Here is a 144,179-nt window from a genome sequence, read left to right as displayed (position 1 = left end):
AACGAAGCTATGGGATATGTACACAACGGACCACTACTCAGCTCTAAGAAAAGATGCAACCATGAAATCTGCTGTTATGCAGACAAATCGGGAGAATATCATACTGACTGAAGTTAGTCAGAAGGGGACGGACAGACAGAGAAAGGTCTCTCTCGTGGCGAAATATAAAGAAAAATACCCGAAGGCAACAGAAACCAAGAACTGATCTTCTCTTGAAAGAACTGACTATAGGGGAGGAAGAGGGGGCCGGGTGTGGCCAGTGTCAAGGTGGAGGGAAGCGAACACTCTGGTGGAGAGTGGGGTGCTGGACTGTGTTATGCATGAAACCCTGCCTTTAACAGTTTTGGAAACCATGGTGCAGGCAGGCAGGCAGGCAGGCAAGCAGGAAGGAAGGAAGGAAGGAAGGAAGGAAGGAAGGAAGGAAGGAAGGAAGGAAGGGGAGAGAGGGAGGGAGGGAGGGAGGGAGGGAGGGAGGGAGGGAAGAAAAAAAGGGGGGAAGGGAGGGAGAGAGGGAGGGAGGAAAGGAAGGAGGGGGGAGGGAGGGAGGGAGGAGGGAAGGAAGAAAGGGAGGGAGGGAAGGGGAGGGAGGGAGAGAGGGAGGGAGGAAAGGAAGGAGGGAGGGGGAGGGAGGGAGGAGGGAAGGAAGAAAGGGAGGGAGGAGGGAGGGAGGGAAGAAAGGGAGGGAGGGAGGAGAGGAAGGAAGGCAGGAAGGCAGGAAGGAAGGAAGGCAGGAAGGAAGGAAGGAAGGAAGGAAGGAAGGAAGGAAGGAAGGAAGGAAGGAAGGAAGGAAGGAGAAAAGGAAGGGGGAGGGAGGGAGGGAAGGAGGGAGAGAGGGAGGGAGGAAAGGAAGGAGGGAGGGGGAGGGAGGGAGGAGGGAAGGAAGAAAGGGAGGGAGGAGGGAGGGAGGGAAGAAAGGGAGGGAGGGAGGAGAGGAAGGGAGGCAGGAAGGCAGGAAGGAAGGAAGGAAGGAAGGAAGGAAGGAAGGAAGGAAGGAAGGAAGGAAGGAAGGAAGGAGAAAAGGAAGGGAGGGAGGGAGGCGGGCAGGAAGGAAGGAAGGAAGGAAGGAAGGAAGGAAGGAAGGAAGGAAGGAAGGAAGGAAGGCAGGCAGGCAGGCAGGCAGGCAGGCCATCCCTTGCCACTGAAGAAAAGATCTGTTCATGGTCCATGAGGCAGAGTCTCTGACTCTGACAAGGGTCTGCATCTCCTATCTGCCTCCATCACGTCCCTGCTCTCCACTGAGTCAGCCATAAAGGAGGCAAGACAGGCCCCTTGAGCTCTGCCTGGGTACCAAGACCAGCAGCAGGGAAGGAACAGGCCAAGCTTGGTCAGGTCTGTCCCTGATGGGACTGAGCTCAGACCCCGCTTTGTCCTGGTGGAGAGGAGACGACGGGAAACTGACCCTGAAGCCTCAGGCATTGTCCCCAAAAAGGGGGTCATCTAGATTGAATCCAGTTGGCTAATTCTAAATAGAATGTTTTCACTACAATATATAGAGTGTGGTGATGACCTAAACTAGCTAAATGTCTGGTCATTAAATCTGTACTCCTAAATCCAAATATATTTTTATTTCTCATAAAAATGGTAGCATCGTATTTGTCCCATTCTCAATTGCCTCAATTACTTACATGTGAGTCTCCCCTGTACATAAATTCCATCTGAGAGATAGTTCTTTTTTTTTTAGGTCACACCAGCAATGCTCAGGGGTCTCTGCTCAGGAATTACTCCTGGCGGTGCTCAGGGGACCATGTGGGATGCCAGGGATCGAACCCAGGTCGGCCGCATGCAAGGTAAACGCCCTACCCACTGTGCTATCGCTCCGGCCCCTGAGAAATAGTTCTAAGACATACTCCCATTGCAGAATTCTCTGGGAAATTGCCACTTCTTTGCAGCTGAAAAAGTAGAAACTCATTTATCTCTGAAGGATGCATCATCTACTCTGAAGACGCCCTCCCAGGAACCCACTGTGCAGTGCTAGTGTGCAGTAGCTCCTGCTCTTCCTGATGGGGTCGAGTCTATGATATGATACAGGCAGAACTTTCATGATATACAGAAACTATGAAATGTTGGTGGGGATGTGGTGTAAAAGAAACTCTGGGTAACTGCTAGTTAGTCGATTGTTTGGTATATCCTCTTCAGAAAATAGTATGGAGATGTCTCCAAAAAAAATTGTATATGAGCGGGCACCAGTAACGTCTCCATTGTGAGACTTGTTACTGTTTTTGGATATCGAATATGCCATGGGGAGCTTGCCAGGCTCTGCCATGTGGATGGGATTCTCTCGGTAGCTTGCCAGGCTCTCTGAGAGAGACGGAAGAATCAAACCTGGGTCGGCCGCGTACAAGCCCTACCCGCTGTGCTATGTATGTATTATGACATGTATTATAATATATATGTATAAATGACATGTATTAAAGTAGAAAATAATACGAGTACAATTAAAAATAAATTGTATTGTTTTCTAAATGCAAAGATTATTTTGTGAGTCTCTTGGCCCTGTGCCTGGCTGTCCTCACCGGGGCCCCTTGGAAGGGAGCAGGTTGAGTTTCCTCCCCGCCCTGACCAGGGCTCTGGCAGCCGAAGACCTCCAGAACCAGCCACCACCATGCTGAGACCACTCTCCACATGCATGAAGGTACCAGCAAAGGAACAAAGGCATGCGTGTCCCGGGGCTGAGATCTCCAAGCCTGCTCGGATCGGGGCTGAGCATCCTCTACCCAGATCCTCCATCTTCCAGTAGGCGGGGGTCACACCCACCAACTGTCCCCCTGGCTCCGTGTAATCCCATGAATGATCAACACCCAGAGACTATAAAACCCAGATCCCAGAAGCGCGTGGCCACATTCAACATCTTATTGTCTCATCCAGACTTTGGACAAACTGGCAGGCTACCGAATGTAACCTGCCCACACGGCAGAGTCTGGCAAACTCCCCGTGGTGTACCCAATATGCCGAATTCCAGTAACAATGATGGGTCTCATTCTCCTAACCCTGAAAGAGCCTTGAATATGGCACTTTTTAAAAAATCTCAGGGCTAGGATGAAGGAGACGTTGCTGGGGCCTGCTCGAGGCAATCGACGAACAACAGGATGGTCGTGATCGTGATTTTGTGAAAACATTTCTTCGGCATTGAATTTTCACTATGATTATTACTAGCCTGGGGCTGCTCAAATGTTAGAAGTATATGGAAACACTTAATAAATATGGAAAAGTATGACCGAGCAGGAAACAATCCCTTCATTAGCCCTCTTAAGGGGGATGTGTAGAGAACTGTTTACAGGCCTCGAAGAAGGAATGAGAGAAGCATCTCTTTGGTACTGGAACATTCTGAGGTTTCAAATGGGTGCCAAGTAGCCATCTCTCCTTTTTTTTAAAGAGGGGGTGGGCAAGAGGAAGTGAGGATAAAAGAAAAGTTTCTGGCTGGACAATGTCTAGGAAAGGGCTTCTGAAAGCAAAGGGTCAGCCTGCCTGCCCTCTAGATAATTAGAAGTCTCTTTCCGGGGCCAATGTAGGCACACTTCGGGACAGACATAGAATGATTGCGCTCATTCATGGGATATAAAAAAAAACAAACATAATATGAGACATCCCCAAAGACAGTAGAAACAAGGGTCAGGAGGATTAGTCCACGCTTGGAAGCCTCAAGTGCTGGGGGCAGGGGGAACTTTTCGGAAGGTGGCCAGAGGGAAACCGGGGACATTGGTGGTGGGAATTGTACACTGGTAGAGGAACGGGTGTTGCAACATTGTATGACTGAAACAACTTCATGAACAACTTTGTGACTGAGTATCTCACAGAGATTCAATGATATATTTGAATATATAATATATAATAAAATATTATAATAAATAATAAATATAATATAAATATATATTCAGGTTGCCTAAACTCCAGTTTTTTCTCTGTTGGAATATTGGCACTTGGGACTGGGCCTTCTCCATCCAGACGCCCCATCTTCCAGTAGGTAGGCGTCACACCCACCAGCTGCTGCCAGCGCCAGGTTGGTCCCATCAACAGCCAAGACACAGAGACTATAAAACCCAGCTCCTGGAAGTGCGTGGCCACATTCGCAGTCTCGCAACATTTTATTATCTTATTTTTCCTTTGGAGAACCTGGCAGGCTTCCAAAAGTATCCTGCCCACATGGCAGAGTCTGGCAAACTTCCCATGTCGTACTCAATACGCCAAATACCAGTAACAATGATGGGTCTCATTCTCCTAATCCTGAAAGAGCATTGAAATGGCTCTTTTAAAATCTCAGGGCTACATTCAAAAGAACAAAAGCAACCGATGCTGGCGTGGATGTGGCGAGAAAGGGACACTCCTTCACTGTTGGTGGGAATGTCCACTGGTTCAGCCCTTCTGGAAAACAGTATGGACGATTCTCAAAAAATTCGAAATTGAGCTCCCATTTGACCCAGCAATACCACTCCTGGGAATATATCCCAGAGAGGCAAAAATGTATAGTCGAAGTGACATCTGCACTTGTTTGTTCATTGCAGCACTCTTTACAATAGCCAGAAACTGGAAGAAACCTGAATGCCCAAGAACAGATGACTGGTTAAAGAAACTTTGGTACATCTACACAATGGAGTACTATGTAGCTCTTAGAAAAGATGAAGTCATGAAATTTACATACAAGTGGTACAATATGGAAAGTATCATGCTAAGCGAAATGAGTCAGAAAGAGAGGGATAGACATAGAAAGATTGCATTCATCTGGGGGATATAAAGTAACAAAGTATGAGATTAATACCCAAGAATAGCTGAGATCAGCACCAGGAGGATTACTCCATAACTTAGAGGCCAGCCGGGTATCCTAGAGGAAAGGGCTGTTCAGATAGAGAAGGGAGCACCAAATAAAGGATGTTTGGAGGATCCTCCCAGGAGGGGAGATGCATGTAGAAAGTAAACTATGGACTGAACATGTTTGCCACTCAATGCCTCTTTTGCAGACCACAACACCCAAAAGGAGAGAGAGAACACAGGGGATTGCCCTGCCACAGAGACAGGGGGGATGGGGGGATGGGGGTGGGAGGGATATTATCCATGGTGGTGGAAAATGGGCACTGGTGGAGGGATGGGTATCTGATCATTGTATAATTGAAACCAAAGCACAAAAAATTGTAAATCTACAACTTTAAAAAAAATAAAATAAAATAAAGGGAAAAAAAAATAAATAAAATCTCAGGGCTAGGAAGAAGGAGACGTTATTGGTGCCTGCTCAAGGCAATCGACAAACAACAGGATGATCGTGATCGTGATATTCAGGTTGCCTAAATTTCGGTTTTTTCTCTGCTGGAATATGCTGTAGGGGCAGGGGCCTGCGGCTCCATGTGCATGATCCTGAGGGCCTTGGGGCTCAAGGGACCTGGCTCCAAATATGAACCCCTTGTGGGGCTGGAACAATAGGATAGTGGCTACACCCGCAACCAACTAGGTTTGGCCACCACCGCTAGCAAAAGACATCAAACTGCTTCCTCTCCACGCCTCCAGAAATAAAGCAGAGACCAAAGTGACTGTGTTTTCAATGGAATACTATGCAGCTGTTAGAAGGGCTAAAACCATGAATTTTGCATAGAAGTGGATCAACATGAAGAGTATCATGCTAAGTGAAATGAGTCAGAAAGAGCAGGACATGGGGCTGGAGAGATAGCACAGCGGGTAGGGCATTTGTCCTGTACATGGCAATCGAACCTGAGTTCGATTCCCAGCATCCCATATGGTCCCCTGAGCACCGCCAGGAGTAACTCCTGAGTGCAGAGCCAGGAGTAACCCCTGTGCATTGCCAGGTGTGACCCAAAAAGCAAAAAAAAAAAAAGAGCAGGACAGATACAGGATGACTGCACCCAGTTGTGGAATATAAAGTAACATGATAGGAGAATAACACCTAAGGATAGCAGAAATAAGGGCCAGGAGGGATCACCCAACAGCTTGGAGGGTGATCTCATGTGCTGGGGGAAAAGGCAGGTGGGATGGAGAAGAGACCACTAAGTAAATGATGGTTGGAGGGATCACTCGAGATGGGAGATGCATGCTGAAAGTAGACTACGGACCAAACATAATGGCCTCTTAGTACCTATATTGCCAACTGTAACACCCAAAAGGAGAGAGCAAGTAAGAGAGATTGTGTCTGCCACAGAGGCAGCGGGGGGGAAGGGGTGAGGGATTGTGGGAGAGATATGGGAACATTAGTGGCAAAGAATGGGCACTGGTGGAGGGATGGGTATTCGATCATTGTATGACTGAAATGTAATCATGAAAGTCTGTAAGTCTTTAACTGTATCTCACGGTGATTCATTAAAATAAAAAAGTCAAAAAAAAAGTTACTGTGTTTTCATGCTCCTGTCAGAGACATGAAGCCACAAGCAAGCCTGGAAGAAGCTTGTTCATGCTCCTTATGGCAGAAAGAAGTCATGGAGCCTTCAGGTCTCAGGTTTGGCAGTGCCAGGGATGGAGCTGGGGGAAGAGGGACCAGAACCTGCCTTGGGTAGACGTCAAGAAACAGAGACCAGGGGCTGGAGCAATAGAACAGCAAGTAGGGCATTTGCCTTGCACGCGGCCGATCCAGGTTTGATTTCCAGCATCTCATATGGCACCCCAAGCACCACCAGGAGTAATTCCTGAGTGCTTGAGCCAGGAGGAACCCCTCTGCAACCTCGGGTGTGACCCCCCCAAAGAAAAAGAAAGAAAAAAGAAACAGAGTCCAGGCACGGCAGCGGTGGCGACATCGGGCACCTAGAGAAGGGGCAGGTGGGAAGTTGGATCTTTCAGCAGGGACCGCGTCGCTTGCCAGAGTGCACTGCAGCCACAGGACAGCGGAGAGGGCGCTGGCCACATGCGCAGCAGACCTGGGTTCGATCCCTGGCATCCCATATGGTCCCCTGAGCACTGCCAGAACTAATTCCTGAGTGCAGAGCCAGGAGTAACCCCTGAGCATGGCTGTGTGTGATCCAAAAACAAAAAGAAAAAAGAAAAGAAAGAAAACACAACTTCAAATAATAAAAGAAACCTTACAGTGTTATTTAGTATCGTAAGCATGTGACGTCTTAAAAGTCTTTTTAAATTACATAAACAGCCCTTGCAAAAGTTTTTATATTATATTTTCATAATTTTTGGTCCCTTTTGAATTGACTTCCGGGCATGGTGAAAGATTAGAGTCTGAGTTCATTTTTGGTATGTGACTGACCAGTTTTACCAGCACTATAACACAGTGTGTAGGGCGTTTGCCTTGCATGCAGCCCACATGGCCGACCCGAGTTCGATTCCTCCGCCCCTCTCGGAGAGCCTGGCAAGCTACCGAGAGTATTCGATATGCCAGACACAGTAACAACAAAGTCTCCAATGGAGACGTTACTGGGCCTGCTCGAGCAAATCGACGAACAACGGGAGGGCCTTTACCTTTACCTTTACCTTTTAAATGAATCACCATGAGATACACAGGTACAGTTGTTCTTAATTGAGTTTCAGTCTACAATGTTCCAACACCAACTAATGTCCCCAGTTTCCATCCACAACCCTACACTCCAGTCTACCTCTATGGTAAAATAACTCTCTCTTTCTCCCTCCCTCTCCCTCCCCCTCTCCTTCTTCCCCTCCCATTCCCTGTCTCTCTCTCTCTTTCTCTCTCACTCCCTCTCCCTCCCTCCCTCTCCCACCCCCTCTCCCTCTTCCTCTCCCATTCCCTGTCTCTCTCTGTTTCTCTCTCCCTCTCTTCTGTCTCTCTCTCCCTCTCCCTCTTCTTCTCCCTCTCTGTCTCCCCCCCTCTCTCTCTTTCTCTTTCCCTCCCTCCCTCTCTCCCTCTCTCTGCTTTTTTCCTTTTAGGCACTGTGTTTCGCAAGACTGCTACTGAAAGGACATCCTGTGTATACTTCGCCTCCCTTCGGTGCTCAGTTCTTGTCCCGAGTGATTATTTCCAATTATCGTCCTCAAAGTCGTCCCTTCTCTGTCCTAACTGCACCTCCCCACACTTGCAGCAACCTTCTTCCTTCCTGGCCCTTGTTTCTACTGTTTTGAAGTATTATTCTCATACTACGTTGGTTTTTTTCCATATCCCACGAATGAGTGCCGTCATTCTGTCTGTCCCTCTCCTTCTGACTCATTTCACTCGGCATGATACTCCCCATGTCCATCCATGCAGATGCAAATTTTGTTACTTCCTTTTTCCTATTATTACTTTGCATAGTATTCCACCATGTAAATGTACCTTAGTTTCTTGATCCACTCATCCGTTCTCAGCCACTTGGGTTCTTTCCAGATTCTGGCTTTTGTTAATAGTCCAGCACTATTTCTTGCTCTGCTTCATACTCTTAGCCTCTCTCCAAGATTAGCAGACTGTGAGGTCAGAGTGATAGTACAGTGGTTAGGGTGTTTGCCTTGCACGTGGCCAACCCGGGTTTGGTCCCCAGCATTCCATATGGTCCCACGAACACCACCTGAGTAATTCCTGAGTGCAGCACCAGGAGGAAGCCCTGAAAAAGATTAGCAAACCATGTACCTGGGAATCTGTGTATTCTCAATCCAATCCCATAGGTCTGAGAATCTGTCTTTATTCCTATGTTACACCGTATTAATTACTCAGGCTTTATCAAATAACTTGAAATTGAGGACAAAGAAACTTCCTATTTTTTTTGAAAATGTTTTTCATTTTAATTTTAGCACAAGAGAATGCAGATGAGGTGAGGGTTAACTCCCAGTGTTCCTTTAGGCAAACCAGCCACTGAGACAAGTGGTCAGGAAACGGAAAGTGCTGCGAGCCCTATGAACTCGGAATGTGCTGGACACACGTATTAGCTGATCAATTTAGGAAAATTACTTTAAATTTCCTTGATTTGCAGGTCATAGTTGGACTGTTTTAAGATGTCACATAAATAACGCTCATTTCATCCAGTTTGGAAAAAAAACCAATGAGAGAACATTTGCAACGCATTTGACATAGCTCTTGGCCTATAATAGCTCCTCAACAGAGGCTATTATTAGTTTTCTGCAGCGGTCATTTCCCCCAAGACCTATAAAGCAGGAATTCACAAACCCTGGCTCGTCCCGCCAGACGTGCCTTTTCTGGTCCTCCTTCCCAGTCAGTCCCTTGGGTTCAATAGGAGGTCACTGAACAATTGGTCTGAACCCCGTTCTCCATTCAAGATGTGTAGCATTCCCAATGCTCCTCCAGAAAGTGCTCACGGATGGGGATGCCCTACTTTCTTGAACATACTTTTGACCAACTGGAGCCACAGTACAGCAGGTAAGGTGTATGACTTGCATGCCGGGTTAGATCCTCGGCATCCCATATGGTCCCCCAAGCACTGCCAGAAGTGGTCCCTGAGCACAGAGCATCACCAGGTGTGGCAAAAAAAAAAAAAACACATACTTTGGACATCAGAATTTTTTCTCTGATGTTGGATATAGACTCCCAGCCCAGCCTCATTCTGCTGGTTGTTCCTGTTCCTTGAAGGGGGGGCTGGAGTGATAGTACAGTGGGTAGAGCATTTGCCTCACATGCGGCTGACCTGGGTTCGATTCCCAGCATCCCATATCCCATATTCCTGAGCACTTCCAGGAGTAATTCCTGAGTGTAGGCAGAGCCAGGAGTAACCCCTGTGCATCACTGGTTGTGACCAAAAAAGCAAAAAAAAAAAAAAAAAAAAGACTCCTAAGGACTGGAAACAGCACAGCACAAAGGGCTGAGCTCACACTTCACAGGCAAGAGGCCCAGGTTGGCCCAGGTTGGACCCCCCAGAGCTACTGGTCTCCTAAGTACTTCCAAGACTTGGGTGTGGTCCAAAAACAACAAAAAGAAGCATCCAATGACCCAATTCACACTTTCTACACGGATCTAGTTAGAATGAGAATGCTGCCAAGGTTCAGAGGTCATTTCCCCCCCCCAACCTCGATGATGTTGTTTGTATTGTCTAGGGGAGGTCTGAACACTCTTCCGGTGACGGTGACGCTTTCTTGCAAGTAATGACTCCATTTCTTTTTTTTTCTTTTTGGGTCACACCTGGCGATGCACAGGGGTTACTCCTGGCTCTGCACTCAGGAGTTATTCCTGGTGGTGCTCGGGGGACTATATGGGATGCTGGGAATCGAACCCGGGTCGGCCACGTGCAAGGCAAATGCCCTACCCGCTGTGCTATCTCTCCAGCCCCTACTGACTCCATTTCAACAGTGACCCCTGCACACTGTGTGTGTGCTCTGCCGAGCCCTTTCTAGTCAGTCTTCTGACTCTCAGTGAGTCTTTGCCATGTCCAAGCGCAGCTGGACCGATCCGTCCCCACAGTTCACATCAACTTCCTCAGGCCTCCCCCTTGTGACAATCAGAAACCATTCAACTGCCCAACTGTTGTGTGTCATTTTGTCTATTCATTCTAATCAACACCTTCGATGGCATCAAATTATGTCTCCAAATTTAAGTCTTTGCAGTTCTGTCAAGTCCAGCCCAGGAAATAGGCCTCTTTGAAGCGAGCAAACATATAATATCCCCCGACTCCTTCCACATAATAAAATTTGACTTGATCAAAGATTCCTTTCAAACGGATCTTCACAAGGCATGGATTTTTCCATATCAATCTTGCTTATCCCCTATTGAAGTGAAGAAATTAAAACTTTCGGGGGAAAAAAAATCACTTAAGCAATAAGACACTTTGAAGACATCAGAGAAATGGAACAAAGCAGGGGGAAAAGACCACATGTCCTCCTGATGACACCACTGTTGCCAGTTTAGGATCATCCTCCGGGCACAGAAAAAAAATCCACAGCCGCGTACACACACACACACACACACACACACACACACACACACACACACACGAGTGTACTCCCTTTAAAATAAAGGAAGGGGAAAGCAGGGGTACTTGTGACCTTCTTCTTTAAATCTTTCCGACATCTGCAAGCATCCCCCCATCGGCTTCACTCCTTGAGCCTCCAAAGAGAGCAGGAGTCGGTGGGCACCTGAGCACTGGGTCTCACCTGCCCGCGTCGCTGCCCTCTTTGTCCTCTAGATGGCAGCATGCTCTCTCGCACGGGCCTGCCGGCAGCTCCACGGTGCTCCCCAGACCAGACTTCTCAAGTCCAGGGACGTGCCTGACAGCCCTGAGGAGTTGTGGCAGAGAGGGAGGGCGGGAGGAAGGAGTGCAGAGGGCGACAGGTGGGGATGACGCTGCCAGTGGAGTCTGAAGACCCAAACTACCACCTGAGGTGCAAAGAAGGGGACACGGGGCCGTCGCTATTGTTCACGCACTGTTACTGCAAAAGGCAGCAAATCGGGAAGGTTTGCACAGTTCCTACTGGGCGCCCATGGGAGAGGGCATGGACAGGAAGGACACGGCGTTTTGTCTAGTGGGAGGGGCAGGTGACAGAGGAGCAGTATGTGGTACCGGGGGAGAGGCAGCGCTAGACAGGAGCAGAAGCTGGTACTGGGTTAGCTGGTAGTACTGAACAGGAGCAGTATCTGGTACTAAGGGAGCAGGCAGTACTAGACAGGAGCAGCATCTGGTAGTAGAGTAGCTGGCAGTATGAGACAGGAGTAACATGTGGTGCTAGAGTAGTAGGCAGTATGAGACAGGAGGAATATCTAGTATTAGAGTAGGAGCAGCAGCTGGTACTGGGCTAGCTGGAAGTACTAGACAGGAGCAGCATCTGGTACTAGAGTAGCAGGCAGAATCTGGTACCAGTGTTGCTGAGAGCTCTAGACAGGAGCAACATCTGATAGTAGATGGCAGGCAGTATTAGGAGCAGTATCTGGTACTAGGTGTCAGGCGGTATCTGGTGCTAGAGTAGCTGACAGCTCTAGACAGCAGCAGCATCTGGTAGTAGGTGGCAGGTGGTATTAGGAACAGTATCAGGTATTAGGTATCCCTTCCCTTCCCTTCCCTTCCCTTCTTCCCTTCCCTTCCCTTCCCTTTTTCCCTTCCCTTCTTCCCTTCCCTTCCCTTCTTCCCTTCCCTTCCCTTCCCTTCCCTTCTTCCCTTCCCTTCCCTTCCCTTCTTCCCTTCCCCACTTCCCTTCTTCCCTTCCCTTCCCTTCCCTTCCCTTCCCTTCCCCACTTCCCTTCTTCCCTTCCCTTCCCTTCCCTTCCCTTCTTCCCTTTCCTTCCCTTCCCTTCCCTTCCCTTCCCTTCCCTTCTCTTCCCTTCTTCCCTTCCCTTCCCTTCCCTTCCCTTCCCTTCCCTCCCTTCCCTTCCTTTCCCTTCCCTTCCCTCCCTTCTCCTTCCCTTCCTTCCCTTCCCTTCCCTTCCCTTCCCTTCCCTTCCCTTCCCTTCCCTTCCCCCTGGAATGCTCAGGGTATACTTCCAGCAATATTGTGATCGAGGACCAGTCAGTGTCAGGGATCAAACAGTTTATCCACACAGAGCATGGACACTAGCGCTTAGAGTCACAGTCCAGACCCTCAACTGCTTTTCATTTCTGGAAAGCCACATTTGTAAAATTACCTCTTTTTGGTTATTTTTCTGTGTTTGTGTGTGTGTATGTGTGTGTGTGTGTGTGTGTGTGTGTGTGTGTGTGTGTCCCTGGATTGGCACAAGCTTATCCTAGTAAAGTATGTAAAATATCAAGTAAGTTTTTCCAATGTTGGACAGTCTTTTTGGAATGTCCAGCCAGCATTTCTGTATAATTATCGCAATGCACTGTTGCTCACTCTGATTTTCTACACACAGCTGCTTCGCTGCAAAGTCTTCCTCTATCTGTGCGAAGAAGACAGTCTTGTTTTCCAACTGTCCCCAAGAAAGAACAAATTAAATTAAGTCACTGAACAAGATTCAGGCAAGAGTGACAAAAATTCAATAAGGTGGACAATCAGCCACCATCACACCCTTTCCTTCAGATTCTCAATACCTGTTGAGTTCAGCTCCAGAAAATCTGGTTTATGGGAGAGCCCTGGATTTCCGGCGCAGAGAACATCCCATAGGCTGGTTCATTTGGGTGTGGGTGCTCTCTCCCACCCTTGAAAGCACAGTGAGAACTTCAGGCTCCGAGTTCCAAAGCACCTGGGTGCCCGAAGACTATGAAGAATGGGAAGAGGTCCTGCTCCAGACCCAAGTGTGCAGCAGGGGTGCCCCTTTTTCTCAACCTAAGAAACCCCTCTTGGAAGTCACAGGGAAATTATTACCAGTGAACACTCCCCCACAGGACTTATCACCAGAAGCCATTCACAGTAAATATGTATTTTATCAAGGAGAGATATAAGCTAGCTTTTAGGTGAAAATGGCCTGGATGGTGCAAATACAGTCCACATAATGTAAAAAGTTATTTTTCCAATACCCATCTGATAAGGGGTTAATATCCAAGATACATAAGGCACCGGTAGAACTTTACAAGAGATGCACAGAAACCTCCCTAAAGAAGAAATACAAATGAAGAAAAGGCACATGAAATAAATGCTCACATCACTAATCATCAGGGAGATGCAAATGAAAGCAATAATCAAATCTTCTCATACCAAAGAAACTGGCACACATCAAAAGAATAAGAATAACCAGTACTGGTGTGGATGCGGGGAGAAAGTGAGTCTCACTGATTGCTGATGGGAATGCTGACTGATCCAGCCTTTTTGGAAAAATATATGGACATCTCTCAAAAAACTAGATACTGAACTTCCATATGACCCGCAATATCATACCTGGGAATATACTCTGGGAGCCCAAAAACACATAGCACGAAACACCATCTGCACTTCTATGTTTTTTGCAAAACTATTCACAATAGACAGAATCTGGAAATAACCCCAGTGCCCAAGAACAATTAACAAAAAAGAAACTATAGTATATCTATACAATGGAATACTATGCAGCCATTAGTAAAAATGAAGTCATAAAATTTGCTTATATCCTCCCCGCCCCAACCCGGGCTCCGGCAGCCAAAGACCTCCAGGACCAGCCACCACCATGCCGAGACCACTCTCCGCACACATGAAGGTACTGGCAGAGGGACAAAGTCCCGCGGGTTCCGGGGCCGAGATCTCCAAGCCTACCCGGATTTGGGCTGAGCATCCTCCATCCAGATCCTCCAAATTCCAGTAGGCGGGGGTCACACCCACCAACTGGCCCCCCCCCCCCCCCGGCGCCGTGTAATCCCATCAAGGGCCAAGACTCAGAGACTATAAAAACCAGATCTTGGAACCGTGCGACCGTGCAACATTTTATTATGACGTCTTATTATCTCATTCCTACTTTGGACAAACTGGCAGGCTACCAAATGTAGCCTGCCCACAGGGCAGAGTCTGGCAAACTCCCCGTGGCGTACCCAATATGCCAAATACCAGTAACAATGATGGGTCTCATTCTCCTAAAGAGCCTTGGATATAATCTCAGGGCTAGGATGAAGGAGACGTTACTGGGGCCTGCTCGAGGCAATCGACGACTTTGTGATATCTGGATAGACATGGAATGTATCGTGCTGAGTGAAAGAGTCAGCGGGAGAGGGACAGACATACAGACATAGAATAATTGCACTCATTTGCAAGACATAAAAAAAATACCAAAGATAGTAGAAACAATGGCCAGGAAGACAGGTCCACGGCAGGAAACTTGCCACAAGTGGGCAGTGAGAGTGCTGTTAAGACAGAGAAGGGACCACGATGACAATGACAGTTGGAAATGATCTCTCCGGGCAAGAACTGAGTGCTGAAAGGAGATAAAGTGATACGCATGATAATCTTTCAGTAACAATATTGCAAACCACAATGCCTAAAAGAAAAACAGGGAGAAAGAAAGAAAGGAAGGAAGGAAGGAAGGAAGGAAGGAAGGAAGGAAGGAAGGAAGGAAGGAGGAAGGAAGGAAGGAAGGAAGGAAGGAAGGAAGGAAGGAAGGAAGGAAGGAAGAAGGAGGGAGGGAGGGAGGGAGGGAGGGAGGGAGGAAGGAAGGAAGGAAGGAAGGAAGGAAGGAAGGAAGGAAGGAAGGAAAAGAAGAAAGAAAGAAAGAAAGAAAGAAAGAAAGAAGGAAGGAAGGAAGGAAGGAAGGAAGGAAGGAAGGAAGGAAGGAAGGAGGAAGGAGGGAGGGAGGGAGGGAGGGAGGGAGGGAGGAAGGAAGGAAGGAAGGAAGGAAGGAAGGAAGGAAGGAAGGAAGGAAGGAAAATGTCTACCATAAAGGCAGGCTGGGAGTGGGGGGTGGGGGAAAACTGGGGACATTCGTGGTGGGAAATAAACACTGGTGAAGGAATAGATGAGTGTTGGGACACTGTATGACTGAAATGCAATAATGTAACTGCATTTCACAGTGATTCGATTTTTAGCTGGCCTGACCGTATTCATTTTCTCAGTCTCAATGTGGCAATAGCCTTTAGCCTCATTCTCACACCTCAACAACAGTCATGAGATCGTCTCTTTTTATATTTTTTAGGCCACATACTTACTCCTTGCTCTGTGCTCAAGGTAACTCCAGGTGGGGATGAGGGGACCATATGTGGTACTGCCTAGGATGAAACCAGGGTTGGCCACATGCAAGGCCAGTGTCCTACCCACTGTTGCCCACATGTGCCAAGTGCAGTTCTGATGTCTCAGCTACTCTCACCCAGGGCCACAGCACTGCAGCCAGGTGTGTGCCAGGTCTGCACTCCACCTGTGCAAGACCAGCTAGAAATGTGCACAACTAGAAATGTGCGCACACCTCAGCCATGTGTGCACCCCCATCGAGCACTATCACAAGAGTGTGTGAGCACCGCGGCTGAAGAGCATCACTTCTGGAACCAAGCATGCAAGACAGCAGAGTCTGCAGCCCGGTAAAGCACCGGGACCAGATTATGAGCCTGTGGCCAGGCCTGGTGATCCCTGGTCCTGACAAGAACAGCAGAGACCAGAGAGAAGGGGCAGGGAACTTCCTATCTGTCCACAGACATGCACACCACCACTTACAAGGGAAGATAATGGTGGTTTTTTAAAAATTTTTTAATGATTTTAATGCCAAGATAGGACCGAGAAGATCAGCTGAAGAACTTCACATCGGGACCCGTGGCCTAGAATGGAACGAACAGGGTGACAGACTGTCTAAGTTCATCATGTCGACCAAGACCATCCATGGTAACTCACAGTTCCAGAAGGCAGAATCTAAACGTTGGATATGGGAGTCTCCCGGTGGACGATTCCACAACGAAATAGACCACATCATATTCAATCGACGGTTTTGCCTGACCGATGTCACTGTTGTCCCAAAATTTCGAACGGGATCGGACCGCCGTCTCCTTCATGCAAAATTCTACTTCACAGAGTGGGGAGAAAGGGCTGCAGAGTTCAAAAAGAGAACTCCCAGAACGACCACCAACTGGGAACTCTTTGGCACTATTGCGACAACATGGGAAGATGCCATTGTTGACAACATTGACGAGGAATACGATCGACTGGTTCAGCACCTCCATGAATGTGCGAGGAACGCCAAGAGAGAGATAGCCACAAAAAAAGCCTGTCTTCGAAAAATCTTGAGCTAATTCGCCAGCATGGTTTGGCGCATGCCTCAGGCAACCGCAAGCTAACGTCCGAGCTCGCAAAGCAGTGCAGAGATACGATCAAGGAAGACCTCAAAGAGAGAAGAGCAGAAGTGCTGGTAGATGCGGCAGAAGCCGGGAAAAGTATTCGTAACGCCCGCCTGTCCTTCGCCAACTATAAGGCCAAGATGACTGCCCTCCGACGTCCTGATGGATCCATCACATCCTCCAGAATGGCAATGGAGAAGATTATCCATGAAGTCTACTCAAATCTCTTTGATAGCCATGTCCACTTGCCGACATACCAAGTTCCACAGGATGGATATGTCGTTCCCAACGTTCTCCCTTCCGAAACCCAACACGCCATTTCGTCGGTAAAGAAACAAACAGCACCCGGCCCAGACAAGATCAAACCTGAACACCTGAAGAACCTGCCATCAGTACTCATCAATACACTGGCTCGGCTCTTCACTCGCTACCTGTCTGAATGCAAAGTTCCGTCCCAGTGGAAAACCAGCAGGACCGTACTACTGTTCAAGAAGGGAGACATCCATGACATTGGCAACTATCGCCCTATCTGCCTTTTGTCTGTCATCTACAAGTTGTTCACTCGAGTCATCCTAAATAGGATTGGCAGAACACTAGATGAAGGACAGCCATGCGAGCAAGCCGGGTTCCGCAAAGGATTCAGCACCATTGACCATATCCACACGATAACCAAGCTCATTGAGGTTTCTCGGGAGTTCAAGATGCCGCTCTGTTTAACGTTCATTGATTTAAAGAAGGCCTTTGATTCTGTTGAGACGGAAGCGGTCATTGAAGCCCTAGCCAATCAGGGCATTCAAGCCCAATACATCAAGATCCTCCGTGAGCTGTATTGCGGATTCACTACCAGGATCTCACCATTCTACAAAGAAGTGATCGTTGATGTCAAGAGAGGGGTTCGGCAGGGTGATACTATTTCACCGAAACTCTTCAGTGTCACCCACGAGAACATCGTGCGACGACTGGAATGGGAAGGAATGGGAGTGAAGATAGATGGTCGGCAACTACACCACCTCCGCTTTGCTGATGACATTGTTTTAATAACACCAAACATCAGTCAAGTGGCACAAATGCTGGCCGACTTTGACCGTGAGTGTGGAAAGGTAGGACTACAGCTGAATCTTACAAAGACAATGTTTATGAGAAACAGCCTTGTTCCTGATGCCCCATTCACTCTCAATGGAACGACCATCTCCGAATGCAACAGCTATGTGTACCTAGGTCGAGAAGTCAACATGACAAATGACCTGGCACTCGAGCTGCGCAGGAGGAAGAGAGCAGCTTGGAACGCCTTCAAGAACATCGAAGAAATAGCTAAGAGGACGAAGAACCTCCGGCTCTGGGCACATCTCTTTGATTCCACTGTTCTTCCTGCATTAACATATGCCTCAGAGACCTGGGCCCTACGCAAACAGGATGAGAACGCTATTCAGGTCTCCCAAAGAAGAATAGAAAGAGCTATGCTTGGAATATCATGTTTCACTCAAATGAGAGAAAGAAACTGGAGTTCCGACATCTGTCGACAATCAAGAATCAGGGACGCTGTCTCATTTGCCAAGGTGTCGAAAATCAGATGGGCTGGTCACGTAATGAGATTTAAAGACGACCGCTGGACTAGAGCTGTTACCGACTGGATTCCACGGGATGTCAAAAGACCGCATGGCCGCCCACCTACCAGATGGTCAGACTTCTTCGTCAAGATCATGAACGATCGGTTTGAGGCTCTTCATGTTCCCAGAGCGAACAGATGCCATTGGGCTACACTAGCACGTGACAGGGACAAATGGAGACGTTACTGGCACCCACTCGAGCAAATCGACGACTAACGAGAAGTTAAGTGATTAAGTGAATGAATCACCATGAGGTGCAGTTACAACTTACAAACTTTCGTGATTACGTTTCAGTCATACAATGATCCAGTACCCATCCCTCCTCCAGTGCCCATTCTCCACCACCAATGTTCCCAATATCCCTCCCACCCACACCCACCCCATCCCCCCACTGCTCTGTGGCAGGCACAGTCCCTCTTACTCTCTCTCTCCTTCTGGGTGTTATGGCTTTTAATACAGCAGCCATCATGTTTGGTCCAGAGTCTACTTTCAGCATGCATCTCCCATCCCAAGTGAGCCCTCCAAGCATCCTTTACTTGATGGTCCCTTCTCTTTCTCAGCTGCCTTTTCCCCCAGCACGTGAGGCCGGCTTCCAAGCCATGGAGCAATCCTCCTGGTCCTTAGGGAAGGTGACGTCTTTCATGGCGACTTTGGAGATTTATTTCCCAATGTGCTTTTCGTACAAGTCTTTGAAGTTTCTGCTGCAAACATTTCACGGCTACGTTATTATTTACAAAGACACACCACCATGCCTAGTCATTGGTCTTTCCGTGTTTAATCGGGCTGCAAACAGCAGTTTGGTTTCCTGAGAAGTCCCAAACGATCAACCTCTCAAAACAGCCAGCAGGGCCTATTTTTGCAACACTGGGACACATTCAGGATGAGTCTGAAGTATAAAATCAGATGCTCTAATAAGTTCTGTTACAAATGCATGACCTCTTTCCGTGTGTGTTTAAAAGACTACGAATCCCCAAGCTTTACACTAACTGCAACCACTTCTCCCAAACGACCTTTAAGATCAAGAAAATTGCAGATGTGCCTCTCGCTTACTCTGAGATAATTTCCCTAAGCCTACTCTTCTAAAAGCAAAGAAACTCATTTGGGCTGTTAATTAAATCTGGCCCCCAAAGATGAAGCGCAGAGCATGGAGATGCAATGCTAAATATACCCGCCACTAACTTCCCAGCCCCAAGGTTAAAAGTATTTCCGCACTTACAAAAGACATATCTAGGTAGAATAAGCGAAAAGCATACAAATAGTCCTTATTCGTATTCCACACGGGCAACCAGAATGCAAACCAACACACCTAGAGGAGCACTTCAGGAAAGAAGGGAAGGGAAAGATATGATTTAAGGGTCAAATAAAATTATTCCGCATGCATGTAAGAACTCGGGCTTTTCAATCGGCGGAGAGATTATTTTTTATAAAGGGGGAACATATGTTATCCATACAAATATTTTTCATTAAACCCCCATGTCCCATCTATTTGCTGGGGTGATAAAAATTCAACATATGGAAAGAAGATTCAAAACCACAACTCTTGAAATTCAGTTTAGTCACACGTGCACGGGGTATTTGACTGGCGCAGCATCTGACGGGGCCTCAGTGGGCCTCAGCCTGTTGACCTTCCCCTATGGCCAGCAGCAGCGGGTCTCAGGGGCAGTTCTGCTCCTCAGTGCCTGCTTTCACCCTATTTCCTCTTCCCATCTGACCATGCAGCCTTACACAGAAGCAGCAGCCAAGCAACTCCAGCTCTCTCCTCTCCCTCAAATAACTGCAGTGCCAAGATCTCCCCTCGGCCTGCACCACTGGGCTTGCGCCCCTCAATAAAGATGCATGTTCTCCAGGCCCCCCCTCCCAGATGTGAGACAGCAGCTTCACCACTGCGCAGATGACTCTGGGACCCCGGGTCCCACCACGCAAGGCGCTGACACAGTGACACAATGGACCCTGCCTTGCCTGAGGACCAAGTCTCCTTGCTGTCTGCCCTCCAGGAGTGTAGGAGGCTAAGCTCAGCGCCAGGGCCACCTGCTGGTGCCCACATACACCCCCCGGGTCATCCCTGGCAGGGGCCCAGCTGCCCCCAGCACCCCATGACCAGGACCGAGAAGTGAATTACCTGACCCAGGTGTCTGAGTGTACTGCCTGGAGGACACCCCCCACACCCACACCCACACCCACCCTGCCCCCTGCTGTGTGTGTGCACGTGCACATACACACACACACACACACACACACACACACACGATGGATGATGGGCTTCCAGAAAGGCTCAGGAAGTCAGGGCAAGGGGCCGGAGAAATAGTCCAGAGGGGAGGCCATTGCCTTGCACGCGGCCAACCCGGGTTCAATCCCCAGCATCCCATGTGGTCCCCCTAGCACTACCAGGAGTAATTCCTGAGTATACAAAACAAACACTGTCCTCCCATTGTTCATCGATTTGCTCGAGCAGGCCCAGTAATGTCTCCATCATGAGACTTGTTACTGTGTTTGGCATATTGAATACCTCACGAGTAGCTTGCAATTTGCTCGAGCGGGCCCAGTAATGTCTCCATCGTGAGACTTGTTGTTACTGTGTTTGTCGTATCAAATACGTCACAGGTAGCTTGCCAGGTGTTGCCGTGCGGGCAAGTTACTCTTGGTAGCTTGCCAGGCTCTCAGAGAGGGGTGGAGGAATCGAACCCGGCTCGGTCAGGTTGGCAGTGTGCAAGGCAAATGCCCTACCACTGTGCTATTGCTCCAGCCTGTCCTGAGTATAGAGCCAGGAGTAAACCCCTGAAAACCACTGGATGTCACCCAAAAAGGCAAAAAAAAAAAAAAAGAAAAAGAAAAAAAGGAAGTCAGGGCAAATGAGGCATGACTCTGCCCTGCTATTCGAAAGGAGCCTCCACAGGTGAAGCTTGAGGGACACGGAGGCAGCATCTCCCCATGGGGTGCTCGCCCCCAATCAAGGCTCAACCACAGGGCGGGATTTCATCGGGTTGCCCCACCCCAGGCTCTGCAGAGCCCCCAGGGCTCGTCTCTTACTCCCCCACTTCCTACCTCCCACCTCCCCCCAGCGGCCCCCACTGTCCCCAGCTTTGTCGGTACCTTCCCAGCCTCAGCTTCCTCTCAAGTACTTTGCTCATCTTTCAGCTCCCGATTTTGTTTTGTTCTGCTGTGGGTTTGGATGTGGAGGTCAAACCTGGCTTAGCTCACGCCTCACTCCTGGGTCTGCGCTCAGGGCTGACTCCTGGCTCTGTGCTCAGGGGTCACTCCTGGCCCTGTGCTCGGGGCTCACTCCCAGCTCTGTGCTCAGGGCTGACTCCTGGCTCTGAGCTCAGGACTGACTCCCGGCTTTGACCCAAAAAGAAAAAAATAAAAATAAAAACAGCAGGTGGAGCACTTGCCTCCTGGACCTTGGTTTGATCCCAGCATCCCATATAGTCCTTTGAGCACAGCTAGGATCAGTCCTTGAGTACAGAGCCAGGAGTAAGTCCTGAACATGGCTAAACAAAAACAAACAGAAGAAGAAAACACTGTGCCCTATGGCGGACATGGGGGAAAACCCAGTCCTGGATGGAGCTGCCGGCCACACCTCTGAGGGCACCTGGAAACTCACTGGCCAGACTCACTCCGTCCTTGCAGACTCAAAGCCCTGTCATCCCGAGCTGTTGCTCAGGAGGATATGCAGGCAATGAGGCAAGAGCGTTAGAAGGAAACCAAGCAAGGACCCTAAGAACTCGGAGTCCCCAGACAATGAATGGCTGCCAGGCTGAACCTCATCAAACCTAAGACCACAGGGACAGAACCTTATTATATACCCTGAACGTATGCTTCTGCCAATGGACAGTCTCCGCATAGGCATGAGCCAACAGGAAACGCCTGCCAACACACGAGTTGGCCTGCAGAGCCCTGCACTGCCCGTTCTCCTGAATCCATTGGCGTTTTCAACCCCACTTCACAGAGCACGTTGAAGGTGATACAGAAAGAACTCCCGAGGGCCTTTCGGAGTCTGTTCTGCATCCCAGCTGCTGTGTGAGACAGCCTGACCCCAGGACGTCTGCATTCAGCCTCTACATCCCAGTCCCCAGCTGGAGCTGCCGACTGCTTTCTCCCCAAAGAAACCAGCTGTGGAGCTGGAGTGATAGCACAGAAGGTAGGCATTTGCTTTGCACATGGCCAACCTGGGTTCGATTCCCAGCATCCCGTATGGACCCCAAGCACCGCCAGGAGTAATTCCTGAGTGCAGAGCTAGGAGGAACCGCTGTGCATCACCCAGTATGACCCAAAGAGAAAAATAAGTAAAAGGAAACCAGTCATGCAGCTGTTGAGAACCAAACCCCGAGAATCCATCCTCTGGGCTTAGCCCCCTCTCCGCGGACATTTGGCCTTCATGGACTTCCGAAGCTCTCTGAGCATCAGCTTCTGTGTCCCCAGACACCAACTGCAATACAACCCCGACATTGAAAGGGTGTGGGGAGGGTCTTGGTGAAGACGAGCTGAGTTCCGGTGAGGAAAATGAGCTCTCAGTCAGCCAACTGGAGTCCTGCCAGGCCCAGGTCCTGTGACCATAAGTTACTTAACCTCTCCACACCTCTGTATCCCCATCAATGGAATGGGGGAAGCATCAGGACCTGGCTCACAGTCACGATGATAAAGAACACTCCCGGGGCCAGAATGATAGTACAGCGGGTAGGGCTTAGAGGTACGGCCGACAGCTCCATCCAGGACTGGCTTTTTCCCCTTGTCCACCACAGGGCCCAATGTATTCTTCTGTTTTTTGTGGGGGCCACACCTAGCCATGTTCTGGGGTTTGCTCTACCTGCTGTTTTTATTTTATTTTGTTCTTTTTGGAACACACTGGACGATGCACAGGGGTTACTCCTCACTCTGCACTTAGGAATTACTCCTGGAGGTGCTCAGGGGACCATATGGGATGCTGGGAATCGAACCCGGGTCTTCTGCATGCAAGGCAAACACCCTACCCTTTGTAGGACAGCACAGCAGGTAGGGCGTTTGCCTTGCACATGGCTGACCTGGGTTCGATCCCCAGCATCCCGTATGGCCCCTAAAGCACTACCAGGAGTAATTCCTGAGTGCAAAGCCAGGAGTAACCCCTGAGCATCGCTGGGTGTGACCCAAAAAGAAAAAAAAGCACATCCCTGCCTGTGACCCGCTTAAACAGCACCCAGTCCAGCTTCAATACTTCGCCTGCGTTCATTAGGATTTCACTGAACTACCCACGTCATTCTTTCCCCCTTGAACCCCCCCTTGAACCAACAGCTTCCAAGCCAGCTTTGGCACATCCAGATGCTGTTCACCGAACAGGATATTAACATTTCTGCAGAGGAGCCCAAGAAATAACAGAGGTCAAACTTCAAAGAACAGTACTGGGATCAAATGCCAAACTTGCAGCTGCCAAGTGTCTGAACCAGCCGCCCAGAGGGAAAAGACACTTTCACCAGAAGGGAAGGGAGCCGGGTTAGAGAAAATGCTTCCCTCTCACTGGGCAAACTGCTGGGGTAAGAGCCGCACTGGACCTGCTCCCTGGTGAGACTCTCCCAGGGGCGGCTCCGTGCAGGTGGGGGGCGCCACCCAGAAAATGGTCCCATGATCAGGTGGAGGAGGGTCGTGACAGGGCGTCTTGGTGTTGACCGGAGATTGGGATGTCACAAGGCTGAGAGCTGGCCTCTGGCGAACATGTCACTGCACCGTGAGAGCACAGACCTAGCAGGAACTTGGGATTCCACTCAGAGTCCTTCATTTGGTCAGAGGGAGACGAAATACACACCTTTGAGGGCCACCGTTTGCTCCCGGGCCTGGCTCCCGGCTTCCAGTTAGGGAAGCTGATGTCGCCGCCCCGAGCCTCCCTGCCTACCGCCTCCTCTCCTTTCCATCTCCATCAAACCACCCAGGTCCAACCGCCCGCAGGCCACACGCACCCACTCAGCTCCTGCCCAGCCCCATCATCTCTGCACGCTTCTGTCTCTCTGCGTGCCCGTCCCCAAGCTCAAAGACGGTGTGCGGGGGGCACCCCACAGTCCTGGCATCACCCGCCCTGTGTGCAGAGGGCACTGACACTCCTGGCATCACCTGCCTGAGTGCAGAAGGCAATGACACTCTGGGCTTTGCCCTCCTGGACACTGGCTCAATCTTTTCCACATGATCTTCCCTGGCTTACAGCAGCAGGCTGTGCCCATGACATGCTATATTCTCATGACACATGTGTGCTCACAAAATCCTCTGTCCTGTGACATGCTGTCCCCCATAATGTGCTGTGCTCCGTGACATGCCATGTTCCATGATAGGCTATGTCCCATGATATGACATGTCCCATGAAAGGCTCTGTCCCATGACATGCCATGTCCCATGATAGGCTATGTCCCATGACATGCTGTGCTCCATGATAGGCTATATCCTGTGACATGCTTGTATCCCATGATAGGCTATGTCCTGTGATGCTGTGTCCCATGATAGGCTATGTCGCTGACATGCAGTGCCCCGTGACATGCTGTGTGTGCCCCCTGGCTGCCGTGAGCACTGCACAGGGCCATGGGACTCTAGGCTGAAGGCACCTTGAGGACAGGGAGTGTCACCAACATACCTAGGTCAACAGAATGCAAGCAAGGCATTGGCCGGAGCCCAGGGTCCCGGGGGTGCTCTCTCTGAAGCTGCTCAAGTGAACTTTGCACCTTTCAACGTTTATATTTTATGCTACCCAAGTATTTCTCAGTGCACCAAGAAGAGTGGATTTCTGGGAGAGGCAAACTGAGTATTGTGGAAAGGGTTTGGGGTGCCGCAGAGAGTTCCAGTTGAGGCCCGACTCCACCCAGGGCTGTGTCTCCCTCCTGGGGTGGAGGGACCCTGCCCCCCAGCTGAGAGTCACACCCGCTGGCCTCTCCGCAGGTGCTGGGTGTCAGTGAGTGCTTCCCCTCGTGCTCAGAGCCTTGTCCAGAGCCACAGAGCAGGCAAATTCAGATGCAGAAAATTCTTTCTGGCTGTACTGGGGTTCCACACAGACTTGCCTTTCATCTGCCTTCTGAGAAGTTTCTTGTCTGGCCTTAAGCCCCCTGGAGACACTTCATAAGGCTCCGCCGGGGAGGGAGGCACGATCAGCACATTCCGACTGCTGGGGAGAGACAGCTGAGGCGCAGGTTTTTCTGGGCCACGTGTACCTTTCCTCGGGAGGGGCCCCACTGGGGAGAGGAGCAGCTTCTCGGGAGTGGGGAACTTCAGGGGGTCTTCAGGACAGCCAACAACTCACCCCTCCTTGGGAAAGAAACTCTGTGTCTCAGCTGATCTTTTCACTCACGTTGCCGTGGAGGGCAAAAACGATCATTACCAAGGACAGATGTATTAGAGAAATAGGGATCATTTCAGGGGCATATTCAACACAACTCTGCAATTTCTTGTCTCTGAAGCATGACTTATAACATTTTACATTTTCAATCTGGCTCAATCAATTCCAGATGAGGAAAAAAAAATCACTCTGCAGTGTTTAGAATGAAGTCACTAAATTCACTTCTCTTCCACACCCACCAAATGGTAACTAACTGGGCACACTTAAATGAGAGACAGGAACTCGGGGTTGTCAATCAAGTGTTCCCAAGGACAACGGAAGAGAGAATTGGGGAGCAGCTAGGGACTGGGAGGGGCTCAGGTCTAAGACCAAAGCAAGGGGGTATGGTGCCGCCAGCGAGTCAATCTGTACCTGTGAGTTGAGTGCATCAGCAGCCTGATGGCACCTTCAGACTTCCAGATACCCCCAAATTGCTGCTGTGCCTTTGGCCAGACCCCAGAAACTTGGGGCAAAGTTTACCAAGAAAGTAAACGGCCAGAAGCTAGGTATGTGGGAAACACACCGACAAACCACCTCAGGCTCAGCTATATAATCGGAGGCTTGGCTTCTCTGGTTCCTGATCGAACTGCTTAATGGCCATGATCCCAGAGACTCAGAAACAAATCTCGAAACCCAGCGGCTTTTGGCAGAAATGTGTCCGGTCCCTGCAGTAGGTTACCGGTGCTGGACCAACCCAGGTGGAAATAGGTTTCATGCCTTGGCATGTTCCCCCCGGCGAAATGGTGGCCACCATCCTTCAGAGGCCACTGGACAGTCAGGTTTCGGCCCCCAATGGCGAGACACACAGGGCCTCACAGGATGGGGGTGGAGCCGGGCCTCTCCTCCCCACCCCACCGAGACCCCAAGTCATCGCGCACGAACAGCCTCTCTGGCTCCTGATCAAGCTGCTTAATGGCCATGATCCCAGAGACTCAGAAGCAGATCTCGAAACCCAGTGGCTTTTGGCAGAAATCCCTCCAGATTTAAGTGTTAAAATTTCGGAATTTCAAAATCACATGGCCCTACTGCAGCCAAGGGACATCATATGTTATTCATAATCAGCAATAGAACACAAATTGTCTACTGTGGCCTTTTCAACAACAACAACAAAAAGATCAAAGCAAGGAGCTGGGTCCGAACAAGCATTGTTGGTTGCTTGTTAAATGGCAATTACTTGTTACAAAATATTTTCTAAAATCTGTGTTCTTCCTGCAGATTCATTGATGTGTAGTAAATGATTATAAGACAAAAAGCTAAGAGTTATATTTATGATCATAAGATCATATAAATGATTGTGAACATGAAATTGAGATAATTTTATTTCTAGGACATATTTTATTAATCCACCAACCCATGGCCCTATGCCAAGGCTCTGTACCCTAATAGTCACTGAAAAGTCCCTGATGATACAATAAAGATTATTAGAAGGTATAACATGGCTGGTCTTAAGCATGGCTGTGGCTGGAACTGGAGGTCTTCAGCTGCCAGGGCTCTGCAAAGGGTGGGGAAGGAAACTCAACCCACCCTCCTCCAAGGGGCCCCAGTGAGGACAGCCAGGCGTGGAGGCAGGAGACTGGGACTGGGGCCTCCTCCACCCAGATCCCCCATCTTCCAGTATGTAGGTGTTACACCCACAAACTGCCCCCGGCTGCCATGTAATCCCATCAACCGTCAAGACCCAGAGACTATAAAACCCTGCCCCCAGAAGAGAACAGCGCAGTGTCCTGCCTCCACACCTGGCTGTTCCCACCGGGGCCCCTTGGAGGAGGGTGGGTTTAGTTTCCCTCCCCACCCTGAGCAGAGCCCCGGCAGCTGAAGACCTCCAGTTCCAGCCACAGCCATGCTTAAGACCACTCTCCACACGTTTGGATGAGCCTCACGCATGAAGGAACTGGCAGAGGAACCCAGGTGTGTGGGACCCGGGACGTAGACCTCCAAGCCTGCTCGGATTGGGACTGGGGCCTCTTCCACCCAGATCCTCAATCTTCCAGTATGTAGGAGTTATACCCACCAACTTCCCTGGCTGCCGAGTAATCCCATCAACGGCCAAGACCCAGAGATTATAGAACCCTGCTCCCTGAAGCAATAAGGGTCTTATTATCTAGTTCTTACTCTGGAGAACCTGGCAGACTACCAAAAGTATCCTGCCCACACAGCAGAGTCTGGCAAACTCCCCGTGGCGTAGTCAATATGCCAAAAACCAGTAACAGTGATGGGTCTCATTCTCCTGACCCTGAAAGAGCCTCAGATGTGGCACTTTTTTTTTTTTTATTTAGCACTTTTTAAAATCTCAGGGCTAGGACGAAGGAGACGTTACTGGGGACTGCTCAAGGCAATCGATGAACAAGGGGATGATAGTGATACAACACGGCTAAAAGGCCTTGGCCCCTTGTATTAGTTATCAAATAAAAATGACTCAACTCAACAGCCTCCAACTTTAAACCTATGTTCCAAGATGGTTTTGATCTAACAGACCCTCTGCATTGTCTCTCTGACCAAGTTTGCCTCTTTGGAGGTTGATTTCCTAAAACAGCAACACACCTCAAAAGAATGAGAAAATGGTCACTTACTGAGGAAAAAGGAAACTTTTGTGGAAGACACAGCTGATAAAGGACTGTGGTCTAAAATGTGCAAAATACCCTCTAACCTCACCTCATTTAAAGTTGAGCTGAGGGACTGGAACGATAGCACAGCGAGTAGGGAGTTTGCCTTGCACGCGGCCAACCCGGGTTCGATTCCCAACATCCCATATGGTCTCCTGAGCACCGCCAGGAGTAATTCCTGAGTTACTCCTGAACCAGGAGTAACCCCTGTGTATCGCCGAGTGAGACCCAAAAACCAAAAATAAATAAATAAATAGATAAAATTTAAAGAAATAAAGTTGAGCTGAGATTTTTCTTGTAGCAAGCAATATGAAGTAAATCTGCTTGCATCTACTAAGGGGGCAAAGGCCTTAAGAAAAAGATCTGAGGAAACGCAACAGATTGAGGACAGGCTCTGCATGCAGGAGTCTGGATTTGATCCCTGGCACCTCATGGTCCACTCAGCACTGCCGAGTGTCCAGGAGCACAGAGCACGAGGAGTCTTCCGTGCCCCCTGCCTTCAGCACAGCTAGGTGTGACCCCAAATGCAAAAATAAATCCAGAAAGACCAGCACTTGGGCTGCGGAGACAGTACAGGGGGTAGCATGCATGCACCCCGGGTCAAGTCCCAGTGATGCCCAGCAACGCTCAGAGCAGCAGCTTCTAGAACTCCCAGTGATTCCAGGTCATTTGGGCTCCTTCTGTTTCAATCACTTTTACTCTAACCCCTTTCTTTCTTTTCTTTTCTTTTCTCTCTCTTAGCTCTGTATCTGCTTTTCCTCCCTGTCATTTATCAAGTTTTCATCCAAATGTATTGTCACTTGGTACCTTGAATTTAGTCTTAGTTTCTGATGTTTGGGAGGGTAGGGTGCTTGCCTTGCATGTGACCGAGCCCACTAGAATCCTCAGCATCCCATATGGTCCTTGGAGCCTGCCAGGAGTGATCCCTGAGGGCAGAATGGGAGATGCTCAGTAACCCCTGAGCATCTCTGGTTGTGGCCCCCAAACAAACAAGTAAACAAATCCAAAGATAAAGCGACTTTCATCTCCTTCTGCTGTGTTCAGTGACATTTTGGCTTTTGAATTCCTGCTTCAAGATGTTCTCTGTTAATACCCTGAAGCGCATGTTAGAGGGATATTATTTTCATGTAGAGTACACCCTTCCTTTCTGCTTCAGTTACTGGTTCTGTTTCTTTTTATTAGGGTGGAGTTCCTCTCTCTGGAAGCAATTTTATCTCATTCCTTCTTTTATCTTCTTTGTAATGCTGATGAGTCTTTCCCAACCCACATCTTACAACCCAAAGCTTGAGGACTAAAGATCACTGTTTGGGCCACAGGGAACCAAGAGCAGGTAAGGTGCTTGCCCTGAGCCCTGCTTCAATCCCCAGGCCTGCATATGACCCACTGGAGAAGAGCCAGGAGTGAGCCCTGAGCACAGCCAGGTTTGGCCTCAAAACTTAACGAAATAAAGTAATAAACAGTGGGATATATTTTTTATACTCCAGTAATCAAAAATTTGTAGCAGCTCTGAATAACACTGTGGGCATGAAATTTCTGTGCATCTGTCTTCCGTGGGATTTTTTTTAAATTTTGTACTGGGGGCTTTTTTGTTTGTTTGTTTGTTTGTTTGTTTTTTGAGGTTTTGCCAGACCTAGAAGTGATCAGAGCTCTGCCTTAGCTCTGAGCTGGGGCTCACTCGTCGTGGCAAGGCTCAGGGGACTGCATGGGGTCCTGGGGATCGAATCTGGGTCTGTCACATGCAAGGTCTGCTATCTGCTGTAATTTCTCTCTGGCCCAGAATTGTTTTAATGCATGGCAATATTTGAATTCGTTCTAACAACATCACCTCAGTCAGAGATCCCTTGACAGATGATTTTATATGAGTAAAAGCATGCAGCAATTGGATGGTTTTATTTAGCTGCAGAAAGTGGATCTTATAATATGCAGCCCATATTGGATATCATTGCTCTCTTAATATAAGCAGTACAAGAATTGCATATATTAGAGACAGAGCAATAGCATAGTGGGGAGGGTGTTTGCCTTGCACAAGGCTGACCTGGATTTAATCCCTGGCATTCCTTATGGTCCCCTGAACACTTCCAGGAGTGATGATTCCTGAGTGCGGAGCCAGGAGGAACCCCTGAGCATTGCCGGTGTGGCCCAAGAACAAAAACAAACTGCATATGTTAACTATAAATTATGAAAACATGGGTTGTTTTAAGTTATGAACATATCTGTTGTTTCACTAAGAAAACCACTTCCTCAATGTAAGGAATACAAGATTCAAAGATCAGAAATTTTGATTGGGCCAGTTTTGATTCTCGCGGGATATATTTGTGCTTCTTTTTACTTCATGTTACCACAAGCTAAAACTAAAACTAATATTTCTCTACTTGGCAGATTCTTTTTTTTTTTTTTTTGCTTTTAGGGTCACACCTGGCGATGCTCAGGGGTTACTCCTGGCTATGCACTCAGGAATCACTCCTGGTAGTGCTCAGGGGACCACATGGGATGCTGGGAATCGAACTCAGGTCGACTGCGTGCAAGGCAAACACCCTACCCGCTGTGCTATCACTCCAGCCCCAGCAGATTCTTAGAGATGCCATTTTTTTAAATAAACGTGGCACTTAGGCTGGAGAGAGAGTACAATGGATAAGGTGCTTACCTGGCACACAGACCACCTGGTTCCATTCCTGACACCCAAATGTTCACTGCAGCACCTCCAGGAGTGATCACTGAGTGCAGAGCCAGTAGTAACCCAGGAGGAAACCCTGAGCCTTGCAGGTGTGTCAAAAATAAAAAATAAAAAAATAAATTAAAAGCGGCATTCCTTGCATCACTGCCTTGTTGATACTACACACTTAGAAGAGAGTTTAATTCTGTGTGCTGTTTAGGACCAACACAACATGTTCCATCATGAGAATTACCACCATATTTGTAAACTAACCAGGCGAAGGTACTCAATCCAGACTTGCAGCAAATCCTCATCCCCCTGGCAAAGCAGAGAGAAAATTTAACCATTTTCTAGATCCAGCAGCTGTCTGCTTTCAGGGTTCCTAAGCCTGAACTCAAACCCCACAGCCTCCCTGGTGAAGCAAAATGCTTCGAAATCAGACTTTGCTGAGTTGGAAAACTCAGTTTCCTTCCCTAATATTTCTCCATTAGCCAGCCTGACAGTACAGCAAATAATTCAACAGAGAGAGAGAGCCTTCCAAACTTGCTTTGCGTCTGTGCAGACGAGGTGATTCATCTTACCACAGTGGGTAGTCACAAACCTTCCCCTACAAAGTCAGTCCACCACTTAGGAGTGAAGGTCAGCGAATGACCCTCCCTGGTGCCTGATGGCCCCGTCGAAGATCTTCATGAAAGATACGGCCACTAAGCCTTCCTGACCAGAAAGACCTACACATGGTTCTTCTCTTTCTGGTATGCGCTAAATCAGGGCCTTAAAGAGAAATGAAGCTCAATTTCATGTTTTCATTACAGAAGACAAATGGTGAAACAGATGGCAGGCTATAAAGCCATTCCAGCTCTTTATCACGTTGATTCCTCCAGAATTAAACATTTAAACCACAATGACTTTAAAATATACCCATGGAAAAGCAGGAGAACAAAAAAAAAAAGGCAGGGAGATTTTCTTGGAATGCAAACCACAGTCAATGAGAGATGGAATTCGTCTGGGCCTCAAAACCCAGAGAACACAAGGACTGATCCCAGCCTACAAAATGAGCAGAGGACCCCAGACTTTCTGAAACTCCAATGGAAGCTGTCTGCAAAGCAAGCTTTCGCTTTTGTTTTTGTTTTGCTTTTCTGGGGTCATACCTGGACATTCTCAGGGTTTACTCCTGACTCTGCACTCAGGAATCACTCCTAGCAGTGACCATAGGGGATGCCAAGGATCGAACCTGGGTTGACTGCATGCAAGGCAATCACCTTACCTGCTGTACTATGTCTCAGCATCAGTAAATTTTTTTTTTAGATTTACAATTTTTTGTGCTTGGGTTTCGATTATACAATGATCAGATACCCATCCCTCCACCAGTGCCCATTTTCCACCACCATGGATAATATCCGCCCCACCCCCATCCCCCTATCCCCCCTGCCTCTGTGGCAGGGCAATCCCCTGTGTTCTCTCTCTCCTTTTGGGTCTTGTGGTCTGCAAAAGAGGCATTGAGTGGCAAACATGTTCAGTCCATAGTCTACTTTCGACATGCATCTCCCCTCCTGGGAGGATCCTCCAAACACCCTTTATTTGGTGCTCCCTTCTCTATCTGAGCTGCCCTTTCCTCTAGAATGCCCGGCTGGCCACTAAGCTATGAGCATCAGTAAATTTTTTTTAATGTTAACAACTCTCATATGTATAATCCTCTTTTAATCACACATACAATTTTTAATGCCCATTTTGATGGGCAGAGCTAAGAGCAGCTGTAGATAGGATTATAAAAACCACCTATTTTATTCTGCTGTGAAATTTTACTGTGCAAGTAGCCAGAGACCCAGTACAGGACCCCAGTTTCGGGCTGAAGAAACCAGGAAGGTGGCAGGTGGAACACTGGGGAGAAAGATGAGAATGAATGGGGAAAGGCAAGGAAAGGAAGGATATGTGAATCTGGAGAGCCAGAAATCTCGGCTGTGAGTGAGCTGATAACATACTCATGAGAAGAGTGCCGCTGGGTGTCATTCATAAACCAAAAACTTGAATTGAAAGTGGGCAAGGGCCAGAGAGAAAGTATAATGGGTAGGGCAGTTGCCTTGCATGTGGCCAAACCAGGTTCAATACCCAGAGTTCAACCCAGGTACATCCTGTGTGATTCCCCAGAGCATTTCCAGGAGTAGTTCCCTGAACACTGCCAGTTGTGACCTCAAAACCAAAAAAGGAACCGTAGATCCCTTTCCATATTATAGACGCTTGCCCTATTAGCCAGCCTCTGTCCCTGGGTGCTGCCCTGAGGAGGGCTGATTCTTCTCCTTTCGGTACCAGCATGAATGCTTTGGTGTCTACACAGTCAAAGGCTTTTGAGGACGGGACTGGGGGTACACCCCATGGTACTCAGGGTTTACTCCTGGCTCTGCACGCAGGGATCATTACTGGTGGTGCTCAGGGCACTATATGGGATAGCAGAGATTACACCGGGGTCAGCCACGTGTAAGGCAAGCACCCGACCTGCTGGACTATCCTCCAGCCCCAAGAGTCTTGAAATGTACTAGGGCATTTGCCAGAGGTTAGGGTGCACTCAACCTAGCACCAACCTGGTCTCTTGAGTACCACCAAGTATAGCCCTGGAGGACCCCCAACATTGCCAGGTGGCCCCAGTGGTCTCCAGAATCACAGGGCCTAAGCAGCACCATATCTGCAGGGCCCAGAAGCAAACCTCCCACCCAGCTGACCAAGTATCACTGGGAAAAACCCTGAATACTGCATGGGAGGCCCAAAACTGAAAATTTTTTTTAAAAATTCATATTCCTTATTTGCTCATTTTACTACACTCTTTTGTTATGTATATGTGGGGAAGTCATAGGGATTATAAATTCAATTTGAGTAAAGCTTAAAACCATATATTTTATGATAAAGGGCCTTTAACTTAAGATGACCAAAGCACTGATATTATATATTTGCTGTAAAGAGAATTATAAGAGTTTCACTTTTCTAATATTAAAAGTTACTTAATAAAGACTTGTTTCCATTAACTTAAAAAAATTCATTTTCCTCTCAAAGGAACTCCTAAATATAGCATTGCAATTATATGCAATATATAATAAAAGGCCCTCCCGTTGATCGTCGATTTGCTCGAGCGGGCCCAGTAACGTCTCCATTGGAGACTTTGTTGTTACTGTGTCTGGCATATCGAATACTCTCGGTAGCTTGCCGGGCTCTCCGAGAGGGGCGGAGGAATCGAACTCGGGTCGGCCATGTTGGCCGCTTGTAAGGCGAACGCCCTACCCGCTGTGCTATCACTCCAGCCCTATGCAATATATAATAATTATATGCAATATAATTATTGCATAGCCTTGGAGTTTGGGGGATTTGGTATCTTGTGTTCAGAGCACCCCACTTCTTTTTTTTTTAATTTTTATTAGTGAGACATCATGAGGTACCGTTGTAGACTTACAGATTTTTGTGCTTGGGTTTCGATTATACAATGATCAAATGCCCATCCCTCCACCAGTGCCCATTTCCCACCACCACGGATCCCAGTATCCCTCCCACCCCCCATCCGCCCCATCCCACCATGCCTCTGTGGCAGGGCATTCCCTTTTGTTCTCTCTCTCTCGTTTTGGGTGTTGTGGTTTGCAAAAGAGGCAATGAACACCCCACTTCTTAGCCTGGGAAATCACATGTCTTTAGCTAACCATAAGTACTTTTTCATGGTTTTCTCTTTTTCTTCTTTTTTTTTAATGATGCTGGGAATCAAACCCAGGATCTCACATTTGCAAGGCAAAGGTTTTACCACTGAACCGCATTTCCCAGCACTCCCTTTTGGGGGCCACACAGTGGCAAGACTAAGCCTGGGGTTCCCTCAGACATATCTGTGCTCCAACTCTCTGAACCCTCATCCTGGCCCTAAGTTGGCCCTATGTTTTGTTTTTGAGACACACCTGGTGATGTTCCAAAGTTACTCCTAGCTCTGCACTCAGGAATTCCTCCTGGTGGTGCTCAAGGGACCCTGTGGGATGCCAGAGACGGACCACGGTCAGCCACACACAAGGCAAACACCCTATTACCAGCCCTTCTAAGAGTTGGAGGCTGTCTTTTTCTAAAAATCTTCAAAGAGGGAACTAATCTTCACACATAAGCAATTATTTATTGTTCCATTTGCTCAGGTCAAATTTAATTCTAGGTCATTTTCTGTTTCCAAATAGCCCACCCCAGTGCCTTGTGCATGGTTATTTGAGTAGGAAAACTTTGCCACGTTGAGTTATCAGCCAAATAATTTTCCAACCAAGTCAAGCAATCTGTTTCTACTTTACCTAACAGAACAGAGAGGCAGAGCATCTACGGAGAAGCTCCCGAACTCCAAGGCTTCTAAGGGGTTTGTCTTCCCACGTGGATGCTCTGTGGTTAGCTCTATCAGATGCATTTTGGACAGCATAGGCGACCCCAACACATAAGAACCAAGGACGGCGATTCCCAGAGTGGTTTGGGCCAGGCTTGGCATGCGGCATCGTACTCCAACTCAGCCCTCTCACGGAACAGACATATCACCTTCATCAAGTCATTTTACATTTTTTTAAAATGTTGGGTCACACCTGGCAATGCACAGGGCTTCCTCCTGGCTCTGCACTCAGGAATTACTCCTGGCAGTGCTCGGGGGACTATATGGGATTCTGGGGATAGAACCCAGGTTGGCCGCATGCAAGGCAAAGACCCTACCCACTGTACTATAGCTCCAGTCCCAGGTCATTTCACTTTGCTGAACATCAAGTCCTCTAGCGACCGAATCGAGCTAATCTCCTTCCGTTTTATGTTCACACTAAACTTTCCCTTGCAGTCCAATCTCCTGGGGCCTTGGGCGGCCCAGCTGTCCTGGAAACACAGGTACAGAAACGTACGAGGAAACCTTACTAGACACATGGACAAATAGACACAGTGAATTCCAATAGACACCTGGAAAATTAACCTAGAAAAACACCACTTCGTGTTGTGGTTGCTTTTGTTATGGGGGCCAATCTGCTTGGTGCTCAAGTTGGGAAGGGGAGCACTCTTCCTTCAGCAGGAGGGATGCTGGGTTGACGACTAAAACCACGTGGCATGTGCTTTGCCACGTGAGCCACATTCCCTGGCCACAGATCCACCTTGTATGCCCAACAGTCTAATAGCATTTCAAAGACAGGCACTGTACAACTGGAAACGGTAATTCATGATTGAATTCTTTCAAAGCTGGAGTCTAAACGTTGGCTCAAATGACAGTGGGCTACCAGCGGTTCTCAGTTTTAGAAATGAAACTGATTCTACGCTTTCTGTTAACCAGAACAGGGGGGTGCCTGTGCCCACGGACACGACCTCACAGTCACCTGGTCGGACAGAACAATTCATCCCTAAACAGAAGGAGCAGCCAACTGGCACCAGAAGGTGAGTGCAAATGGGCCAGACCTGCGTTCCTAGAACACAAAGCATGGCCCGGGGCTCTGAGGCCATCCATGCTGGCCAGTGATCACTGCAGCTGCCCAGTGCAGACAGACACTCCAAGTCTTTGCAGCTGCTGTGCACTCGAGTGAGGTGACCGCTGACGTGCTGGGAAATTAGAGGGCCACTAAAACGAGATCGACGTCCAACTCCCTACTGGTATGTTTCAAATGCAGGTGGCAATGGCAGGTCACAGTGGCGGTGGGGAACAGAAGTGGCTGTTTGGGTGGCCAACCATCTGCCCTGATCGCAGATCAAGCTCCCTGTAGTGTGCAGGATAAAATCAGCTAATGGATGCAGTGACAGCCTCCAAGTGAAGGAGGTGCTTGAAGGTGATGAGGAAAAACACCACCGTGATGGTGGTGTTTTTCCGTTGTTTCTGGAGCAGCTCTGGCTTGCCATGTAACCACTAGAGAAACTGGCTTAGCCATGGAGGTTAAACGCTGTCTGGTTAACCCATAGAGAAACACAAACTTGAATACAGTTTCATTTAATGTTTTATGCCTTCCCACCCAAGCACTTTTTGACTAACTTTGGTCCTTACTTGAGGGGTTTTGTTGTGGGTTTTTGTGTTTGTTTCTGTGGGAATTCTTGCCTCATTCCACTCCTGAGCTTTGCAGGTAGACAAATGGGATTCAAAACTGTGTTCCAAGGTGTTCCTTGTAGAAGAGTCATTTCTTTTCAGTAGCACTGCCCTCCCATTGTTTATCGATTTGCTCGAGCGGGCACCAGTAATGTCTAACAACAAATTGTGAGACGTGTTGTTACTGTTTTTGGCATATTAGATACATCATGGGTAGCTTGCCAGGCTTTGCCATGCAGGCAAGATACTCTCAGTAGCTTGCCGGGCTCTCCGAGAAGGTAAGTCAATAAGTCATGTTTTCCACTAGACGTGGGGTGGCCATTCACAAGACAAGCTAAAACCCTCGTTATTATTAACACTCCTGAAAGGGAAGTTTTCGCTTTGCACTTTGCTGCCCTATTTCCTAAATACAACTTGGAGATGCTCCTCATTTGTCCTTCTCCAGCTCAGATTCCTTGATCGCCTGTTCACACAGAAGAAAGCAGGATTTGCTGCTGAGGTCTCTGTATTTTATGGCTACCCCTTTGTTCCAAGCACATTTCCATTTCCAAAACAAACAAACATGTTCTGCAGTTTGAATAAGGCTTCCTTCCTTCTTTCCCAAACTCCAGTTTTCCAAACTCTGTCTTCCCCAGAGTAATAACAGAAGCCTATAACTTACCCAAATTTCTAGCTCTTGTCCTAAGCATTTTGGAAAACAAACTATCAGAAACCAAACCGCACACGATAGTGAACTCATGTCAGAATTATCTGTGATGACCCAGGAGGAGGTAAGCTTTAGCTATCCACTAGAAAAGCAGACTTTTCCCAGCATTGGGTGTTCGGCACACACACACACACACACACACACACACACACACACACACACACACAAGCCATGCCAGGTTGCATCCATCACCACAAGGATGCCAAACAGGCCAGCAGGACACTAGGGATGCGGAACACCTGGTTGCCATCATTCATAATGTCCTGGGGTCAAAGCACAGTGCAGTGGGTGGGGCACTTGCCTTACACGCAGCTGACCCAGGTTCGATCCCCGGCAACCCAGTTCCCTGAGCTCCACCTGCAGTGACCTTTGAGCACAGAGGCATGAGTACATCCCGAGCACTAACCAAAAACTTAGAAAATTAGTTCCTTCCTTTGCCTCTGACCTGAGAATCTCCTCTCTCCCAACAACAGCTATGGCATTGTGGCAGGCAGGTTAACACCTCATCTTCCAAGAAAGGTAAACGCTCTCGGACTCTGCATATCTGGACCTACCTATTGCTTGTCTCTTTGTCTCTTCTAGAAAAGTCAGGTATTTGCTGATTTTAGGATAATGAGTAATGTCCTAGCAAATACCTGATTTTTCTTTTAAACTTACAAAACCCCTATATGCATAGAAGCCAAAAAGTATCTTGAAATGTGTAAAGAAAATACTTCTTTGTCAATATTCCCTTAGTGAAGAATTTTTGCTCTAATAAAACAGAAACTGGGCTTCTACTTTTCTGCTAAGAGCAAACAGAAGGAAGAAAGGAAAAGGCACTAGAGCAATTATCCTGCCTAAAAGTCAAATTAAAAGCACCAACTTGAAAACCTCAGAATGAAAGAATCTGCTCACTATCAAAAACCAAAGTTCATCCAAAGGTAAATCAGAGTCACGTGCCAATGTTATTAGGCCAAAGAACGGAGACATGCACGTCGCTGGCCTGGTTACAGTGTTTATAAAACACTTAATGTTGGGTTTCCTTGCCAATTAGCAGTGAGTGTAGGATTTACCTTTCAGTTTTAATATCTTTGCCTGACTCTTACACAAGTAACATGAGCCGAGCGGATTAAGGATGCCTATTGGATGCGGATTTCTGCCAGAGTCTTCCCGGGATGCTGTAAAAAGAATTAGAGTAAGGTTTGACTAGACTTCTTTGAGATACAATTGGTATACCTTGAAATTTAATTTTATTTCAAATATCAGAGCCTGATTTTCTGGCCCCCTCAGAATCTGTGAAATACCTAGTAGCCTTTCCTCAAGCCCTTTTTGTTAACAACTAGCAACACTCCTACTGGGAATGAGCCGGAGAGAAGCTGGTAGTCACAAGAGCAGGGCTCCGAGGGATTTATTTCCCTGGGTGGGTGTGAAGATCCCATTACCTGGGGGGGCTCCAGAGTCTCCACTATACCTGGGGTGAGAACCTGGCCATCCCCCAAAATAGAAAGTTTAAAGAGAAACCCACATGGGTCTGGAGAGATGGTATGGTGAGGTAGGGCACTTGCCTTGCACACTTGTCTTGCCTTGCAGACCTGGGGTGCGATCGCCAGCATCAGGGAGATGCTGACCTGGGGTGCCATCTCCAGCATCCCATAGGGACCCCCACCCCCCAGCAGCACTGGGTGTGATTTCTGAGTGCAGATCCAGGAGTAACCCTAGAGTAATGCCAGCTGTGCCTTCCCCCCGCCCCAAATAAGTAAATAAATAAATAAAGAGAAACTCACAGCAACTTATTTACTCTGTTGTGGTTCACTTGTTGGTTTGGGGGGTCGTGGCCAGCAATGCCCAGGGCTTACTCCTGGCTCTGTGCTCAGAGGACCAAATGGCAGCTAAATCCAGGTGGACTACACGAAAAGGTAAGTGCCGATTTTGAATTGCATATGATGACGCGTCAAAATCAGCAATAGAAAACAAATTGTCTGGCAGCTCAGATAGAGAAGGGAGCACCAAATAAAGGTGTTTGGAGCATCCTCCCAGGATGGGAGAAGCATGCTGAAAGTAGACTATAGACTGAACATGATTGCCACTCAATGCCTCTTTTGCAGACCACAACACCCAAAAGGAGAGAGAGAACAAAAGGGAATGCCCTGCCACAGATGCAGGGTGGGATGAGGGGGGAAGGGGGAGGGATACTGGGATCCGTGGTGATGGAGAGTGGGAACTGGTGGAGGGATGGGTATTTGATTATTGTATAATCGAAATCCAAGCACAAAAATTGGTAAGTCTACAACTGTACCTCATGGTGTTTCACTAATTAAAAAAATGAAAAGAAATTGTCTAATGTTGCCTTTTCAGCAGATCTCAGTGTTGGGGTAAAATCCCAAGTAATAATGATGGGTTTGGTGTTGAAATATTGAATGTAATCAAAGTAGAGAGAGAGTAATGTGGAAATCGTCTGCCACACAGGTAGGGGGAAGGTGTGGGATGGGGGGGATACTGGGGTCTTTGCTGGTGGAAAATGTGCACTGATGAAAGGTCGGGTGTTTCATCATTGTATGACCGAGACTTAAACCAAAAACTTTGTAACTGCTCTCAGGGTGTTTCAATTAAAAATAATAATAATAAAAGGCAAGTGCCTTACTTGAGGTACTCTCTCCGTCTCAACTTCTTTACTCAGGAAAAGAGGTAAAATGACTATTTCCAGGAAAGCCGTGGATGCTGATGGCAGAAAAGGGGGCCAAGGGGCTGAAGCTATAGTACAGCGGGTAGGGCATTGCCTTGCTCACAGCCGACCCAAGTTCAATTCCCAGCATCCCATATGGTCCCCCGAGGACCACAATTCCTGAGTGCAGAGCCAGGAGTCACCTCTGTGCATCATCGGGTGTGACCCCCCAAAAAAAAAACAGAAAGAGGGGCCAAGATGAGCCCATCCATTGGTGACACTGTAAACGCCGAATCAGTATTTATTGAGAGTGGAATCAAGGAAAAACCATAGCTCAACATCACTGAGCATCTGGACTGTTTGCATCTGTGATTGGCTGTTTCTGATGTTCGCTCTGAAGCGGAAGGAAATTCAGCCACTGATCAGCTGAACCATGACTCAGGGATGCTTCTTAAACCCGAAGATCATTGTTTCCCACAGGAAAATGTGCCAGAGGGTGGAGGGGATGGATGCAAAAGATGGCTAACTTCCAAGAAGACGGGTAGGAACCGGATATATATTTTTAACACATAAAAACAGTGGACTCACAGCAAGAAATTTTGATTTCTTGTTATCAAGGAGAGCAGAGGAAAGTAGAAATGGAAGGTGAAGATTCTAACAAGGAACAGGACTGGACTGAAACTCAGCAAGAGAGTACTTGCCTCCAGGGTTGGGGGTGGGGTTGGAGCAATAGCACAGCAGGTAGGGCGTTTGCCTTGCATGCGGTTGGCCCGGGTTCAATTCCCAGCATCCCATATGATCCCCTGAGCACTGCCAGGAGTAGTTCCTTGCATGAGCCAGGAGTAACCCCTGTGCATCACCAGGTGTGACACAAAAAGAAAAAAAAAGTACTTGCCTCTCAGTGTGAAGACCTGGGCTTGATCTGCAGCACCAAAAATGTTTTCTTTTCTATTTTTTTTTTCTGGTTCTCATTCCACCTAACTGGAGGATGTGGCGCTGCCCAGGTCCTGGACACTAGGGGATACCCAGTTCATCCATCGCTGAGGTGCTTGGGGGCCCCTTTGGTGATGTAATCAAAGGACTATAGGATCAAATTGTAGTCGGGTACATGCAAAAAGTGCACCTCAAATCTGCTCTCTTGTTTACTCCATGGCTTGGAGGCCAGCTGCACACACTAGGGGAAAGGCAGCTCAGATAGAGAAGGGAGCACCAAATAAAGGGTGTTGGGAGGATCCGCCCAGGATGGGAGATGCATACTGAAAGTAGACTATAAACCGAACGTGATTGCCACTCAATTCCCCTTTTTGCAAACCACAGCACCCAAAAGGAGAGAGATAGAACAAAATGGAATGCCCTGCCACAGAGGCAGGGTGGGATGGGAGGGATGGGGGGTGGGAGGGGTACTGGAATCAGTGGTGGTTGAGAATGGGCACTGGTGGAGGGATGGGTATTTGGTCATTGTATAATTGAAACCCACGCACAAAAATTTGTAAGTCTACAACTGTACCTCATGGTGTTTCACTGGTAAAACTTAAAATAAATAAATAAATAAATTTAAAAATAAAATCTGCCCTCCTTCTAAATGTTTTTGCTTGTTTGTTCTGGTTTTGAGCCATACCCCACAATGCTCAGGGCTCACTCCTGGCTCTGCACTCAAGAATTACTCCTCGCAGTGCTCAGGGGACCATCTGGGATGCCAGAAATCGAAGCCGTGCCAACCACATGCCGGGCAAGGGCTCCGCCTGCTATACTATCGCTGTAGCCCCAACCTCAGCCCTGTCTGTCTTTCCAGCCCCAAAGCTCAAACTCTTAACATGTGGTCCTAGAAATCAATGTTTGCTTTGGACCGCAGGGCATTATTCAGGAAAAAACTCAAGGTTTCATTCAGTCTTGATCAATACAGTCTGCTTTGGATAATTCTTTTATTCTTTAGAAGAGCCAGATTCAGTGAGGGCTCGACACTGAATCTCCAGCCCAATGATGCATTGGAGACAGAGAGAAGGAATTATGACAAAGGTTATTTCTATTTTTCCTCATGCCTTAGAATTTCTTTTTTTGTGACTTGCACTAATAAAATATTAATACAGCATGTATTAATCAAATAAGCTTAGAATCCACTGTTATGAGTGTGGATTTTAGAGATTAGATGAAATCAGAGCTTAGAGGTTCAGGGCTACGAAGATTTTGTGTGTGTGTCTTTATTCATGAAATGAAGTTCTGTAATAACTAATCTACAGGGCCAAAAAGATTTCAAATATAGAAAAGAATCCTTCACCTATTGCATTGTGGATGTTCTCTGGGTTCAGCGTTGAGAGTTCTAATAACAGTGGCAGGTATTTTCTATAAAGCCCCATATGAGAGAGCTGGGAGAACGTGGATTTGCCTGTCCACCACTGGACAAACTGCAGAAGAACACTAAAGTTTTATTTGTTGGTTTGGGGGCCACGCCCAGCAGTACTCAGGGTTTACTTCTGACTATGCACTCAGGGATCACTCTTGGCAGAGCTTGGGGGACCACATGGGATGCTGGGGATCAAACCCCGATAGACCACAAGTCAAGTGTCTATTGTACTATTGCCCCGGCTGTCAATAGTTTTATTCCGGAAAACACTGAAGAACCTGGGAACCATGCAGACACAGAGTCCCACCGTCACCTCTCTGGATGCAAGAAACAGCTCAGTAGCACAGTGCAGTGCAATAGGACACAGAGCCTATATATGATTCAATGTGGGGAAGAAAGCCAGAGGTGTTAGAAGTTTCTGGAAATCCAGAGGATTTATAAGGCTTCAGGTGCTTTTAGAATCTGCAGGAATATAAAAAAAAAAAAAATGTAGGATGGGGACAGGTAAAAATGGAGCTGCTCACAGCAGTAGCATGGGGAAACTGAGGCCTCCCCTTTCACTAGCGCACACAGTAGGGCAACAGCAGCAATTGATTTGAGAAGAGGAGGATGTGGGCTCCAGGCTATAGAGGTTTCTACCACTTACTAGACATGTGACCTTGGCTTTTCATCTCTCCAAACCTCAACCTCCTTCCTCCTCGTAGCACTGTCCTCCCGTTGTTCATCAATTTGCTCGAGCAGGCACCAGTAACGTCTCCATTGTGAGACTTGTTGTTACTGTTTTGGGCATATTGAATACGTCATGGGTACCTTGCCAGGCTTTGCTGTGCGGGCACAATACTCTCAGTAGCTTGCCGGGCTCTCCAAGATGGGCGGAGGAATCAAACCCAGGTCAGCCCAGGTTAGCTGCGTGCGAGGCAAATGCCCTACCCACCTTGCTATCTCTCCATCCTCCTCCTCGTATTAAGAAGATTTTTTTTAAAAAACAAAGCTACAGTGGCCCCTTTCATGCTACCTGAAAGCAAACGTGTAAGGTGTGTCTATGCATCCAACACACAGACTTGCTCATGTGGGAGCCCCAGGGACGATTCTCACACTCTAAGGCTTCGTCCAAGCTGTCATGGCACCAGGACAGCACTGGGCGCATCACACTGATGTGTGTGTGTGTGTGTTTGTGTGTGTGTGTTTGTGTGTGTGTGTGTGTTGGGGAGAGTGGTTCTGACTCCCAACTCAACTCATGATAGACACCCCCTACCTCTGAAAGACCATGCAGAACTTTTGAAAACCATCCTCAGACAAAACAGTGACTCCCTAATCAAATTCCGCTTAATAGGATCCCAACCAGGGGTTGGAGAGATTGTAAAGTGTTTGGGCTCCTGTCTTGTATGCAGCCAATCCCAGTTTGATCTGTGGCTCAGCACCCCAGGAATGAGCCCTAAGCACGACCAAGTGTAGACCCTGCTTAAAAAAGTAAATAAATAAAAAGATGAACCAGAGCTTCTGAAAAGCCAACCTGAGCCCTCTTGCTCCTTCCTGGCCCCAGGAGATTCTGTCATAAAGACTGCCTGGTGGGACGCTTCTGCGCCCAGAGCGTGACTGACAGAATCCAAGGAGCTACCATGTTCCGGAGAATCCCTCAGCTCTAATACACAGACGTTACTGGGCCCGCTAGAGCAAATTGATGAACAAAGGGAGGATGGTGCTACAGTCCTACAGAATTTTAAGCCAAGAACCGTAGAGAAACGATGTCACCATTTCCGTTTCTTCCTTAGCTATTTTCAGGGCTCAGTTGGTTTCCTGAAAGTGTGGAGAAATGTGACTGGTGATGCTGATGATCAGAAGGAAAATTTCCTCCACTCTCCTCTCAACACTTTCCTGGTGCTTATGTGGATCAGCCTGTCCAAGTAACTGGCCACGGAATTGGGGTGGAATGTTCTGGAAGAAGCATGGCAGCTCTTCCTGTGATTAGTGAGTTAAAGGGTTAAATTGTCACCAAGTAATTCAGTGTTCTCCCTTGGTAGGTTTCTCTTTATTACTCTGAGAAATTAGCTACCACTTCAGGAGAGTTCGAGGCCCCTTTCCATTAGGCTGAGTAAATAAATAATCCAGAGAAACTCCTAGTTTTCTGAAAGTTCTGCCAAATTCTTCCTTCTAAACCCAAGACCACACACCAAGATGGATATTAAGAGTCCTTGGTTTCAAGAGTAAAACAAATGATAAATAAGCCAAGCAAAATAAGAACCATTGGCCACTTTGGGATCCTGTTTCTTGCCTCAAACACTTTCAGAATACAATCACCACATAATGGACATAATGGTTTAATGTCCCTCCGACCTGGCATTTCTGGGGAGAGGAAAACCACTTCAGGGAAAAGTATTTGCAATCCAAGGGACCCACAAAGACAAAGCCAGAACATTGAATGCCTGAAACTCAGTCATGAATAACTTTGTAAATCACAGCACCTCAATAAAATTTTTTTAAATTTTTAAATAAGAGAAAGTCCATACTTGGGCATAGTGACACAGGAAATCAATTCAATGAGAACCTTAATGAAGGGTTCTGAAGCTCATTGCAAGACCTGACATCTTATAATAGTCAGATAAGTGAGAAGGAAGTTCAGCCCATTTACAAAATCATATAGGGATTAACTTTTCCAGAAACATAATTTTTGATCCTTGCCTTAGTGCTAAGTGTGCATGTGAGACCAAGGCCTGCTGAGGAAGACTCAATGTACTTCCACTGGACAGCCCTTGGGGCAATGAGTCTGGAACAATCCCAGTGAACTCCCAATCCCCCAGACCACTGCACAGAAATACCTCAGAACTGCTATTTCCATCTCCAGTTGCTGAAATAAATCAATGGGAGAGATATAAAGTCACAATACATAGGTATTTTACACCTCTTATCAGCCAGGAATTCGGAGAACCAGAGAGCTGGACACCTTCACTTGAGAAGCTTCATAATGAAATCTCATAGGAATTGGTGTTCCCTTTCTCTTTCTCAAGACAAACTTTTGAGATAACTACTAAAAACATATCATTCTTTATAGATGATGAATTGTTATTTTTTCCCTTTTTTTACTGTGTAGCTTGATCCCATAAAACTTATTTCCAAAATGAGGTTTATAGAAGGAAGGAAGGAAGGAAGGAAGGAAGGAAGGAAGGAAGGAAGGAAGGAAGGAAGGAAGGAGGAAGGAAGGAAGGAAGGAAGGAAGGAAGGAAGGAAGGAAGGAAGGAAGGGTAATTAAAACAGAGAAGGGACCACTATGACAATGATAGTTGGAAATTATCATTCTGGACAAGAACTGAATGTTCAAAGAAGATATACAAAATGACCTTTAAGTGCCTGTATTGCAAACCATATGTCCAAAAGGAGAGCTAGAAAGAGAGAAGAGAGGGGGGGGAGGGAGAGGGACAGAGGGAGAGAGAGAGAGAGAGAGAGAGAGAGAGAGAGAGAGAGAGAGAGAGAAGAAAAGTCTGCCATAGAGGTAGTGGGGGGTGGCAAATATACCTTGATGATGGGAAATGTATACTGGTGAAGGAAAGGGTGTTGGAACATTGTATGACTGAAATCATGAACAACTTTGTAACTGTGTGCCTCAAGGTGATTTGATTTTTAAGAGGGAAGGGAAGAAAGAAAGAAAGAAAGAAAGAAAGAAAGAAAGAAAGAAAGAAAGAAAGGAAAGAAAGAAGAGACCCCAACTCCTGGGGCTGGAGAGATATCACAGTGGGTAGACCTTTGCTTTCCATGCAGGAAGTTCAATCCCAGGCATCCCATATGGATTGCCAACCTTATCGAAGAGTGACTCCTGAATACAGAGCCATGAGTAAGTCCTGAGCACTAGCAAGTGTGCCTCCCACTACACACACACACACAAACAAGACCCCAATTCTGACAGTTTTGTGGTTGCCAACTTCCTGGTATACACAAGGGCTTAGGAAAACCAATTCCAGGCTGAGGCGAGATCAGAGAACTCTTTCGCTTTTCTCCTTAGTGGTCCCAGAATACATGTGAATTCACATGCCCCCAAGCCACATAACTAGATGCTAATGGCACATGTATGTATGAGCAAGCATGTAGTCCTTGCATGCATGCCCGTCAGCACCACCTCAGCCATCCCCTGATGCCTAGTCCTCTAGATAGTGACATCACTCCTTTGATTTGCTTTTGTTCTTTGGCTTGAGGTCACCCAGCAGTGCTCAGGAATCACTCCTGGCAGTGCTGGGGGAACATGCAGTGCTGAGGATCAAACCCAGGCAGCTGCATGCAAGGCAAGTGCCTTAGCCCTCTACTCTCCCTCCCGCCCCACTGCACCACTCCCTGAAGCCCTCGTCCCCCAAGGCGCTAGACCGCTCTCCCTAGACAGTGCCACCCCCTGCCTCAGCACGGACTCACATTCATGTACCTCTCTGCTTCTCTCCACTCTGCCGTGTCCTGGGGTTGTTTCTGTCGCAGACACAGAACCTGGTTCCCGAGATGGAGGACACTTTTGTGTATTTTTTAGGACCCTAAAGAGTGAAATTTCCTCCCTGTTACATCTCCAGCTCCCCTGAGACTCAGGGGCAGAGCTAATTCCTCCCCTCGCCCTGCATATTCACGGGGAGGTGCAGCAAACTCAGGGTCACCTATTGCCACTGGCAGGGCAGCTCTTCACACTGAAACATTCCGCTCCATGTTTTAGGACTCACAGTGCTCTGGGACACACAAGCACTTTCCAGGCTCAGCGATACTGAGCCATCAGCTGTGGTGCAGATGAGGAGAAAGACTCAGGCCGGGATGAGTGGGGCAGGATGAACTTGAACTTGCCTATGTGTCCCCAAGCTGCTCAAAAAGCACTCCTGCTCCAGACTCCCGGAGAGGAAGAGGGGCCCTCCTGGAGATTTTCAGCCACCCAGGACAGCTGTGCCAAGCCCCTGCTACCACTCTGGGCACAGCGTGGGACGTTGAGGGCTGTACCTGGCAGTGCTCAGAGGCCATCACTGCCAGGGATCAACCCTAGATCAACTACATGCCAGGCATATGCCTTAACCCCTGTACTATCTCCACATCCCTGTTCCAGAATCTTAAGAAATTGGGAATAGTGTTTGAGGGGTAATGATTATGAGTTCTCTCCTCTAAGAAATGAGTTGAGAAAAACTACTGCTTTCTTCCAGACGGCCAATGAGCCCCACCAGGGGACTCTACCCAGTGCATCTCCTGCAGCCCTCCTGGTGATGTACAGCGTGATCTACATGGCGTAAAACTTAATCTAGATGATCTACAGTGTGAGCAACACAACTGGGATTGGGAGATACAATTGTAGACAAAAGAATTGTCTACAATTCTACAGCATGATCTGTACTATAGCAAGATCTACACTCTAGCATGACCTACATATCGCATGGTCTATAGCATGATCACATGGTCTCCAACATGGTCTACACAGTCTACAGAATGATCTAAATGGTCTGCAGCATGATCTATAGCATGATCTACATGGTCTGCAGCATGATCCACACAATCTGCAGAACGATCTATAAGGTCTACATAGAAATCACAGTGCTCTACATCATAGTGTGACCTGCACTATAGCATGATATACACCGTCTTCAGCATGGTCTATAGTGGAATCTACACTATGGCATCTACACTATGATCTACATGGTCTATAGCATGATCACATGGTCTGCAGCATGATCTACATGATCTCCAACATGTTCTACACAGTCTACATATATGGCATGGTCTACAGCCATCATCTATTAAGTCTACAGCATGACCTACATGGTCTGTAGTGCGATCTACAGCGTCATCTACAGGGTCTACAGTGTCATCTACAGTGTCATCTACAATGTCATCTACAGGGTCTACAGCATCATCTACAATGTCATCTATAGGGTCTACAGTGTCATGTACAGTGTCAGTGACAGCATCATCTACAGGGTCTACAACACTATCTACAGTGTCATCTACAGCGTCATCTACAGGGTATACAGCATCATCTACAGCATCGTCTACGAGGTCCACAGCACCATCTACAGCATCATCTACAGGGTCTACATCATCATCTACAATGTCATCTATAGGGTCTACAGTGTCATCTACAGTATCATCTATGGGGTCTACAGTCTCATCTACAGTGTCAGCGACAGCGTCATCTACAGGGTCTACAACATCATCTACGGTGTTATCTACAATGTCATCTACAGGGTATACAGCATCATCTACAATGTCGTCTACAAGTTCCACAGCATCGTCTACAGCATCATCTACAGCGTCCACAGCATCATCTACAGCATCATCTCGACAGTCATCTACCGTGTCATCTACAGCGTCATCTACAGCGCCATCTCTGCAGTTGACAGCGTGACAGGGCTAGGCTGCTTCTTTCCCATACACTCATGTGCAGGACTCACTTTCACCTTTTATTGAGAAGCACTTCTTTCATTCATTCATTCCCACACATACTTGACCTGCCAACATGCTTTTCCAAGCTCTGTGTCAGCCCTTTTGTTTATGACATATTTAAAGTTAGAGCGGAGGGAGGACACTGGTGGGGTTACCGCTAGCCATACCGCGGTGGAGAGGCCGACTTGATTTATGCGCGCTCCTAGCTGACCCTTTCCATCATCTTTATCTCCCAATCCTGACGGCTCCGCACGTGCCAGTTTTGCCTAGATTTATAGTCTCTTGCTCACCAGTCTTCCGTCTTGCTTGGAAAGTCACGTTTCGTCGCACTGCCTGCTGCTCTCTTTTGCCTTGGGACCTGACAGCCGGAGCTATTTCTAACTGGGACAGGAATCCCAGCTTTTGATCAGGTGTCAGCTTTCCATAATGTCTCTGATTTCATTTTGTTTTACAAATCCCTTGTTCTCAGTGAAGGAAGGCTCGCAGAATCAGCGCTTCAGGCAAACCAGAAATGATACTTCATGCCACCCTCCGGCTTGCTCCATTCTTTCTTCAGCCTTCTCAGAGGCGCAGCAGCTGCGGGTCCAGATCGTGGAATGGCGTCTCCTCCCCCGGGTTCAAAACCACCAAGGCAACCCCCCCTAAGGAAGCAATTCTGGGCATTTTTACCCCAGACTTTCTTTCGTCTCCTCAACTTCAAAAGGAAGCGTGTCTCCCTGTTTGATATCTCCTGTTGGACTTTTTTCCCCCTGTCCTTTTCAATAACAACTGGAATGTCTTTCTTTACATCTTTTTAGGGAATTGCTACAGACACTTCTGGGACTTATAAAATAATTCCCTTCACATTAACGCAAAAATTCTGTGACTTCCCGACACCCAGCGGCCACACTATGATTCCAATTGGATTTTTCTCTCTTCTCGTGCCAATCCTCACCTCATCTTCCTTTCATCTCACCTTGCTAAGCTTTTAGAACAGTCTTCTGCCTCTATTTTTCCACCCTACCCCTGAAACCCCAACCCAAAAGGAAAACTCATTCTGTTCTTAAGTGCTTTCTCTTTTATTATAGTTAAAAAAACACAAAATATAAACTTTATCTTCTTCCGGGACCCCCTCAGTGGTTATTTATCAAGGGTCTGGGCACGACCAGGAAGCAAACCCTGGGCCCCACATGCAGAGAAGACATCCAGCCCTAAGAACGCTCTCCTCAGCTTTAAACTTGAACCTCAACCATTTTTGAGTGTCCCTTTTTTAGTTCATTTTTTAGCCCATTTTTGCATCTATTTTTTTTTGATTTTTTTTGCATCTATTTTTGAGTCCTGTTGTATTAACTGTTTCACACTTTTGTGGACGAGATCTTTTATCCCACCCAACCACTCCTTTATCCTGCCTTAATCCCCTACCCCACCCCCCAACATCCCTGTTCTCTCTTCCATTTTTAGGCAGAGAACCTTCATTCCAGACCTACCAGTCAATGGTTTGACCTATGCCTATCCTGCAGACTATCCCCAGAGGACATCTAGTTAATATCCATCCGCCTCCACAGCTACAAACCTTGCCTCTTGCAATAAGAACTTTCAGAATCTGCTCTCTCTTTTGAAAAAAAGTTTAATTGAATATTCATTATATAACCATTACGAAGCTGTTCATGATGCGGTTTCAGTCATACAATGAATGATCCAACACCCAACCTTCCACCAGTGTGTATATCCCACTACCAATGACCCCCGTTTCCCTCCCACCATCCCCTAATACCACCACACCCCAAGGAACTTTTCTTTCTTCTCTCTCTCCTTTTGTGCATTATGGTTTGCAATACAGGTACTAAGAGGTCATCCTGCTTGTTCAGGGCGTTCAGAATTTTTATTGGGAAGGTAAGGCTGAAGTAGCTTTTTGAACTGGGAGGCAGCTTTGAGGTGTGGACATGACTGCCAAGGCTTCTGGAAGTACAGGGAAGTGGGGGGAGGTAGCCCATCCCAATCCCAAGAAAACTTACATATCCAAATTTTCAACAGGTTAATATCTCAGTGAGGTCTGTCCTGAGACGGTGGAGTCTGGCCAGGTCCATGGAGGCAATTTTGGACTGTGGGGGCAAGTGACTGTGGGGGCTTTGCTAGGGCAGGCATCAGCATCTGGCTGACCCACCCCCTCTTCAATTTACCCTAGTCTGTTCAGCCTTGCACGGGTCTGAGATTAACTCTGGCTTTTGATCTTTTTTTGAAATTTATTTATGGATCTCTGAAGCAAAGCTAATAAATGAGCTTGTATAACTAAACCAGAGATGATTTGGAGGTATAGCTCCCACATACCTAACTTTTGGCCATTTAATTTCTCGAGAAACTGGGTCCTGAGTTGTTGGGGTCTGGCCAAAGGCACAGCAGCAACTTAGGGGTATCAGAAAGCCTGAAGGCACCATCAGTCTGCTGACGCACTTACCCCATTGGTACAGGTTGACCTGCTGGTGACACCACACCCCCTAGAGTCTGCTCTCTTGACAACTCTCAAATCCCCAACACAGTCTTCAGGCTACACATTCCTTCCCCAGGACCATCTCTAGAACTGCAAGTTGGTTCCCATGAAGTCTTTTACCCCATCTCACACACACACACACACACACACACACACACACACACACACACACACACACCATCTGTTTCTGTGACTTTGGTGTGGTTAGATCCTGTATATAAGTGAGGATATGTGGCATGTATGGCATTTGTCTTTCTGGGTCTGACTTACTCCACTAGGAATGCAGTCATTTCAAACATTTCAATCCTTTCCTTCCATTCCTCATTTCAGAGTGGCAACAGGATTAGGAGAAGAATCAGCAGAGATACTGAGGTAGAAAGAGAATGGTGCTGAGTGTCTGCAGGGTAACAGTGACAAGGCTCTGGGTGAGGCCAGACCAGCCTCATTGCTCCCCTTCAGATAAAATGAGGAGGAAGGGCAAGTGTGAATGAAAACATCCTGCCTAAGAAAATAACCTTGACTTCTGCTGTCACTCATTCAAATTCAGGGAGCAAATTGGAATGCATTCATGTATTCTTTGGTAGGCAAAGAGCCATGTGGAACACGGGCTGTGCTTAGCTGGGAAGGGGTTGGGTTTGCTAACCACCCCATCCCGACACAGAGCCTCAGTCTACTTGAGGATGAATGGGGCAGTCACCAATACAAGCCTTAAGAAAGATTTGAGCGAGAAACACATTATTCTCTCTTGTTACTTTATTATTTTTACTGAGGTGTCAGTTTGTTTAGTTTGGGGGTCATACCTGGCAATGCTCAGGGCTTTCTCCTAGCTCTGTACACAGGGATCACACTTGGCAGCATTTTGGGGAGCCATACAGGATCCTAAAAGTCAAATCTGGACAGGCTGCATGCAAGGTAACTAGGTTGTACTATCTCTCTAGCCCCAAGATGTCAGGGTTTACAACATTATTGGCATGGTTAATTTATAGCTGTAGAGCTCCTGCTACCCCAATCCCTCCACCTGAACCCCTGAACTGGCTCTCCAGAGAAACCAACCAGACCACAGGCTGATGGCTAAGGGGAAGAGTCAAGCACCTGGGGCATATTTCTAGCCATATAGGCATCACTGCACTTCTCAAGAAAGACTCGAAGCATTTCTTGTATGTTGGTGGTGTGGGAAGGGGGGAAGAGGGAGGGGGAGGAGGGGCACACCCAGTGATGCTCAGGGGTTACTCCTGGCTCTGCATTTATTAGTCCCTCCTGGTGGTACTGGGGGACCATATGGGATGCCGGAGAATGAACCCAGGACAGCCATGTGCTAGGCAAGTACCCTACCCACTGTCCTATCTCTCTGGCCCCAACATTCCAGACATCGCTAATAGAACAGTCCTTTGTCTTCTTTCATTTCCCAACTCATTTATTCTGGCTGAGCGTCACAGATGTCTGGAGTCTCTCCTGCCTGACAAGTCAGAGCACCTGGGGACCTGGTGTGGACAGAGCATTCTCCCATACGTCTCGTCCAACTCCAGTGAGGACAGTGAACCCCAAGTGCACAGAGACACCACGTGGACATGGCGGGGGGGGGAGATGCAGATTCCACCCTCCAGAGGCCCTGGGGACCAAGAGTTGGATTCAGCTGTCGGCCTCTGCAGTTCAGCAGTGACATCTGGTAGAAGCTAGAGGAAGAGTCGGAGTGAACCCCAGTGAGGCGTCCAAAGAGGACTGAGCCCCAGTGAGCAGTAGGCAGAGTCAGGTCTGAACCCGTTTGTTTCCTAGAACAAACGCTCTGGTTTAAGTGTGAACCCGAGGACCGTTTTCTAGTTACAGGCTAATGGCGTTCCTTACGCTCTCTGCCCTAAAGCTGCAAGAACAACAGCAAGCAACAAGCATCCTTAGTCTCTGAGAGGGCTTGTTGGTGCGATCAAGCTCTTAATGTCATCATTGTGTGTGACTGACTGTTGGACTAAGGTCCAGGTGGAGAGTTCAGTTACAAAGGTCATAAAAGGAGGAGCCGGAGGACCTGAAGTGATAGCACAGTGGCTAGGGCATTTGCCTGGCACGCGGCCGACCAGGGTTTGATTCCCAGCATCCCATATGGTCCCCTGAGCACCGCCAGGAGTAATTCCTGAGTGCATGAGCCAGGAGTAACCCCTGTGCACTGCCAGGTGTGACCCAAAATGGGGGGGGGGGGGGGAAAGGAGTAGCCGGAGCAATAGCACAGTGGGTAGGGCATTTGCCTTGCACGCAGTCGGCCCGGGTTCAATCCCCAGCATCTCATATGGTCCCCCAAGCAGTGCCAGGGTTAATTCCTGAGTGTAGAGCCAGGAGCAACCCCTGAGCATCACTGGGTGTGATTCGAAAAGCTAAAAAAAAAAAAGAAAAGACAGCATTCTGATTTGCCCCTGAGGAGAGCCCTCACAATTCTTTTTTATTTTTTCCTTAACTTTTTATTAGTGAAACACCATGAGGTACAGTTGTAGACTTAGAAATTTTTGTGCTTGGGTTTCAGTTATACAATGATCGAGTACCCATCCCTCCGCCAGTGCTCATTTCCCACCACCACGGATCCCAGTATCCCTCCCACCCTCCTTCCCCCCATCCCTATGCTGAGTTTGTTCTGTAACTGTCCTCTCCTTCTGACCACCTTCACTCAGCATAACCCCCTCCAGGCCAATCCCCATCACAGCACATTTTATGGCTTCACCTTCCCCTCTAGCCAAGCAGCGTCCCCCTGTCCTGGGACCCCATTTTCTCTATCCACTCATCTGTTCTCAGACATGGGTTGTTTCCAACTTTCGGTACTGTGAAGAGTCCTGCAGTAAACTTAGGAGGCAAATGTCTTTCCCGAACGCAGTTTGGGGTTCCTCTTCATTCTGTTCAACTCCCACTTGTATTGAGTTCTTTGGGGGTGCCCCCACCCCCAAAGTTTCCTGGAACAAACGCTCTGGTTTAAGTGTGTCTCTTTCCATAAAGTCTCTGGGCTTCTCAGCCTTATCCTCCAGCCTCTCAGAGACCCACACCTCGGTGAGGGACTCCTGAGATTGTCTGATGGGGGTGGGGTGGGGGGAGCTATACCTCCTCTGAGCCCCGCCCCCTCAGAAGGGTCGTTGTGTCACCACCGGCCCCCACCCCATACAAAGTCTCATACCCCCTGTTCCAGGAGGAGGGCGATGTTGGGGGCAGAGGAGAATCACCTTATGTTGCACACAGAAAAGAAAATAGAAAAGAAAACAACGGGTCGTGGATAAAGATTCTATGTCCAAGGGGGAAAGCTCCCAGAAGGCCTGATTACCTCTCAGGAAGTCAGCAAAGTACTTTCCAGAAGCAAAGAAACTCAGTTTTTGAAAGAGATGGAAAGGAGAACGCCACGTGGCCTCTTGGGGGAAAACTAGTTCAGGCGTTTTTTTTTTTTTTTTAAAAAAAAAAAGGAGATAAAGTGAAAAAAATGGGGAAGGGGAGGTGATCTTTTATTTTATTATTATTATTTTTTTACCTTTTTTGGATCACCTGACGATGCTCAGGGATTACTCCCGGCGGTGCTCAGGGGACCATACGGGATGCCGGGTCCACCTCGTGCAAGGCAAGCGCCCCACCTGCTGTACTTGGGCTCCGGGCCCAGAAATGATTCTTCAAAGGTTGAGCAGCGGCCCCGCCCCGGCCCGCCCCGAGGAGGTGGGGGCGGGGCTAAAACGGCCCAAAGCATCCGCGGGTCTCTGCATCCCAAGCGCGGGGCGCTGGGCTGAGTCCAGTCTGGGAGTGAAGCCAGAGGGGAAACTTCTAACGGAAAGAGCAAAGCAAAAGGGACAAGCCCTGTGGGCAGCTGGGGCTGGCCCCTCCGAACGCAACAGCTCAAGGACTTGCACAGAAATTCACTACGACCAGGGCTCCGTCAGGGTTTTGGCTTACACCAGGAGTGCTAAGTGCTACTCCCAGCTCTGTGCTCAGGGGGATTGCTCCCAGCGGTGCCCGGGAACTGTGTGGGGCTGGGGGGGGGGGGGATCGACCCTCACATGCAAAGCCTGTGCTCAAGCCCTCTGGCGCTCTCCCTGGCTGTACAGCTTCATGCTTTTCAAAAGCACAAAGCTTGCAGGTTTTTCTGTCAGATTCTCCAATTTATAAACGCGGCCAGTTATGATGTTTTTTCAAGCACATAATAAATGTTAAACAAAAAATATATATATGCATATGCTTGGAATTATGCATGTTTCCGCCTCCAGGCCAGGAGCGTTTGCCGCTGTAGGGACAACTATTATAAAATGCCAAGCCAGGGCCAGAGTCTTAGAACAGAAGGGCATTTGCCTTGCACAAGGCTGATGCAGGTTCGATCCCTGGCATCCCATGTAGTCCCCCCCCAAGCACTGCCAGGAGTAATTCCTGAGTTTAGAGGCAGGAATAGCTGCAGAGCATCACTGGTGTGGCCCAAAAACAAACAAACACATGAACAAAAGCTAAACCAGAGCCAGGCCTACAGTTTCGAAGATTTCTCTGGAGGAAGGAGAGAAGACGGGGGATGGGAAGAGATTTTTTTTTTTTTTTTTGCTTTTTGGGTCACACCCAGCGATGCACAGGGATTACTCCTGGCTCTGCACTCAGGAGTTACTCCTGGTGGTGCTCAGGGGACCATATGGGATGCCAGGGATCGAAACCAGGTCAGCCACATGCAAGGCAAACGCCCTACCTGCTGTGCTATCTCTCCAGCCCTGGGAAGAGGAGATATTGAAACTGAATATGAAGAGAGAAGTCCTGCGTAGGGGAAACGGAGACTCTTGCAATCTGTCATCGGCAGCAGCATGACAGCGGCGTCTGAAATCAAGCCTGAGTATTCAGTCAGGAGGTGACATTGGTCCCAAGCATTCCCACCAGAATCCGGTTCTAAAAATCACCAGAAACCTTTTGTCCTCTAAGTTTTTGGTGCTTTGTGTGCTTTCTGAGGCCGCACGGTGTAGGGTAACATTGCTTTGTCCTTCTTCCACAAGAAGTTTAGGTTTATCTGGTTACACCCATCAATCTGGTTACACCCATCACAGTGCTCCTGAGGCACTTCCACTTCCATTGTGTTTATCTGTAAAGTCTTCCCTATGCTCTCCTTCCCACCCAGTTAATCAGCTTTCCCCCTTAATCAGACTGTTAATTTGTAAGATCAGTTTCCCAGAAATCTATGATTTTATATGTATGAGTGAAATATTGCCTTTTTCCTCTCCTTATGCCTTATGAACAATTTACTTTAAAGTAATATCCTTTTTGTATAGATACAGGAAGACCGTTAACATTATGCTTTGTAACTTAGGATTTGATTGGCCTTGAATATTATTCACTCCCGGGCATCTGCTTTCTCGACTTAAGCCTCAGTTGCCCTTAGTTCCTCACACCCCAAAAGCAGGGTCCCAACGAGGGACTGAATGGACCCAGGGCAAGCAGTGAGCTACCCTGGCATCGAAATGGGCCAGGCCAAAGTGCCACGATTCTTTATTTCATTTTCATTTCATTATCCTGTTATTCGTCGATTGCCTCGAGCAGGCCCCAGTAACATCTCTTTCATCCTAGCCCTGAGATTATATTCAAGGCTCTTTAGGAGAATGAGACCCATCATTGTTACTGGTATTTGGCATATTTGGTATGCCACGGGGAGTTTGCCAGACTCTGCCCTGTGGGCAGACTACATTCCATAGCCTGCAAGTTTGTCCAAAGTAGGAATGAGATAGTAAAATGTCGTAAAAAGATGTCCTGATAAGATGTCCTCGGCCGCATATGCGGCTGCGTGGTTCCAGGAGCTGGATTTTATAGTCTCTGAGTCTTGGCCTTTGATAGGATTACATGGCGCCAGGGGGCCAGGTGGTGGGTGTGACCCCCGCCTACTGGAATTTGGAGGATCTGGGTGGAGGATGCTCGACTCCAATCCGAGTAGGCTTGGAGATCTCGGCCCTGGAACCCACGTGGATTTGTCCCTCTGCCAGTACCTTCATGTGTGCGGAGAGTGGTCTCAGCATGGTGGTGGCTGGTCCTGGAGGTCTTCGGCAGCCGGAACCCTGGTCGAGGCAGGGAGGAAAGCTCAACCCGGCGGGAGAGATAGATTCTTAGCCACGATTCTTAACTATAAGTTAAGAGTTTGATCATAGACAAATGCTGTCATGATCCAAAAGTAACGACGAGACTAGGATCCTCCTAGGGGTGGGAAAGACTATCTGGCCTGAGCACTGTAGTCTGAGATCGAGATGGCCCTAGGAGAGCAATTCTATAAGTTTAAGATATTTCTTACTGTATCCATACAAAATGGTTTATATTATATATTCTTATATGCTTGTCAGACAAGGAGAGGAGAGACACACCCATGCGATCCCACTCTAGGGTGGGTCATCCTGCTGAGAAAGGATCTGTTCTAGGAGCGGCCTTCCCTGAGGCTAAGATTTCTATCCCTATTGATTTCTACCCCTATTGATTGAGACCGCACCTTTGTGTAATTGTTCCCCCAATTCCTCTTGGAGCGAGATATAATGAGACTGTAGAATGGGCAAGGGGGAGCAGAGGCAGAGAAGGGAGACTGGTGTAGATGAAGAGAGGACTGGAATAAACCACGACTAATATCAACCAGCCTGCCCTTGTTTCCTTCCTCCGCCTGACCATCGCCATCGACCTCCCCGGGGTGGGAGAAGGGTGAGACTACCGAACGCGGGCGGCGGGAGAGATAGAACCACCGACGCTGTGTGCCGTGCCCCCCTTCTTGTGTGAATTTACACAGCACGGATCGCTTTTCTCCTCATCCCTTCCCATGGTTCCCCCACCCCCACCCCGTCTAGGCATAAGCCATGGAACCAGCGGTCACGAGGCGAGCTGGACATCTGGCTCTAGAAAGGCAGCTGGCTGGACCCCGACGCTCTGCTTCTGGGCTAGATCAATCGCAGGCGCAGAGAGACTTGGTGCAAATGGTTTCCACGTGCCCACATCGCTGAGCACACGATAAACGGCGCAGACCCCAGAAGGCGGCTGTCAACGGAGTGGTCCAGCTGTGAGAAGTGTCTCCATCTGGCCCTCTTCTTAGGTATGTGAAGGTACACTTCATCAAGGACACCGCCATTCTCACAGCAAACTGGGGAAGAGAGAGGAGAGGGAGAGAAAGAGCCAAGGAAAGTTCTCCATCAGTTGGGCCTTAAGAGAAAGTTCTTCTCCTTTGGTTACTGCCCAGGATCACACCCAGGGTTTCCCAGCTGCAAAGTGTGTTTTGCATCGCTGCACTCCATGCCAGCCTAAGGACTTCCATCTCCGTGCGCTTGGATGTTTATAAACACTCCCTGTAGAAAAATCACTGCATTGGGGGCTGGAGTGGTAGTACAGTGGGTAGGGCGTTTGCCTTGCCAACCCAGGTTAGATTCCCAGTATCCCATATGGTCCCCCGAGCACCGCCAGGAGTAATTCCTGAGTACAGACTCAGGAGAAACCCCTAAGCATCACCAGGTATGACCCAAAAAAAACAAAACAAAAGAACAACAACAAAAAAAAAAAAACAAAATAACTGCATCCAGCAACAGAGACCATTTCCTCTTTTTTTTTAAATTTTTATTAGTGAAACACCATGAGGTACAGTTGTAGACTTACAAATTTTTGTGCTTGGGTTTCAGTTATACAATGATCAAATACTCATCCCTCCACCACTGCCCATTCTCCACCACCACTGATCCCAGTATCCCTCTCACTCCCATCCCCCCATCCCACCCTGCCTCTGTGGCAAGGCATTTCCTTTTGTTCTCTCTCTCCTTTAGGGCGTTGTGGTTTGCAAAAGAGGCATTGAGTGGCGATCATGTTCAGTCTATAGTCTACTTTCAGCATGCTTCTCCCATCCTGGGAGGATCCTCCCAACACCCTTTATTTGGTGCTCCCTTCTCTATCTGAGCTGCCTTTTCCCCTGGAATGTGCGGCTGGCCTCCAAGCCATGGAGTGAACCTCCGGGTACTTATCTCGGCTATTCTTGGGTGTTAATCTCCTATTTTGTTAACAGCGAACATTTCAACCACCTTTAACATATGTTTGAGATTCTCCAGAACCGAGTCCATGAGAAACAAGCTCCTCAGGATGGACCATGCAGTGCCGGCCAGACTCAGCCACCCCATCCCACAGACGCAAGGGGGCCACCCAGACGTCAGGTTTGTCCCTCCTGCTTGTCCCCAAAAAGGAAAGGGAAAGCGATACCACATCAGTGAAGCCTTTGGGGCAGGCAGGCAGGATCTGCAGAGAGCCAACAGCCACCTGAAACCCCGTCTACACAGGAAGCATTGAGGGGAAGAGAACTCTGGCCCCCACCAAGTCTCCACCAGCTCCCACTGGCCCCAAACTTTCTATAAAGCAACACGTGGATCCTGACCCTGTACCCCAAACTCTGCTCTAGAGGTGCCATGTTCTCTTCCTTGGGGCAGGAGAGACAGTGCAAAGGTTAAGGCGCTCTTCTGCCAACTGCTGCAATCCCGAGCACCATACATGGTCTGCCAAGCACCAACAGGTATAGCCCAAAGCATGTGCCCCCAAATTCTCTTTCTTCCTGCAAAGGTGCATGGGGCAGGTCTGTTGCACTGTCTCTGTGGAGTCTCGGCTCACAGAGGGGCAAGTTCCCATCTTGAGGTCCAAATAAAGGGGAAATGAAATTCCTGCCAATCCTTTGAGCTCTGTGACACGGCAGAGATCTTCCAGATGCCCCGAGCTGAACACTGGAATGCAGTTTCCCAGAGAAATGACCACAGGCTTCCCAGCAAGCGCAGGAAATCCCTTTAATCCATGACATTCTTAGAATATTCCAGAAATTTCTCTGAGCCCCATCTGCTGTGTTCCCATGATTTTATTTTGAAGGTGGGGGGCAGGGGGGGGGGTGGATGAGGCACATGCCAGCTCTGTGCCCGGGTGAGGGTGGGCAACCGTGTGACGCTGAGGGTTGAGACAGAGCCCCCTGCATGGAAGCTTCTCCCCAGCCCGATTCTTCTCCTTCCCCAGCCCACCCCCATGTGGACACAACCCTATTTTTTTTTCCTTTTGGGTCACACCCGGGTATGCACCGGGGTTACTCCTGGTTCATGCACTCAGGTATTATTCCTGGCAGTGCTCAGGGGACCATGTGGGATACTGAGAATCAAACCCTGGTCGGCCAAGTGCAAGGCAAATGCCCTACCCGCTGTGCTATCACTCCAGCCCCGACACAACCCTATTTTGCCCAATACTCCAACTCCCTCTGGTCAAGTTTCTTCAACTCCATTTTTACAATCTCATATCAACAAATGTAAGAAACCCATGTTGGGCTGGAGCAATAGTACAGCGGGCGTGACACTTGCCTTGCACAAGGCGGACCCAGGTTCAATACCAGGCACTGTATATGGTCCCCCAAGCCCACCAGCAGAGCCAGGATCAAGCTGTGCCCCCCATAAAAAGAAGGAACCCTGTATTGCTTAGCTGCTAAGTGTTGCCATCTGTTCTGCTCACACCATCGGGCTATGTGGCTATGTGGGAGTGCTTTTCTCTCCCTCTCAGTCAGTTTTCAAGGAAAATGCAAGAAAGTTGGAGACCTCTCGCTAAAGGACGGCCTGTCAGAGACAGTTTCCTGCAAAAGTTATCTAGTAAGTGATATTGATTGCTTACTGGAGGAGAATGGATTATTGATTAACCAGAGTTCGGGGTAGGGGAAAATTCATTGTTCGGAGAAAAATAAAGCATACTCCTGGATCCCAAGACTCTTCTCATGTCATAGGAGAGCAGAGGTAAAATCACTCACCGTCTTGCTGTCTTCCTGTTGTTCATCGATTGCCTCGAGCAGGCCCCAGTAACGTCTCCTTCGTCCTAGCCCTGAGATTTTAAAAAGTGCCACATTCAAGGCTCTTTCAGGGTCAGGAGAATGAGACCCATCATTGTTACTGGTTTTTGGCATACTGACTATGCCACGGGGAGTTTGCCAGACTCTGCCGTGTGGGCAGGATACTTTTGGTAGCCTGTAGTCCCAGCTACTCTGGAGGATGAGGCCGGAGGATCGCCTGAGTCCAGTTCTAGGCTGTAGTGCACTATGCGAATTGGGTGTCTGTACTAAGTTCGGCATCAATATGGTGACCCTCCGGGAGCGGAGGACCACCAGGTTGCCTAAGAAGGGGTGAACTGGCCCAGGTCAGAAATGAAGCAGAGGGGCTGGAGAGATAGCACAGCGAGTAGGGCATTTGCCTTGCACGCGGCCGACCCGGGTTCGATTCCCAGTATCCCATATGGTCCCTTGAGCACCGCCAGGAGTAACTCCTGAGTGCAGAGCCAGGAGTAACCCCTGTGCATCGCCGGGTGTGACCCCCCCAAAAAAAAAGCAAAAAAAAAAAAAAAAAGAAACGGAGCAGAGGTAAAAAGCAGGGAGAAATCTGCTGGACCCTGAAACACACAGACTGGACAATTCCGACGGGGCATGTGAAAAGTCTGGTTTCCGGGCAGTTGATTCTGATGAATGGTCCCCATGTGGCATGTGATGAAGCTGTGAAGGGTGATGGGGGGAGAGGATGTCTGTTAGTATCAGCCAAGCTCATCAGCCAAGCTCCTCACCCTATCCTGGCACAAGTCCTTCCTCTCTGCCTCACCTCCAGGGAGCCCTCCTGCTCACAGCTCCCTCCTCCCATAAGCAATGATCTATCTCCCTCACATGGAGGGAGGCTTGGACCACACCCAGCAGTGCTCAGGGATCGCTCCTGGAGCTGGAACAATAGTATTACGATGGGCAAGGAGCTTGCCTTGCATGCAGCCGATATGGGTTGGACTTCCAGCACCACATATGGTTCCCTGAGCATCACCAGGTGGTCCCTGAACACAGAGCCAAGAGCAAGTCCTGAGCATCACCAGGTGTGGCCCAAAATAAAACAGAACAAAAATAGGGGTCACTTCTGGTAGCTCTTAAAGGCCATACATGCTTCCAGGGACTAGATCTGGTTCTACCCCTGCAAGGGCTGGAGCCATAGCACAGTGGTAGGGCGTTTGCCTTGCGTGCAGCCGGCCCGGCTGAGCTGGGTTCAATTCCTCCACCCCTCTCAGAGAGCCCAGCAAGCTACCGAGAGTATCTCGCCTGCACAGCAAAGCCTGGCATGCTATCCTTGATGTATTCAATATGCCAAAAACAGTAACAGCAAGTCTCAGGATGGAGATGTTACTGGACCCGCTCAAGCAAATTAATGAACAACAGGAGGACAGTGCTAATCCCTGCAAGGCAAATGCCTTACCTGCCTCTATTTTCACTCGGGGCCCTCCCCCTCAAACTGCTGCTAAGGGCATAATCACAGGATGGACTCAGGTCTAGATTTGCTCACTGAGGCCCCCCACCCCCTGGCTTTTTGACTCAAAATTCTGTTTAAAGGAAATAAAAAGCCTGAGTCACAATTTCTTGCTTTCTTCCCTCTACAGCTTTGAGGACGCGCTGGGAGTCACACAGGAGAAAGGTGACACAGTGTGTGCACAGCAGAGCCCGCTGTCCCACAGTTCACGGGCTGCCCACCAGCAACGCAGCTCGGTTCTGCGGCCACAAGACAGAACATCCGCAAGGCTGAGCCGCCCAACTCTGTCCTCCCGTGCCAGACAAACATGCTGGCTAGGAGAGGGAGGCAAAGAATTTAGCCTCACATGACCACACACTTAGGCCAAGGACCACATGAGCAAAAGCAGGCAGAAGCACTATTCAAAGCAGATGGAGTGGGTCCTACAAGACTCTGCAGAAATCATTTCTGAAAGTGTTTAATACATTATTTGAGTCAAGGCATAAAGTATCTTTTTTTTTTTTTTTGCTTTTTGGGTCACACCCAGCGATGCTCAGGACTTGCTCCTGGCTCTGCACTCAGAAATCACTCCTGGCGGTGCTCGGGGGACCATATGGGATGCTGGGAATCAAATCCGGAGAGGCCACATGCAAGGCAAATGCCTCACCCGCGGTGCTATTGCTCCAGCCCCAAAGTATCTATCTTTAGCAACTGAAAACTAAAACCTATCCATGTATATAATATTTGGATATTATATATAATATTTGGTATATATGTGTATTATATCCAATGCTGTCATTGAGATCAGTTTTGATATAGTTGTCTTTAGGTTTTGTGGGGGTTTTGTTTTTTGGGGTTTGGGGTCACACCTCAGGGTTTACTCTTTTTTTAAAAATTTTTTAATTTTTATTAGTGAGACACCATGAGGTACAGTTGTAGACTTACAAATTTTTGTGCTTGGGTTTCAATTATACAATGATCAAATACCCATCCCTCCACCAGTGCCCATTTGGTACATTTACACAATGGAGTACTATGTAGCTGTTAGAAAAGATGAAGTCATGACATTTACATACAAGTGGTACTACATGGAAAGTATCATGTTAAGCGAAATGAGTCAGAAAGAGAGGGATAGACATAAAAAGAATGCATTCACCTGCGGAACATAAAGTAACAAAATAGGAGACTAACACCCAAGAATGGCTGAGATTAGTACCAGGAATTTTGCTCCATGGCTTAGAGGCCAGTCACACATGCTAGGGGAATAGGGAGCCCAGATAGAGAAGGGAGCACCATGCTGAAGGTTTACTCCTCATTTTGCACTCAGGAATTACTCCTGACAGTGCTTGGGAGATCCTATGGGATGCCAGGGATCGAACCTGGGTTGGCTGCCGGCAAGGCAAATGCCTTCCCCACTGCACTATCTCTTCAGTCTGATATAGTTTTTCACTTTGTTTTGTTTCTGAATTACACCTGGTGATGCTCAAGACTCTGTACTCAGGGATCATCCCTGACGGGGCTCCAGGACCAAATGGGATGCTGGGGAATGAACCCAGGTAGATGACTTGCTAGAAGTACATACACAGCAAGTACTCTATGCACTGTATTATCACTCTAGTACAGTTTTGATTAAGGTTTTACAAACTAGTTGCATCAAGAAATCTCTTACACAAATATTAAAAAATCCAAAGCCTAATCATTCCAGCAAGCTCCTCCATGTCTATATTATACCTTTAGTTGCCTTTGCTCAGTGAAAACATCAAATTCAAGGGAAACAACCAATCACCCCATAACTCTTCAGTCCTCAAAACCTCAACAATTGTAGGTCAATGTCACAGGTAATGAGAGGGTTGGGAAGAGGAGGATGCTTGGAACTGAACTTACCATTTCCTGGCCTGGCTGCCACCCAACAGAACATGGCAGAAGACCTTTGTACCAAAAAAGAACTTTCCAAAACTCTATGGTGTCATTCTGATGCTGTACTAAAATATCAAAAGAACTGAAATGATGTTTCTAGGCATATGTGTGTTTGCATGCGTGTGTGTGTGTGTGTGTGTGTGTGTGTGTGTGTGTGTGTGTGTGTTTGTTGCTGGGAACCAAACCCAGAGCCTCACACATGCAAGGAAAGCATTCACCATGGAGTCATGTCCTAAGCCTTAAGTCAATTATTAGTAAAGAAAAGCCAGGAGACCTTCTGTGTTGTCCTTAAACCAGAGAAAACTATTTCCATGAGTCTACAAATGCTCATGATGCTTTCCTTTTTTTTTTTTTTTGTTATGGGGGAAGGAGAAACACCCAGTGGAGCTCAGGGCCTGCTCTTAGAACTGCACCCAGGGATCGTTCCTGTGGGCTAGGGGACCTCGTAGGGTGCCAGGGATTGAACAGGATCAGCTGTGTGCAAGGCACTTGCTGTACTATCTCTCCAGTCCCCAATGCTTGTGATTCTAATCCCATCTTCACTAGTCAAACTATCATCATTCCAATGATTAGCAACAAACAACACATGACTCTTTGGAAGGGGATTCAGGGATTTTTTCACCACCTTAAACAGACAAGAAAATAAACCAAGCATTAAGAGCATTAAGAGAATTAATGGAGAGACCGGAAATAAGATTCGGAGCTGCTAAGATACAGCGCTAGACTTGAGAGGATTTGTGTAACTTTGTTCTACATAGGTAATTCAGTTTAGACTTCAGGAGGTCTTGTTCTATAACATATAAACATGCTAATTTGTTTAACAAAAAAAGCTGCCTCAAATACATCCCCACCAGTCAAAAAGTAGAACGTATCTCTTCACTCTTGTATCTAGATGTTTCACATGACTTTCTTTGGCAAATGTAATTTCAGTGAAAAGTGCTTTCATGTTCCCACACTGCTCTTGGGAATTCTGGCACCATAAGAATTTGGGGGCAGCGAATGGAATGGGGCGGAGAAGAGCAAGGGAGGACATTTGCCTTGTAAAAAGCTAGCCAGGGTTAAATTCCTGGCATCCCCTATGGTCCCCTGAGCACACTAGGAGTGATTTTGGGGAAGGTTTTTGGCTTTTGTTTGTTTGGCATTTTGTGATGCTCAGGGATTGCTCCTGGCTTTGCACTCAGGAATTACTCCTGACAGTGCTCTTGGGACCATATGAGATGCCAGGGTCAATCGACCTACCCACTGTACTATCGCTCTAGCTCCTAGGAGTGATTCCTTAGCATAGAGCTAGGAGGGAACCTCGGGGAACAGGTGTGGCCCAACACCCTCATCCCCCTGCAAAAAAAAAAAAAAAAAGAAAGAAATTTGGGTTATTTAGCTGTGGAAGATACATGGCCCCAACCAGCTCTGAAAGGCAATGTAGCAGCAGGAAAGAGGGAAATCCAACAGAGATCAGCAATAAATCACCTAGCTGAGCCTAGTCCCAAATGCCAACCACAGAACTACCAGTCAGCTAAATAGTTGTCTAAATCTAAACCCACAGACTGTTTAAACAATCACAAAGTTTCTTACTGTAGCAAAGGTTAATACAGAGGAGGTTATTTCTATGTCTTATTTAATTGAAAGGTCTTAGAGGTCCTTTGTGTAGGGTCACTGTGGAGATCTGTTTGTTAAGCAGCAAGAAATAATGGAAGTTACTCTTAGGTGATGAAGACTTGGAACCAAGCAGTTGATGACAATGTAGAAAATGAGGGCCACACAGCTCAAAAGACCTTTTGGAGACAGGACAATGGGTAACTCCCTTGCCTTGCATGTGGCCAACTGGGATTTCATCCCCAGAACCCCATATTGTCCTTTCGAGCATTGTCAGGAGTTACTGACTGCAGAACCAGGAGTGAGCCCTAAACACCACTGGGTATGTTCACCCCCCCCCAAAAAAAAACACATAAAAAAACACAAAACTGAAAGATTATCTATTTTTGAATCAACAAATTCCTCACCCAGAGTTCCTGAAAGGCATTTCTAGAACTTTCTCTCCTACCCAACCATTATGTTGAGGACATAAAGTGAAATCGTTGAACGGTCTGTATTCTTTAGACAACATTATGACATTTCATAATCACTTGCCAGGGTGGCATAAAGGCCGACTTGACTCTTCTGAAGAACTGACACGGTGTTTTCTTAGACATCTGTGAGGGGCTGCTGAGAAGATATTGCTAAAGTTCTGTGGTATGGATGAGAGAATTCTGAATACATTCATTCAGACGAGTGATTTAGAGACTCTCTTTTTACAAAACCTTAGAAGATACGAAGCTGATGGAGAAGAAAAAGTGCTCATTGAAAATTATTTCTGTAGAGAACAGCGCAGAGTCTCCTGCCCCCACACCTGGCTGTCCTCGCCGGGGCCCCGTGGAGAGGAGCGGGTTGAGTTTTCCTCCCCACCCCGACCAGGGTTCCAGCAGCCAAAGACCTCCAGAACCAGCCACCACCATGCTGTGACCGCTCTCCACACAGATGAAGGTACCGGCAGAGGAACAAAGGCATGCAGGTCCCGGGGCTGAGATCTCCAAGCCTGCTCGGATCGGAGCTGAGCATCCTCCACCCAGATCCTCCATATTCCAGTAGACAGGGGTCACACCTACCAACTGGCCACCTGGTGCCATATAATCCTATCAATGATCAACACCCAGAGACTATAAAACCCAGCTCCTGGAAGCGTGCGGCCGCATTTGCGGCCACACAACATCTTATTATCTCATTCTTACTTTGGACAAAATGGCAGGCTACCAAATGTAACGTGACCACACGGCAGAGTCTGGCAAACTCCCCGTGGCGTACCCAATATGCCAAATACCAGTAACAACGATGGATCTCATTCTCCTAACCCTGAAAGAGCCTTTAATATGGCACTTTTTTAAAAATCTCAGGGCTAGGACGAAGGAGACATTACTGGGGCCTGCTCAGGGCATTTGACGAACAATAGGATGGTCGTGATGGTGATCGTAGAGAACAGGAGGCTACCAAAAGTATCCTGCCCACACGGCAGAGTCTGGCAAACTCCCCATGGTGTATTCAATATGCCAAAAACCAGTAACAATGATGGGTCTCATTCTCCTGATCCTGAAAGAGACTCGAATGTGGCACTTTTTAAAATCTCAGGGCTAGGACGAAAGAGATGTTACTGGGGCCTGCTCAAGGCAATAGATGAACAACAGGATGACAGTGACAGAGAACAGGAAAGATCTGGTCATTGTCCACCGTAATTTTTTTTAGGTGACAGATGCCTGGAGACCATACGCTGTTCTTGAGATGAGAATGACACTCACAGAGAAGTCTATTTTCAAAGGGGTGGTGGGGTTTGGGGTGACAGTACAGCTGGGACAGCATTTGCTTTACACGTGGCTGGGTTTGATCTCTGACATCCCATATGATCCCCAAGCTGTCAGGAGTCATCCTGGAGTGCAGAGGCAGGAGTAAATCCGGAATATCACGGGTGTGGCCCCCATCACCCTCCCCTCAACAAAGAGCAATCCAGAGTAAAACTACCTAATGAAGAGTTCCAGAAAACCATTCTATCCCCAGCAGAAATCTGCAACAGAGACTTTTCTAAACCCAAGTTTACAAACCTGACTTCATGTGCCCACCTTGGATTTCTTGGACAACTACCCTAATCTTTGGAAGCATTTGTGATCATCAACAGCTTTTTGTGATCATCTGTAATTTCCCCCACATCAGGTGATATTCAGGATCTACTCCAGGGGCTATACTAAGAGTTGCGTCCAGTGATGCTGGGGTCTGGGAGAAGAATGGAAGAGACGGGAGTTGTATGGTGTCAAAGATCAAACCTAGGCCTCCTGCACGCAAAGCATGTGCCCAGCCCATTAAGCTCTCTCTCAGTATTCAGACTCTTTCCAATGGCACTGTTGTGTTTTAAAATTAAATTCTGGGGCTCGAGCTATAGTACAGCGGGTAAGATACGAGCCTTGCACGAGGCCCACCAGGTTCAATCATCAGCATCCCATATGGTCCATCATCAGGAGTAATTCCTGAGAGCAGAGGTGGAGTCAGCCCCGAGCACAGACAGGTGTGGCCCAAACCCCAACCGCCCACGATCAAAAAATAATATAAAATAAACATAAAATAAATTTGCATTTAAAATCTTTTTTTTCCCTTTATTGCTTTTTTGCTTTTTGGGTCACACCTGGCAATGCACAGGGGTTACTCCTGGCTCTGCACTCAGGAATTACTCCTGGCAGTGCTCAGGGGACCCTATGGGATGCTGGGAATCGAACCCAGGTTGGCCGCGTGCAAGGCAAATGCCCTACCTGTTGTACAATTGCTCCAGCCCTGCATTTAAAATCTTTAGAAGGCAAACATCTGGCAACAAAATTGTTTTACATGTTGACAAATGAAACCAAAAGGGAGACAGGAAGAGCCTGTCAGGGCAAGGCACGTTCTAAACTAGGTTTGGCAAAGTTCAGTATTCCTGGGTTTAAGCACCATCCTCTGTGGCCTGTTTCTCAGCCTACTGGCCAAGTTTCCTTCCTATGGCATCTCTGTCTCACCACACTCTTCTAGTCTCTTGGACCCCATTTCCACAGTTTTCATCCACGGTCCCTTGGAGCATCCTGAGAGCCCTCCAGGGGGACATCCTGAGCCTGGGTATCCTGACACCAGGATACGCCAAATTATGTTAAGTACTCAGCTTGTTTGCTGTCTTGCCAAAATTAAGGAGAAAAAATGTTTCTGATCGAAGCAATAGTATAGCAGGGAGGGCACTTGCCTTGCACTTGTCCAGCCTGGATTCAATCCCCGGCATCCCAAATGGTGTCCTCTGCACTGCCAAGAATAATGCCTGAGTGCAGAGCCAGGAGTAACCCTGAGCATCACTGGGTGTGACCCAAAATAGCCCCCTACCCCACCCTCCAAAATTAAGCTTCAGGTGATGACTGATGTGTCTTTGGGTAATTACATTATCATTATTGGTACCAACGGCAGCTTGGACCAAACTATTTTTCTTGCCCCAACGTCCACTACCCATTGCCCCCTGGGCTCTTGCTTGGGGAAAAGAAATAACTGTTTGGTGCTAACTGCTAATTAAACCAGAGAATTAAGGCCCAGTTTACCACTCTTTTTCTCTTTAGCCATAGTTAACAATTCACCACTTTTTAAAATATTTTTGTTTTATTTTGGGATCACACCGGGCAGAGCTCGGGGCTTACTCCTGGCTCGGTGATCAGATTCACTCCTGGAGGGGTTCAGGGGATCATATAGGGTACCAGGGATCAAACTCAAGGCAAGACCTAACCTCTGTACTATCTCTCCAACCCCCAGTTCAACACTGTGGTCTTGAAACCCTCCTAATGCATTATGACAGGTTTTTAAGAGTTGCATTTGACACATCTATTTTTCTTGGCTTCTAGATTTTTAGACTGTCTTTCACATGAGCCCTACTTTTATAACTCTATCCCTTTTCGTTGTTGTTTTTGTTTTATTCAGTCTCAGGAAGCAGTGCTCATGGCTTATTCCTGGCTCCGGATCTGTGCTCAGGAATCACTCCTGGTGGGAACCTGTGTGATGTCAGGGATTAAACCCGAATCAGCTGCATGCAAACACCTTAGCAGGCCCTGGGTCCCTTTAATTTACATAAAAATTCAATAAATTGGCCACTGGGTTTGATATGCCCTTACAAGTTGTCACAGCAGTTTTTATAACCTCCCAACCATGCTATGAGAAGTCAAGAAAACCATGGGAACTTTTGAGTCGCTGATAAAGGTATTTGCACACAGAACACTAGATCTTCCAAGTCAGCATTCTTAGGAATTGAACGATTAATCCAACGTTTGGATAAACCTCTCTGAAAAGTATATGAAGCAAAAGGAGAAGCTTAAATAAAAGCATGATAATAAGCATGATAATAAAAGCATGAGAATGACATCACTGCCCATTTGTTCAACCCCTTTTAAATGTACACCCAAAGAGAACTCCAATGTAAAGATGGACTTGGGATGGATCACTGAAGGTTCCAGATGGTTGCCGGGTTCCAACTGCTGAAGGGAGTTCACGGTGGTGAGAACTACACAAGTTGGTGGGTTTCTGGAAACTCTGTGCCTCCTGTTTGATCTTGCTGTGACCTAAGTTGTGCCACAAAATAAATCAGTTTTAAAAATATAATGAGTTGGGGCTGGAGAGATAGCACAGCGGGTAGGGCATCTGCCTTGCACGCGTCCGACCCGGGTTCGACTCCCAGCATTCCATATGGTCCCCTGAGCACCGCCAAGAGTGATTCCTGAGTGCAGAGCCAGGAGTAACCCCTGTGCATCGCCGGGTGTGACCCAAAAAGCAAATAAATAAATAAATAAAAATATAATGGGAGCCAGAGAGCTATTGAGCAGGTAGGGGCGGTGGGGTCTTATCTGGAGGTACCCAGGGCATACTCCTGGCTCTGTGCTCAGGGATCATTCCTGGCACTCCAGCTGTTAAATAGCTTCAACATCTGGGTCTCTAATATTTGACTATAATTTCCTTAGCGCTTAAAACTCTGCCAAACACCTCATCTGTTTTCAGATATGGTTCAAATACAATTTCTACTGTGTCGGCGAAGCTTGATGTTCTTCTGGATAAAAACTTGCACAGTCAATCTTGGTTGGGAGGATGGACAGAAGTCCACTCACGGAGATCAGAAATTCAGAGGAAAAGCATCTCTGCTGAGGGAGAAATGACTTTAGGGCAGAACGTGGGAAAAATGTTTCCTGAAATACACAAGACAAGGATGGAGTCCTTTTGGCTTGTAACTGAAGTTGTGGGAGTGAAAGAGATCATTGAGAAGACATGTTGGTTATGCCAAGAAGAGGGTCCAGGATGGAGCCATAAAGAACATCAGTCCATGGGCCAGGCCGGGGCGAGCACCCCACCCACTGCACAGTCTCTCGCCCTGCCCTGGCCCATGGATTGGTGCTCTTTATGAAGTGCTGGCCTTGCACTGACCTGAGTTCAATCCCGGGGCACCCCACATGGTCCCCAATCCTTCCAGGAGCAAGCCTGAGCAACTCTGAGTATGGACCAGCAACGAAAACCGCAGATGGCCACGTTGCTCAGTGGGTGGAGCACATGCTTTCCGGCAGGACGCCAGTGTTCAAGCCCCCTAAACACCACCAGGGGCAACTCCTGAGCTCAGAGTTGAGAGTTACCCCTAGAAACTACGAGGAGTGGCTCTCAAACTGACAAAATATAATCATTTACATTACCAATCGGTAGGAGCTGGAGCGATAGCACAGAGGGTAGGGCGTTTGCCTTACAAGCGGCCAACATGGCCGACCCGAGTTCGATTCCTCCACCCCTCTCGGAGAGCCCGGCAAGCTACCGAGAGTATTCGATATGCCAGACACAGTAACAACAGTCTCCAATGGAGACGTTACTGGGCCCGCTCGAGCAAATCGACGATCAACGGGAGGGCCTTTACCTTTACCTTTTAGAGGATAAAGACAAATCCACAAAGGGAAAAATGGTATAAAGATCTGTAGAATGTGGGATAGGTGAGTTAGAAAAAAATAACAGAAGTGGGCAGTGCCTTATGTTTTTAAAAATTAAATTTTAAAAATAGTAATAGAAGTGGATGCCAGAGACATATCGGGTTTAAGGTTTACACACCACAGCCAGTCCTGACTTGATACCTGGCACTTCATAGGGTCCCCCTGAACACCGCTAGTCATGATCCCTGAGCAGAGACAGGGTAAGCCCTGAGAATGGCTGGATAAAGCCCGTCCCCCACACCCTCCAAAAAATAACAAAAAAAACCTTTTAAGATATTTCAATACTGGGGCTGGAGCCATTGCACAGTGGGTAGGGCGTTTGCCTTGCACGTGGCTGACCCGGGTTCGATTCCCAGCATCCCACATGGTCCCCAAAGCACCGCCAGGAGTAATTCCTGAGTGCAGAGCCAGAAGTAACCCCTGAAGATCACTGGGAATAACCCAAAAATAAAAAAATAAATCTTTTCTTTAAAAAAAAATTTCACAATGATAAATTGAACATAATGTTCTGTTTATTTGTTCTTTTTTAGAACTTTAGGTTTTGTGCCTGCATTGCTTAAAACAGGGAGTTCATAGCCTATATTTATAGCATCATTTCATCACCAATTTCAAGGGCAGAACAAGAAATGTCATGGTGTAACATAATCTCTCAAAATTGCTTTCCAATTACACAATTAAATCACACTTCACACCAAAGATTGATCATTTGTCCTTTATATGTTCAAAGAACAATGTCTTGGATAAACAATTTATTTTCATATTACTAGTTAATACTGCTAGCACTGTGTGTATCAGAGTAATGTTCTTCGCAGCACCGTTCACAATCGCCAGAATCCGGAAACAACCTGAGTGTCTAAGAACAGATAACTGGTAAAGAAACTATGGTACATTTACACATTAAAATACTATGCAGCTGGGGCTAGAGTGATAGCACAGCGGGTAGGGCATTTGCCTTGCACACGGCCAACCCGGGTTTGATTCCCAGCGTCCCATATGGTCTCCTGAGCACCGCCAGGAGTAATACCCGAGTGCATGAACCAGGAGTAACCCCTGTGCATCACCGGGTGTGACCCAAAAAGCAAAAAAAACAAAAAACAAAAAACTATGCAGCTGTTAGGAAAAAGAAATCATGAAATTTGCTTAAAATTTGATGGACATGGAGCATATCATGCTGAGTGAAATGAGTTGGAAGAACAGACATAGAATGACTGCACTCAGATGTGGGATATATATAATATACACAGTATGAGACCAAATATCCAAGGACAGTAGAAAAGTGGGCCGGAAGGATTGATTTATGGTTGGAAACCTGTCTCAAGGGCTGGGCGAGAGGACAGTTGGGATAGAGAAGGGACCACTATGACAATGGTGGGTGGAAGTGATCGCTCTGGATGGGAGATGTGTTGAAAGTGAAGGATCAAACATGATGGCCTCTCAGTATCTGTATTGCAAACCACAATGCCCAAAAGGAGAGCGACAAAGAGAGAGACAGACAGAGACAGGGACAGAGAGACAGAGAGAAGAAAATTGTCTGCTACAGAGGCAGATTGGAGTGGGGTGGGGATTGTGGAAGGGATACTTGGGACACTGGCGGAGGGATGGGTGTCGGAACATTGTATTATCTGAAACCCCATCATGAACAGCTTTGTAACTGTATCTTACAGTGATTCAATTTAAATTAAAAAAAAAAAAACAAAAAAAAAAACATGGGCCAGAGAGTGTAAGGAGTTAAGGTGCTTGCTTTGTACCTGGCTGACTCCTGTTCTATCACCAGCACTGCTCTGGTTTCCTAAGCGCCAGCACTGGAGAGAGAGCCAGGAATAAACTATGAGCGACACAAGGTGTGGGCCTACACTCACAATTTAAAAAATAAAAACAAAAATCTCGTAAATTCATTCAAAAGAAAATGAATAAAAGGACAATTATGTTATTATTATTTTATAGTCAATTTCACAAAAAAAATAGTACATATTTCCAAGGTCATTTTTAAATAATGTTTGACGTGTAGTTCTCTGAAGCTTCCTGCCCGGTACCATCGTTTCCTCTTGACTGTTTCCTCCAAAGCAGCTGCACCTGCCCGGCCTCCAGACTCCCCGGACACCAGGACGGCTCGGCACGCTCCACCCTCCAACCCCGCCAGCTCCCCCGGCCCGGCTGCATCTTATGGCTCCAGCAGTGGCGCAGAACTGAACCTGGCTTCCCACCCTGTCCAGAGCAGGCCAAGCCCAGCAGGGCGTCCCTGCCACGGTTCTACTTCCACTCGGTCTGGTTCTACCTCAAGGAAAACACAAACCGTCGGAAACACGAGGACAAGACCGGAGCCACCAGGAGCGGTGAAGTCTCAGCCCGGGAATCGGGACCCCAGACACCAACACCATGACTGCGACTGGGCAACCGGGAACCCATGGGCACGGGGGTGTGGGGGGGAGGGGGGAAGGAAGAGAGTCGGGAGAGCAAAGCTGAGAGCCAGAGCACAGCTCGGAGAAATGAATGCGATGGGGATGCTGGGAGCCCCCGACACACCAAGAGCCAAAGCCAAGAGCCAGCAAGTACAGGCCAAGACTGGCATGGACAGGCAGACCAAGACTGGCATGGACAGCTAGACCAGACTGGGATGGACAGATGGACCAGACTGCCATGGACAGATGGACCAGACTGCCATGGGCAGATGGGCCAGACTGGCATGTGGGCAGATGGGCCAGGATGGCACAGACAGACAAGCCAAGAACATGAACCACTTCCCAGGGGCCGCGGAGTGGAGACGGGAGGTTCCGACCAGCAGAGAGAAGGGAACAGAAAAACACAGGTGGCAAGAAAGCGTTTTCCAGATCGTGTGACCCAGCAGAGTCCGTGGCAGGAAGCATGGAGAGGGGCTGGAGGCAAGGTAGGATGCTGGTTACAGCCAAGGTCACACAGGTCACGCTCAGCAGGAAGTCCGCTGGCCCTGCAGGTGCCGGTCGAGCTGGGCTCGATCCCAGGCACTGAAAAACACAGAGCAAAGCGTGTCGCCTGGTCCGCAGAGGAGCAAAGTGGAGCAAAGACATCAAAAGCGGGGACGGGACACAAGCGGGAAATCAGGACCCTGAAAAAAATCTCCCTTCTGAACACAAGGAGAAACAGAGGTGTTCCTCAAACAAAAATCAGAGGCTGGGGATGGAGGACAGGGTTGCTGCCAGCAGATCAGCTTCGCAGTGAAGCTGGAGAAGTCTCTAGCAGGAGCGGAGGTCAGGGGCAGAGCCATAACACAGCGGGGAGGGCATCTGCCTTGCACACAGACGACCGGGACCGGGTTCCATCCCCGGCACCCCAGATGGTACCTGGGCACCGCCAGGACTAATTCCCAAGTGCAGAGCCAGGAGGAATCCTTGAGCATCATGGATGTGGCCCCAAATCAAAACAAAGATGGGATGTCTCATATCAACGCTGAAGAATGGGCTTCAGAGGGGCTAGGGAGAGAGCTCAAAGGTCTGAGGGGCGTGCCTTGCACATACACGGCCCTGAGCACCATCCCTCACACCACAAGGCACCCTGAGCACCACCAAGTAGAGCCAGGAGCACGACTTGGAAGCCCCCGCCCCCCCCCCCCCCGTTTCTATAAGAAAAAGCATTAGAAAAGGAAATGCAGCACTGTCCTCCAGCTGTTCATCGATTTGCTCGAGCAGGCACCAGTAACGTCTCCATTCTGAGACTTGTTACTGTTTTTGGCATATTGGATACCCCACGGGGAGCTTGCCAGGCTCTGCCGAGCGGGCGGGATACTCTTGGGAGCTTGCTGGGCTCTCTGAGAGGGCTGGAGGAATCGAACCTGGGTCAGCTGCTTGCAAGGCAAACACCCTACCCTCTGTGCTATCACTCCAGCCCAGAAAAACAAATACAGAGGTCAAATACTGCCAATGTTTTCATTCCGTGCTTACTTGGCTGTTCCTCCTAAGTGAAAAATCATCCCAATTTCTAGGCAATTTGGGGACTGGGGCAATAGCACAGCAGGTAGGGCATTTGCCTTGTACCTGGCCGACTCGGGTTCGATTCCCAGCATCCCATAAGGTCCCCCTAGCACCGCCAGGAGTAATTCCTGAGTGCAGAGCCAGGAGTAACCCCTGTGCATCATCAGGTGTGACCCAAAAAAAAAAAAATTTTTTTTTCCTAGGCAATTGAGTTACACAAACAAGATGGGAAACAGCTTGGGAGCAAATGAGCAAAAGCTTGTATTTTTTTTTTCCAAAGATGCTTGTTCTTTTAACACAGTTTACAAAAGATGTTTAACAAGCCACTTATCAAAAGGCATAGTGGTAAGATCACTGGGGTTAGAATCGGGCTGAACTGGTTCAAACTCCAGGCTCAGCAACCTCCTGGCCGACAGTCCAGTCCTGGGGGGGCATTACCTGAGTAACTCAGCTGACCTGTAAAACAAAAATAGTAAAAACCCATGTTTCAGACGTCAACGCGGAGGGTGAAAGGTGAAGGGTCTGCCACATCCCGCCCCCAGCCCGCCATGCGGCTCCTTGGGAAGGCACTGACCAGGTTGGTTTGAACTCTGCGACTTTTCTGTCCCATGGAGCTGCTTCACGCACGCCAGTGACCAACGTGTGTGGCCAAATTTCTAGCCAAGTGTTCCGCTTCGCACAGTTTCAAACCAGCTGCACCTTCCTTTCCAGTGTCTGCTGTTAGCTTTGAAAAAGGTTTTGGGGGGTCCGGAGCGATAGCACAGCGGGTAGGGCGTTTGCCTTCCAGGAGACCGACCCGGGTTCGATTCCCAGCATCCGATATGGTCCCTCGAGCACCACCAGGTGTAATTCCTGAGTGCAGAGCCAGGAGTAACCCCTGAGCATAGCCGGGTGTGACCCAAAAAGCTAAAAATAAAATAAGTTTTTTTAAAAAAATAAAATTAAGAGGTCTTGGGAGCCCGAGCGATCATACATCTGCAGAGGTGCTTCCTTGCACCTTGCTAGTTTGATCCCCGGCTCCCGTACGGTACCTGAAGCCTGCCAGGAGTGACCTCTGGGTGCAGGAGCCAAAAGGAAGCCCTGAGCACTGTCAGGTGGGGCCTCCAAACTCAAAATTAATTTTAAAAATTGTTTGGGCTGGAGCACGAGTATAGCAGATAGGGTGCATGCCTTGCATGCGGAAGACCCGGTTTGATCCCTGGACCCCACGTGGTCCCCCAAGCCTGCCAGGAGTGACCCCTGAGCACAGAGCCAGGATTAAGCCCTGAGCACCACTGGATGTTGGCCCCAAACGAAACAAGACAAGATCTAACCCTACGAGGAAACTTTTTGAAAGCTGTGCAGACTAGTTTTTAAGGAGGTACAATCTAAACAGGCAGTTTCCTACCTCGAAAGCGGCTTTCAAAGAACCTCTGCCTCAGTTGGCCCGAGGCACATTGCAGGGTATGACCAAAGCTGCTGACACTGACACCTCTCACACCTGCTATCGCTCTTCTTCGCTCATTATTGTTCCTGGCAACTAAATTCCAACAATTTGGAGACCAGAGAGAGTACAGTGGGTAGAGCACTGGCCTGGCAGGATGCCGACCCGGGTTCAATCAATCCCCAGCACCCCATATGGTTCCCAGGTAGCTGCCAGGAGTGACCCCTGAGCACTGAGTGGTAAGTCCTGAGCACTTCAGGGTGTGCTCCCATCCCCCACATGCCAATCATCTGCTATTTACTAAAAATGTCCCTCGAGTGTCCGGTTCGTGGCCAGCTTTCGCGAGATGCTGGAATCCCGAGTAGCCCTCTATGCCAAACCTGCCCTCTGCCACTGAACGTGCACAAAGAATCCTGTCATTTCACGGGGACTAAAGTTTTTTTTTTAAATACTAATAAAAGTCAAATTAAAAACCATCCCGTGCACACTGCTTCCCAGTCTGGGACAGGCTCAAGTGGGTCCGTGAGAAAGGTCGGATCGTTCTCAGCAAAGTAGCACTTTCTGCTTCCGAGCAGGCTGACCAGGGTGGGCCTGTCCACTTTGAAAGGACACGCCCCAGAGGCCAGAGCCATAGCACAGCGGGTAGGGAGCTCGCCTCGCACTCGGCCAACCTGGGTTCGATCCCTGGCACCCCTTATGGCCTCCAGAGCACCACCAGCTGATCCCTGCTCAGAGTGTGTGTGGAAAGAGAGAAACAGAGAGAGAGACAGAGAGAGAACCTGCCACCACAGAAGCCAGAGCATTAGTGAGAGCTTTCGCCTCAGAACAGAGACCCCTTTTCCCCAGGAGCAGAACGATTTTTCAAAGCTTTGACAGTGAACTCCTGGGCAACTTCTTAAAGTCATGATTGGTCCTCCCAGCAGAGCAGAGCTGGCCCTTCCCTGATGTCTGGTGTCTGAGACCGGGAGACCCAGACCAAGCACTGGCCCCCTGGACCTCTCCCCTGGGACACATCGCTATCCTTCCCTCCCTCCTCCACACCAGGGCCTGCTGGCTCGGGGGGTTCTGCAGGACAGCCTGTCCTGAGGTTCTCAAGCCTTCCAGCATGCCCCGTACGGCCCAGAACCCCACCCCAGCTCTAGCAGGGGGAACAGCTCACTAACGCCGCCCTCTGGCCAATATTCACTTTGGCCTTTGCACATGGAGTTCAAAAGCCACTTCCTCTACAGTATGGCTCAACAAGCCAAGGTCTTCCCAGACCTTTCCAGAACCAAATGTACTTAACCTGTCTCTTACATCAGACACCACTGGACGGAGCCAGTTTCACAGGCTCTGCGAGGCCCAAGAGGCCCAAGGAGCTGTCTGGGAACGAAGTGGCACCCCTGACACTTGTGTGATGCTCACATGTGGGCAGCTGCAGGCAGCAATGCCAACGGCTGCACATCCCATCACTAGGTTGGTCCAGATGGCGCCACAGGGCAGAGAAGATGCAGCTGCCTCTGCCCCTCAGACACACTCAACCATCCTCCTCTCCCCCGCCGCCCCAACTCGGCACCCAGCTGGCCGCTCAACGTGGCCACTGCTGAACCCCCAGCATCGCTAGCAGCTCCTGCATTTGGGCAGATGTCGGCCAATTCTGCTTTCCATTCTGCCTTATTCTACCTGTAGGTAGGCCAACAGTTCGCTTCGTGACATTCCGAGTAGAACGCCAACAAATCTCCTTAGATGGGAATACTTGGCGCTAACACCTACAGCGATGCAAAGAAACTTGTAGAAAGTCACACTACGTGAAGGCTATTTTAAAAAATAATACTGAGAATGCCCAAAGAGAGTAGAAACGAGGGCCAGGGAAAATGGTCCATTGCAGGAAGCTTGTCATATGTCATGGGACATGAGGCAGAGAAGGGACCACTATGAAATGATCCCTCTGGAGAGGAACTGGGTGCTGATAGGTCAAGTGATGACTACAGGGTGACCTTGCAGTGACAGCTCCGCAAACCACAGTGCCTAAAGGGACAGAGGGAGAAGACAAGTCAGCCACAGAGGCAGGCTTTGGGTGGGGGAGGGGGAGGTCAAGTGGGGGAGGAGGTGGGAGAGAAACTGGGGGCACCGGTGGTAGGAAATACACACTGGTGAAGGGTCGGGTGTTGGAGAATTGTATGACTGAAACCCAATCATGAACCAATCATGTGACTGCGTATCTCACAGAGATTCAATTAAACAATTTTAAGTTATCTGACTTAAAACTAGATCTGAATCGTTAAGTTATGATTAAGCAGTTTAACCTCACTTTTAAAAATGAAATCAAGGGACCGGAGGAGCGATAGCACAGCGGGTAGGGCGTTTGCCTTGCACGCGGCTGACCTGGGTTCGATTCCCAGCATCCCATATGGTCTCCCGAGCACCGCCAGGAGTAATTCCTGAGTGCAGAGCCAGGAGTTACCTCTGTGCATCGCCAGGTGTGACCCAAAAAGCAAAAACAAAATTAAAAAATAAAAATGGACTCAATGTCTTTGGTAAAGCCCCATTCTACTCCAGAACTGTTTTGAGTCCATTTTAAAATACAATTTGAAGTTAGCAGAATTTGAGCGATTATTCCCAGTGTCTAAATTAACTTGGCAGAGCCTGGCCAATTTTGCTATGAATACCTTTTAGTATTATGTCTGGAGACCATAATAAGCTTTTCTGCCTCTCTCCAATATTTAAACATTAGGTAAGCAGACATGTAAATATTTACAGTATTTATTGATCTACTTCAAAAACACTCAGCTGCAGGGCCAGAGCGACAGTGTGGGGGTAAGATACATGTCCGCATACGGCCTACCCAGGTTCCATCCTGGGCCTCCAATGTGGTCCCCTGAGCACCACCAGGAGTGATTGATGCCTGAGTGTAGAGCCAGAGTAACCTCCAGGCATCACGGGTTATGACCCCCACAAGACAAATAAGAAACAAACATCACACACACACACACACACACACACACACACACACAGACACACACACACAGACACAGACACACACACACACACACACGCGCGCGCGCACACACACACACACACACACACAGCAAAACCACCATGCTGGAATCAGTTAAGGGATTCCAGCGAGAAAGCTTAGAAAACAAACCAAGGGCAGGAAAGAGAGTACAGAGGATAAGGCGCTTGCCCGGCGTGCTTTATGGGGTTGATCCCCAGCATGCCCCAGGCCTGCAAGGAGTGACAGTTCTGAGCTAGGAGTAAGCCCTGAGCACAGCTGGGTGTGGCCCAAAAAACGGGGGAGGGGGGAAAATGCAAACCAATCAACAGGAAGAACATAGACCCTCCACTAGCTGGGCTGAGGCAAGGCCCAAGAGGCTTCCTTACAGGTGCAGGAAATGCTCTGTTCCGCTGCCACGCACACAGGGACTCAGGGCGGGCACACACCTCCCGAGTGGCAGACCCAGCCCCAGATTCCGCGTCCTGTTTGACCACATGTGCAGTGATTAAAACTCAAGTTCACTGCTCAGGTAAACGGAATCAAGACAAATACGTACGGTGATCTAGCGTAATTAGTTTTGTAACTACACATGAACAATCAGAATCAAGGAACTTAGGTGGGGTTTCTTCCAACAGTAAGACACAGGAATGAATGGGAAGAGATCCTGTGGCCAAACCGAATCACGGAACTCTTCTGGGCAGGTTCCGAGTAAACTCACAAGTCTTTTTTTGTTTTGGGGGTCACAACCGGAGATGCTCAGATACTCCTGGCTCTGCACTCAGGAATCACTCTTGGAAGGCTCGAGGGACCATATGGGGTACTGAGGACCACATCCAGGTTGGCCACATGCAAGGCAAGCACCCTACCCTCCTCTGTACTATCACTCTGGCCCCTAAACTCAAGTTTTTCTAGGTTAACAATAGATCAGCTTTACCAGTGATAAAGTAGCCACAGAGCTTGAACATAACTTTCTTACCCTAGAAGATATTTTTCACTAGAATTGAGAATTTAAAACTTAAAAATATATATATAATTATTAACCTCTTTGGACACCTTTTATGAATTAAAATATCCGCAACCTTTACATATTTCTGAGAAGGGGGAAAGGCACGTGCGTTTATGCTGAGCCACCCTAACAAGATGATCTCTTCCAACGAAACCTCTGAACAGACACAACTTACAAACTCTGTACATCAGTCGTTTTCAGGAAACCACAGGAGAGAAATCTTGCCAAGCAACCTCTCAAGAATGCTGCTCAAAAGGTGCCACGCCGCCGGAGCCGGCAGGTCACCCCGGACCCCCCCCCCCCCGGGGCGGGAGCATCAGCAGCCTGGTGGTGCTTTCAAGTTCATTGATACCCCAAAACTGCCGCTGTCTCTGGCTGGAACACACAACTTGGGATCACGTTTCCCGAGACTAAATGGCCAACATTTAGGTATGTGGGAGCCACACCCACTAACCACCTCCGGCTCAGCTACACAAGCTCACTTATGGCCTTACCCGTAAGTAAATCTCAAGTAAGTAAAGACCCGTAAGTAAATCTCAAGAGGTCAAAGATGCAGTTAATCTCGAACTCTCACAAGGCTGAACACTGTCAAAACACACACACTGTTCTCCCGGTGTTCATTGATTTGCTCGAGCGGGCCCAGTAATGTCTCCATTGTGAGACTTGTTGTTACTGTGCTTGACATATCCAACACGTCACGGGTAGCTTGCCAGGCATTGCCATGCGGGCGAGATACTCTTGGTAGCTTGCTGGGCTCTTCGAAAGGGGCAGAGGAATCGAAACCGGCTTGGCCGGGCTGGCGAGAGTACCTGCCAAACAGGCAGGCTGGGAGGTGGGTGGGTGGGGGGGCGCAAGTGTTGGGAGATGGTGGGAGGGAGACCGGGAATATTGGTGAAGGTAAGTAGCCACTGGTGGAGTGACGGGTGTTAGATCATTGTGTGACTAAAACCCAATCAACAGCTCTGTATTGGTCTGTCTCACTTATATTCAATGAAAAAAAATTTTTTTAAGGATACTAGATGGGAAATCTGTCCACACCCTATTATCACCCAACATGGAATGCTTGAATGACTCACGACACATCACCAGAATAGGGCCATTACAATCCCTCTAAGGGTGTCCTGAGCAGTCCCAGTCCCAGAACCAGGTGTACAGGGATATTTTTCATAACGAAAGGACCCACTAAAGCAAGCTGGGGATTGGGGGACAAAGTACAGGAGTTGGGGCGCTTGCCTGGTCTATGGCTGGCCTCATTTCATTCCTGGCACCACATATAGTCGAATATAACCCAGCCCAGCTCCCTCAAAGAGATCTGCAAAAAGGTGAACAGCCAAAGTTGAAAGTGGCTTTAGTACAGAGGTGGGGTGTGACAACACTTTGTGGCTCTGAGGGTCACTCCCAGTGGTGTGTAGACTTTCAAGTGTCGATGGAACAAAAAGCACACGCTCCAGTCACCTGACTAGCCCTCGGCCCAGACTTCTTGTTTTTAAACTATCAGCTCCTCTGGTCCAGTCATTGTGCTTAAGAAATGGGGGGGTGGGGGGGACACACACACCTCTGTAGAAGGGCACTTGTCTCCCCTGGCTACTGCCCTCCCCTCATCAGAGTGGGCATTTCTAAAGGGAAAAGCCACCCCCAACCCCAACCATCTAAGATACTGAGGAAGCAACCAAATGCAAATGAATCTGGTGCAACTTTAATAGGAATCGGTGGGCAACATGTAAACTTTGCTTGCACAAAAGTATTGAAGAGGAAAAAGGGTCCTTGGAAGATGATTCTCTGGAACCGAAACTTAACACGAAAGAAATCAAAGTACTGACTAATTCCTTCAAAATCCTGTCACTAAAAATGTCCCTCACTACTGGGGCTCACTTATGCCTCAGTTGTGCTAAGGTCCTAGGTTTGAACCCGTCTCCAAAATCCCCACCAAAATGAGAGAAGATACTCATTCTAACTGTGGCTGAGGTCTTGTTAAAAAATAAATAATTTGGCTCTACGATAACACGACAGAATTATTTCAATGATTAGAAATGATTACAACTGAGTGTAAAACTGGCATGAATAATCCTTTACAGTGAGAATGTTCAGATGAGCATCAGTATGATTCACTATATAGATCATGTGAAAAGTTGTTACAGAAACTAAGTCAGGGACACTCTGCTCTTCAAAGGCCTCTCACGCATCCATCAAACACTGCCCAGGGTAACCTGCACCCTGGGTTGTGCTAAGGTAAAAACACTGAAAGCAATTTTATAGTGGCATGATAACGTATGCACATTTGAGCTCTCACTATGAAACACGCATTAAGCAAGAACACTGACCAAGATGGAGTCTGAAATTCCTGAAACCCACTTGTAAGTTCACTAGAAACATACAAACTGAGTAGTGTTTAAGTTCTTTAAAAAAATAATAAAGTTCATTATGTATTTACATTACGTAGTTACTATTAGAAATAATCAAAAACACAATTTTTAAAAAGCAACACCAGTCTAAAAAGTTGAAGATTATTTTTATAAAAGTTTATAGTGTTGGAACTGCAAAATATTTCCCGACACTTCACATACTGAAATTTTTAGGGGCTGGAACAATAGTACGGGGGGGGGGGGACTGCTTTGTACACGGCTGCCCAGGTTCAATCCCCAGCATCCCATTGGTCCCCCAAGCACCGCCAGGAGTAGCTCCTGAGTGCAGAGTCAGGAATAACCCAAGCACCTGTGGGTGTGACACAAAGAACCAAAAATTAATTGGCTGAATCCTGGCTGGAGCAATAGTATAGCAGGTAGGACTTTTGCTTTCCATGTGGCCAACCCAGGTTCAATTCCCAGCATCCCACCAGGAGTGACCCCTGAGCACAGAGCTAGGAGTAAGCCCCTGAGCACTGCCAGGTGTGGCGTGCATGCATGCTCGCACACACGCACTCTCTCTCTCTCTCTCTCTCTCTCTCTCTCACACACACACACACACACACACACACACACACACATCTCCTGCAGATCAATATAAAAGTTCTCAATGAAGTCACCCCCAATATATGTAGCATCACTCCCCACAAATCCCAAAACATTCACAAGGTGATCTATAACTAGTCTGTGTATCAGCATCTACAGACTTTTCGTGCGGACAAGCTACCTAAAAATCTGCTCACCCTTTTATGGAGTACTTATGCAAAAGTAATTTTAAAACTTTTTAATAAAGTTCTAACCGGACCAGGGAGCTAGTACAGCAGGAAAGGCAGTTGTCTGCCACAGAGTCCATGTGGATTCAATGCTGCCCTGTTACAGACCACCAGAGAGCAGGAGGAGCAGTGCCCAGGGGCGGGGGGCTCACTTCGCCCACCCCAAAGGAAACTTTGAAAAGCTCTAACTACGTGGCAATCTTCCATCCAACAGCTATTCTTACTACTTCAATATACGCCCCTGTTGTTATAATTCATTCAAACTTTCAACACTTTCATTAATCAATTATTAGAAAAATAAATCGTAAACAAAGATGTTTATACAGAATGGTAACAAATTCTAACCTTTTAGAAGAACTTCCATACTTAAAATATTGTTTATTAAAGTGTGTAAGGGACAGTTTACAGCCACGGGTTTACCGACATGATTATCAATGCTTTTAGTGAGAGCAGAACAAATTAAAGGCACTGAGAGACCAGCTATCATCCATCTCCTCGCCATCTCCTTTCATCTGAAATTCAAAAGTAACGCGTTATCTACTTTAGGAAGATTTATATGTTTATTAGAAAAATAAACAACTTTAAATTCTACACTATTTTCTACTTCCAAGATTTAGATACAGCATCTGTGCCTGATGGTTTAAACATGATCTGATTTACAAAATCTCATTTCATCCTAGTTAGCAAAACAAAATACAAAACATAAATGGTAAAATGTCAGTAACTGTTAAGAAACTCAGTGTAAGAGTTTGGAGGAAAAAAAATACAACACCATTTACTGTAGATACCTAATACGGCAATATTTACTGTCAAGTGTATAAAATCGCTGTTCACTGCAATTTAATGTACTGGCTTATTACCAAAACCAATAATATTGTATTAAAATACAATCTGTGTGGTCTAAAGTTTGTTTCCCCCCAATTTTGTGAATCAGCCAAAGAACGGCCCATCTCCCTTCAAAGGTCAAGACAGTAAACGTTTCAGGCAGGAGGGAAGGGATGGGCCTCCCTCCGGCTGCAAACCCCGGCTGGAGACTCGAAGGAGGCAGCAGACTGTCTCGGTGCCCAATCAGGGACAGAGCAACAGTGACGGACAGACGCCCCGAAAGAGGACTCGACTCGGACAGCGTTCCTGAGGGGCTGGAGGGCAGTGCGGCTCGGTGCCTGTGCGCCTCGCCAGCAGGGAGCCCAGAGTCTCAGAGCCTTGGGGACCTGCCCATGCCACCAAGTCAACTCTCCCCCAGTCATAGAATGCGCGTGGGCACGCAATCTAGGTCAATTCCGAAGCTATCTCGTTTCGTATTCTTTTCGGTATTCTTTACGAGAAGAACAGATCCAAGTCAGATATGCTGGCAAGGACAAGTGGCTGAGTGTTCAGAATTTTGTTCTACAACCATGAAAACTTGGTCTCGGTAACTGAGTATTTTTACACAATTAAAATCACGTCATCCCTGTGCTCCTAAGAAAACATAATTGAACTGTTACAATTTTGAAGCTAAGTGTGATTTGCTTTTGTTTTATTAGAAAAAATACTCAGGCAAGGTCTACAATCATCGGTCAATTAAGAATGACTTACAAGAACATGAGGCAACAAAAAAAAATACAGGTACAAACTATGTCTCCGAAACACCTCTATTTGGCAAGTTTATAACAAATCAAAAAATGTAAAGAACAAAAGAGATTGCAGATTACTTCGAAGATACAGAATAAAGCAATGATGAAGTGCTTAAGCAAAAGAAAACCAAAAACGGGTAAGAAAACACACCTTTTTTTAAAAAATAAAGTCACATTTGCTACAGATCATCTGAATAATACCCTTATTAAACAACCATTCCAGAACGTCTTATAGTAGCTGTGCTCCTATTGGCACTTCGTTTAGTTTTATATGACTCATTTAATGTATATAGCTCTTCACCCCCATTGTCAATGAATAAAAAGTCTCCCATAATTTTTTTTCAAAGTAAATGACAAATGGTTATGCATCATGGAACCTCTCCCATTTTGGAACCAAAGGCTAAATTTCTCTAATTTTTGTCTATTATTTTCTTAAAAAATTTAGTGTAAAAACTGCTGGTTTTCTATCACTGTAGTAAAGTGAAAACTCCTCAATCAGGAGTATTTTCTGCAGTTTGACTGCAAATAACCACATACTTTACAATATGTACTTCCAACAGTAAGGAAATCATTTCACGGTTACTGTCAGAAATGAGTGCCATAATTCTATTATGGGTATAGGTCCTCCCCTAAAAGACTTTCTGGAAGGATGTTCAATGTGTTTTGTTCTTACAGATATTAACAGTAGTACATAGTCCCTTAAGTCTGCAAAAGACATTTATTGTTAAGAAGGTGCTTTATTAACAATTCCTCTGGCAGCACTAGTGAATTACAATATCCTTCAATATTATTTCTACCCATAATATATACATTTAACTTTCATGCCTCTAGAAAAACATCTACAGTACATTTCATAATATAAAAATATATTACAAATCTGCTGAATTATTTACAAGCAATGTTCTATTATCTCTATGCAACATTTGTTTGATACAATACTAACAAGTTACACATATTTCCATTTCTGTAAGTTAAAAAAAATCCATATGGCTCCTTGCTTACCAAGCAAGAAAGTGATTTTATTTTTCCTTTCAAAACCAACTTTGGTGCATAAAGGATTCAGTTTGAAGATACTTAAAAAAAAAATACAACTTTTCTTACATTAAGAAAAAAATAACTCAAAAACCAAACGCTTTCCTCAGGAAAAAAAAAAATTAGAGTCTTATAGAGGATAAAAAAGAAAACAGGAGGATTATTCAAATGATTTGAAATAGGTTTTTCAAAAACCGTTACCAAGTGAGTTCTCTAGGTCAATATTAACATACTGTACTCCATGAGAAAGCCTAGTCCTGCCAAGGAGCACCAGGCGAGCTGCAACACTCTTTAACAGAAATGCTCAGCCCTAATTCGAGAGACGGATTTTTAGTTGATTGCAAATGCCGTTCACTGTTTGCTTAAATACAAATTGAACACTTTTCTTATCAGAGTTCTGCAAAAGAACACAAATGGCAACCAATCACATCTATTTATCATAATCGAAAGGGACACTACCTCGTGATATTCGTCACTGTCTAAGTAGCCCCTACCAGACACGGTCACGACCAGGCGCCTCCCAGTGCTCTGGGGTCTTACGGGCGCGGGTCGGAGCGGTTTCCTTTCCGATTTCAGAGACTGCAAGGACTACGGGGAAGCAGCGAGCATGCAAAGCCTTTCCAGGGCTGTTCCACTAAGTTGCCAGAAGAGTGTTTGCTCCGTCTCCCACAGCACCATGCCGTGAACATGTGGATCTACAGTAATATATTAATATATTCCACACAAGAGCCTCCTTCATTCACAGAATGTTTCCCTAAGCATAAATAGTACTCTACAGACTGCACTGAGACAAAGGAAGGGTCGGCGCTAACGTGCAGCTTGGACTAGACCCACTGTCAGTGACTAAGACTGCAGGTTCCCCGCTTGTTTGCTTTGAATGTATTTATTTAGTTTTTACCTCTTCAACCTCTTCTGCGGCATTGTTCTAGAAAGAGAGAAAAAGGAGCACTTTTATTCAACTGAGCACAGCAAGAGACATTAAAACTCTAAGATACAGGAAACGTGATCATCAGGATTGATTTTGAAGCATTCGGCTCGGGGGGTACAAACAGAGTCACACAACGGAGCTCTCCGATGAATCTTTCGGCATGGCCTCTTGGTGGACCCCTTTCCTTTAATGTTACTCTTATTTTATTAGCATTTAAAAAATGCATTATGGAGGCACCTCAGCTGCGTTTCGGGAACCCAATGTCCCAGCGCCCACACGTCCCTCGGTGTTGCCGCCTTCCCCCTGACTACATCTCTCATGAAATTCTACGTCTGGGGCCTGGGGCGGAAGACAGTGCAGGGTAGGGCATTGCCTTGAATGCGGCCACCCCGGGTTTGATCGCCAGCATCAATAAGGTCCCCAGAGCACTGCCAGGAGTGCAGAGCCAGGAGGAACCCCTGAGCATCACAGGGTGTGACCCAAAGTCAAAAAGGGAAAAAAATGAAAGAAAAAAGAAATTCTGTGTCTGTGTAACGATAGGTCTCAATGCGGGACAAACTCAAGCACTAACAAATGTCCAAAGGCAACAGAAGCCATTTACGGTTCTATACACCATGGTGCCCCATTTCTGAGGCCACAGGGATAGTACAGGGGGTTAAGGAGCTTGCCTCAAACATGGCCAACCTCAGGTGGTCCCCACCCAAGCCCCGCCAAGAGTGAGCACAGAGCCAGAGCCCTAAGCCCCGAGTAACACCCAAGGGCGGCCCCAAAACCAATAAAAAAGAAAAGGTCTGTGCCTGACATACCCAGCTCAATCAACAAGTTCTTCAAAACTAATGCTATCTAGGGTTGGAGCAATAGTACAGCACGGTAGAGCGTTTGCCTTGCATGCGGCCGACCTGGGTTCGATTCCTCTGCCCCTCTCGGAGAGCCCGGCAAAGTACCGAAGAGTATCCCACCCACACGGCAGAGTCCGACAAGCTCCCCGTGGCGTACTCGATATGCCAAAAACAGTAACAAGTCTCACAATAGAGATGTTACTAGTGCCCACTCGAGAAAATCGATGAGCAGCAGGAGGACAGTGCTACACTGCAATGCTAAGGAAGTATGTTCTCTTTAGTCTCATTCTGAAGTTGAATTTTTGGAAATGTCATGACTTCAAGGTAACAACAGCATATGAAGTTAGAATAACTCCCCCCATTTATTTCATAGTTTCCCAAAGCTCACACGCTGCTAACATGATAATAAAACGGTGGGTTAGGTTTTTTACTTTTTAACTCTTTTGTTTGTTTCTGAGTCACGCCTGACGATGCACAGGGATTACTCCTGGGCTCTGCACTCAGGAATTGCCCCTGGCGGTGCTCTGGGGACCCTACGGGATGCTGGGAATCGATCCCGAGTTGGTTGCGTGCAAGGCAAATGACCTACCCGCTGTGCTATTTGCTCCAGCCCCCACCCTACAACTCTTTAGGACAGGCTGCATTTGTGAAGAAACAGAGGCATCAAAATTTAGAGGAGAAAAATGTTCAGACGAGCGGCTGGAGAGACCGGACCGGGTTTAAGAGAATGCCATGCATGCAGCCAGCCACTGTGCAATACCCAACACATACGGTCCCCTGAACACCGGAAGTGAGCCCTGGGCAGTGTCAGGAAGCCCAAGCATAGCCCACCCCCACCCCCCAAAAAAGACCCTTTGGGAACATGCACTTCAATTTTCATGCACTTGGGGGCATAGATTCTAAGCCTGAATGAAATTTCATTAAGATATTTTAACCAAAGTATTGAAGCCACTTCCCTCATAGCTCCAGAACAGCAAATACGAGGCCCGAGCAACGGAGCAAGGGCTGACCTCGTGCTCTGCACCCCAAGGCCCTGGTTCGGTCTTGGGCAGAGTACTCCCTAGAGCACCGCTGGGAACCGCTGGGCCACAGAACACTGCCAGGGGGGCCTGCCCGCCCCCTTAAAGAGAGAGGGGGCGGGAGGAGCACAGCAGGTATCAGCAAGGCCGGCAGGGAGGAAGGAGAAGGGTGCAGGGCAGAGACTCAAAAGCGAGCCTTCAGAGAGAGAAAAGAAAATGCCCTGCCACAGAGGCAGAGTGGAATGGAGGGGATCGGGGGTAGGAGGGATACTGGGGCCCGTGGTGGTAGAAAACGGGCACTGGTGGAGGGATGGGTACTTGATCACTGTATAACTGAAACCCAAGCACAAAAACTGATAAATCTACAACTGCACCTCACGGTGTTTCACTAATAAAAATTTTAAAAAGAGGGGGAAAAAAGTGAGCCTTCTCTGCTCAGCAGAGCCGTTCCTAAGAGCAGGGCGGTGCTCGAGTCTCCAGCTTCCCAACGCGGCTTGGGACTCCTCCTCTGCGGCTTTGTTTTTTGCAGAGAAATGGAAACTGACTTCCCCTTACTTAAGGTAGCGGGTGTCCCTCAGCTTTCTTTAAGGTCGCTTCACTATTCGACATCCAGCTGATTTTTTGACACTACCTTATTCTACCCACCGCCCCAAACTGTATTTAGCACCTTCACCAAAGACAAGTTCAAAGAAACATTTTGCGAGGAGCTAAGGGAAAACTCGAAGATCCTCAAGTGCTCCCCCACTGGCAGTCTGCTGAAACTCCACTCCCGTTAGGGTCTGAGAACAACTCAGGGGTCGAAGCGACAGTCCAGCAGGTAGGGCCCTTGCTCGCTACGCAGCTGACCTGTGTTCAATCCCCGGCATCCCGTGTGGTCCCCGATGAGCATCGCTGGGTGCGCCTCCCCCCTCCCACCCCCTCAAGGGCAATGTCCCACAATACACTTTCCAAAAAGTTTTGGGACAACCAGGACCTTAACATTTGACAGTGGACAGCTGAAATTCTCATTTGGGATTGTCAATTACTTGTCACCATATTCTTATCCAACCTATTCCGTGTGGAAATTACACACGGATTTTTCTTTAAGATGCAGAGCTGGGGCTGGAGAGATAGCACAGCGGGTAGGGCGTTTGCCTTGCACGCGGCCGACCCGGGTTCAATTCCCAGCATCCCATATGGCCCCCTGAGCACCGCCAGGAGTAACTCCTGAGTGCAGAGCCAAGAGTAACCCCTGTGTATAGCCGGGTGTGACCCCAAAAGCAAAAAAAAAAAAAAAAAAAAAACAGAAAACAAACAAAAATAACCTTAAAATGCAGAGCTTCCCTTCTCGCAGAGCACCTTTCAGCTTTCAGAACACACGCTGGTCTTGCACGGGCCCGGGACCCTGATCAGGAGAGCGGGTCTCTCTGGCCACCCTCGCCCACCCCAATTAAAACTTCTAGGCATGGATCTCTCGAGCCCAGCCAGAGCGAGAATCATCAGGAATGTGGACTCTCTGAGTGAGCTCTGAAAATACAGCAGCATGATTCAAGCTGCTCTGTGAGAGGTTTGGAAAAAGTTCAAGTTTAGCAACGCACCATTCAGGGCACTCGGGGTGTCTACATGCGAGACAGCCCCAGGCCCACAGAGCCCTGTGTTTTATACAACAGGGTCAACGCACTTAAGCAGAAGGCACTGGTTTCCTTTTATTTAAAAAAAAAAAAAAACTATTTTAGATCAGCTTTTGTTTACAGCTGTTTCCAACGCTATGAAGTGTGGGAACTCCCCGTGTATGATGCTCCCCACCTGCCCAGAGCACTCCCCACAGTTGCCTCACCCAAGAAACCCTCAACCCTCTGGGAGCCACTGCACTTCCAGTCGGAGAGGTATTTTTGTTGTACTTAAAAGACTTTTTTTTTAAAGCTTGGGAGGTGCCTCACCGCCCAAGTAACTACATATTATAACCCAAGTTAACAGTTATAAACGTGAAACTAAACTGAACATCTAAACTTCTTTCTGAAGTCCATTTATAAATCTCTCTGGCAAGTTCCAAATTAGAATTTGATACAAAACAAATTTTAACTGGACATCATGAAATCTGGGGAGACTAAAATTCAACAAGCATGAGATTACCTGTATATGTTTGGGTCCAAAAGCAAGGCAGTATCTTTGGGGAGCTTTGATAAATGAACTACTTTCGTTTTTAATTGGTGTCGTTCACTTTCATTCACCCACACATCAGGCAAACTGCGAATCAAAGAAACAAATCATCAACAATACTTCGGCATGCTCTGAGCGTCCCCCTTCCTACCCGCCCGACCCTGGGTGCACACGGACCAGCTCCCCGGAACAGCTGCGAAGGTGGCCCAGCGGCAACTTCTGTCTACTAGGACATGAGGTCCCAGCCGAGAAACAGCAAAGGGGATTTTGAGCATGGGGAAAAAAATTTTTCTCCATCGGAGGCACTGAGGATTGAACCCCAGGACGTCACAGGTCCTAGGCAAATCCCAGCCAGTCAAGCACAAATTTAGAAATGAATTACAAAATTATGGCAGCAAATCATATTGACTTAAAAAAAAGAAAATACACAAATTAGAACACACAAAGTATCTTTTTGCTTCTGACTCGACAGAAATCAAAGACACGGAAAACTGAAAAAGGGGGGGCAGAAAAGGCAGTTGGGGACTGACTGGGACAGGCCACAGCACCCTCCCTTCACCCCGAGACGCTCGTAAGAGGCATTTGGGAGGGCCTCCGGGCTCCTGAGCTCCCCAGGCAGGGAAGGGCAGAGCTGGGGTGCCAGCCTTTCCTCCTCCAGGCTCCGGAGGACCCCCCCACCCCCTGAACCCTGCCAGGGGGGATCCCTAAGCACTTCTGTGTTAGCGCCCCATAAGACTGAAAACAGACGACAGAGTAAAGCGTGTACTGTCAATGTTACGGACACTGATCAAGCCGAATATAAAAAGGGTTTTATCTGAACTTCCCAGGAGGATTAAATTTCTTTGAATTCAGGGATTCGATCACATGCTTTTTGTCTTCTCTAGCATAACAGCTGTGCCTGGGAGCTGACTCCTGAGTGCAGGGTCTGGAGCGAGCCCGAGACCAGCACTGAACGTGGCCAGAAAGGAGCAAGCAAAGGAGTAGGAAGAGATACACGTTTACCCGATCGGTAATGTCAAATCTCAGCATTAGACTGTGACAGAGGGCAGGGGACACAGCTCGGGGGGGCCGGACTGGACTGTGACAGACGCGGGAGACACAACACACAGTCCCAGGAGCCCTGAGCAAAGCGACCAACCCTTCCCGACGAGACTATTAATTAAGTACACGGTATTCCAAATACTTACATGTCTTCAGGCATCCAATGAAGCAAAAGTTTTATCTTTCCAGAATCCTCTTTTCTCTTAGCTATTACCTAGTAATGATACGGGGGGAATCATAAAGATGGTTTCTGAAACATCGTTTTGATACATTTGACCTATCACACACTCGAAGTGCTCGTTCCCTGAACCAGAATCACCCTCAGACTCCTCTACTTCAGTGTCACCTCTGAAGGTGTGTTTCACACAAGAGAAAGAGAAAAGGGGGGAAAGGAATGAACAGGCTCTGCATGGCCAAATACTAAACCTGTGTTATCTTTCTAACGGGCTGGCAATGCTTTTTTTTTCTTTTTTTGGGGGGGGGGGCTTTTTGGGTCACACCTGGAGATGCTCAGTGGTTAGTCCTGGCTTTGCACTCAGGAATTACTCCTGGCGGTGCTTGGGGGACCATATGGGATGCCGGGGGTCGAACCCAGGTCGGCTGCGTGCACGGCAAACGCCCTACCCGCTGTGCTATGGTTCCCTTCCCCCCCACTTTTTTTGCTAATGCTCCCCGTGATGTACTCAATAAGCCAAACACAGTAACAACAAGTCTCACAATGGAGACGTTACCGGCCCGATAGATGAACAGGAGGGCAGTGTTCATTTTGTTTGCAATGCTGACTGTTTAATAGCTACTAAGAATCCACACTGGCTATAATATTTTTAAACTACAAAAAAATGTCAGAATAGCCGAGCATTTAATAAAGATTAATCTGTTATTTGCTTGCGTTTTTGCTTGTTAACTGGTTTTAAGTGAAGTATTTGTTGGTGTTTGTTCTTGCTTAAACTTAAAAAGACAGATCAAAATGTCATTTCCTAACTCCTACAAACTTCCGTAGAGAATTTAGCAGTTTCATGTTTAATAACCTAAATTCTAATAGTTTCCCTTACTTCAAGTTCATGTCAGACCAACAATCTGTCCTTTTCAAAACATCAGAACTAAGTAAAAACTGATGGAATCAAAACATGCTGTACCCATTGTTTAAAGTCTTTACTTAACTACCCTACTTCGTGACGTCGTAGCGATCACCCTAAGACACGCCTGAAGACGCTGACCAAGACACTGCACGGTAGCAAAGAGGAGGGGTGCAGAGGCCGAGCACAGCCAGCAGCCCGCTGCCTGGGTTCTGCTGACCTCTTCTGGAGAAGTGCGAGAGGCGGTTGCAGTTAAGGACAAGCTGAGCACAGCGCCCGGCTGGAAGAGACCTCAGGGTTCCTGGCTCCCTCTGCTAGGGACCGGTGCCAGCACAGTCACTCCCTATCAACGCTGGTCTCATCACGGAAACCCAGACCTGCCGTCCAAGTGCATGGCAGACTCAGAACCGAGAGGGTGCTGGGACTCTGCTCACCCGGCCCGCTCCTGGCCTAAGCAGGGCTGGCCCAACACCCATCCCTCCACTGCACCCAGAGAAGATCCAAAAGCCCTCAGGCCTCTCCCGCTGCAAGCCCTTTCTCTGCGTGCTGCCATCGTCCGTCTGGGACACTGGGGCCTATGTTCTTGAATCCGGACAGAGTTTCTACCCCAGGAATGTATTTCATCTCCACGGACCGTCTGCATTGCCACTGTTCGGGCGAGAACACCCTCACTATTGCTTCCGTGCTCGGGGAACCCTCTGTGCTCGGCTCTAAGGGGCCTTTAGCCCCTTAAATAGTGCTGAGGTCCAAACCGCTTCACACTTAGTTCTGAGAATCAAAATGATTCTGACGCCTTGGTTCTTTCTCATTTTAAACACTCTCTGCGGAGGTTCTCACAGGCGGGGAGACGCCCTGCCCAGGGCTCGGGCCCCCTCCTGCCGCAGCAGTGCTGGGAAATGCTCGGTGCTGTGCCCGCCCTCTGAACCCCTGGCCCTTTCTTCAAGCCCTGGGGCCACACACAGTAGTGTTGGGGTTCTCCTGGCTCGGGGCTTGGGGCCTGCAGCGGCAGGGTCAGACCCAAGGGTCCTGTCTTGAGCACACGCTCAGGCCCCGGTGTCCGGAAACCGTCAGTATCTGCACGCTGGCTCTCTCCTGAACCCAAACACCGTGCTGGTTTGCTGTGGTTTGGGACCATACCCGACAGCCTCGGGGAGCCTAAACTCACTCTGGCAAACACAGTGCTCAGACAAAAGTACTGGAGTCTAGAGTTCGCCCGAGGGGACATTAGGGGCCCCGCCTGATTCATACCCCTCGAAACAGGCGCCTTGGGCACCGCTGCGGGAAATTTCTGTTTGCTCAAACAAAGAAGGCGGATCTCAAGGGGGTGCTGAGCTACTTTAGAAAGGGTAGGTCAAAGGCCTTCTGTGACTGCATGATTCGTAACGAGGCTGTCCCAATTCCAGCTCTGGGCGGGCCGCTCTCCCCAGCCCGTTAGCCCGCAGCCTCTCGGAAACGACAACTTCATGTTTCACTGAGTGGCCGAGTCAGAACCAGCAGAGTCACCCTTCCTCAGCCTCTGAGCCGTCCCTGATCCTCGTCAGATCTACCTCAAAGCCCGGCTCCAGCGGCTCCCCACCACTCCGGTCACTGCTCAGGGACCAACTGATTGCCCCCACCCCCGCCTCTCCCACTCCGACCTAAAACCTATTCTCCAGAGACTGAGTGAGCACCCTAATACCTACCCTGGGCGGAGCTAAAAGGGTTTGCTAGCAGGAGGCGGTGCGGGACGAGAACCCTCCATACAGCCTCTGAGGGAAGCTGGGAGTTCTAGCTAAGTAAATTTTCACGCGTTCTGACTGGAATTCAAATATAAAATCCCCATTTAGGGTGTTTTGAATTTCAACAGCCCAAGCTGCATCTCCCTTCCACATCTTCCAGCTTCGCTCTTTCCCCCTGGCCTACTCGGGACAACCTCTGACTCCGACGGTGCCACCCTCCCCGCCAATGCATTAAAAACAAACCTGCTGAGCTACCGGTCCACTTTCTTTATCATTTTATGAGCAAGCATTTGGATGTATATGCCACGGAAGCTCCTATCCCAAAATCAATGAATGAGAAGCTGGGGACAGAGATCCGCCAGTCCTAGAGCCCTGTGAAATGGCTACGCTACCACAATGCTGCAAGTCACTCTATGGTACTCATGAGACTTCACGAGTCCTGATCTCACACCTGGAAAAAATATGAGTCAGGGGCAGTGATGGTTTGTGCAGTGACTGAAAGCTCACGACTCATTTCCATGGCCAACAGTAAGCAACTTGTTTTCCAGGATGTCACACATGCCTCCACTTGCTCCAGAAAGAGAATCCACTACAGACCGTTTTACTGGCTAACCAGCCAATCTCAACTGAGATTATACTGTATATACAGAGATAAAAGATTCTTTCTCTAACCTTCCAATGAGAATGGTGCTATTTTTACCATTCAAATCCTCACAATCATTCTCACAAAGAAACAAAAACAGGGGCTGGAGCGATAGCACAGTGGGTAGGGCATTTACCTTGCACACAGCAGACCCGGGTTCGATTCCCAGCATCCCATATGGTCCCCCAACCACCGCCAGGAGTGATTCCTGGGTGCAGAGCCAGGAGTAACCCCTGAGCACCGGCTGGGTGTGACCCAAAAAGGAAAAAAAAAAAGCCACACTATGGGAATACCACCCTGATCTTTAAAATGGCAACATACTATACCCAACACACCCAGATCGCAGCCTTTTTTTAAGGTATAAAGTGAGAGTCTACGCTGTTAGAATAGCACGTAGGTGATCACTTCATAAAGAAGTCTTTACAGCTGTCTTTGTCTTTTAAAAGGGCCAGGAAACGGGAAGGTGAGAAGGTGACAGCCCGTGCACTTGGCTGCCCAGGTTGGATCCCCGGCAAGAGCGACTCCTGCGTGCAAAGCCAGGAACAACCCTGAGCACGGCTGGGTGTGTGTGCCTCCCCACTCTGCGAAAGAAGAATGGGGGAGACTGATGGGCATTGGGGACTGAAACAACGGAGGTGTGGTTACACATTAAATATCCAGGCAGACGCTTCTGAAACACCTCTACCACACACCAGTAATCAGGAGTGGTAATACAAGAGAGGGAGTACAAAACTGAAAAACGTTAAGGAAAGAAAAAACCTGAGATTCAAATCAGATACTGGCCAGGCATCGCCATGAACCGTTGGCATTTAAACTCTCGTAACCTGGGACCAGGGAGGTGCCTCAGCAACAGAGCACAGTATGCTACGAGATCCCGGGTTCGAAAATCAATCAATCATGACTTTTCATGCCTTTGACTCCTCTGCACAAACTGAAAGCCAAATTTAGATATTTTAGATTTAAACACTGGAAATTAACGTCTCTTTTTCAAGGAATCTGAGTCACCCAGAGTCCGATCTAAAATTTACCTCTACTAACTGACCTAGAGCAATCCATACCAACGCGAAGATAAGTGGGTAACACCAGGGGAAGGAAGGGGCACGGGAAGGAAAAAGCAACCATGAAAAATAAACTGCATTGGGCTGGAGCGATAGCACAGCGGGGAGGGTGTTGGCTGTGCACGCGGCCCGACCCGGGTTCGATTCCCAGCACCCCATGTGGTCCGCCGAGCACAGCCAGGAGTAATTCCTGAGTGCATGACCCAGGAGTAACCCCTGTGCATCGCTGGGTGTGACCCAAAAAGCAAATAAAATAAAATTTAAAAAAATAAAAAATAAACTGCATTTCTGAACTAATGAAATCAACAAGTCCCGCTTCTCCCCTCTGGCTCGGGGCTTCGGTACATGCGAAGAAGCTTGCACGCGCGCACCGAGCCACACCCCAGACGGTTTTCGGGGTCTGCCGCTGTTCCTTCTCTGTGCTGGGCAACCAACGGTCACCCAACAACGCCAGCTGCTACCCAGACAGGCTCAACCCTAACGCGGAACAAACCCCGACAGCAGCAAGCACACGAAGGCTTCAGAACGCTTCCTAGCCCTGTAACTGGATGGCGCTTCTCTCACTCTGCTCATCATTTTGGTACGTGCAGTGGGCAAGGGAGGGGTCACACACACGGGGAGGCGAGTCTGACACAGGAGTTTACAAAAGAGGAAACCAAGTCAGAAAAGAGGCCCGGTTTACAGTTCGGAGGTGCGATGTCTCAGTACTCCCAACTAAAGACGTGTAGTAAGACAGTTTGGAGACAATGAAGAGTAGTACTGAGTATCAACAGCCGATTTCTGTGATTTCTGTTAATGAGTCTTTTAGATCTGAAAGCAACTTGGAACTGAAGTCAAAACACATGCTCCACCACACCTAGATATGCATTATGAATAAAGCTTGAAGGGAAATCAAATACTTACAGTACTATGAAAAACCACACTGTGCCCCTTCCCTAAACTTTCTATGTGAGCTGAGAGGTTAAAGCATATGGCTCGGTGTCTTATGGCATCCAGTGTCTGTGCATCGAAGAAATCATGCGGCCGTGCTAGGAGACAAAAGAGGAGAACGTCAACAGCCCGTTTCACACGGTGTGCAGTAGCCAGAGAACTGCAACAAGCAAGCGAGGTGCAAGTACAAAATTACACCTACTCGGTGGGCCTGGGCAGCTCTGCCCCTTGGGTGTGCGTTCAGGCAGGCACCTCAATTCCCAGAGACGGCCTCTCCTGCCCTCAGCCCCTCTAAGCCCCGCATCTCCACCAGCCGGGGAGGCATCTCCAACCCCTTCGCCAGTGTCCACTTGCCTCCACTAGAGTCCCTAGTTTTCCTCCCCTGCCCCCAGTCTGCCTCCATGGCACGCACTTCCTTGCTTTTTCCTTATTCCCGTCTATTTTTCATCTTTTCAGGCATTGTGGTTTACAACAATGTTATCGAAACACGTTGAACATCAATGAGTCCAGCACACTTCCTTGAGGTGGGGCCAGAAAGACAGTACACTGGGCAGGGCCTTGCCTCGGTCCCCAGCACCCCCGGGTCAGTACCCCAAGCTCCCCAGAATCCTCCGAGTGCTGCGTCAGGAGTAAGCCCTGAGTACTGGCGGGTGGCCCCAAAAGAACAGCAACAGAACACCCCCCAGGCTCCCAGTTTGGGCCACATGCTTAGTCAGCACGTAGCGTGCTTCCTGCTTCGAGAGAGGGAGGCTGGAGGAGCCCCAGACCAAAGGGCCGACGCGTCTGGTGCAGATGACAGAGCAGTTCGTGTGGCTGAGTCTTTGGCGCACACAATCCATTCAGCTGCACCCTGCGCCCCGCAGGGCCCCTAAGCAGGAGGAGCGCCCCACCAGATTGAATTCTGTAAAAAATTTCTCTCGTTTTAATTTTCACGCCACCAACGCTGCTGTTCAGTTTCAGTTACTGAAAAGGACAATGCTTGGGCTGGAGCAATGTGACCGCAGGGAGGGCAGTTTCCGGAAGCAGCCGGCCACCCCACAGGGTCCCCCAAGCCCCGCCAGGAGTGACCCCTGAGCACAGAGTCAGGAGTAAGCCCTGAGCACAGCCACGTGTGGCCCGAAGAACAAAAGAAGAAACGGGCTGGAGCTGTAGCAGAGGGGCAGGGTGCCTGTCCTGCCCACATCCAACCCGGGTTCAACCCCCGCGCCTGGTATGGTCCCCCAGCACCGCTAGCCCCGGGTGCAGAACCAGGAGTCAGCCCCTGAGCACAGCCAGGGGTCCCCCCTCCACCATCCCCCAAATACACAAACGTGTTTACTTCAACAGAATCAAGGGTGGGGCCGGGGCCACAGCGCAGCAGGCAGGGTGCTCGCCTTGCACACGTCCACTAGGCTAGATGCCGGCATCCCAGGAGGCCCCCCGAGCACTGCCAGGAGTAACCGAGTGCAGTGCCAGGAGCCATCTGTCAGGTGTGGCCCCAAAACAAAAACAAGAAGAACCAGGAGGGTAAAGGATTTTCCATTTGCTCCTGGGTCTACCATAGCTCTGCGTTGACGGGAGCCTCCGTGCCTGAGACGCAGGCTTCATTCTGCGGGCTGGTGTCCGCAGGCTCTCCGACCCTCCAAGAAAATTCCCAGGAAGGTCCGAGGAAGTGTTTCGCCTTTCTCGCCGCCTGGCAGGGCACTCCGTGGGTGCCAGCATCATTCTCTCCTGCCTCCCCTCTCGCCCAGGCCAGCGACTGCCCCCAGCGAGCCTTCATCCTAACGCGCACCTGCCTCCTAATCCGGTACTGAGCAGACATTGGCGCCTGGTGTTTAGTGCCACCAACTTCGGAGCAGACAGGTCACTAACTTGTACCTGATTCATACCTGAAACATGTTCCAACGTTGCAAAGTATTGCGAGGAAGGCCAGACTTATTCTAAAGCTCCTTCGCTGACCGAGGCATCCTATCTAATTCCATACAGTTTGTATTCTGGGGCCACTTGGCGAACAGAGAACCCTGAACTGTCCTGCTCGGATCACCAGGTGGGCAGGGACAGAGCTGAACACCCTCACCTGGGCACGGGCGCAGCCCCTGCACTTCTCTGGGTGAACCCGTCACTTGGCCTTTCGGGACCACGCCAGGTGTAACCAAAACCCTCTGACGCACGGACTCGCGGGGAGGGGGGGCACTTACGCAACGAGCGTCGCCGTTTGTTCTTCAATTTCCTCCGTTTGTTCATCCCAGCTTTAGACGGAGACTCTTCTTTGGCCTTGGGCTGGCTGGAGACTTTCGAGGAGTTCTGCTGACTGAAGTGTGTGGGCACGTGGCGGGCGAGCCCTCCCTGAGACGCGAAGCTGGCGTTGCAGCCGCCGACGACACACTGCAGGGGACGAGAGCAGTGAGGGGCGCGGTGAGCGAGCGGGAGGACGGGTGGCCGGGACACAAGCACTGGGGGGTGGGCCTGGAGGAGAGGTGGGGGGAGCGCAGGAAACAGCCCCAAGCCTCTATGTGCAACAGAGGCAGCAGGGCAGTCTCCCCGCCCCCCGGCCCCCGGGCAGAGGGGGAGGCCCAGCAGGAGAGTGGAGGTGACAAACAGGAAGGAAGGAGGAAAGGACAAAGGTAGTCAGGACAAGAGGGAGCACGGTGGGTAGCGCACTTGCTTTGAGCACGGCCAATCCAGGTTCCCCCAAGCACAGATAACAGAGCCAGGGTCGCTGCGGGGTGTGGCCCAGACACAAAATCAAAGAGTCCCACTCTGATTGTCAAATTCAGTGGACCCCTTAAAAAAAAAGAAAAGGTTGAGAACACTGGTGCGTATCTTTTTATTCCGCTGGCCGTAGGGACAGTACAGCAGGTAGAGCGTTTGCCTGGAACGCAGCCAGCCCAGATTCGACCCCCAGCATCCCATAGGATCCCTGTCGACCGCCAGGAGTGATTCCTGAGTGCAGAGCCAGGAGTTTTCCCTAGCATTGGAGTATGGCTCAAAAAAAACTGCATATGTATTCACATGTGCACATGCACATATACAGGGGCGTTTATACAGTGACAGTACAGGGGGTAGGCGTTTATCTTGCACGTGTCTGACCTTGGTTATACGCCCAGCATCCCTTAAGGTCCCCCAAGTACCACCAGGAGTAACCCCTAAGCATTGCCAGTATGGCCCAAAAGCAAAACCAAAACTAATCCATCTTTGCCCAAGTGGGAATTGCCTGACAACTCAGGGAACCCAGGTTCAAAATCTCCCTGAGCACCAAGCCATGAGTGGTCCAACCCCGCAAATACCACTGGAGGTGATTCAAAAACAAAAAATAAGAAACAAACAACAACCAAACAGCCTAGGGCCAGAGAGACAGCAGAGCTGGTCAAGTTCTTTGCCTTGCACATAGCTGACCAACAGTTCAATGTCCAGCCCCCACAAAGTCCCTGAGCCTGCCAGGAGCGATCCCAGAGTAGAGAACCAAGAGTAAGCCTGAGCTCAGGAAAATAGGCCAGAGAATCGTACAGCAGGCGAAAAGGGTTAGATCGTGCATCCAAGATGGTCCCACGAACCCTGACAGGAGTAATTCCTGAGTGCAGAAGCAGGACTAACCCCGAGCAGGGCTGCGCATGGTCCAAATCTTCCCAGGTTAGGGAAGATGGTTCCAAACAGAAAGATACAAATGGCAATGAAGAATGAAAGGCCATTTATAGAGGGAGTTTAAAGTCTGCATTAAGGACCAACAGCGCTGAAGAGCAACATCTCATCATCCTCTCCCCAGAATTATAAACACAGAATTACAAACCCCCTCCCCAAACACAGTCACCAATCAGACTCATGGTTTTCCAAATGACAGTCCGTGATGTACCGAGTTGAAAGGCACTGGACTAGAGAGATGGAATCTTTTCACAATACTGATACCATCCTACTACCACAATGTCCTATCGAAATGCCTTACAACTGTCTATTAGACCTCATTAATGCTGGGGTAAAGGTTAAAAAAAAAATTAAAGTAACAGTAAAGCCCAGGACTGCAGAGGCCTCTAAGGAACCAAAGATAGAAACCGTTTCATCACCCACTACAGAGAATGATGCAAGATAATGAATGAATACGCGATCACTTCTCTGGCCTGGAACAAATGAGCATCGTTTGCCAGCATGCACAAGTAAGAAGCAACCTAGGACAGAAGGACGTGTGGGCCACAGATCCTGATTTAGAGGGACGGAGGGAAGGCGCTGGCTGTCCACTGGCCCCAGCACCCCATGCGGGCCCGAGACCTCCAGGAATAAACTCAGAGCACAGAGCTGGGAGGAAGCCTTGAACACGACCAGATGTGACCCAGAACCCAAAAACAACAGAACACCAGATTTGGTAAAATTAATTTTTGCCAGCCACTTAGCTAGGTTCTAAATTTTTTAATTCCTTCAAAGATGGGATATTTCATAAATCCGAGTTAAAAGTCTGAGTTCTTCAAAAACTATCACAGTGGAAGTTATTCCAATGATGTTATTGTGAAAAGTCCATCAGGCTCAGTCAGAGAAAACTAGCTGCCACGAAAAAGGTCATGAATTAATCAAGATTAATGACTATCTACAGTCAGTCCTTCTATTCTGAACACTCCCAAGACCACATGGGAGGCCTACAACTGCAAACAGTACCAAGCCCGTTATATGTTGTTTTTTCCCAGATGTGTAGCCTGAGAGTTTAAGTTTATAAAACAGGCATAATAAAAAGTTAAGAATAACTGAACATGGTAACATTACACTAATGTGAATGGGTCAACTCTCTGGAACTGCTTTACGGAACGTCAGGACCATTGCTGACGACAGGTATCAAAACTGCAGGAAGTGAGACCTCCGGAAGGGAATCAACAGGTACAACAGGAAATACTAGAGAGGGAGACGTGCGCTGGAATATGGTAACACTGCTGAGGGTATCTGCAGAGTTCAACTACATGAATTCTAAGTTGCATGTGGCAGACTTGGGTTCCATCCCCAGCACCCCGAGCCTGCCAGAAGTGATCCCTGAGCCGAGAGTCAGAAGCAAGTCCCAAATACAGCCCCCAAGCACAGCAAGATGTGATCCAACCATTCCCCACTGAAAAAGTATAATGCCAACTAATAAATTAGGATGGAAAGGCAAAAAAAAAGCGCTCATTTTGTGACGTTCATACCAATAAATGATTTGGGCATGAATCTTCAACACACAGTAAACCTCATTCTAATGAGCAACAATTTATTTGTGGAAGTCCAAAGAATCTCACCAAACATTAATTGTAAGGGGACAAGTACTAAGTTCACAGTTACCTGAAAAACCTCACCAGGATAAAGGCTGGCCTCATCTTTGATGGAACAAATCTACAAACACTCCCTAGAATGCACGGTAAGAATTTTGTTTCACCTTCCCCAATCATTATGGAATACAAAAACAAAAAGAAGGGACATAGTACTAAGTAAAATGTTTACATACTTCAAAAGTATCAGTATTATGAAGTTACGGTAAAGAGTAAAGGATATGAAGATTAAACGCAACCATTTTTAATTGGATCCTCAACCAAAACCAAAAATGCCTCTTAAGAAAAGTGCCCCCCATAAAGAAAGGCTGGGGGTGGGGCGTGGGGTGTTGGGTGTTGGAGGATGGTGGTAGGGAAACGGGGCATTTGTGGTAGGAAACGTACACAGGTAAAGGAATGGGTGCGGGATCATTGTATGACTGAAACCCAGTTATGAACAGCTTTGTAATGGTCTATCTCATGGGTACTTAATTAAAAAAAATTTTTTTTAAAAAAAGTAATGTGGAGTTCATGCACAAGTCAATCAGCTTAACCAATGACTGAATAAATAGCAGTACTCCTGCACTGCACTGTGCCGCACTGTCCTCCCACTGTTCATCGATTTTCTCAAGCGGGCACCAGTAATGTCTCCACTGTGAGACTTGTTACTATTTTTGGCATATCGAATACGCCACAGGGAGCTTGCCAGGCTTTGCCGTGCGAGCAAGATACTCTCAGTAGCTTGCCGGGCTCTCTGAGAAGGGTGGAGGAATCAAATCCGTGTCGGCCGCGTGCAAGGCAAACGCCCTACTCACTGTGCTATCGCTCTGGCCCACCTTTAAATTTAAAATAAATAAATAAACAAATAAATGGCAGAGCTATCGATAGCACAGTGGGTAGGGTGTTTGCCGTGCACGTGGCCGACTGGGATTTGATACCGCCGCCCCTCTCAGAGAGCCCGGCAAGCTACTGAGAGTATCTTGCTCGCACAGCAAAGCCCCGTAAGCTCCCCGTGGCGTAGTCAATATGCCAAACACAGTAACAAGTCTCACAATGAAGACGTTACTGGGCCCACTCGAGCAAGTCGATGAACAACGGGAGGACAGTGCTACAGTGCTAAATAAATAAAAACCCTCTACCTCTAGAAGTTAACAAAGGTAATTTATAGAGAACTTGATTCATTTTGGAGAACTCGGCATGATTCCGTGAGCCATGAAGAAAGGACAGGCTGGGCCCACGCAGCAGCTTGGAGACACAGCGTGTGCTCTGCATATGTGAGTTCAATCCCAGGCACCACAAACAGAAGCCAAGCAAAAAGACTAGCTAAATAAAATATGGCACGCTATCAATCCAACGATACCAACAATCACTAGAATGTCTGTTAATACGAAATGATGTCCAATACGGAACTAGAATGAGTAGGCTGAGTGGCAAAATCATTTGATTTTCTTAGTGACAGTAAGAAGCCCGAGTCAGGGCTGGAAATAGCCCAGCAGGGTAGGCTGCTTGCTCTGCACATAGACGACTGTGTTTTTGATCCCTGACACCCTATCCAGTCCCCCAAGCACTGCCAGCAGTGGTCTCTGAACTGAGTCTGGAGTAAGCCTTGAGCTCAGCCAAGTGTGGCCCAAAATTTAACAAGAACAAGTTGTAAGTGGCAAAATAATTTTATTCCTTTAATGTGCACATTAAAAAGTCAAAGATATTAAAATATAGCAAGCACTGCTGTACCACAGAGTATACTAATACCATCTTCGCGGTGAAGCTTTTCAGTATCAACTTTACTAATAGTAAAAAAACATTGCTCTTACAAAGTACTGGAAATCGGGAAAAAGCTTTGAGACTGGAGAGATTATACAGAGGACAGGACACTTGCCTTGCACGTGGCTGAACAGGGCTCAATTCCCACACCCCATAGTGTCCCCCGAGCCCCACCAGGAGTGAGCCCTGAGCACCACTGGGTGTGACCCAAGAGTCACAGAACTTCCTTGTGACTTTAAGTGTGACCTTCCCAGGACCTAGAGTGCAGGGGAGGAGCTGATCTCCTGGCTTCCCTGTCTACATCCCTTTTCCTTACCCAAGCTTCGCCCGAAGAATAAACTACCATTTCTCAGTGCAGAGGTCACATCGTGCAAACAGAGAAACGAATTAAAGAGCTGGTGCACTTCTCAATCTGCAGGAGCCAGATGAGCCCCACAACACGTACTGCCAGGAGTGACCCCAGATTACTGAGCTGGGGATGGCCATTGAGCACTACTGGGTGTGGAACTCCACAAAGAACTTTATTTTAAAAATTTATGGAGCTGGTGAATAGTACAGCACGTGGGGCATTTGCCTTGTATCCGGCTGACCCAGGTTTAATTCCTGGCACCCATATGGTCCCCTAAGCACCACCAGTAATAACAGGTGAGCATCACTGGGTATGGCCCCAAAATAAAATTTATCAACATGTTTTGAACAGGTATTATTTCACAGTAACCATCTAACTATGAATTAAGTACAAATGATTTTTTAAATAAGAAAAATCACTATGGGGAGAAGTTTAAAATACTGTAAAAAGCCAAACAGAGGGGCCGGAGCAATAGTACAGCAAGTAGGGCATTTGCCTTGCACACAGCCGACCCAGGTTCGATCCCCGGCATCCCATATGGTCCTTCAAGCACTGCCAGGAGTAACCCCTGGGCATTGCTGGGTGTGACCCAAAAAGCAAAAAAAAAAAAAAAAAAAAAAAAGTCAAACAGAAAAAGCAAATCTCAAATTCCTAGCATTCGCTTGCTAAAGCACTGACAGAAGCTTCCAGCCACCAGAATGCCTGGGGCCTCGGCACTATTTACTCTGAGCTAGAGACTGAGGACAGCGGGGAGGGCACTGGCCTTGCATGAAACCAAGCCAGGCTGAACCCCAAGCACTGCCAGGGAGTCCTCAGAGCAGAGCAGGAACCCCTGAGCACTGGCAGACAGGGGTCAAAAGCAGGGGGAGGGAAGGGAGGGATGGGAGAGGGAGAGAGGAGAGGAGAGAGAGGGGTGAGGAAAGAGGAGAGGAGGTGAGAGAGAGGGAGGGAGAGGAAGGGGGGGAACGCAGGCCCTACTTACCACGTCCCTGCGTTTCCTCATCTAGAAGAGCAACACCCAGAACAGAATAGCCTCCAGGCACTCGAGTGAAAGCAGCGAGGGAGACGCGGCCCAGTGCCCGCCTGTCCCTTCAAGCGCCCCCTCGGCTTCTCCCCGAGCAGCCCTGGCTCTCTGGAGTTTCAGTGGTTGCACAAGTCTGTGAAAGTACCGGCAACTATGAATAGCTCCCCGTGGCATGTAAATCACGACACGTACGCATAGGTGTGTCAACGGCCACCACCTCAGAGCAAAGGCCTCGCGCCTCTGTGAGAACCGCCCTCACTTTCACGTAGGGAGGGAAGGCGAAGCTTTCTGCAACAGGAAACGAGCCCCAGCGTCCGCAGCTGAGGAGAGGTCTCCCGCGTGGAAGGGCCTGGGCGCGATGGCCGGCACGGCAGTCCTGCCTCCCAAAGCCGGACACTGGGCTCAGGGCATGAAAGGCCTCTTCCAGAGAGCCTAGAGAAAGATCGCAAGGCCAGCCAGGCACAGACTGAAAGAAGGGATTGAAAATACGTGCATCTGACAGAAAAAATGTTCTAAAACTTACAGAAGAAGAATCAAAGACAAACCACTGGAAGGCGGGAACAGAGAGGCACCCAAAGTCGGACATTCGGGGAGCCTCATTCCTCACCAGGAGAATCAAGATCCAATCACAGCGTGTACCTCTGTGCATCCCCCAGAAGGACAGGGACACACTAGTGCCCAGGACAACGGACACGCCTGTCCATATACACCTGGTAGTTGCTACATTGTGGCCTGGTCTGTCACTTGGCAGTTCACTCCCAGGCAGATGGCCACAGGCACGGAGACACACCGCCAACAGCGCACACAGGGCCGCCGACTCACACCCACACCGGACCTACCCAATGCCCACCACACAGCCACCCAGAGGGCTGGGTGTTAAGGGAACTGAGACCATCTCACACAACCTCACTGAGTGAAAAACCGCACAGGAGTCACACAGGCACGCCAGGACGGCAGGAAAGCATCACCCGGCGTGATGGGAAGTGGCAGAGGAGACAGGGGAGGGGAACAGGACCACAGGGACAATGACGTGGCCCAAGGCCACGAAGGACGCCAGAAAAGCCACCTCGGCGAGCCGGTGAGGGGAGGCCGCTTCGCTGAGAACTCGGTCACCTCTACACTCAGGGAGCCTTCCAAACTCACCTCTTCTCTCATTTTCAGAGAACGCTTCGCAGGTGACTAGCACATTCCATTAAGCAGATCTTCCACCTGCACTGCCCGCGAGCGGAGGGGCCAGCGGGGGCGCCTGTCTCAACACGCCTACTCCAAAACGCCCCGCCCCAGACCACGAATTTTGAAACCAGTTTCCTTATCCAGGAAGAGGAGCAAGGGGCTGAAACATCGCCTGGCGAGCACAGGCCAGCACACGGCCCATTCCACAGCATCTCTCCGTGATAGACAGACAGACAGACACACACACACACACACACACACACGCACAATTTTAGAGATTTCTATGACCTCCTGAACAACACTTCACTACTTCCCTCTTTCCCTTCCCCACAGAAGTCATCCGTACTCCTCGGGAGGATTTAGGGGGGGAAGTCCACTTGCACGGGCTCAAAAATCAACGTGCACAAGAACCAAGAAGCAGTGTGACTGTGCCTGAGAGACACAGAAACGGCTGCACGACAATGAGCGGCCAGGTGAGGCTCAGACTGCACAGGCACCTCTGAGACTTTCCTGGCACGCCCCGTCCCGGCCACGGGGGAAGGAGGGCACTCCCAACGGCAATGCTCCAGGGTGGCTACAGGTGCCGAAGGCTCGCCACGTGAACGTGTAGTGTGTTGACCCCACAGGACGCAGAGGCCACCAGCTGAGTGAAATGAGTCAGAGGGGGAGGGATGAGATGGTGACACTCATTTGCAGGACATTAAAAAAAAAAAGTATGAAAATTGACCCTCAAAGACAGCAGAACTAGGGGCCAGGAGGAGCAGCCGGCGGTAGGAAGCTGCCACACAAGTGGGTGGAGGTGGGACGGGCGAAGTTAGCAAAAGAAAAGGACCACGGTGACAATGACAGTTGCAATGTTCATTCTGGACAAGAACTCAGTGCTGACAGGAATAAACTGATATGAGAGCCCATCGGAAAGAGGACTACAACCACAGCACCTGAAAGGAAGGGGGGGGGGAGAAAGGAGGGAGCAGGTGGGGCAAGAGGGACACTGGAGACACTGGTGGCGGGAACATGCACTGAAGGGACAGCACACTGTAAGACTGAAACTCAGTGGCGATCAACTTTGCAACTGTGTGTCTCGCGATGAGCTAAATCACAAAGAACGAACCGTGACCGAGACTGAGCTGCCGGCACTACAGCAACTACCCGCCCAGAGGTCCCGGAGACCCAGCACTGAAAGAGAGATGTAGGAAAACAGCCAACCATGCGAGGGAAAGGCCCGACTTCACAGGCAGAGCAAGAACACACGGAAGGAGGAGCTGCGGGGGTGGGGCACATGCTGGAGGTGGCCCCAGGCCCCAAGCCCGGCACCACTCGCTGAGCAGCCCAGCCACTGCTGTGTGTGTGTGTGTATATATGTATGTGTGGGCACGTACACCCCAGCCCTGTGTGTGTAGGTGTATGTGAGCGACAGCCCTGTGTGTGTGCATGTGTGCCACAGCCCTGTGGGTGTGCGTGTGTGCAACCCCAGGCAATCTCAGCCAAGGGAGCTGCGGGGGAAAGAAACGTGTCAGAAAGACGCTACTCCCGACGAGCCCGTGAGGAGAGACTCCAGTGTAACATCCTTGCGGAGGGACATCTGCGCTTAAGATGTGAAAGAATGGAAAACAGTGCGAAGCAAATGGAAACATGACCTGTGATAATTCAAGTCTAAAGTGGCTCTGATAGGAAAAGTTCATTTGAAAAAGGCAAGTATCGGCAGCATGTACTTCAAAATTTTACAGAACAAAGGGTAATAAGCCTTCCATATTTATCTGCTTAGTCTCACAAAGAAACACTCGAAGAATCTGCCGAAGAGATGGTGCTTTACATATTTGGGAGAAAGGGTATACGGAAACAAGAAAGGGAGCACATTTTCTCAATGTAAATCATTTATTTTTTGTTAACCGTGTTAATAAATATAGAGAGAGAAAGAGGAGAGAGAGAAACGGGATAGGAGGGGCAGGGAGGGAGGGAGAGGGAGAGGTAAGGGAGGGAAAAGAGGGGGAGGGGAGGGGAGGGGAGGGGAGAGGTCCCCCCACCAGTACTAGGGGCTGTGGGGAGGGAGTCCCGAGGCCTAGGGCCCGCCTGCAGCCTCGCGGCCCCAGCCCGGAGCTAAAGCGACTTTGGAGGGCAAACGCAGGGAGGCTCAGAGGCTGCAGTGAGCAGAGCCACCGAAACGCAGGAGCCGGGCCCTACCACAGCAGCCTGGGGGCCCCCCCCACACCCCTCCCGAGGAAGACCAGGCCGATCCCTGGCACAACGCGGTCCCCCAGGAGCGATGTCTGAGCAAAGAACCGTGAGTGGCCGAGGAACAAAGGGGAAGGCCTGGAACCGGGGGGCCTGGGCTGACGGTCACGGCCTTACCTTGAAAGGCTTGTCTCCACTGTGCGTCAGCATGTGCCTCTGTAACCAACTCTGACTGGTCGACGGAGTGTTATAGACTTTGCAACCTTTCCATAAGCAAACAAACACCTGTGGAAAGAAGAGTCACAACAATTTCATCACTTAGCCACAAAGTCTCCTAAGAACACAGTTCTAGACTTTCACAAAAGCCCTTTACACCTATGACCGGACAGAAAAGACTCCCTCCGCGGAAGCACCCGAACTCCCCTGGGAGACGCACCCGGGCCACGCCCTCCCCCGGGTGCTAGCATGGAGCGCCCGGACTAAGGACTAAGGACCCCGCACAGAGCACCATTCAGAAGGAGCCCCACAATACTGACTGTATTTCCCAAGAACCGGGACTGTGGGCCTTTGTCTACACTCTCTAGCCACTGCACAAGGAAACAAGCGTGCATTAATTCCAAGAACCCAAGAAGCTCTAACTGTAGGAGGACACAATGAAACACAGTCAGGGAAGTCCGGCGCGGGGCCGGAGCGATGCCCCAAGGCCCTGGGGCACCGCCCGGCCTGCCGAGGCTCGTGCCCGAGCAGCCGTGCCAGCAGTGGCCCTGGGGAGCCCCTGGAGCACCGCACCGTCCCTCCACTAATAAAGGATCTAACACTAATTAGCACTGATCACTTATCATCAAAGAATAGGTAAAGCAATTAAATTACCAAATTACAATTTTTGATTTCCTATTCTCACAGGCATACTAATACAGCGTTTCATTCATTAAAAATCGCTATCCAATTATCTCGATTATGAAGCAAAATGTTAATAGGAGATGTTAAGTTACAAGAGATACGAAAGCAGCAAGCAAAAACAACTCGTTCGTCCGTCCCGACAGCTCCGCATCTTTGAGTGGAGGCTACAGCTTACGGCCGGGATGAGAAGTACCGACTAGAGCCAACAATCACATCTTTGCCCCTTCCTATTAATGAGACTCCGGTTTCCTATTGGATTACATTCCATGAAACACTAACAACTGCTCCCCGCACACTGCCAGCCGGCTCGACCGCAATCACCTGCCTTGCTGTATTGCTAAGGTGAGAATAATCAATCACACTTTGGAAACTAAACAAAGATCCAAGCACCCACATCAGATGTAAAATAAAAGTTTGATGGGGTCAAAATAACTAGCCGTCTAAAAGAACTGTCTGGCTTTTACTCAAAAGCAAAACTATGTTTTTGGTTGGGGGCCACACCTGGCCAAGCTCAGAGCCTCCTCCCCGCTCTGCACTCAGGGGGAGGGAGCATGTGGGATGCCGGAGATCGAACCCAGGTTGGCCACGAGCAAAGCAAGCACCTTACCCACTGTACTATCCCTCCCTCCAGCTCCAAACCAGAACCATTTTAAATCAGAGAGGTCAGAGAGGCAAGAAGGCCACACACGAGACAGAAAATGGCGTGAAACTATACAGAAAGTTACCACTATATTCCACAGCTCATTTAATTTCTTTTAGTTAAGCAGATGCAGAAGTTCTAACATTTCCTTCATATGTGAAATTCCTGTTCCTGGTACGTGTATATAAAACTATTCCTGAAATTCCCAGAAAACCTACTTTTCTGCTCTTGGTGCTTTTCCCACCACACCCGGCTGTACTCGGGCTGCTCCCGGCAGACCCTGGGATGCACCCTGACCTCCAAGTACAAAGCGCAAACGCTCGAGTCCTCTGAGCCCTCCCCCCAGCCCAGGAAAGCTAGCTCTTGCATGAGTCCAGGGGAAAAGAGGGGCCGGGGGACACCAGGCTGCAGGTATTTACAGCAACTTTCACTATGTAACTTCACTGATAATCACCAGCAAACTATCAATTCCTAACTCAAGAGGAACAGACTTTCACTATGAAAATGTCAAGTAGTAACATGAATTACGTCATTCAGACCCACATAAGCTGAAACATCTTATAAAACAAATTAGCATCTGTAGCAAATACTTGGTAAATCCTGCTGACTTGGGGGTGGGGGTCCTTAGACCAAACCTAAATGTCGGGGGGCACATCCCAGCTCAAGGCCTGGCGATGCTCAGACGGCACCCACGCCTCCAGCATACGGGCACTCGCCCTCTGAACACGACCCAGGCTGACTACACTTGGGAGGGGAGGGACCTCGGGGCCGAATGCACAGGAGAGTCCCATAAATGCTCCCGCTGTCCCGCCAACCGTCCCTTCCCCAAATCCAGGAGAAACTCCCTTTCCCTCTAAGGACTCGAGGCAGGGACAGAGTGAATTAGTGAGGAGCTAGTTGGGGTCGGGGCTTCTGAAAATCTTCCTACCCACTACCCTTTTCTTCCCAAAACATATTTTTACATGACCCTGGTGATATAAACAGGCCTACAAATCAAACATCTACCAATATGAGAAAGAATAAAATCGAACACTTATTCTTATAATGTATAAAATATATGGATACTAATGTACTAGTACTATAAAGCATACTAATGTGTAAATTAGATCTACAAATCAAACACCTACCAATAACAACTCACGAAATCTATTTTGAAACAAACTTTAAAACATTACATCACAGGAGGGGGGGTGTGGCATAATCCCCAGTTTAAGAAACGAGGGTCTACGCTCAAGATGGAATAATGTCTAGTAACATCACTATGGCAACACCTTCCGCTCAAAGAATAACTAGATCTACCCTTCAACCTAATGAACCACACAGGAAATGAAGTAAGTGTAAAGAGACTGAAGCCATGTTCAAGGCTGTTCCTGAAATACCTGAAAACAATTCTGGGAGTGGGGAGTGAGTACAAGTTCTTGCCCCAGGGTAGTTCTGATCTGAAAAAACAAGCAGTGAAAATCCACATAAAGGCTCCAGGAAACCATCTAAACCCAGAATTTCCAGGGCCAGGAAAATGGCTCCAAGGGCTGGAGTGCAGGTTTGATTTCACTATGCTAGCAACCACAAAAAAAACAAAACAAGCAAAACCAGCGACATAACCTCATTTCTATTAAGTAGACTCTTGTTATCAGTACAAATCTAAGAGGATTTTCCTTCAAACACGAGACCCTTTAGATGCACAATGTAAAAGAAAAAAGATTACCATATTAAGAAAACTTTTTCTTGGAAAAAATTAACCCTGATGAGGGAGAGGGGGAAGGAGAGAGAGGGAAGGGAAGGGAGAGAGGGGGAGGGAGAGAAAGAGAGGGAAAGAGGGAGAGAGGGACAGAAAGGGAGAGGGAGGGAAGCATGCGAGAGCCCAGCAGGTAAGGCACCCGCCCGGAAGTGGCCCACACGGGTTCCAATCCCGGCATCCCTTGCTGTGCCCAAGCACCACCAGGAGGAACTGCCAGGTGCAGAGCCCGGGGTAGCCCCTGAGCATCGCCAGGTTTGGCCCAAACACAAAAACAAATCAACAGCAAAAAAAACTAATCCTGAAACGTAAGAATTCAACCCAAATTTGGACAAATGAAGAAGGGAATGGCGCCAGGGCAAGCCAGGGCTAGGTCTCGATGGCAGCGTGGACAGCCTTAGATACCAACCAAGTCTGGGCCGGGTCCCCAGCGCCACCAAACACAAGCCCAGTATGTGGCGGTTCTCCTATGCTATGTTAAAAGGAACCAAGAGCCAGCAGCCAGCGAGACGGGCCAGGGCCCAGCACGCGTGCCCTGCACACACGTGATCCCGACAGAGAATGGGCCCGGAGCCTAGAGCAGCCCCCCACCATACCACTGGGTGACCTGCCCCCCAAAACACAGGGTCGGGGAGGGAGCGGTGTCAGAAAAGTACTGCGGGCAGGCGCTTGCCGTGCACTCGGGTAAGCCGGGCTCGGTTCCCAGCCCCCACGAGGCCCCGAGTCCAATGGGAAAGATCCCCGAGTACAGAAACAGCAAAGGGCTCTGAGCACCACCGCGTGAGCCAAACAGAACCAACTCAGCCAGCGCTCCCACGCTTTGCACCTATGGCCTCTTGGAAGAATCCTTCTTCTGCCTTTCCTCTTCCATCTATGCCTTTCCTCTTCACTGGAACACTTCTTCGAAAGTGTAAGATGATGCCCGTCGAACGGGGAGCTAAGGGAGCCTGAGAGCAGAACACCGGGACCTCACCCGGCTGCCTCCTCCGAGGCTCCTACAGCAATACTCGTTTACAATCGACCACTGCGGAAACCCAGAGCAAACAGCTGAAGGGCAATGAGCTGTTTGCTAGGACAGCAGCGAGCATCCCTGAAAGCGGGGGGGGGGGGGGGGGGGGGGGCGGGTCTCTGTTCCCCACGGGGGGGGGGGGGGGGGAACACCCTCATTTGGGCAGGAGCGATAGTACAGCGTACACAGCAGCATCACCCTGAGCCCGGCCCAGGAATATGCCAAAGCAACTGGGTGTGGTCCAAAATATGGGAGAGGGGAGGGAGCAGCAGGGAGGGGAAAGAAAGGTTTGCCACTTCCTGGAATTTTTCATTTTTTATTTGGGGGCCCGCACCTGGCTATCTCAGCGCTCACTGCTGGCCCTGCACTCAGGGACCACATGGGATGCCGGAGACTGGATCGGGGTCAGCTGCAGGCAAGCGCCTGCGGTCCTATCATTGGGGCCCCCTGGAAATTACTTAGAGATGGCTGGTTTACAGAAACCAGAAAGTCATGCCGGTTTCCGCGAGAATTTGTAACCTTGAGAAGGTGTTGGTTCTTTTTGATGCCCCCAACTTCCTTTCTCTGTATATAACCTTCTAGGCCAGGAACACGGAGCCCTTCAGGGTAAAACCCCAGTCTGGCCAAAAAGGTCAGAGCCAGAGTAGAGGAAGTGGGCGGAGGAGCTGAGAGGCGCTGATGAATTCAGGAGATGATGCAGGGATTAAAGCAAGCGGCAGGCACACAGGTGACTGGGTCAACCCCGTTCCCAGAGTCTCACAATGAGCCCTGGCCCAATCAGCAAAGCACTCCTAGGGGAGCACCCACCCAGGCCTCTTGAGCACTAAAGAACATCCCCCACTCCTCCCCCCACCCCCAAAAGTGGTACTCAGGAGGTTAAAAAAAAAAAGAAGACACCAGGAACTCTCAACAGGAAAAACTGAAAATCCGAATGACGTTCGAAAATTCTTCTGGTCAAAATGAATCCCCCACTTAAAGGCCTCCAATCCTAGATGTCTATGAATTTTCTTTCACTATTAGAAAAAAGGGCTGGAGGGGCTACAGCGCTACTACAATGGGTATGGGAGGGAGTTCGCCTTGCACGCAGCAGGCCTGGGTTAGATCCCCGGCACGTCACAGCATCACCAGGACTGTGTCATTCCTGGGTGCAGAACCAGGAGTGACCTGAGCATTGCGGGGTGGGGGCCTAAAACAACAAAATCAGGAGCTGGAAGGATACTGCAGCAGGTCAGGCACTTGCCTTGCCCCTGGCCAACACGGATTCAGTCCCCAGCACCCCAAATGGTCCCAAGCCAAGCGAGGGGCGAGTGCAGAGCCAGGAGTAAGGCCAAGAATCACTAGACCTGGCCCCGAAACAAACCCAAACTACACAGCAGAGCAAGGGAACTCCAGATTGCTTCACGGGGAAAACGCGGACCACATACACACACACACAACATGACAAAACTAAAGAAGAGGGGCTGGAGCGACAGCACAGAGAATAGGGCATTTGCCTTGCACACAGCCAACCCGGGTTCGATTCCCAACATCCCATATGGTCCCAAGCAACGCCAGGAGTAATTCCTGAGTGCAGAGCCAGGAGGAACCCTTGTGCACTGCCGGGTGTGACCCCAAAAAAAAACCCCAAAAATAAATAAATAAATAAATGAAGAAATAGAATTGGGTTAACTGGTCATTAGATGCCCAAGGAGGGGAAATAAAACCAGAAACTTTCATACAGTCACTTAAAGAGGAATGGAGGTGAGAGGTGAAGTCTAAATCTAATTTTTAAAACGTGGACGCTCACTGTTAATGGGGCGTCTAGTTGTCAAGAGCAGCTTCCTGTCAGCTGCACCTCACCTTCAGGATCTCCTCCAAAGTCCCAAAATAAAGACTGGCGAAAAAATGTTAACCGGGGGTACTTAATTCTCCTTCAATTTGGTTCACTTCCTTGAACAAATATGTCAGGGTATTTATCTGAAAGCATGCTGTTTGATCATTTAAATACATCCTCACTTGCCTAACATTTCACACCTCAAGTGTGCAAATAACCATTAAAACTCCCCACAACTTTTAAAATTCACCACGAAGGAAAATAAACCTGACTAACAAGTGCAGAAGGAAAACCCAGTTGCTAGCAAAGTAAATTAAAATCAGTCAAATATATTTTTAACTCAAGAGCTGATAAGCAGTGTAATTTACATGCCCATCACATCTTATAAAGTCTAGTTTTAATAAGGCGTAAGATTCCTTTTGTGATAAAGTACCATAAAAAAAGATTTTATATTAAAAAGCCAGAAAGAGGTTGACTGATTTCATGGCTGCATTAAGCGCTAAATATTTCAAGGGGGTGGGAGATGGGGGTGGAGGGGTGGGTGGAGAATCAATCAACTCTTCCATTTACAAAGTGTGAACATAAAAGGAGAAGCAAAATACTTTCCTAGTTCTTGTCTCAAATCAGTTTTCTTTTTAATGTATACCTAAGCTGACCACTCCAGGGCCAAAGAGGTGGCACAGCAGGCAAGCATTTGTCTTACATGCAGCCAACCCGGGTTCAATCCCAGGGCCTCCCACAGTATCCCCCCAACAGCCAGGAGTGATTCCTGAGCACTGAGCCAGGAGTAAGCACTGAGCAATGTCAAGTACAGTCCAAAGGCCAAAATAAATCAATTAAATAATTTTGTGTTAATTTTTAAAAATTTAAGATTTCTTTTTTCCTCCTAAAAACAGTTGATACTCAAACTACAAGAAAAAAATGTATGCTCCCTTTGTTGCAAACGACATGACCAATTTCATGCTATATTCAGGAACTACCAAATGAGCTACTAAAATCCGGAGCAAGCTCCTGGCCCTACCCTTCCAAGCATCAGCCACAGATCCTGGCTTAGGGAGGAGATGAGATCAAGGTAATCAGCCTCGGTCAAACCGCTCTACTACCCCACTGCCCCCCAAATCTCTCTGGCCCACTGCCCTCAAGGATACCAAAAACCTAAGTTTTTTAAGTGAAAGAACTTAAAATAACTCTATTATCAAGAACATGAACTATTTTCTCTCTAGCAACTATTTCTAAAGTGAGGAATTAAAAACAAGGAGAGAAGAAGAAAAATGGGTCTTACAACTGCCAGAGACCAGCGTTATCTGGAGACGGTGGGACTGGAAATGTGACTGCTCTAAGCAGCTCCATCTCGTTTGGGAAATGAATAGCAAACCCAAGATTAGAACTCATCTGTGATCAAAACAAGAACATCCTGAAAATTAGCCAGAGAACTGCAATCAGGAAATGGCACGAAGGAGACAGGTAATGCCAAGGAATCTATACTTACACAAGTACACCAAGTGACCAATAACCAAGGTTCCTAGAGTTACACTGACTACGTGACACTTTTTCTGCCACTGCTTTTCTTCTACAAATCTGAGGTGCGAACAATGTTCTCATGGGGCTACAGGACCCATAACGGAAATGTGGAATCTCCCCTATCGACTAAAAGAAGGGCACAGTGATCTCCAGAGCGGCTGACCCAGGTGCTTGCCTGATAGAAGGGCTTTTTTTTTGCCTTATATCGAGTTTCTCAGCAAGCAAGGTTCAAAGGACAACCTGTGACCTCAATGAAGTGCTGGCTTACAAGAGGCAGCCCTGACAATGAGGAAAGGGTCCCATAAGGAAAGGAGAGCGGGAGGAGCACTAATCTGGAGCTCCTCTGCCAGGTGAACTCCGAGACAGAACCAACCCCTAGACAGCCTCCAAACACAACCTGAGAACCCGGAAACCGACGGCATTCATTTATGATATGCTTACTACATTTAACAAGCCGAATCTCTTCACAATTAAAATGATGAAAATAAAAGGCAACAAGTAACTTTTACATACTTAATCTGGTCCCATCAAGTATGTGGGAAATAGGGGGTGAGGGGGACATTTGGTGGGGGGGTGGGGGGGGGACAACTATATGAAAACAATCCCACGTTACTCTGAGCAAAGTCTAACTGACAATTGCAAATTAGTAAAACTAATGAACAGGAATGGAAAAAAGAAATGACAAAACCAACCCCTCCTCGCTGACCATCTACATGTATGGAACGGATGTGATCTGCCAGATCTGGGCTAGAGGTGAAGCAAGCCTGGCACTGGTCCCAACAACAATTATAGGCAATATTTTTGCTTGAAGAAGTAGTGCTTCCTTGTCCGTTCATCATTGCTGGAGTTGAGCGCCCACTGGAAATTGTGCTGTCTACATCCATTATAGTACTGCTTATGCTACAAAAGAAGAAAAAAGGCTGTTATTCCTAGAAATTCACTAATACGAACACGATCTTATCAATATTTACGATTACCACTTTGACATTCTACTTCATAGAAAGCATATGACCCAGTCTCCATTTAATTTTTAAAACTCAAAAAATACACTGCTTTGAAATATTTCGGTTGATCATCGAGTACAAATGGGGGGTGGAGGGAGTGGGGGGTGGAATCACGGTACCTCAAAACCAGATACGGGGTGATTTAAGCAACTCTTGGCAGACAGGAGTGTCCCCATACTCAACTATTTCCTGCCAGGCCTTACAGAGAAACCACACACACTCTTTCATCACGTTTCATCCCTTCCATTGTCCAAAAAGAACAGTAGTAGAGCAATAGGATCCAACTATAAATAATTCACTATCAAAAGACCTTACTCCTGGAAATCCCCGTGGACCTGCAATCGGTTTCTTCTCTGGCCTAATCTAAAGGTCCAACTGCTGTGATGGCTCCTCCCGCTTCGGTCTCACCGAACCCGGACGAGTCTGGTGGGCTGCTCCCCCTAGGCGGACCGGGCAGAGACTTCAGTGCACTGTTTCCTGATTTTACCAAGCACAAAGGACCTTCCTTGGGCCTCAATTTTTTTTTTTTTAAGAAACACACTTATTTCTTCGACAAGTGTTAATTATTTTTAAATACTGCCCCCCCCCCCCGGGCCAGATAGTGCAGTGGGTAGAGTGCCTGGGCGCTTGCCCTGTACTTAGCCAACCCGGCCCCCTCTCGGTGCCTCTGCAGTGCCCTGAGCAGGAGAGATTCCTGAGCGCAGACCCGAAAGAGGAATAAGCTCCACATACCATCAGGTGTGGCCCCAAAACCAACAGTAGTAGTAGTAGTGGCAGTAATAGTCATATCAAATCTACTACCTCAACTCTTAACTTAAAAAAAAAAAGACAATGCCGATCTCCACCAGTTTCTGCTTACTAAACAAAGCAATGCATACAAGTATCTCCATTATTTACTAAAACCTGAGGAACTGGATGTTCTCAAGTCAAAATGTAAAGTAGAACCTACTTGTGCCTCCCAGCTTTTATTTTGGAGAACAGGGACTGAACCCAGAACACTATAAAGTGGTCTACTGAGTGACAGCTCCCACTCCTCCCAACTTCTTTTTTTTTAATTTTTTTTCCATTTCTGGGTCATACCTAGAGTTATTTCTGGCTCTGTACTCAAGGATCTCTCCTGGTGGGCTCACGGCACCATGGTGAGTGCGAAGGATTGAACCTGGGTAAGCGCACTACCCCACTACACTATTATTCTACACACTGCCCACCCACCCCCCCTTTTCTTAATATAGTAATTCACTTTACTTCCCTTTTCTTCAAAATCTTCTGCCAGAATGAAAGTATCACATAAAGGTCAACCGTAACAACCGTTTACATAGGGAACATTTCAATGCCTATATATCTGTTTGCACTTTAAGTACCAATAAGTAACTCAAGAGGACGTTGCCCTCGGGGGCAGCATGCTATTACAGTGGGCAGGGCACCTGCCTTGCACACAGCCAGCCGGAGTTCAATCCCCAGCACCCCAGATTGTCTCCCAGAAATGCCAGGAGTGACCCCTGAGCATTGCTGGGTGAGGCCTAAGAAAAGAAGAGGTATGAGGCCCTAGTTCCGAGTTTCACTGTGGTGATTTTCAAAGATGCAGGAAAGAGAATCTAAATATAAATTCAATAATTAAGCACTGGGCTGTGAAAGTGACCTGCTCTGAATCACCCACCTATGGAAGATGCTTCAATCACAACTTTCAGTACACGCTTTCAAAAGGACCACTAGACCACGCTTACTCATATGGAACACTGACACTTAAGCTTTATTAAATTAAATTAAAACACTCATTTAAGCTTGACAGTGATTCGTAACGAACATCAAACACACCCACTTTCTGACAGACAGCCAAAAGAAGTGTAAAATAAAATGCTTGATGTCAGTGCCTCAGAGTTTCCTTTAACGAATCAAATGGTAGAGACTCTAAGAGCATAAACTATATGCCGAAAACCTCTACGATGCTACAGACCAGTAGCTCCTAAAAACAAGTCAGGGGTCGACCGTGTGGGGGCCAAGTTCCTACCCAGCTCAATCCCTGGGGTCACTTCTCCAGCCTGGCACGGACTCCAGAATCTCCCCTATACATTCATCACTTCTAAGCATGGAATCAGAAATCTCCCCCAAAACACTGCTGGGTGTGGCCCGAACACAGATTGAAAATATTCAAAACGTTTGATCCATCTGTTAATTAACCAGTGAATGCTACTCTAAATCTTTACTCTTGAGATCTTATTCTAAAATTTTGTGACTGTATAAAAGTCTCAAATGAGGGCCAGAGCAATAGCACAGCCGGCCAATCTAGGTCCAATTTCCAGCACCCCATATAGTCCCCCAAGCACCACCAGGAATAATTCCTGAGTGCAGAACCAGGAGTGACCCCTGAGCATTGCTGGGAGTGACCAAAAGAAAAAAGAACAAGAACAAACAAACACAAAAAACCCTCTCAAATGTGTATCAGCTATTGAGTAACCAACGCAAATAATCTTATGTACTGTTTGTCTTTGTGGGTATGGTGGATTTTACACACTAAAATATTTATTTTGAAATTTCAATTTTTGCAAGGCTATACACCATTAAATGGTCACCTATTTTCATTATTTGCTTCATATAATTTTAAACGTTTTAACAGCAATGCTCATATTTTCATAAACCACACTAATTAGCTTTAAGAGCACGTTTTATTAACAATTTTAAGCAAACAACCAAGCTAATCACTTTAAATATATAGGCAAACTGAGACAGACAAACCTCAACGGCCTCCGGTGGCCCAACCTCCAAGTGAATGTGAAGTACCACCCCCCAATGCCTCAGCAGTAATTTGCAACTTAGGAGGGGAGGGAAATGTCCAGAAATGCGGGCCCCCCCACCTCCCGAAGCAAACCTTCTCTGAAAGAACACACCAAACGCCCGAGGGATCTGTGCGGAGGGATCCAGAGGTAGGACAGGCGCCTTTCTTGCTTTCCTTGTGGCCGCCTGGAGTGATGGGGGTAGAGTCCAGGCTCACACTTCGTCTCCCTCCTCCCCCGGCCACTCCCCTGCCGCATCACCTGGGCCGGGACAGGGTGGTAGGGATCAAACTCCAGGCCCCTGTGGGTGTGAAGACATGCTCCAGCCCTCTCTCTCCCCAGCCCCCAGGTAAGTCAAACAGGTCAAGAAATCCAACCGGCAACAGTCCACATCTTCACCACCGAAGGGCCAGGGCACTCACAACCAGGGCACGCCCCCCCCCCCCCCACATCCTCGGCCTCCATGAAGGGTCCCAGCCTCAGGCTCCCCTGTGTTCCGGGGCCCATGACGGAACCCTGGCCCCCTACACAGCTTTTGGGACTGACGAAGGCGACAGGCTGACACAAGGCACAGAGAAACATGTTCTGGGTTCCAGATCATTCAAGAGAGCCCGAACTAGAGACTTCCTAGAAAGCAGTGTCTGTCCGTCCATCTGCAGGTCATTCCTTGCTTCTTTCTTTCCTCACTTCTGACTCTGTGCTCGGGGATCACCCCTGGCAGTGCTCAGAGGACTATCTGGGGTGTCAGAGATGAAACCCCATCACAGGGCAAGAGCCGGCTCTCCAGCGCACACGCTCCGAGAATCTCCCTTCTAACTTGCCAGTTCTGTAAAGTCTGAACCTCAGTGATATTTGGAAAGAAGTCCATCAGAATAAAACACACCGTCAGGTACTTGGTTGTTTGGTTGGCTGGGGTTTCTGGGGACCACACCAGCAGTCCTCAGGGCTTACTCCTGGTACGTTCGGGTGACCGTGGGGGGCTGGGGATGGAACCCAGGTTGGCCGCGCACAGCACAAACCCCTACCTTCAGTTCTTACTCAGGCCATTTTCAAAGTCTAAAGCGGTGTTTCTTACTGGGCCACGTAGCAAAACACATGTGATATTATGGATGTGCTCCATTTTAATGACTTACTGTGACAGATTTTCTGTGTTAAATGTGACATAACACTTCACATTTTTTCTTCTTGGAAGTGACTGACTTAAGTTTGCATGCTACTTTAATTCATAAAAATGTAATAAATGAGGGCTGGAGCAGCAGTGGGTAGAGTAGTAGGCTTTGCACACGGCAAGCCCGGTTCAATCCCTGGCACCCCATAGAGTCCCCCAAGCCTGCCAAAAGTGATCCCTGAGTGCAGAGCTAGGAATAAGCTCGGAGCAACAAAGGGTGTGGCACAATACAAACCAGAATCTTAAAAAGCACAAATAAAACCTAGAAACAACAAGAAGTTATGTAAATAATTATATGCATTTTTAGTTAAGAAATGAAAGCACTGCTTCTCTGGGGCGGAGAGAGTACAATGTACACTGGGTAAGGCACTCGCCTTACAGTCAACCCAGCTTCAGCCCCGGCATCCCACGTGGTCCCTTGGGCACTGCCAGGAGTGATTCCCGGGTGTGGGGTCAGGAGAAACCCTTAAGAATTGCACTGGCCCAAAAACTTAAAAAAAAAAAAGTGCTTCTCATTAATATGTATGTATCTCCAGTATCTTAACTGCAGGTTTTGATTCAGTACAGTTTGGGGCAGCACTGTCACACGGTCCTCCCATTGTTCATCGATTTGCTCGAGCAGGCCCGGAATGTCTCCATTGTGAGACTTGTTGTTACTGTGTCTGGCATATCGAATACGTCACAGGGAGCTTGCCAGGCTTTGCCATGCAGATGAGATACTCTCAGTAGCTTGCCGGGCTCTCTGAGAGGGACGGAAGAATCGAACCTGGCTCAGCCAGGCCGGCCGCGCACGAGGCAAACGCCCTACTGCTGTGCTATCGCTCCAGTCCACGTTTGGGGTAGAACCCGAAATATCATATATGTATTTTTAATTTTGGGTCACATCTGGCTGCGTTCATGCCCCTGACGAGGCTCAGGGGACCACACGTGGTGCCAAGGACTGAAACCAGGTCGGCTGTCTGTGATGTGAGCATCTTACCCACTGTGCTATCTCTCTGGCCCGAATACTTGTTTATAATGGTGGCCACGGGCTGGAGAGACAGTACAGCAGGAAAGGCAACTACCCTGCAGATGCACAGCACCACGGATGGCCCCTGTACCCCACGAGAATGATCCTTGAGCAGAGTCAGGCAGGTGCCCTGAGACTGCCGTGTTCAGCCAAAAACAAAAGGGAAACTCACCAGCAGACACAGCTGGCCTGCAGGAGAGGGGGCAAGCACCCCTGCCTCTCGCAGGCCAGGCACCCTCCCGGCCACACTGGGGTGCTGGGGAGCTCGAAACAGACAGCTACTCACTTACGACATTTTTAAGCAGTAAAAACTTGAAAGACAATTCGCTCTGATTCCTCAGCTGAGAAGGCAAACCCCCTAAGGACTGTCTTAAAGCAGGAGATTATAGGGGGCTGGAATGAGCACGGCAGGGAGGGCGTTTGCCTTGCACGTGGCCAACCCGGGTTCGATTCCCAGCATCCCATATGGTCCCCCGAGCACCGCCAGGAGTAATTCCTGAGTGCACGAGCCAGGAGTAACCCCTGTGCATCGCCGGGTGTGACCCAAAACACAAAAAATAAATAAATAAATAAAGATTATAAATAAAGCACAGATGCAGGTGCATGCGGTGCTGCAGAGCCCTGCCAACAAGAACTTCTGGGGGGAAGGCAGGGGACGGCCGAGGGCTAGCAGGCATTCCGTATAGGAGCCACAGGTTCGGTCCCCAGCACCTCAGGATCCCTAAGCTCCAAGTCAGGAGGAGCGTGATGTGCAATGCGGCCCAAGCCCCACCCCAACTCCCCTCCCAGCTCTCAAAGGCACTGATTTGCTTAACTTTATTTTATTTTGGTTTGGGGGCTACCCCCAGTGGTGCTAGGGGGGCCCGTTAGTGCTGGGGGCAGAACCCAGCCTCCTGCGTGGATCCTGTGCTCAGCCTGTTGAGCTGGGAACCAGCAGTGTTCAGCTTTCAGGAGGGATTGAGGACCGGGCTACATGGACACAGACTGTGAAGTCCTCACAATCCAACTTCCAGGAGGGCCCGCCACTTGGTGCCCACTGCAGTCTCCTACGGGAGTAGCCAGGCTGCAGGTAATAAACCTAATGGGGTGGCTTGAATAGAGTTTTATTGCTTAAGCTTGAGGTTCTGGTGACTTTTGAATTTACAGTATGAAAAAAACAATGAAAGTAATGGCCTTTCAAATAAAATTTCTGTACTAGTGTCCAATCCCTTTACCAGTTCTGGATCAGCAGAACTAGAGTTACAATTCAACTCAAGAGACTGGATTAAAAGGCGAGTTGCTCCTGTTTACAAATATATGCAAGCCAAGTCCTCAAGATTAAGTGCCAAAGCAGAGCAAGGAAATAAATAAGATGTTACACTCACATAAGCCTGGGGCCAGAGTACAGGGACAGTGGGTAGGATGTTTACCTTGCATGCACCCACCTGGCTCTGATCCCCAGCAATATGGTTCCCCAAGTCTGCCAAGAGTGATCCCCGAGCACAGCCAGATGTAGACCAAAAAACAAAATCACACAAACCCTGTACAATATACAAAGCCCACTTCAAATTTAAATTCCTATAAAAAGCTTTACTATTCTGACTTGTAGCGCGAGATCTACTCACACAGATACTACAGGGGCGCTGGCCTCACAGGCCTGACCCTTCGATCCCCAGCAACCCACACAGTCCCCTGAGCACCAGCAGGAAAGTGCAGAGCCAGGAGTAACCCCTGAGCAGGTGTCTCCAGGTGTGATCCCCTGCTGCCCCCCTCACCCCCCAGAAAATCCGAGTTTCTTTAGGAAGCTTTTCAGTTCATAGCTTGCATCTGATCCCTATGAGAACATTCCATAAATAGCTGATTTTTTTATCGGGGGCGGTTGGGGCCACATCAGTGGTCCTCGGGGCTCTCTCCTGGTGGGGCTCAGAGGGCACAAGTGGTGCCTGGGAGGGGCACGGCAAGCGCCGTCAGCCCTGCGCTCTTTCAGCCCTGTGGGGGCCACACTGGCAGCTGCGGGCCAGGGCTAAGGCAGAGAAAGCAGCCGCGAGGAGCCAGGAAACCAGGAGCTTCTGCTCAATGGCCAAGTCGGTGCTCGGCTGCCTGACTACCTACCCGGCCCCAAGAACTCGCACTGCTCAAGAAAGGAACTCGGTCCTCCCTGTGGAATGAAGAAAGCAGTGGACCTGGTGGGGGAAGGACACTGAGACGATGATGATGTGGCTGCTCCAGAGGAAGGTTTGGGGTTGTGACGTTCTGTGCAGAAACCCTACCATGGCCAGCACTGTTGATCATGGTGCCCAAAGTCAAAACGGTTAAACAAAGTAGCCTGAGAGAAAGCAGGACAAAATGGCGCTAGGCTGCAGTTCAGCCGGAGAGTGCGTGGGCCACACGGATGGGACCCCCAGCTCAGAGCCCTTCGCCTTCGGCCCCACTCCAGAACTCGAAACAGGGCCGGGGCAAGCATTCCCAATTTAGCTCTGTAACTGGCAATAAGCTGCAGATAGAAGCAAGCCTATGCGGTCTTCAAAGTCTTTATCAAACTGGAGGTAAACATCAGGACCACACAGGGGCTCCTAATCCAATTACAGAGGGGAATCTATTATCAGTCAACAGGTGAGACCCCTTTCATCTCCAAGGAAATTGCCACTGATTACTAGAAAGATTAGCATTTCCCATACATACCGTTCAAAATAATTAAAGGGTACAACTCAAAACAATGCGAAGCGGTTAAGAGCCTGTCTTTTTGAAGATGTGACCACACCCCTGAACTCTCTCCTGGCTACCTGTACCACTCTTCACCTGGATTTGCTGGGACTGCGCCCAGCTCTTCCTTCTAGACACTCGCAGAACAGGACTAAAGGCTGGAAGTGATCCAGTTTTGGGCCAGGACGGTTCCAAGGGCTCCCATGTGAAGACCCAGGTGTGATCCCTGGCACTGCATGGAGCATCATGAGGAGTGGACCCGCAGTTCCTCACCCAAAGCAGTCCCTGGACAATGTCGGGGCTACCCAAAAACGGGAATAGGAAAAATAAAAACAGTCATTTCAATGAAAAAGCACTCATTTGTCAGTCGGGTGGGAGGAGGGGGCCCAGGAAAAAGAGGGATTATGTAATTTACCACAAGACATTCTCCCAAAAGGCTACTTCATCCAACTTTCCACTCTTTCCCATAAAAGCTAAGACTTACTGAGCGGCGGCTGTGTATGTCCTGCTGGACTCTGGGGTGTGGCCTCTACTTAGCCAAGATGTCCGCACCCACCTAGTCCTCCCTTGTCTTCTCCCAACACGGCCGCCAAAGGGACCAGGCTCCCAGCTCCAGCCTGCCAGGAGCCCCTGCCACACGGAGCTTGGGGGCCTCGGGCCATGCAAAGAAATCTCTGTGCCTTGAGGCCCCCAAGTGGAAGTGTCACTGAGGCAGGGCCCCGGCTGTCTTGAGTGTCCTCAACGCAGGCAGCAGGAGGGAGTGTCCCAGAGACGGTCCTCCACCCTGTGTGGCCCAGGCTGACACTACGCAAGGCTGGGATGACCTAGCCCAGCCACAGCCTGCTCAGGTCCCGCTTTTTAAGAGAAGCATTTTATTTATTTTTTGCTTTTTGGGTCACGCCCGGCGATGCTCAGGGGTCACTCCTGGCTCTGCACTCAGTAATTACTCCTGGCGGTGCTCTGGGGACCATATGGGATGCTGGGAGTCGAACGCAGGTCGGCCGCGTGCAAGGCAAATACCCTCCCCGCCGCACTATCGTTCCAGCCCCAGAAGCATTTTCTTATTGCTTCCAACACACATTTATGTCACTTACTTGTTTACTGACCTCTGGCTATTTGTGGGTGAGAGCGGGAAGCAGGCGAGCCTGGCTGGGGTGCTTGCCCGAACCCCCCAGGGCAGTGCTGCTCAAGTCCCAGCTGGCCACAAAGCCGTCCTGGGGAAGAACTGCCCAGATCACGGCACTATGCGGCCACAGAAACTAGCACTAAGAACAACTAAGAACAACTCTCTCCGAGGGCAAGACTCCTGATGTCCTCACCGCAAAGAGACAGACACAATCACTGACTTTTTGAAAGTCACACAAATGCAAAACATTACTGGCAGTAATTTTCCTGTTCCTACAGTGAAGAAACGGGTGGGTGGGAATGTGTGTGTGTGTGTGTGTGTGTGTGCGCGCACACACACACAGAGGTTAAGGCACTTGCCATGCATGCAGCTGCAGCTGTGACAATGATTTGAATCCAGCCCCACATAGTCCCCAGGACAGCCAGGTGTGGCCCTCCCGAGCCAAATACTAACTCTGAGGCTGGAGCAATAGTACCGTGGTGGTGTTTACCTTGCTTGCACACAGCCACCCAAGAGCAGTACCTGAGCACAGAGCCAGGAAGGAGTAAGTCCTGAGAGTTGCTGGATGTGACACAAAAACCCAAAGAAGAAAAAGAAAAAAGAAACTTGTTTCGCAGACCAGCAGGCTACTGCCAGGTTGTTGGAAACCACTGGTCTATCCTACCCATCAAAACAGCAGCTTTTCTAGTATGTAATACAGTAAGCTGTGAGCAGTCTTACTGATGAGACAAATGATTTGATTCCACAAGTTAAGATGGCCATAAAACAAAGGCGGAGCCCTCTGGGCTACAGCGCCATCTTCTCCAAGGGCTGAGTGGAGGAAGGAGACTGCGCACAAGGCAATCGCTGCAGAGGCCAAGCCCACAGGCCTGTGCCCGGGGGCCCACAGAAGCCAGGCCCAGCCTCCGCCCGGACCTAACATCCTGGACTGATTCTGTTCTTGGCCCACTGAATGTAACGTGTACACGATAAATCATCCATTCTGTCTCGGCTGAAGATTAAAAAAGAATTAAGTGCAGGAGATAGAGAAAACAGTGCAGCAGGTACACGGGCCGAGCAGGGTTCCATCCCCAAGTCGGCTAGGGGCGATTCCTGAGTGCCCCGCCCCAAAAGGAACAAAACTCTGTAGTGAGCCCAGAGTGACAGTACAGTGGGCAAGGTGCTGGCCTTGCGTGCGGCTGACCCAGGGTAAAGTCCAGGCACACCATCTGTGGCCCCATGACCGGCCAGGAGTCAGCCCTGAGCACAGCTAGGTGTGAACCAAAAACCACACCCACACCCTCACACCCTTAAATTTTGGGGGGGGGGGAGAGAGAGAGAGAGAGAGAGAGAGAGAGAGAGAGAGAGAGAGATCAGTCACAGAAAAGAACACTACCAAGTAGCACTTTTCCCAAATTTAAACCTGAGGTCATCAAACTGATCACATTCTAAAGATGGCAACACAAATCCAATTCCAAATACTTATTCCAGGGACAAAGGAGTAGTTACTTCAGTTTTCATTTATCAGGAACAAACAGCAAGCAATAACCCTGGGTCTACACAGAAATCTGAAGTGATCGAAACAACCTGAAAACAGAATTTTACAAGGCCCGGAGCAACAGCGGGTAAAGGCGTAAGCTTTGCACACAGCGAACCCGAGTTCAATTCCTGCCATCCCATATGGTCCCCCAAGCCTGCCAGGAGTAATTCCTGAGTGCAGAGCTAGGAGCAATACGTGAGTATGCCAGGTGTGGCCCAAAAAAGCCCCACCCAGCCCCCAAAACTTCTGACCTCAGCTTACAAGATTGTCCTACCCTGGTTTTGTCATCCACACTTCTGTGCTATTCTGGCTTGCAGATCTTTAAACCCAGAATCCAGGGGGTCACAGGGTTAGTACAGCAGGAAGGGCAATTGCAACCCCGTATGGTTCCCAAGCCTCACTAGTACCGATCCCTCAGTGCAGATGGGTGTGGCCGCATCCACCCTCCAAAAAACACAGAAGAGAAAGAATTCAAGAGCAATGCTGGTTTTTCTTTTAAAGGGGGCGCGGGGGGGGGGGGTCACCCAGCAATGCTGAGGTCACTCCTGGGACACCCTGCGATGCTCAGGGCTCACTCCTGGCTCTGAACTCATCAGGAATTAACCCGAGGTGCTTCGGGCACCCTATGGGATGCCATGGGCTGAACCTGGGTCAGCTGTGTGCAAAGCAAGTGCCCTACCCGCTGTACCATGGCTCCGGACAAGAACTGCCCATTTTACGTGACCCACATGCTTGGGGCCGGCTGCAGCCATGAACCACCTGGTAACTCGCTGTCCGAGACACTGCCAGCCAAACAGTGAGCTTTCAGTGACAAATTCAAGTAAGATTTTGAAGGCAAGTAAAATATGTGGCTTTGTCACACTGTGATAATCATAAAAATTAATTGGAGGCATACTAAAAATCATTAGCCAAAACCAAGATATTATTATTACTATTATTACCGTAATTACAAGCTATTATCACTATAATTTAAAAAGCCAAAATGGATTTTTCTAATCAAGAAAAAGACTACTCTCTATCCCCACAATTATTTCTCTGAATAAAGACAAAAGATCCTTTCCCAAGACCCAGCAGCAGTCACTAAATTGGCCAAAAGGGACTTCCTGCAACACTGACGAAACCGGCGGCAGCCTCGGCCGAGCGGGCTCGCCGGCGCCCCCTCCCGCCCCCCGCGCGCCTCCACCCAGGTCACCCAGCTAGGGAGCCGACGGTGATTAGGCCACGGTGATTTTCAGAAAGAATACAGGACATTGCAGTAGCAAACCGTATGAACTGTATGAAACAGAACTGCAGGGAGTTTCAGTGTAACTTCCTAAAGAGATTTCCCGTAAGTCTTTATGTAAAAAGGACCTAAGGAATCTGCTATGAAGAATAATAAACATCTTCCAGAGAAGAATTCAGACTTCTGGTGTGATCTTGGAGTCGGCGCTGAATCATATCACTGATCCTGATTTATTTCAGGGCACACAGTTCTGGTCACCGACTACACGCGTTTCAACACCTGAAAGGGCATGTTCAAGGAACTAATTAGCAGCGTGAACTAGAGACCCAGGAAGTGTGCTGCTGGCTACGGGGTAGGCGCTGACCTTCACAAGTAGCTATAAAAAGCAAAGAATACATATACAACTGAAAAAGGAACTGACGCATATTTGTAGTAAGGAATCTAAAACCTTTCTACAAGCTGCGTTCTTCAGTTCATTCATCTCTCTGGAAACTTGAAACGCACTGCACTGCACTGTCCTCCCGTAGTTCATCGAAGTGCTCCAGCGGGCACCAGTAACATCTCCATTGTGAGACTTGCTGTTACTCATTTTGGCATCGAATATGCCACGGGGAGCTTGCCAGGCTCTGCCATGTGGGCAGGATACTCTTGCCAGGCTTGCCAGGCTCTCCGAGAGGGGCGGAACTTGAACTATAATTGAAAATCGGAAAGTAGAGACTTAGGGAAAAGCGCTAACGTTAATTTAAAGCAGTGAGGGAGAGATAAAGACATTGCCTGGCGCGCAGTCAGTCAGGGTCAGCCCCCCAGCTCTGCAGGCAGTCCCCCGAGCCTCACCAGACGTGACCCTAAGCACCAAGCCAAGAGGACCTGAGCGCAGGTGAGTGTGGACACAAACCAAAATAAACAATTTCATCAAAAGCAGTAAAATTCTAATAATAACTCTATTCCCTCTAGTATGTATGCTACAGCACTTAAAAATTGACCCTTAGGGAGAGAGGACAAGGGTGGAGGTGCTTGTCACCAGGTGAGTCCCCGGGACCACATACAGTACCCGAAGCACTGCCACAAGTGACCCCGGAGCACAGAGCCCGAAGTAAGCTCTGAGTATCACAGGGTACAGCCCAACACCAACCAGCCTGAGGGTCATCACCAGGGAGGTCGTACGGGGGCAAAGCATGTACTTTGCACCTGGCCAAATAACCCCTAACACCAGGGGGAAGCCCGGAGAGCAATACTGCTGTGGCCCGAAAGCAAGCCAGCAGAAACACTGCGACAGCAGCAGCATCGGAAGAGACAGCCACTCCCCAGGCCTGTGGGCGCTCCTGAGCAGACTGGGAGGGACCCCCAAGCGCACAGCCGGAAGCAGCCCTGGAGCACCACCAGGGAGGGCCCAACCTCCAGAACCAGCTTTAGTGCCACAATGGGAAGAAGTCCCAGAAACGTAAACAAACAGGGTAGAAATGAAAATCAGCCACTCGAGCTGGAGAGACGCACAAGGTGCACCCAGGTTCCATGCCAGGCACCCATAGGGTCCCCCCAGCACTGCCAGGAGTTAAGTCCTGAGTGCAGAGCCAGGAATAGCCCCTGAGCATTGCCAGGGGTAGCCAATAAATAAATGAATGATCTTTTCCGCTTACTGGTCTTGGGGCCACACCCAGCTGTGTTCAGCATCACTGCCGGAGGGCTCAAGAGGCCCTAGGGGGCCAGGATGAAATCAGGGTCAGCAAGCCTTTCTCCCGGACATGGCTCTGACCCCAGTCAGGGTCACTACAGAGCCACGCAGCCAGGTGTCACTGCCAGGTGTCACTCCATGAGGGCACGGGCCACGGCGGCCTCCACTTCCTCAGGCTGTGGGCAAGGCTTCCCCCTCGCTGACACAGGCTCTCGAGTCCTGGGCAAATACAAGAGAAGGTTTCTCCTAACATAGCCTGAAACGGTTTTGGTACAGCAACAGAATCTTATTTTTTTACAAAGCTGCTTTCTTGAAACTCTGCTCCTGGGTGCGCTCTTAAAGAGAAGGCAGGGAAGAGGGCAGAACGGCTGTCCCACACAGGACACTGACGACGGCAGGAAGCCCAACTGGACAGTCACCAAGCTAGGAACACCTGCAGCGCTAAGAGCAAGTGCTGGAAGGGGAGAGACAGACAAAAACTGGGGATGCAGCTTGGCGGCAGAGCACACGCCTCCCGTGGGTGGGATCCTGGGTTCGATCTTTGCATCACAAAAATAAAGTTACAGCCTAGAGAAAATAAACTGATGGGTACTTCAACATAGTACCATAAATGTGAAATAGAAATTAAAGATACGTCTTAACTCAGAAAAGCTAAGTACCTTTTGAGTTAGATAAAACACAATCCAGGGACTTAAGAGAGGGGATAAGAAAAAAATACCTATGCGCTTAAATAGGTATATATGTTTTTATATTTTGTCTGACTTCGGTTTAGAGCCCTTGGCAAGCATACAGTTTTATAAGCGCAGAAATCCAAATGGTCTTTTTCAGATAAAAGTGCTCCTGTTTTAAGAAAAAGAATAAACCTAAGGCTCAGAGAAGAAATGGTTTGCCACGCACCTGGCTGACCCGGGTTTGATCCCTGCCTCCCTTACGGTTCCCCATCACTGCCACGAGTTAATTTTGGAGCTCAGAGCCAGGAGTAACCCCTGAGCACTGCTCAGTGTGATCCAAACGCCAAAGAAAGATGACTGTGATTCCAAGAGAGCCCGAGGCCCTTGGCACAGTCCATCTGACCTAATCAGAATGCTGCATTTCTATTTTACAGCGAGGAAACAATTTCTGAGATGTTAAATTATAAGTACACGAGTCTTTGGAACTTTTATGGCCATCCTTGTGCAAGTCAATGTTACCTTACTATGAATCTGTCTGGAAAAATACTTCAAGCTCCCGTTCAATTAAAAACCTCAAAAAAAAAAAAACCCTCTGACTCAGAAAGAGTAATATTTTTCTTATAACCCACTCAGGAAATTAACTTTCCCCGCCGGGTTCAGACGCCCAGGATCACGCTCCACACTGCGGCCCCTCGTGTCTCCAGCTCACACCTGTACGGGTCCTCCCACCTCGTAATTGCTCTCAACTCCCCAAGTGCCTTCTACTGCACAGGTCTAATTTTCCTGCAACCCACAGGTTTCATCATCCACCCAAAGTAACTTGGGAATTCCACATGTATGGCGGAGCACCACGCCAGGAACTCGGTGCAGAGAAAGGGCCAGACTGGCAAGGCTCCTATCCCCGGTCAGGGTGCAATCCAACCGGAGAGGCAGAGCTAAAGAACTGGAGGGCTGCTAGCCACGCATCTGAACAAGATGCACAGCCCGTCTGTCAGACAAAACGTCCACGGTGAGACACGAAGGTCCTAGGAGCACAATGTCTATAGACAGAGATGCTCTGTGTGCGTGTGTGTGTGGGGGGGGGGGGGGGGGGGACCATGAAAATCCCTTGTCCTCCCATCCTCCCATCCTTCTCCCCTGCTTCAGTGTGGATTCAGGAACAGACCCCCTACAGTAATGCCAAGCCTCTTCCTGTGTTCCGTTTAGGTTTTCTAGAAATTTCTCTTCCTCGTTTACCCAATACTAAAAACACGTTCCCTTCTCCAAATTGAGTCACAACTAGAAGGACAATTTTCTATTTTAATTCTGTGAGTGCCCATGTGTAAGTGTGCAGGGCCAGGACCAGGGCATCATGCCTGGGGGAGGTATATCCACTACGCTACAACGCTAGCTCCCAGGTTCTTGTTTGGGGAGACCAGGAGCATTCCTAGCAGGGCTCAGAGACCCTGCACGAGAGCAAGCTTGAGTTCCAAATACAAACTAGAATGCCCTGCAGCCCTCTGGGCCATCTCTCTGGCCCACCAGTTTTAATTTTAATGTACTGTTGCAAGAAGACTTAAGAAGAAAACTGGAAAATAATATATTCATCTTTTTGTGTCAAGGCCACGGCTGAGGGCGCTCCAGACTTGGGGGTTGCTGCCAATGGCATTCCTACAAAGGACGGATGCACGCTCGCCCTTTTGAGTTATTTATCCATCGGTTTTCTCTAAGAAAATAAACATCCGGGGAGGCACCAACACTCCTATCACTGAATAAGCAGCAATGCTAAGTGACCGCTAACAAGCAAATCCTCAGAAAGTAAATCTGGGGGGATAGATAAGAGTGATGAGACAGAGGCTAGGTCGCTGCTTTGCAGAGCCTACCCAGGTTCAATCCCTGGCATCCCGTGTGGTCCTGCCAGGAGTGCCCAAGTTGTGAGCATAGCCAGATACAATCTACCTGATCTTCAATCCATGCCCCAAACTGTTACATAGTTTCCATTTCGTTCCCTGTTTGCCTCAAATGCAATCTACTAATCATAAAAGCATGGATCACTGAAATCCACTGCCATTACCAAAACATAATCCAAAACTTTGTACTAATAATACACGAGTAGCTTCACTTAGTATTAATATTAGAAATAAAAGGCATCATAGGATCGAAGCCAAGAGTCCAGTGGATAGAGAGCTCGCCTTGCACACGACCAACCCAGGTTCTATGCCAGGCATCCCACATGGTCCCTCAAGCACTGCCTGGAGCAACCCCTGAACATCACCAGTGTGGTCCCAAACAGACAGAGTCAGCTGGGGATATGGTTGGACAGCAGAGCACGTGACCTGCAGGTGGGAAGCCTGGGGTTCATCCACAGCTCCAGCAAAGGAAAAAGGAAAACAAAAGAAGGTAAGAGGAGGTATTGAGATGCACGTTAAATTGCTTGAAAGTGCCCATTTTGCACTGGTGGAGGGATGGGTACTTGATCATTGTATAACTGAGACCCAAGCACAAAAATTTGTAAGTCTACAACTGTACCTCATGGTGTTTCACTAATAAAAAATAACAAATAAATAAAAAGTTCAGCACAAAAAAAAAGTGCCCATTTTGTAATGAAATCTTTTGGTCTAGCATTTCTTTTTTGCAAGTTTCTGCTGCGCTGACTTACAGATTACTTGCGAGACACTTAACAATTGGTACAGTAATTTTTGGCATTTCAGATCTTACTCAACTTTGTACCAGTCACGCAGATGACTGGCCACTGGTGGGTTTTGAAGCTGGCCTCCCCATCCATGAGGTCAGGGGCTTTGTCTTATTCACCGCCACACACACACTCAGCTCTGAGAACAGTTGCCGGTACATAATGGGGGAAGTCTGCAGACATCACTAGAGTAAATGTCTACCCCTTAATAACTGCTCATAAATGCGTAAGCCAAATTTTACATGTAAATCCCCCCCAACCATCTTACAAGTCAGAAAGATTACTGAACACTGCCCCACACCCGCATTAGAAACCTGAATGGTTATCACCAACTTCTGCAACTCTCTACGGCTTCCCCAGACTGAGAAGAGAACTCAAAGCTTGAAACCTTCCAACTCTGGGTTATCTATCACACGCAATTGGGGGCAAAGGGGCTTCCAAGCAGTGCTCAGCCAGGCAGGTCGAGGGCTGGGCCCAGCTGTGGAGCTGGGAGCATGGAGCCACGCCCGCCACGCAAAGGAGCAGGGGATGGTGGGGTTTGAACTTGGGCTCCAGGGCGTGCCACTCTCCTGCCCCTGGATGCCGACCACCTCCCCGGCCCTCAGATCTTCCAGCCACTACTTTGTCCCTAACTTCAACAAAATGTTAATTAGACGCAGTTTTCCCCCAGGTGCTTTCTAAAGGGCAGTCTGGGCTGGAGCGCGCACTCCACGCTACAGGCTGTGGGTAGGTTCAATCCACAGGGTCCCCCAAGCACCAGCCCAGTGCTGAATCACTGAGCTGGGAGTTTCCCCGCGCATCAACGGGTGCGGCCCAATGGTTTCTAACAACAACTCAAAACACCTTCCATTACTCACTGCAGATTTTCCGCCCCTTTTTTTGTTCTGTTTTGGGATACATCCAGGAGTGCTCAGGTCACTCCCAGCAGTGCTCCAGGGACCACCCAGAGTGTAGGGATTAAGCTGCCCCCACTTCCCCCCGACACACTCCAGCACTCACTGACCTTGCTCAGATCTCCGCGGGATTTTTAATCTACTTTTCATCGAAACTCACCATTCCAGGGTTCTCTGATCACTTAATAAACAGTTATTACATACTTCTAGATCACCTGTAAATCAGTTCTATCCTCTTTGGTTCTGAGGCTTCTCTAATCTCTAGGAAACTGCACGTGGCCCTGGGGATCACACCCAGGCCTCCGACACAGAGCGTGAGCTACAATCTACTGAGCTCTCTGGCCCCCAAATCAGCAGCTCTTAAACATCTGCTCAGAGAAATGCCACCCCAAAGCCTGCCGATGCTCGCAGACCTCGCTGAAATGCACCCGGCTCATCAGATACAAAGACCCACCCAAACAGCCAATTCTGCTTTTTAGTCTATTTATTTACACATAATTCTACGGCGAGGCCTTGCCTTTTAACTCTTTGCCGTAGCGGTGCTGGGTATCAACCCAGGGCCCCGCACTGGAAGGCAAATATTCTGAGCTACATGCTGGACCCACAGCCCTGCAAGTTAATGTTAACTGAGCGCTCCCCACACCCAAGGTACTGCATTCAGTACTACAAGCATCAAAAATATCAAAATAAGCGAAAACTGTCCCTATTTACAAAGATATCTTCCTAGGGTTACAGAAATGGGGTGGAAGGGACGGTAATTAGATACTTGTCTGGATCACACAGACTCCAGTTTGATGCCCAGGCACTATATATGATCCCAAACACCACCAGTAGTGGCCCCCTGAGCACACAGCTCAGGAGGCAGAAAGCCCTGCGTGCCACAGGGCATGGCCCCAAAGCGCCCCCCCACCCGCAAAAAAAAAAAAAACACCATTTTACAAGAAAGCAGTGGCAAACATTTAAATAACAGGCTCTCGAACAAAAAAGTAGTACTTCAGCCTGTTTTGCAACTGAGGAACTATGGTTCAAGGATTCCTGAAATTCCTAACGGGGAGAGGGGGTCTGCCCAGTCCTGGCAAAGGGCTCAGGGGGCTCACACTGTCCGTGAGGGAGCTCTGGGTTCCGTCGGCACCACCCTCCACCCCAAAGGAGGTCCTCATTTACGAAGCAATACTGTTATCTTTTGAAATAAAACCATTTTCTTTCAGAAGTGAAAGCGAGGGCGGAATCCCACGGCAGAGACGCCAGCTGGGAAGTGCACAACCCCAGAGGCAGGCAGCTGTGGGTCAAGGGCTCTGCACCTGAGCGGGCCAGCTGCCCGGGACCGAGTGCGCCCTTTACAGAGGCCATCGACAGCCCTCCACCAAGGGAAAAGGACAGTCACTGTGACAATTGAAAGGAAAAATACGAAAGCCCGGTCTTCAGAGACTGGAAAGTGTGCTGGAGAAACGGTCCGGCAAGCACTGTGCGTGCTCACCATGCTCTCGGCAGACTGGGCCCCACCAGGAGTGCTCCCTGAGCACAGAGCCAGGAACAAGCCCTGTGTGCATCCTCCGCACCCCAGCACTACCCCACAGTACAAAGACTCACTGAAGCCTTTTGAGTTCTGAAAGGCTGCTCGGTCAAACACAAATCCGAAGCAATTTTGTGTCACTAACAGGAGCCATCAAAAGAAAAAACAGGAAAAACTTTTATCCACTAAATAGAGCTCAACGAGTAAGAAAATTAAAAAAAAAAAAAAAAAAACAACTGCGGGCTGGTGAGATACTACAGCAGATAGGGCACTTGCCCGGCTGACCTAGGTTTGCTCCCTAGCACCCAATAGGGTCCCCGGAGCACCACCAGGAGTGATCCCTGAGCACAGAGCCGGAGAGGACAAGTCCTGAGCACACCTGGTGGGACTCAAAAACCAAATAATAGAAAAAAGGGGGGGAAAGAGAAAGATGAAAAACTTCCCGAGATCCTAAAAAGGAAGAGCGGCGTCTGGCTGAAGAAGTAGCCGTCAGGTCCTGAGAAGAGCCGCAGCCCCACTGGGGGACGACCGAGCTCCTGAGCGGCTGCTCCTCTTCCACACACCCCCTACGAGCTGAAACCTACCACGGAAACTCTGTTTCCACCTCTCAGAAAACCTGTTTCCTAACAAACGCTTGTTCTTTGAGCTGCTAAATTTGGGGTATTTGTTCTACGGCAACAAGAAGTACAAAGCGGCCAGAGTGGCGCCTGACTGGACACTCGCACTGGGAAGGAGCTCGGGCCAAGCCTCACGCTGAGCCATCGGAGGTGACAAAGCGGAATGTCTTCTCTCCGGGCGCCCACAGCATCCACGAGTCCCAGAGTCCCACGCTACAGAAACCCGCGCCTGCACCGATTCCGCAAGGGACCCGACCCGATCCGATCCAGCAGCCCGGCCTGTTTCCAAAGGAAAGGCGGACTCCTCGGCTCTCACCGCCTCGCTTCCATCCTCAAACCGGTGGCGTCTTCTGTGACATGGCCCGTTAATGGTTTTTAAGACAGTCCTCCTTCAGTAAATCACAGCACAGCCTGTCAGCGGTGGAGACAGACCTCTGAGCAGCCCAAAGCTAATCAGAATCAGAAGGAAGCGGAGACTCCGCAGCTGAGACGCGGGCGAAGGGTGAGGGGGACTGGGGCGTGAAGAGCGCCCACCCGGCCCTCACAGGAGGCATCTCCCAGCCTCAGGCACACCGACAGGAAAACACCCGCAACATGCGGACTTCCGTGCTAGGAAATCTGAAAGTTCAAACTCTGTGCCAAAAGATCTTCCCAATCATATGGCTTGGAAGGAGGGTTTTGGCCTATTTTCCCGACGCCTAAGCAATCTTAGCTCACCTTTAAAACTTTTAAGTGACAGGGGGTTCAAATTTGACCCACAAAATTTCCGGTTTTTACCCCCTTTTTGGGGGAAGGGAGCCGAGGTGCACCCAGAAATGCTTAGGGCTTACTCCTGTCTCTGGGCTCAGGGACCATTCCTGGTAGGCTCAAGGGACCTTATGGAGTGCCAGGGATTAAACCCGAGTATGCCCAGGCAAGGCACGCGTCCTACCCCCTGTACTATCGCTCTGCCCCCCACACAATGTGGAAGGGCCTAGGGCCAGGGAGGTAGCTCAGGGGCAGAGCACTTACTCTGCAAGGGAGAGGTCCTGGGTTCAATCCCTGACACTACACACACAAAATCAGGCCCGGGTTGACCATGAGCTTCCATTTCTGCACCTTCCCTATCATCCACACCCTCCTCTCTCCTTACACAAAAGGCACTTTTCACTTGACACCCGCATTCATCCAGAAAAACCTACAGAAGCAGCTGCGGCTTCCATAAAATGAAACAACATATCCTAGTTGGAATACAAATACAGATCAAAAACACAAAGAATAATACGATCACCTCATCTATACAGGTACAGGTAGCAGCTTCCACATAGAAGCAGATTCAACATCGCTACAGCTAGTATGCAAACTTAAAGTTGAGGCGTTTTAAATTCCAAAATTTTATTTAAAAGTAAATGTCTATTCTAGAAAAGCTTCGAGAGACCTCTGTCTCAACTAACAGTAAAGAAAATTCCATTATCAACTTGAAAGTTTTCTAACTTTACTAAATAAACACCACAGTGCGCTTATATTGTTTTGGTGGGGGTTAGTTCTGTTTTTTTTTTTTTGTGGGGGGAGAAGGCCACACCCAGCAGTGCTCAGGGATCACTCCTGCAAGGAGCTTTGGGATCACTCCTGGAAGGGCCCAGGGGACCCGTATGTTGTGCCAGGGATTGCACCCAGGTCAGTCCTGTGTACGTGCAACCTTACCTGCTGCACTGTCTCTCTGGCACCCTTACACTGGTTTTTCAATAACTTTCTCCTACGGGAAATCAGTATTTCTTGTACCAAGTGTCATCTAATTATTTTATAAATGAGTCACTTTTCACCACACAACTCTTCCAATACAGGTTTCTAAAGTGACACCCTGGATCACACGTTTCACCAAACTTCACAATTAATTTTTCCTTAAAAAAATAAATAATAAAAATATTTCAGAGATTTCAACAATTCTAAAGCATGATAAACTCAAAAGTATGATGTAATTTCAAAGCCTATTATACTGAATAGGCATAATAGGCATTATAACAGAGTAAATTTTGAAGATAAAATCACTGTGATAGAACGCCTCAAGTTTTCTTAAAAGCACTTTAAAACCACAATATCCTTCCATCAGTTACCAAAATAAAGACTTCCTACCATGAAATCAATCTATGAAGTTCAATTAGATTGGTGTAATCAGAAAACCTATGGGACAGAAGACCTATGAGTAATTTCCAGTTTTAAAATAACTTAAAATAAGCAACCGAGAGGCATTTCAAAATTAAGATTTTTCAAGATCATAACCAATTTCACTACCAAGGCTTACACAAACGATGATTCTATTACTCTGAAATGGAAAAATGACAATACTTGTTGCCAGTAATGCTTATACATGAAGAAAAGCTGTATGATGGGCTAAGAAATTTTAATCTTACTGACTCAAAATCGTGGCAACAATGTTACTGGCTCCTTATGGTGAAACCCTATGCAAAAATGAGCTATTCAAGTACCTACTTAGAACAGGAAATAAAGACAAAACTTGAACTGCCAAAATATTAAGCAATACTTCATTTTCTTCTAAGGGGCCTGTAGGTCTTGATATTAAATTTAAAAGAAAAAAATAAAGGACTCTGGCACACAGCTTGCCTTATTTAAGGTTCGAAACTTTTGTGAAGCTGAAATAGCAGACTCTGTTCAATCTACTTCTATACTGTATTTACTGCTGGAGCGTGAGGCCCGACTTGCTTCTCTATCTGTTCACCAGAAATCAAAAGACCCATCTTGTCCAGAGCTGTGAAATGCTCGCGATATTTAAGCTGTGCAGTCAGGCACAACTTTAAGATCCAATGCACGGGCACACACTAGGTAAAAATGTAACCAGGGTGGGTCCTGTTGCCATAAAGAAGTATCAACTTCCAAACCTCTCTTGGTACCGATGGAGACGTGAGCAACAGCACTTGCTTCACTCTGGACGATTCACATCCATTTTCAATTTCTCACGAAGACATTCTCCTTCCTGTCCATGACTACCCAGCACAAAACTCTTTTAAAGCTCGTACGATTTCCGTGCATCTAAGACTCTGCCTTCACTAGACATTAAAGCTAAATGCCAAATCCAATCTAACGCTGCACTTTCAAAATATTTGGAGCTTTATTCCTTGAAACATTAAAATATAAACCAGTGTTCATTTTTGTCAGTTAACAATTGGAATTCCTCGAAGTGTCGAATATTTAAACTTTTGAGATTCAAGTCAAAAATCTCCTGCTCATCCAAAACATTAGCAGATGGTCAAAATAAAAGCTGACACACTTGGGAAGCAGTGTAAGCAACACGCAGGACGGGGTTCTGGTGGAGAAGTGCATGGGGGGAAAAAAAAATCACTTCCAAATATGAGACTTCCCAAAGAGGGATCCAGAAAAGGTGTGTGTGTGTGTGAAGGGGGGGGGGGGGGGATTTGCGGCTACAATGTGATCCTGACAACGTCCTAAAAGCAGGAAGGCAAATGGGGGGGGGGGGGGGTCAGTCTTGCCAGGACTTAGGAAAAACCACAGCCCCATCTTCGGGGGCCTCTTCCCCCCCCTCCCCCCCGCCCCGCTGGCCTGGGCCCAGGGCCTTAAATGCTCGCAAGTCCCCCTCGTGCCTGGCCCGCGGCTCGCTCCGCCAAGTTCCCTTTCACAGGACACCCCCCCCCCCATCCCCGTCCTGCTTGTCCTGCTTCTCCTCGTCCTCCTCCTCCTCGGTCCTCGGCCCCCCGAAGACTTGCACGGGGGTGGGGGGGGGAGTCTCCAAACTTTCTCCCGGATTTCATCACCCAACACAGCGCGGGCACTCGGGAGCCCGGGAACCACATGCACGGCCGCACGCGGGGAGGAACTTGGCCAGCGCGGGCGGGCGGGCGGGCGGACGAGGGGTCAAGGACTAAGCTGGGCTGGGAGGGATGGGGGGGATGGGGAAAAGGGGAGTAGGGCCCCTTCCCTGCACCTCACCCGCGTCCCTCCCTCCAGTCCCCATCTCCCCACCCCGCACCCCCACTCCCAGCCGGCCCAAGTGAGGGCCGGGTGTGTGTGTGTGTGTGTGTGTTGGGGGAGGGGGGGTTCTCCCCGGGTGCAGCCCTAAGTTTGTGCAAAAAGCAAAAAAAAAATAAGAAAGAAAAAAAAACCGCAGGCGAAGCCCAGCCATGTTGGGAAACACTTGTCAATCACGGCGGTGACAAGTGTCGGGCCCGCGGCTGCACGCGCAGCTAACCTGGGTCCCGGTGGGGAACCGGGGGGGGGGGGGGGGGGGGCGCGCGCATCCAGGCCCCTCTCCCGCTCCGCCCGGGGCGGCTCGGGGCCTTACTGGGGGGTGGGGTTGGGGGGCCGGGGTCCGAGAGAGCGTGGAGGCGCGGGGTGGGGTGGGGGAAAAGAGGAGGAGCTGGGGGGCGGGGGTCCCGGCCGTGCAGGGCCGCGCCCGAGGACGGCGCGGGGGGCGCGAGGCGCGAGGCCCCGGCGGGCGCGGGGCGCGGGGCGCGGGTCCGGGGCCACTGACCTGTCCTCCGAGTCCATGCGGCTCAGCGGCTCCCCGTCCGACGACATCTCCAGGCTGCCCCGCCGGCCGCCCGAGGTCGCGCTGCCGCCGCCGCCGCCGCCGGTGCCGTAGCCCTCGTCGCCGCCGCTGGAGACGACGCTGCTGCTGCTGCTGCCGCCGCCGCCGCCCCCGCCAACGCCGCCAACGCCGCCGCCCCCGCCGCCCCGCGGTCCCTTGGGCTCCTCCAGGCCCTCCTTGGCGTCCCCATCCCCGCTGCTGCTGCTGCTGCTGCTGCTGCTGGCGGCGCCGGGGCTGAGCGAGCGCGTCTCGTCGCCGCTGCTGCTGCCGCCGCCGCCGCCGCCACCGCCGACGCCGCCACCAACGCCGCCGCCAACGCCGCCAACGCCGCCGCCGCCGCTGCTGCTGCCGCTGCTGCTGCCCACCAGGCTCTCGGCGCTGCTCTCCTCCTCGGCGCCGCCGCTGCTGCTGCTGCTCCCGTCCTCCTCCTCATCCTCCTCCTCGTCGTCCTCCTCCTCCTCCTCGTCCTCCTCCTCCTCGTCCTCGCCGGCCTGGCTGGCGCTCTCGGGGCTCGGCTCCGACATGGTCTCCGCCTCGCCGCCCCCCACGCCGCCGCCGCCGCCGCCGCCGCCCTGCAGCAGCAGCGCCGCCACCGCCTGGGCCTCCGCCGCCGCCGCCTCCTCGTCGTCCTCCTCCTCCTCCTCTTCCTCCTCCTCCTCCTCCTCCTCCGGCGGGGGCTCGGGCCGGCCGGCGGGCGGAGGGCTCAGGCGGGAGAGCTCCTCCAGGTCGGCCATGTCGGCGAGCGCGGCGGCCATGGCGGCGCGCGCGCTCCTCCTCCTCGGCCCCCGCCCCGCCGCCGCCGCCGCCGCCGCCGCCGCCGCTCGGTTCCGACTCGGCTCCGGCTCCGGCTCCCGCGCCCCCTCGCGAACGCCCCGCGCTCGGCGGCCGCCGCCGCCGCCGCCGCCGCCGCCGCAGCCGCCGCACAGCAGGAGGAGGGCCGCGCGCTGCGTCAGCCGCACACGCGCTACGGAGCCCGCGCGGGGACAGGCGCTGGCTGAACGCGCGCGCGCGCGCGCACACACACATACACACACACCGCCCGGCACGCTTTCCGCGCCTGCGCGGCCCCGCCCCCTCCGCGGCGAAGCCCCGCCCCCACATGAGGCCCCGCCCCGCGCCGCTTCCTCTCGGCCTTCCCACGCCTTCCTCCTCCTCCCCCGGCGGAAGCGGCCCGCGCGCGCGCGCGCGGCCCCGGGGATTTCGGCCGCCCTCCCGGTTCTCACGCGCGCGGCTCATTCATTCCCACTCCGGCGCGGGCGGCCCGCGGCCAGCATCTGGGCTCCCGGGGCGTTTACCGGTCCCGCCG

General features: G+C 48.9%; 1 protein-coding gene across 2 annotated transcripts; it reads right to left on the bottom strand.

Moving 5' to 3' along the window:
- Positions 1 to 84,786: 84,786 nt before the first annotated feature.
- Positions 84,787 to 143,734, bottom strand: AEBP2 (AE binding protein 2). 2 transcript variants are annotated; one of them, XM_056134588.1, is made up of 9 exons: positions 142,817 to 143,734; positions 118,488 to 118,695; positions 110,355 to 110,462; positions 100,642 to 100,828; positions 98,438 to 98,562; positions 93,186 to 93,253; positions 91,972 to 92,085; positions 87,972 to 87,998; positions 84,787 to 84,940 (listed from the first exon to the last, which is right to left on the bottom strand). In XM_056134588.1, exons 1-9 carry the CDS (start codon positions 143,626 to 143,628, stop codon positions 84,937 to 84,939), a joined length of 1,653 nt encoding a protein of 550 aa, XP_055990563.1. In that variant the 5' UTR covers positions 143,629 to 143,734; the 3' UTR covers positions 84,787 to 84,936. The 2 variants fall into 2 exon arrangements, with proteins under 2 accessions (XP_055990563.1, XP_055990562.1); XM_056134587.1 differs by lacking the exon at positions 84,787 to 84,940 and adding an exon at positions 86,046 to 87,470 and having other exon boundaries at positions 142,817 to 143,733.
- Positions 143,735 to 144,179: the final 445 nt, after the last annotated feature.

This window comes from Sorex fumeus, unplaced genomic scaffold (assembly GCF_029834395.1).
Source record: "Sorex fumeus unplaced genomic scaffold, SorFum_2.1 ptg000100l, whole genome shotgun sequence".
Lineage (NCBI taxonomy): Eukaryota > Metazoa > Chordata > Mammalia > Eulipotyphla > Soricidae > Sorex > Sorex fumeus.
This window is presented reverse-complemented; position numbering and strand designations above follow the sequence as displayed.

Bases quoted from the DNA above. Each gene is read 5' to 3' on its own strand.
- AEBP2 (XM_056134587.1), bottom strand. From the start codon at position 143,628: ATGGCCGCCGCGCTCGCCGACATGGCCGACCTGGAGGAGCTCTCCCGC. The intron at 100,829-110,354 runs GTAAGGCCGTGA...CGTCCCCTGCAG, and splicing joins GTGGAGACAAGCCTTTCAAG to TGTGTCGTCGGCGGCTGCAA. The intron at 98,563-100,641 runs GTAAGTGCCCCC...TTTGTCTCCTAG, and splicing joins CAAACGGCGACGCTCGTTGC to CACGGCCGCATGATTTCTTC.